We start from the raw sequence: 121,896 nt of genomic DNA, 5'->3' as shown, positions 1-121,896 counted from the left end.
CCAGGGTACCTGGTGGGCTTGTAGTGCTGCCAAGGTACCAACTAGCCCCAAAGCCTGAGTGTGTGCTCTGCAGGCATGAGAAGCTTTCTAGAGCCATTGGCCAGCAGTGGAGGCTCTGCAGCTTTGGGCCCACGTGGGACAGTGTCTCCCCATCTGCCAGGGATTGCTGAGCCAGCCCGAGGCTTCCAGCTAAGGCTGGCACACCAGTATGTGTTGCACGGGTGTGTGCAATGTTCAGGGTGCAGTGGCCACTGCTTGGTGGTCACACTGAGGATGTGGGAATGTGCTGCCGTCTCTTCAGCAGCTCTGCGAGCTGAGGTGAGGCCTGCAGGTACCCTCTGCACGGACGATGGCAAAGTCCTGATGCTGTCAGGATGATCTCCTAGGAGAACATACCCAGCCTTCACAGTGTACCTCCAGGTGCAGATGTGTGGGTGATGGTGATGGGGAGCCGCGCACACCGGCTCAGGCGGGCTGGCTCCCCGTGCCCAGGGACTGGAGAGGTGCTTGAACTCTGCTGGGGCTCTCCCCAGGGCAAGCGGGCACCGCAGACCCCCCACACTCTCCCCGCGGCGGCTGGCGCCCGGGGCTGGGCTCGGCCGCTCCGCCGGACCGGACCGGGCCAGGCCGCCCCGCCGAGGCGCCCCGAGAGCCGCGGGCTCGGGCTGCCGCACGGGGGACGGCGGGCACCCCCCGAGGCCTGCCAGCATCTCCCGGCGGCGGCGGCGGGCGCGGCGCGGGGGGCGGGCCGGGGCGGGGACCGCGGGCGGGCCGGGCCGGGCTGGGCTGGCACGGCGCGGCACGACACGGCGCGGCGCGGCGCGGCTCCCATGCGTACGGGCTGCGCGCTGCCGGAGCCCCGCCGCCAGCGGCAAGGTACGGGACCGCGGCGGGAGCGGGGCGCGCGGGGCCGGGGCACGCGTGGGCTGGGCGGCCGCGGCACCTGCCACGGCGCGGGGCCTGCGGAGCCCGGCGGTGCGGGCGGGCGGAGCGGGGGCGCCTGCCCCTCCCGTGCGCCGGGGCTGCCGCAGCCCCCGCCGGCCCCACCCCGCTTTGTGCGGAGCCGGAGCCGCCGCCGCCGGGGCGCGGACGGGCGGGGGATGCGGCGGCCGCCCGGTGATGCGGGCCTCGGGCATCCCCCGGCGTGTGCCGCGGGAGCGGGTGCGGGAGCGGGTGCGGGAGCGGGGCTTCCCCGCCGGGGCTGGTCGCGCCCTCCCCGGGCAGGACCCTCGCTGCCCGGCAGCGTCGTGCCCTTGGGCTGCTCCCGCGGGTGACTGCAGCGGAGGGTCCCGCCCCGGGGACGGCGGTCTGCAGGGGGCCGGTGCACGGAGCAGCGGAGCTCCTCGGCGGCCTGAGGCAGGTGGGAGCCGGCGTGGTGCCGCCTGCCCGGGAGGCTGCGCCGCCTCCCGCCGCCCTGCTTGCCGGTGCAACGGGTGGGCACGGCTTGGCATCTGCACAGCTTCCTTCGTGGTGGAGAGAGAAGCCTCTCCTATGGCTCTGTGTGTGCACGCCAGTGGCAGGATTTGGCCCCCTTGTGCTGGAGTCGTGGGGTTTTGGGTGCTTGGTGTCAGGGCAGGTCACAGCTTGCACAGAGCATGATGACAGTCACACAAACGGCATAGGGGCCGTACCCTCTGGCAGCGGGGTCTCCTGGTACCAGTTCCTCCTTCAGGGCGAGCCCGTGAAGGGGTCTCGCTCTTAGGCAGCGCAGCTTTGGAGGACTGCTTCCCTCGCATGGGTCTGGGTTTGATGCTGCAGCTCTGTCAGGGGCCGAGGCAGGCTGTTGCAAAGGGATATGTAATAATGACAGCACATTGCAAACAAGTCCCTGGTGGCCTGGAGAGGCCAGCTATGTGCAGTGTCTTGCTGAACATCCATTGTTCACCCTGCAGGGAGTGGTGCCCTCCTTGTCTTGCTCCGGAGCGTGGAAAAACAGCCCTGCAGCATCCTGGCTATTCGTGATCCCTCTCCCCCTGCCCCGTTCACTTACGCCTCCTAAGCAGCCACTTTGTTTGCTGCAGTCCCTTAAAGGGAATTGCCTGGAGAGGCATAACCTCCCCTCGCCTCTTGGGTGCTCAAGGGAAGTGATTTCTGCAGAGGATTTGAGGAACTCTTTGGGGGGAAGTTGGGTGTTGGTTGCCTAAAGCCTCCCAACACAGCTCCCCGGTGGGTTAACAAAGGAGCAGTCTGTGTAGCCCTGCTGTTCCCTTTGTTCTCCCACTGGCTGTGCCCTCTTTGGAGGGCTCTGATCTCTCCTGGTTTGATCACAGATAGGGAGCAACTGATGGAGGTGTGCAGGGACGTCATGTTTTGGTGTGAATGTTACAGGAAACTCTGGAGCAAAACTTCAGGAGGTAGGATAGGGGAGAGCTGGTTGCTTCTTAGAGACAAGGGAAAAAGGAGGTGTTTTCAACTATGCTGATGTTGTTTGGTAAATTAGCATTATTGCAGAGAAGCCGTAGCTTCGTGAATGAGAAGCATTTCAAATTCATTCAATCCATTAGCCCATAGCAACAAATCAAAACTCGTCATCTCTTTAGAGCTGCCATAGACCTGAGAAACACGAGGCCCAGGCACTGGAGATGTTTGGACAAAGAGCCAGACAATTCTGCTGCCTGTACCCAGCTCTGCCCCGAGCTGTGCCTGACCTTTCTTCCTCGGAGGCAAAGCAGCTCTGCGTGAATGTGTCATTTTTGCAAGGCCCCTCGGGAGAGGGAGCCTGCTGCCCTCTGTGCACCAGCTGCGTCAGCTTGCCCAGCAGCGCTGCTCACCTCCATCCCATTGATCAGTCTCGTTGCTGGCTGTGTCCGTGCAGCAGGTGGGTTTCCTGGTAGCAGGTCAGGGTATCTCCAGATGTGGTGGATTTCTCAGTCTCTTTTCCCCTGCTGGCTAATTTCTGCCTGTGTCTCGAGCATGTTGGCTTGTCCCATTTGAGCAGATTTTTTACTCAGGCAATGCCAGTAATGGATAATATTTTGAATGTTTCTATGTCTGCTACATTTGTTACTAATGGGTGATGGGTGGATTTTGGGTTGTCTGACTTTGCGGCAGGATTCTGGGAGCCTCTTTCTAGGTGGATTGGCACTGGGCAGGCTGTTGGTCTCTGGAACCAGTTTTGTTGTGCCTGTGCAAGGGCAGTTCTCTGTTGCCTTTGGGCTGTCTGGCTGCCAGATGCCCGAGTGCTGTGCGGATGGTGTTTTGTGGGTATATGCTCCAGTATGGAGCCGGTCCCTGAGCTGTGAGCTGCAGGTGCTCGGGGCCACATGTATGCTTCAGTGTTACAGAGACTTGGGGAGAGAAGTGAAGGCTTTGGCAAATCCCCAGATGTGAAGATGATGTTCTGGAGAGAGAGACAGCTGCCTCAGTGCAGGCTAAGGTAGATTCTGCACGTGACCTTCTTGTATACTGTGGTCAGTTTGCTGCCTCTGATGTTTGTGTATTCCTTGGCTCACAGTGTCTGCACAGCATGAAACCTTAATTCCACACTGGTGGGCCTTGATTTCCACAGCAGGGATTTCGATGGGGAAACTATTGGAGGGTGGGTTATGACAGGGTATGACAGAGACCTTCAGTGAAGAAATAGGGTGGAGGGGCACTGTCCCAGATCAGTTCCCCACCATCTGCTCTTTGTTGGTCCAAGGGGACTTCAGCAGAGTCCTGATCCTTAATGGCCAGACCCTGTCCTCCACCCACATAAATAAACCTTCTCCAAGAAAGTTTGCTTCAATGAAAAAAAAAAAAACCAACCAATCAACAAACTCGCCACCTTATTTGAGTATTCCCATCTGCCAGTTAGAAACAGCAGCAGTCTTTTTTGGCAATAAACTGGTAGTCAGTATTACAGTTTGCCAGTGGGCTGACGTCTGCGTGGCTGCTGAGGAACTTGCTACTATACCTCCTGCTCAGACCCAAGGGGGACTGGGGACTCATCCATCGCTGGTGAGGCTGGACAGTGGCTAGGGCTGGCCACCTTGATGCACAACGGGGCCACAGAGGGTCTGGTCTCTTGCTACCTTGTCAAGAAGACACCAGTGGAGTGATGATGTGGTAAGGTTTCGCATGTAGTCATCACCTGGCTTCCCTTAAGTGCATGTTAAGCTGCTCTGGCTGCAGAGGGCTGATTGAGGCAAGCAGCCCGCAGCACACAGCAATTACGCTGACGCGCCTTTTGCCTCTCTGCAGGAGAAACAGGAAAGACCTTTACATCATCCAGGAGGCTGTGTGGGCTGAGGGGGTTTGACACTTGCAGGGTTATACTGGCCTGCAAGTAGGAGCCAGTCTGGCCTAGTATTTCCAGGGATTTCCCCTCTGTGGTATTACAGGCTTGGCAGCAACTCTCCATTTTGAAAATACACCTGCAGGGCTCTGTTAGGGTAATGCTGATGCTTATTATTTCCAAAGCACTTTGAAACTCACAGACAGGACTTTTCTGACCCTCAGCCAGACAAAGCCTTTTCTAAGCTTGGAGACATGCTGCTGCCCAATGACAGTGTGCAGCTCCAAGTCCTGTTTTCCCTTCTCCTGTTGATCTGCTCCCTGCTCTATTCCACAGTTTCACATTTTCCATAGCAGTGCCCAAAGTTTGGCCTCTCTCTCCCTCTCTTTTCCAAGCATCCTTCTAGGCTCTGGTTTGTGCAAAGGTTTATTTCCAGTCTGGTGAGCTGCTGTGCTCTTTATCTCTGTGCAAGGAAACGTGCACTCCTACCTGAGGAGAGGTCTTCTGCGCCGATGACTGCATTGCCTCACTCCCTTTGTGGGACAAAGCCACTGAGAAAAGTGATAAGGAAGATAAATCAGTAGAAACTCCCATTTTTATCTCAGAGATGGAGACAAAGTCCATGGAACCGATTAGATAGCCTCCAGGAAAGCAGGAGAGGCCAAACTCCACCTTGTTCTTCCTCCTACCGCTCTGGGAGGTGTGCTTAAACAGGAGAGGAGACAACACTGAGGGAGAACTCCTCCCAGGAGAAGGTTGCTGGGCAAGGCTCTCCAGGTCAGGGTTACACTAGTAAAGTTAGTATGAGCCTTGCTGAGTATGAGCTTGTACATAAAGTAGAGCAGGGGCAGTCAGAGAAAAGGTCCAGCAGGAATCAAGGTCAATACTTGGCCCACTCTTGAGAGTGGAAATTAAGAGTCCTTGCTCTACAGATACCATGATTTAAACTCCTCTTGCAGGGTGCCTGTGCAGAGGGCTGAAATGCTCCTTGGAAGAGTCAGAAAGCTCTAGATCCCATCTCATCCCAGGTTTTCTGGAAACCACTGGTGAGGTGCATGGATGGTGCTTGGTAGACAAGTGCCTTTTTCTCAGACATTGCCCTCTCCCCGGTCTGGGGTATGGACTGAAGCAGCAGGTAAATGACAGCACGTGCAAGCGCAGGACTGAGATCAGTGGAATTCTCCCAAAACTGCCTGTCTTATTCCAGCCTCGCCTGGGTCTCATTTAGCCAGGGAGCACATTTGCCTGCCTGCCAAAAGGACCCTTGAAGTGGTGCTGCCCCTGAATGCCACCGAGTGCCATTCTTACAGGGGCAGTCAGCACTGAATCCAGTCACAGGCTTTTCACCACCCTCTGTAGCACAGTAGCTCTTCTCCCATCAGGTGTCTGTGGAGTTTTGCTTTCCAGGCTGTGAAGGGTTCGGGTCTGCCAGTGCCATTCAGCTTTTGGCCACCTTCCACATAGTTACATGTGAGGTTATGTAAACCAGTGTTTCACAGTGTTTGTCTTGAGGAAGAATACACAAAACTTGAAAAATATAAACCATACTGCCTTAGAAAAGTGTAGATACTATTTTGCTTGAACTTCTGGCACAGCTGCAGTGCTCCTTTCTAAGGAACCTCACACTGATGCTAATGGGAACACTGTCTGGTAACGTGAACAGTGCCAGGAAGGACCAATCTTCCTTGCCGTTCCCTGGTTTCTTCCATGCCATCTGGCTCCTAAAAGGAACCTGCCTGTGTTGGCAACAGAATCGCAGGGTTATAGGTGCAGGGAACCCAGACAGCTCTGTAACTGCAATAGACAAATAGAAGAAGTCAAATATTATCTTGCTAACATCTACTTACATGTAATTAGCTCATATTATTTTTCTCTGCCATTTTCTCTAATTTAAATACCAAAATACACACACAGGGGAACAAAAACAAAATCAGAATAGCATGGTTGCAAGTTCCTGCTCTCATAATATTCAGATCCTCCTGCGTATAGAGGCTCTTTTCCTTACGGTGACAAGTATCAGGGTCTCTTCTGACCCCTCCTGCCTGCGGTCATGGCTGTGGCTCATGTTTCTCTTTGAATTTGCAAAGATATGATGTCAGTAACTTATGCCTGAAGTCCTAATTGAAAAGATTGAATTTGCTGATGATAGCCTGACATCCATAGAAATCAATAGGAGTTTTAAAAATCATGGCACTCATTTGAAGGCTTAATAGGGATTGAAGGGCTTGATATTACATCTCCTTGCATCTATTTGAGGCTCATGCCTCTGCTATGCATTAAGCCCTGTACAATAGCTATGGGTGTGATGGACCCTGCCAGGCAAACCAAGTCTTGGAGCAGAAAATCCACCTCACTCTGATTTTATAAGTAAAAACTCAAGTGGAAAGTTGACTCTTTCATCTTTCTTGGCATCCAGGTTGTGGTTTTGGTGAACTCTTTGTTCCTGTGGAGTTTAAAAGATCAGAAGCCTCTTGTATCTTTACAGATAATGGATTTTTCAGTCTAGCTGACAAACCAGAACAAGAGCCAGTAGCTGGAAGTAGAAGTTATTATTTGTCAAAATAATAAGGCAGTTGTGTTTTTAGCAGCAAAGAGGAGTAATCGTGGGAAGAGCTTCCTGGGATGAAGCATTTCTAGAAACTTGAACAGGATGATCTTCTAAATAATGTCATTCAGTGCAGGCAGCAGTGTTCTTTGGGAGCGGGTGACATCTCTTGGCCTGTCATTAGCCAAACAGCAGCTATTTGGCATCCTGCAGAGATTTCTTTCTCCCAAAGCATCCTGTCTCACCGTGATGGAGAGCATACACTCCTCTTTCCAACCTTTCAGCATGTTCTGCTGGGCTTTGCCTTTAGGGCCCCATTCTTGTTCCCCAACATGACAGCTAACTTTCACTCTTGAGTTTTGTTTTATCATCACTGGAAGGATGACAATTTGAAGGCAGGAGTCCTCTCAGCCACTTTGGACATTAACATGACTGTAAGTGGAGATGGACTTCACTGACCATTGGCTAGAGATCTGGAGAGGCAGGAGTAAGTTTCTTATCCTCATGGATGTGTAGGACCAGTACCTGCCTTTGCTGCTGGTGTGTATTGACTGACCGGGGTCACAGTTATTAGCCAGACAGGGGCTCAGCAGGATGGTTTGCTTGCCTGTAGTACCTCCACCTATGGTGATTTTCATAATTCACAAAGGCAAAGCTCTGAGAAACCTGGCCTGACTTAGAGGCTGACCCTGCTGTAACCAGGAGTTTGAGCTGCAGACCCCCAGAGGCCCCTTCCAGACTAAATTTGCCTGTGGCTTCTGTGATGATAGTAGAAGTGAAACTCTGTTAATGATATTAGGAACCAAAGTTCCAAGGAATTAAGCCAAGGAAACCCATAGCTAAAGTCCACCTGGAAGGTCTACCTTGGTCCCTACCTTCCATACTACTTTCCCAACACTGATGCCAAGTGTTGAACTTGGATGAGCATTGAGAATCTGCTTCTGCTGCAGCACACATACCTGCTTTATTGGTCCAGACAAAATATCAAAGGATGTCCTTGAATATATTGTGGTCATCCTTGAAGTTTCAAAAGATGTTTCAGTGAAGCTCATCTGGCTGTTAGCTTGGGGAATCTCTTGCTGTTGAGACCTTGGTTTTGGTGCCCAGCCCGCTGTGTGCATCCTAAGCTTAATTGAAAGTAGATCTGTTTGATGTGTAAAGAGGGAACTGAAGTGACAATTTCTCTACCTTCTCTTTCTTTCAATTTTTAGAAAGCAGTCATTATCTTTCATATGGTTTTGTGTATTTCAGAAGAGTTTTCTAGAGTCTTACCTATTCTTGCTTTCCTGACAGCATGACTTGCAACATGAACTTTTCTGTGATTTCATGACAGCTTGTGTTTTATGTATAAAAACAATACAGCAGTGTTTATACTCTTGTTTCTGCCTGTCTTGCAGTAAGGCTCAGTTGCAGGTGTTTGGAAGGCTAATGGCACAGACACCATATGTGGCACTAGAAGGGTTTCACACACCTTTCACTGTTGCGGGGTTCTGCTGCCACTGGTGCTACTAGCCACTGGCAGTACAGGCAGATGATTGCATGGTGTGCTAGTCTGTAAGTCTGGAAATCCGTCTCTTGAACTCCTGCAGAAAGGCAAGTCTTCCCCAGGAAATTCAGACCTTTATGGCAAGCTCTTTCTGAAAACCTTTCCCTTTCTTTACTTCCATATCTGCCTGTGTCATTGTCTGCTGTCCTTCCTGTGCCTGGAGTTCTCTGGCATCATGGGGCACCCAGGGCATCACTCAGAGCAGCACCAGCACTCACGCCCTCAAGTAGGCTTGGAGAGCCCCCTGTGCAACTGCTCCCAATTGCTGTCATCTTTGGCTGAGCAAGAGCTAGGAGCATGGTGCATGACTCTTCCCTGGCTTTGAACAAACTGCAGAAGCTTCCTGGAGCCTGAAGACTTTCTCTGGTACTGAAAAGCCCTAGATGCAGGTGTAATTTCATGAACATGTGTAAGATACCCAGAGAAAACTGCATATTCAGTCAGGTGCAGTGTGGCCCAGTGTGTCCTACACAGTGCTTTTATTCTCACTCTTCACACAGACAGTCTTTGTTTTTGCTGCCTAAGGCATGGAAATCACGCCCCAAGCTGCTTGGCCTGCATTATGTCAGGAGTGCAAATGCTGCTTTAGTTCACAGCCAGACTTCAAGGGCTGTGCTACCTTTCCTTTTATTTTTTTTTTCCCTTCCTTTTCCTTTTTATCCTTTCCAGTGGCACTGTAAAAAAGATCAAATACTTTCTGGATACATCTACATTGCCTCATGCAATGCTAGCTTTCTGCAACTCATTGAGGACCTGGTAATGCAGAAGAGAAGGCAGAGAGGGACAACTGTTTAGCTTGGAAAAGGTATGCCTGAAAAGGGATATGATATATGGCCTTTGACATGCGGTAGGATGATGGGATGGAGAGTTCAGATGGGGTGTGATTGTTCCTCTGTTTATTACTGCCCAGGAACCACAGGATACAGATAAACAGTGGAACGCATCGACACAGGATGTTGGGGATGTGGTTCAAGAAAAGCCATTAGATGAATCTGCAGGCGGAAAACCCATTAGGGCTGGCTAAACAGACAGATAAGCCTTCGGCTCAAAAAGTCTGTGAAGCACAGATGCCCAGACCTGACTCAAAGGCAGAGAAAAAATCAGTTTATTTGTCGTTGTGGATATCAACTATGCTGGAGGAGTAGGCTGGCATGGAAAGTAGCAGTGGTAGAGGCAGCAACTCTGTGGCAGGGAGCTTAGATGGGACATGGAGGTTCTGTTAGGGTGCTCCCCAGCTGGAAGGGTTGGAGAGAGGGATGGTGCAGAGGGACAGAGCTGGAAAACGATCAAAACTCATACTGGAGGAGATATGCAAAGAGGCTGGCAGGAATGACGTATGTAGGAAATAAACTACTATATGGGAGGAAAGACTGATCTTCATGGCTGATAAATGGGAGGTGGAGGTGGGAAGAGGGAGACTGGTCACAGGGGAGAGCAGTGATGCTGAACAAAATGATCAGAGATGGAGGAACACCTAAAACTAGTATAAGAGAACAACACTTGGAGGAGAGGAAGTAAAGAAAATAGTCTATCTGAAGACAAGCGGGGCTGAAGATCAAACAGAGAAGGAGGTCTATGGAAAAGTGTCTGTGCAGTGACTGCATCAACTCTCTGATAGCTATAGCCACATCTACAGTGCAAGAGGAGTAGACCTGTGGAGTGAAAGAGGTAGTACCAGGACTTCATATCCGCAGGCATTTTGGATGTTTTAATTTGACCCAGTTGGTTCCATTAGTGGATGGAGTGTACTCAGTTCTGATCCTGGAATGTTCTTAGTTTCACCTGGAGGGAATCCTGTCCGCATGCTCCAAGATGGCTTTGCAATGCAAACTGGAGTGCAGTAAATGTCAGCAATAAGGAGATTTGCTTTGGAAGTGTCCTTCCAGTCTGAACCAAGCACTGCTTCTGCACGTGGACCAATGGATCTGGTTCAGAGTGATGCCATTGGTTTCTCAGAGACTGTGCATTTGCTCTTGCCAAGCCCAGCAGGTGAATTAATGGACACAGAATCTTGTTTCCCTGGCAGAGAAAGTACAGATAGTCCTCCAACATCAGTGAAAGCCAGACTAAGAACCAAAAAGAGAAAAACTGAACCTCTGCTCTAAATGGTGAATCGATTTTAAAACTTGTGATGTGGCAGAAGAAAGTGTTGTCTGTAAAACCTGCCTTTGCCACACACATTCACTGCTTGTCATGCATCAGATAAATGGGGCCTGCTGTTAGAGAGCTCAAAAGCATGTTAAGAGTTTTCTGGAGAACAGAGAGATGTCAATTTTGATTTAATCAGGCAGTCAAAGAGAAAAGCCTCAACGGACATCATAAGGCAATTCCACAGGCACAGCATGCGTGTGAGAGAGCTCCCCACATTTCTGTTTTCTGTGGGCCCCTAAATGGTTTTGCATGCTGCAAGGGAGGTGGAAGAACTCTGCAGCTATGAGCTTCAGAGAAGACCTCTGATGCTGCCCACCACCTTTCAAAGAACAAGGTACTGCTGGTATTGCTTCCAGCAGGACAGGGACCATTTTCCTTTGCTCCAGGCTGATGACTGGGACATCCTCAACTGATTCTTCTCTAGTCCCTTGTAGTAGGTACCTGTGTCTTTTGCTGCCATACAGATTTATTAATAGCAGGATACAACTCCTGGAAGAGCAGTTACAGAGCCAGACTCTTCTTGGCAGTGACGGATAGTGTAACAAGGAGAAAAGGACACAAGCTGCAGCTGGAGGGAAGTAGGTCAGATATTAGAGAAAGCTGTATGCCCAGCAGGGTGGTACGGCCCTGGGACCAGGCAGGTGGAGGCCTTCATCCTTGCAGGTTTTGAGGGTTCCACATCTGCCCTGATTTAGAGCTATGGGCAGGCTCAACTGTGAGGCTGGACAGGAGACCACCAGAGGCAAGGTGGCCAAACCCCCTAAACCAGTGATGCTCAGCTTTGCTGCAAGGCAAGACTTCTGTACGGTAGCCTGTAGCAGAGATACACCATCTGCCAGATGTCTTCAGGCATGCTTAGACCTCATGATAAAGAGCAGTGGGACTAAGCGTCCCTGTCTTCCCAAACGACACAGCAGACTACTAAGACCTTGCTGAAACTTTTTGATGGGGAGCTGAACTTTGGTTCCTGAAACTCAGAAACCAGCTTGATCTTGAATAGCAGGAAGCTTCTTCCTGTGAAATAGGAGAGGAAAGCATGGTGTCCTGGTTTCAGGAGAAACTGCTGATCTTGCAGAGGGTCAGATGATTTTTTCAAGGCTGCCTTTCTGTCAAGAAATGTGGCAACATCTCTTAAAGTTTGTGCATTTCACCACTTCCTTTTTATAATGAGTTTTTGCAGGGTGGGGGGTAGAGGAGGCTTCTAGTTTTTATTGTTCATTGAACTGGGGTTGTGGTATTTGCTTTTCTTTCGTAACAGAGCATAGTATCTTGCCAGAGTAGAAAAGCCCTGTAAGGTGGAATTTGCCCTCTCATTGAATTGAGAAGCACATTAGTACTCACAAGGAAGTTGATAAGCAATAATATTTTGTTTGCTGCCCAGGTAACCAGCAGAGTAAAAGAGGGTATTGTCTCTGGAGAATGCAGGCAAGCTGGCTTTATCTTTCTGCCGGAGTACACAGGCTATCTTGGAAAGCTGGAAGTGAACCAGGAGAAGGAGGGGCATGCTCTCTAAAGAGGCTAGGGTGGCCCCATCCTCTGCTTCAGTCACTGCCTTCTGCCCTTCCTGGGAGCTCTGATAAGCCTAATGAAACAGTGCTGAGTTTCAGGGGTTTTGAGTTTTTTTGAGTTATTCCAGCCTTTCGCACTCCCCCAGCCCACTACTGTACTTCTTAAAGGCCATGTTGACTGAAGCCATTTGTGTCCTCAACACATCACCTTTCTTTCTGCCAGAGCTTGCGGAGTTGGGGCACCAAATGAAGCAGACACAGGACACGTGGTGAAGGGAGAGATTGAACTATAAGGAAACAGTGTTGTCATGGAGTGTGGGATCGTCCTTGGAGGATCCTCCTGTTCTTCTTAGGACATATGAACTGACTTTGCATTGACCGAGCATAAGTTTCTTCACACTCACTGGAGGGTGGGCTGTGCTCTTCAGCTTAATTTCTATCTGATACTGGCTTAAAAGTATTCAGGAGGCTGCTTCTTCTGTGGCCTGAGGAATTCATGTGCAGTGAAGTGGTGTTTCAGTGCCTGTGCCTGAGTGAGAGGTGTGAACCTTCAGGAAGTGGAGCTCCAGGCGCCATTGACAGCAGAATGGCAGTGGTGGTGCCACAGGTGCCTCAGGCTCCCTCGCTCCAGGGTGAATCACTTCGGTTGCTCATGGGAATGCAATCATAAGATGCTTGTCTGGCCACTGCAGGGAAGTCCGAGGTCTGGCAACAGAGCCTCCATGGGTACTTCCCAGCCCCTGGAATTCTTAAGCAACCTGGAGGCTCCCAGTCTGCTTGATGCCTCTCATGAGGGGAAAAACAGCCCCTCATGAACTTCAATAAAGATAAATGTCAACTTCTTGTCTGATTTGCAGCAGTCCCCTGCATTGGTGTAGGCTAGGTCTGACTGGCAAGAAAGCAACTCTTCAGTGAAGGCCATGAGGCAGCAAGTTTGACCAGAGTTATCTGGGTAACTTTGCAAGCCCTGCAGGCCAGCTGCAGCCTGGACTTCTCCGCAAGACGGTAGGCAGACACGTTTCCCAAGGAGGCTGTGGGATCTTCATCCTTGTTGGTCTTCCAAACTCAGCTGGACAGTCCAAGCAACATGACCTGCCTTTGTAGTGAGCTTTGCTGGGGGCTGAGGATAGGACTCAGGACTTTCAGAAGTGCCTTCTGGCCTAATTTTTTCCTGTCATTCTGTGTGCTTTGTTGTTGTAATTTATTTTTGCTTCTCCCACTTGCCTTAGGGGAGGCTCAAGTACACATTCAATGCCAGGTTTGGAAGTGACCCCAGCAATAAAATGAAGAACGGGTGACAATTCAGCCGGTACTACATGACATGGCTTCGCTTGACAATATTCTGGGGTATTTTATCCAAAATACTGTCTTGGGCTCCTTGTCAGGTCAGGTGGCAGGACAGTCTGAGCCTCTTGGGAGCTGCCTGAGGCTGTAGTCTCTGCCAGTTTTTTTTCTTTGCTTTCTTCCCTGCTCCTGGCTGTTGCTGCTGGCTGTACTGGGATGACCCACTTAAAAATAACCTGACTCAGCTATTTTTGTGAGGCATGTGTGCTCCCTTGTCCATCTCCCTTCTGTGCCAGTGTGACAGAAGAGCACAGCCATGGAGGAATACTAGGTGGTGGGGCTGTGACAATACCATGAGCAGTGTCACCATCAAGGAGTTTTTATGCTGGACCACGCTTGGCATTGCTGCCAGCCCTGGGGACTGCATTGCAGTTTCAGCTTTGATTGAACACAAATACAGTTGGAAAGCTCATACAGGATGGCCATTGGATTTTTGCCGTCTCAACCTTGCCTTGTGGAGAGTGGTCTTGTTTCAATCCTGGCAGCCCCAGGCTGCCCCTGGACATATGCACTTAAAATTATTTTGAGGTTCACAATACTTGGTGTATCTTCTAACATGAACAAAATTTGCACATCATGCGTTTTACCAAGTTTTGGGCTTTGGTATGTTCTTGGCTTTAGTGGGCTGCTTTGGGATCCCTCACTAGAAAGATGCTCTGAGACAATGTGGTACCATCTGGTGACAAAGTTTGTGGGATGCAGGGATGCAGTGGGCTGCTGGCATCAAGCCAAGTGTCTATGCAATGTTTGCCTTTCCTGGCTGAAGTGGATATCTGGGGGAGGCAAAAGTACTGGAACGCCTTCCTGCTTATGGTCCAAGCACATTATGCCTGTCAGTGGAGGAGCCACTATCTTGCCTCTCCTGGGGTTGTGTCCACCTGTTACTCGCTGCATAAGCTTTGGATTACTGTACTGAAAAGAAGGGGCAAGAGTGTCTGCTGTGCCCACTCAGAGAAAGGTTTGGGCTCTGATGTTTTGTGGGTGAGGAAATTAACACATTTCCATCTTGAGTGTCTCCTTCACCCCCTGCTTCATGTCCTTTGTATTTATGCAATGTTTATACTACGGGTAGAAGTATTTTTTTCACAACCTGCTTTCCAGGGCACTATATTTAAGTGTCTTTGCCATGCTGGAGAACTGCAAATATTTCAGAGTGTTATTTAGAGCTGAATTTTCTGATGAAAAATAACACACCTCTAGAATATGGTGTCTTTTGAGATCTTGCCCACTATTGATATTTTGTCCCACGTCACCTCTGCAGATCCAGTAGCACATCCTCCCTCAGGCAGCCAGTGGCCTGCAGGTTGTGCTGCTGAAATGAGGTGACAGAAGCAGTTCCCACAGCTCCCAGTGGATTGCCAAGGAGAAGGGGCTTTCGTGCTTCTGCAAAGGATTAATGTTCAAACTGGTGCAAGTGGTGGACATCGACAAAACACCACTTCCCATCACCTGCTTTGCTTCTGAAAATACAGAGGTTTGAGTCTATGACTGAGGCTTGATTTGGTGAAGGCTCTTTGCCCATTCCCCCACACTGCGGAAGGGTACTTTGATTACGAGGCTGCTTTACAGTGCAGGAGAGAGATGTGGCATGTGTGCTGTGTGGCAGGGCTACCTTGTCTCTCTCACAGGCTGCAGGCTGTAAACTGCTGCTTTTGTGGGGTGGCACATGTCTGTTTCTGAAAGTGGATTGAAACCTTAGTCTGAGCTCCCTTAATCTGAGCCCTGTAATGGCAAGCGTGGATTCTTTAGGGACAAAAGGCAAAGAAAGGCAATTGATAAAATCAAGGCCCATTGCAGGATGGTTGATTTAAAAGGTTGGTTCCCAGCTGGCTGCTTTAAAAGGCTTCCAGCTCTGGTAGCAGATAGGGTTGTTTTTCCAAGGATATGCCTCTGAGCTGCTGTAAAAAGGTCCTGCTGCCTGATAGAAAGGCGTGCTGAAAGGGTTTTATTTGCTACTGTGGATTGATTGGAGTACAGATGCTCTGGAAGACGTGCTGCATTATTCATGTGGCAGATACCTTTGCTAAAAGCTAATGCACAGCCTGAAGGCTGTGAGCAGTGGTACAGCTCTTTATGCGGGTTTTTTGTTGATTCACTGGAGAGCCTGGGCTACTCTCAAGCTTTTTTTCTGAATATTGTGATTGATAAAGCAAATCGGGGAATGCGAGATCACTTAGCTAATGGCTCTCCACCTCCTTTCTTGTTTTCTTGTTTACAAACTATTCCCAGCTTTTTTTTTTTTTTTTTTAATGAATTGTTCGTACAAAACTGCTTGCTAGACTGGTCCTGTTTGTAATACTTCACCAGTAAGTCAGTTTTCTTGCGGCACCAACTTAAACTGCTTCTCTGGTAGGGCTCAAATGTCTGAGGTGCAATATGCATACCAACATGCGGTTTGAAAACCGACAGTTTGCAGTAACAGTGCCCCGTGTTGGATTCTCCATTAATGCATACTGAGTACATTTACCCATGAAGATTACTGCTGTTGAACGTAGGTGCTGGGGCACCCACCACCACCAGCAGGGCTGCGGGTGGCAGCGCCTGCATTTCTGCGTGCTGGCCACAGTGGGAGAACCTCTCACAGGGTGCCACGCTCTGAGATATGAGCCCTCTTTTTGTGGGAAGAGGCACAACTGCAGCATGCATGCTTGTGCCTGGACTTCCTGAGCCCCCACAGGTCCTCTTCTGAGCTGCTGGCCGCCGGCAGTGTGCTCTTCTGCAGAGACGGGTTTAAATTATATTGCAAACACCGGAGTCGGAGATGGGAAATGCTTTTCCTGCTTGCACCACATTTGTGGGGACAGGACCTTGCGGGACTCATCAAGGCAGACTCTGTTTCCCACTTGTGGCCACTCGCTGTAGTTGCACTATGTGGGCTGTATGCATACAAAAGCAGTCCGGGAACTCGTCTTTTAATGTAACTCCCTTTGCTGTCTTTTACCACCTGGCTGTCAAGAGACATGGTCAAGGCCATGGTCCAGTGGTCAGGTTGTCCATCTGAGGACTCCAAACCGACAAACCTCACCTCCAAGGCAACATCCTTGTATGCAGGATTTGTTTCTCAGTCTACGGTTGTGGTGGAGACAACTGCGTCTATTTGCCCTGCATTAGGTAGAACCAAGCTGTGAACCAAGAGGTGAAAACCACTGTATCCGTACCATTTATTACTCTTGTAACAATAAATCTGTAGCTTCTGAGCTTGTAGCATTGTTTGAGATGACACATACAGATGGTATTTAAAGCTCTGGGTTGCTGCATAGTCATGTTGTTTGGTTGACCTTGGATCAAAAGGAATTTATTACTGGTAATTTCTCCTTGATAAGTGTTATTACACAGCAGAAGTGGATTTTGGACAGTGAGTGCATATGGGTGTGTGTGACCTGCTGTCTTGCAGGTATGCCTAGAAGAGTGTCTACAGCTCAAGCCTAGTTTAAGCTCTCAGGCTTACGAACTGTTTGGTGTGGCAAGTTTGAGAGAAGCTGGACCAGAAACAAAATGGTCTGTGCTTATTTGGCACCCAACTCAGGAGGAGGCTGATGGCTGCTGACAAAGTTCTGAGAGCTCTGATTTTGTCTTGAAGCAATAGCTCAACACAAACTGTGATATAACACCTGTAAAGGGCAGGAGACTGTTTCATATGTGTGTGTCTTACAAATTGTAGGTAATACTGACATTCTTCTGTTTGCCTTCAGGGTTGCCTTTTTGAGGACATACTTGTATTACATTTTGAAACTTTGAGGATATAAGTCTGTAGGTAGATTTTTTTAAAAAAATGCAAACTCAAAAATGTAAACCTGAGAGCCTTGAATCAGTGAAAAATGTTGCCTGGATAAGTGTTGGAGTCAGCGTGCCAGCCTGTAACATGACTGCACAGGTCCGTGTGCTGGGGCAAGTGAAATGCCTAGTGTAGCTGAGCAGGGCCATATGACATAGCTGCTGTGTGCATATGCCTGTGCACTGACTGCGCTGCTGGGTGCAGGGAAACGACTGGTAAAGGGCAGTAGTCAGAGATGCTGCACCAAGAGATGGATGGTAGATTATTTGGAAAAGCAATCAGATTAGCAGGAATGCATGCATTTTCTGAAGAAAGTGTTCTCTGGATGCTATCCTCCATTGCTTTTCTGTGCAGGAATAGACAATTTATCTTTTGAAATTAAAGAAGTATGGCTGGAATAAAAGGAAGAAGGAGAAAAAAAAAAGGAATTGATAGTGTTAATCTGCTGAACTGCAAAGTGTAAGCTGTGATTGCTCTCTAGATTTCTAGAGCTGTTGCTTTCTGTGTACTGTAAAGCAGAGACACCTTTACTTATCCTGTTACTAGCACTGGGCTTTCCAAGCCTATTTATGTGGGAATACTTTTTCAGTGGAAGCTAAATCCTGTAATTATATTAATAAAACCACACCAGTATTACTGGTCCAGCTTGGCATACAGAAATAAATACAAATGGGGTACTTTTCAAAAGGGGGAGGGTGAAGATGCTCTTCATCCCCATCTTGCCTGCAAATAAGCATGTCTGCAGAGGGGCATTTGTTGGTGTGCTGAGCAAAACGCAGTGCAGGCAGGGGTGTGAGACAGCCTGTTCTGCAGAGAGCTGCCAGGATACACAGCGCTGTGGGCCTGACTTCCCATAGTAAGAGCAGCAAGACTTTGTGCAGCCTGAGAAATTGTGCTGTGAAAAAGAGGTGTCCTGGACCACTGATTTTGAATTTGGAGTTCTAGGTGTTGCTTCAGAGCTCCAGTCACAGGTGAGAGAGGAGCTCTCCTCCTCTGCAGATAAGACTTTCCATGAGTGACTTGCTGATGACAGAGGTACTTAGTGTGCTGGACCTGGAGCTCAGTCTCATGTATTGGAAGAACCTATTTCCAAAGCCTCCTGAAAACAAAAGCTTGGAGATCCCAAAGAACTTGCACCCATGGTAGGCTGTTATGAACAATAAACAGTTTTCTGTCCTGCATGCAGTCCAGTCCCTGGACCCCAGTGGCTACAGGGGTTCTGGTTGCTTAGCCAGTGCGTTGCCACCTAGCAGGCTTGCATGCCCTGTGATGACCTCAGCAGCACAGTCCTGGCTGGCAGGGCTCACAGTTTCCAACTATATTGGCTTCTTGAAGTGAAAAATGCAAAGCCCTTCCCAAACCTGGCTAAATTCCTCTGCAACAGCAAGAGATGCTGAGTGGTAGTTTGGGCTACAGTGGGGCAGTGAGGTTAGGCAGTGTTCACGGCAGATGTATGGGGACCCCAGTCAGTGTGGGCTGCAGGGCACACATGAAGAACTGACTGAAATTAACTCAGAGCAATTAGAAGATTGCCATTGAGGATGCTGCAGCAGGTGGAGGAGATTCCTGAGCTCTAGACAGAGGGAAAGTTGAACCTTCTATAAGGAGAATATTAGAACAAGAAAAAGCAGAACACAAGGGAGAAATAATAAGATGAAGGAGGCAGAGTAAGCATGGCAAAACCAATCATGCCAACACACTGTGATTTCCTCTTGCAAAGAGTGGTGAGAGCGATGGATGTTGAGAAGCAGATGTTCTTTACCTTAACTTTAGGAAAATGTTCAGTGCTGTCCCACACAATTAAGCTAAGGGAATGTGCACTAGATACACCTGGCTATGGTAAGGTACATGTAAATCCAGTGAGGGAACTGCACAGAGTGAGGGAACTGCACAGGAGAGCTCATCTGATAGTTATTTATCAAAATGTGAGGATTTATTGAGAAGAGTTTTGCAGTGCTCTTCCTGCCATCTGATGCTGTTTGGTATTTTTGTTAGTAATTAGGACAAAGGAATAAATAATAAACAGGAAACCAGGAGGAGCAGGAAGCCTGCAGAAGGACAGGGCTCTGGTTTGAAATTGCCTTGAAGAGCTGAAGAAATGACATGGGAAAATGAGGATGCAGTTCAGTCTTCAGGTTCAGGTCTTCAGATGACGTAGTACCATTGGACCTGGTGCAGTTCTGCAGAAAAGTGTCCAGGGTCTGCAGTTCGTTCCAGTCTGAGCACGACCCAGTGACATGCTGGAGCAGGAAAATAATAAACATGAACAAAGAGAGTGTCTGGTAAATTATCAAGGAAATGTTTGTTCATCCATGTCAGTAAAGTAGATGTATGCCAGTTTTAGGTGCACAGCTCTGAAAAAATACAGATCAGCCAAAGAGAGTGGAAGTAAGGAGGACAAATTTATCAGCTGTTGAGAAAATGTGGCTGACAGAAGGAGAATGAGGTAAAAGCTGGAGAAGACTGGAAAGCTGTATGCTAACTGCAGAGGAAAGCTTGCTGCTGGAGGAAGGTAACAGTCTTTTTCCTGTGATCTGACTAAATAAGAAGCAAGAGATACTGATTGCACAAAGGGAGATTTAATTTTCAAAGCAGGGAAGAGCTTTGTACTCATAAAGGCAGCTGAGTGCTGGGATACAGAGTGCTGGGATACATTTCACAGGAAGATGGTGGTCTGTTCATTACTGGAGAATTTTACAAAAAGATCCTTAGGGAAGAATGTAGAGAAACAAATGAGAAGAGTAGGAGAAAAGATGGACTCCCAAGACCTGTAATGATCTACCTTTGTTCTATGAGTGTATCCTTCCTGGGAGACATATAGGCATATAAAGAGGGTGCTGAGAGTCTGTTTTGAACTTAAGCCTGAAGCACTAAAAAAGTAGGCATTTCCCATTTTTCAAAACCCACTTAACCATTTGAGGACATTCTTCCTAACCTCATGCTGCATTATCTCTGTGGTGAGGAGCCACATTGTATTGGAAACTGGGTACGCTGTGTCACAGAGGTTCTGGCTTTTGTTAGGTGAGGCCTGGCAAGGGTTTATGTAAGCTGTGTTGACTCTCCATCTATCTCACTTTTATCTGTGTATCTGCTTTGTTCTGGTTTTCACTTCTTTGATGCCATTTTCCTTTCCCCAGCCTCCCCTGAAAACTTTCTGACATTGCTTTTTTGCTTTCCCCACGTGTTTGGATTTAAATGACAGAGTGGACAGTGTAGTCCAGCTATTTTTGTTGCTTTAGACCAGCAGGTTGCCACTGCTTGGAGCATTTCATTTCAAGGAGGACAACCAGATGTTCCTAACAATGAGTAAGTATGCTCCTGAGGATCTGGGAACAAGAAAATTCTGGAAATATAAATTTCCTGTAGGCCACAGGGAGGAGGCTATGCAAAGGCAAGTCTTGCTCACAAGCAAGGTGCTTGTTTTTCTTCCCCTGGCCATGGCCTGTCTGATGAATCCCTGGCAGGCAGTGCTATGTAACAGGAACTTCTCCCACCTCCTTTGTGCTAAATGTGCACAGAAAGTTATGGTCTGCTTTCATCTGCATCTACTTGGGATGCTCTCCCTAGAGACCACTGTGCAGATTTTACAGGGTCATAGCATGGCATAGGGTAGAGGCACTTCTGGAGATCTTCTAGTCCAACTGCCAGCTCAGAGCAGGTTCACCTACAGCAGGTGGCTCAGGGCACTTTCTGGTTGGGTTTTGAGTATCTCAAGGATTGAAACTTCACAGCCTCTCTCAGCAACCTGTGCCAGTGTTTAACTATGCTCACAATAAAAAAGTTTCTTCTTATGTTTAACTGCCTGATCAAGCTCAGGCTGAAGGGCCTGTGGTTCCCCATATCATGTGTCTTGCTCTTTTTAAGGTGACATCTGCTTTCTTCCAGTCCTCAGGGAGATCCCCCAATTGCCATCGTCTTTCAGAGAAAACCTTGCGACAACATGGGCCTGTGGGTGCATCCCATCAGGCCCTTGTGCATGTCCCTATGTCCACTGCACTTATGCGTTTTTGAAACACCTCCCATCTGTTTTATTGTTTCTTGACCTGATCCTCCTCCACCAAGGATGAGTCTTCCTTGACTTGGACTGTCCACAGCTCTTAGGAGCCCAGGATACCTGAGGGCTGGTCTTAGCAGTAAAGACCAAGGTGAAGAAGGCATTCAATGCCTCAGCCTTTCCAGTGTCCTTTCTCAAGTCCCCATTCCTCATCAGGCTCATGTTTTCCCTAGTCCTTTTGCTGATGATGTATTGAAAGAAACCTTGTTACCCCTCACATCCCTCAACAGATTCAACTGCGGGTGGGCTTTGGCTTTCCCAAGCCCAGCCCTGCATCTTTGGACAGTCTCTCTATATTCCTCCCAGGACATTTGTCCCTGCTTCTGCTTCCCGTGTGCATCCTTTTTATGGTTGAGTTGTATGAGCATGTCCTGGTCCATCCATGCAGGTCTCATGCTGCCTTTGCTTGTTTTTTGCATTTTGGGATGGACCATTTCGGACTTGCAGGAGGTGAATCTTGAAAATCTTGCTGTCGTTGTGCTTGAGAAAGAGTTCAGTAACTTTTCTGACATTTAAAAATTGTCCCTGTTCTGCTTAGTTGTGCTTTTCTGTATTAAATCTGCCTAAATGTATGAGCCACTTTCTATTTTCTTCATTTGGCTTCAACTTTAACCTCTCTTGCTCCTTATAGTGCTCATGACTATTTCCGTGCCACTTGCAAAGACAGAACTATTTTAGCTGCTTCTTCTATTGCTCCTTTGCAGCAAGCTTCCTCACTTGGGTTTGGAACTGCTTCCTGAGCCAAAACAGAGTTGCGGTTAATGTTTGGGCTTTCTGCCTTCTCTGGGCAAAATGAAAATGTTTACTTTAAGAAAGGAGCTGAAATGCTGGAGATCTGTTATGATACCTGCATCTTCATGGTAGGCCAGCAAGCAGCCTTCTAGGTTCCAGAGGACTGGAAGATGGCCCGTGCAGTACCGCTGCCTGGTGTTGGTGGTTGGTGGGGACAAGATAACCTGTTAGGTGTTCATCTCCATGGATAGTTCGTAGCAATATTTCCTCCATAGAGACAGCAGTGTATTTCACACAGCCTTACCCAAAACATTTCATGCCCCAAGACAAGGAATGCTTAAAATGAGGAAGGAAGCATGATGCTTTTAACTCAAGGTTTGAATGGCTATGTAAAGGTTTGGCTTTGATTTATTGAGGTACATTCTCTTGGGAAGATCTTGTAAATGAGGTGCCACTGAGCAGGAGAGGACAGGAGAGAGGAACAGTTGCCTTGTGTCATGGTTTAACCCCAGCTGGCAACTCAGCACCATGCAGGCGCTCGCTCACTCCCCCTCACCCAGAGGGACGGGGAGGAGAGTCGGAAAGGAATGTAAAACTCAAGGGTTGAGATAAGAACAATTTAATAGGTAAAGCAAAATCCACGCACACAAGCAAAGCAAAGCAAGGAATCCATTCACCACTCCCATGGGCAGGCAGGTGTTCGGCCATCCCCAGGGAAGCCGGGCTCCATCACTCATAATGGTTACTCGAGAAGACAAATGCCACAATGCCAGATGTCCCCCTCTTCCTTCTTCTTCCCCCAGTTTATATACTCAGCATGGCGTCATATGGTATGGAATATCCCTTTGGCTAGTTTGGGTCACCTGCCCTGGCTGTGTCCCCTCCCCATTTCCCGTGCCCCTCCAGCCCTCTCGCTGGCAGGGCCCAAGGAACTGAAAAGTCCTTGATTTAGTATAAACATCACCCAGCAACAACTGAAACCATCAGTGTGCTGTCAGCATTGTTCTCACACCAAATCCAAACCACAGAACTTCACCAGCTACTAGGAAGAAAATTATCCCAGCTGAAACCAGGACACCTTGTGAGACCTTAATCATAGGCAGTCATAGAATCATTTAGGTTAGAAAAGACCTTTGAGACCATCAAGTCCAGCTGTTAACCCAGCACTGCCAAGTCCATCACTAAACCACATCCCTAAGCACCGCATCTACATGTTTTTAAAACACCCCTAGGGATGGTGATTCCACCACCTCCCTGGGCAGCCTGTTCCAGTGCTTCACCACACTTTCAGTGAATTTTTTTCCCTATTATCCAATCTAGTCCTCCCCTGACACAACTTGAGACTGTTTCTTCTTGTCCTGTTGCTAGTTACCTGGGAGAAGAGACCAACCCCCACCTGCCCACAGCCTCCTGTCAGGCAGCTGTAGAGAGCAGCAAGGTCCCCCCTGAGCCTCCAGACTGAACACCCCCAGCCCCCTCAGCGGCTCCCCACAAGACCTGTGCCCCAGCCCCTTCCCCAGCCCCGCTGCCCGTCTCTGGACACGCTGCAGCCCCTCAATGTCCCTCTTGCAGAGAGGGGCCCAGACCTGAACACAGGGTTCGAGGGGCGGCCTCAGCAGTGCCCAGTGCAGGGGGACGGTCACTGCCCTGGTCCTGCTGGCCACACTGCTGGGGACACCGGCCAGGGTGCTGCTGGCCGCCTGGGCCCCCTGGGCACACTGCTGGCTCCTGCCCAGCCGGCCGTCACCCAGCACCCCCAGGCCCTTTCCCACCAGGCCCTTTCCAGCCGCTCTGCCCCAGCCTGTAGCGCTGCGTGGGGCTGGTGTGACCCAAGGGCAGGACCCGGCACTGAGCCCTGCTGAACCTGACACGACTGGCCTGGGCCCATCGCTCCAGCCTGCCCAGGTCCCTCTGCAGAGCCTCCTGCCCTCAGGCGGGTCAACACGCCCCTCAACTTGGTGTCATCTGCAAACTGACTGAGGGTGCATTTGATCCCCTCGTCCAGATCGTTGATAAAGATATTAAACAGGGCTGGCCCCAATGCTGAGCCCTGGGGAACACCACTTGTGACCGGCCGCCAAGTGGATATAAGCCCATTAACTGCCACTCTTTGGGCTTGGCCACCCAGCCAGTTTTTTACCCAGCATAGAGCCATTACCCACACATACAAACCATGATCAGCCAGTGTTTCCAGGAGAATGCTGTGGGAGGTGGTGTCAAAGGCTTTACTAAGGTCCAGGTAGACAACATACACAGCTTTTCCGTCATTCACTAGGTGGGTCATCCTGTCATAGAAGGAGATCAGGTTCGTCAAGCAGGACCTGCCTTCCATAACCCCATGCTGGCTGGGCCTGATCCCCCAGTTGTTGTTCTGCACATGCCACATGATGGCACTTGGGATGATCTGCTCCATAACCTTCCCCAGCACTGAGGTCAGGCTGACAGGCCTGTGGTTTCCTGGATCCTCCTTCCCTCCCTTCTTGTAGATGGGTGTCACACGGGCTAACCTCCAGCCTGCTGGGACCTCCCCGGTTAGCCAGGGCTGCTGATAAATGATGGAGAGTGGCTTGGTGAGCTCCTCTGCCAGCTCCCTCAGTGCCCTCGTGTACCCATAGACTTGCACATCTAAGTGGAGCAGCAGGTCACTAATCCGTTCCTCCTAGGCTGTGGGGGCTTCATGCAGCTTCTCCTCATCCCTGTCTTCCAGCTCAGGGGGCTGAGTACCCTGAGGGTAACTGGTCTTGCTATTCAAGCCTGAGGCAAGGAAAGCATCAAGTACCTCAGCCTTTTCCTTATCCTTTGTGGCAATGTTCCCCACCACATCCAATAAAAGATGAAGATCATCCTTGGCCCTTCCTAGCAAGAGCTGCTAACAGGATGCAGTGAGGATGGTCCCAAAGGGGTGGAGTAAAGGGGCGTCTTGGCAAAGCCTCCACCTGCTCTTACACAACAGTCTGACAGGGCAGTAATTCCCTTTCTGTTTTCAAAGGTATCCTCCAGTTTCTTTGCAGGCTATAAATGAGGGACTGCCTCTTCATCTGCCTCATGGTGCTGCGGACTTGGTGTTTATGAGTACCCCATATAATTAGTGACGCTGCCATTAAAAAACTTCCAGGCCCAACCCAGCAGGCTTTCCTCAGGCTGCTGGTGAGTCCTCTCTGGGGGCAGGAGGTGGGTGTCTCTGAAAGTACTCCCTGATCTGCTGTGAGCAGAAGTCCCTGCGGGTAGGTCAGCCTAAAAGAGGGTGGTGCAGGGCACCAGGAGAGTGAGAGGTTCTCCCTGCTGGGGGTTTGCAAGGTACAGCTGGAGAAAGCTGGAGCCATACTGATGTGTCGCTGGGGGTGGCCTTGCTCTGAGACAGGGGATTGTTCACCAATACCTGTGATAAAACTCCCTTACTGCTGCTTCTGATGAAAGGGGAAAGAGGAGGGTGGAAACAGGGTGAGGTGTGAAGAGCTGAGTGATCTGGTGAAATCACCTGGGAATAATATTTGTGTGGGCTAGAATGAATTATGGCTGGGCCAGACTGTGCTCCAATGGGTGGACTGCTCATGCCTGGGTCTGGTCCATGTTAACATGAGACAGTCTGTACTGTCTTCCAAAACCCTCCTGGCATGAGTGCGTGCTACTTGCAGAAAACTCTGTCTTACTACAATACTTGATTTAGCCAGAGGGACATGTTTTGCCCACTCTGATGTTTCTAATGAAGCCCTTTTTATTACCATGAAAGCTGGTGGCAAAGACACTTGAGATGGGAAATTGAAACCCAGCGCTGGTTGCTTATAGCTTGAAAGCGGCACCTGCAGACTGGCACAAGCAGACACCTTTCTCACTGCTTGCTTGTTTTGTGATCACTGTGCTCCTATCAAGGTTGCAGCCAACAGCCTTTTTTCTGCATAAAGCAAGAAGAAAGGGTGAGAAATATATGTGGTGTGAGGTTTAAAGTTTTAAAGCCATCTGGAAGTGACAAGTTCCTCTGCACACTGTTTTTTCAGTGCCAGTTACTTTGAATGCCTCTGGTTTAACTGCGGGAGCAAAAGTGTATTGAGCACGTGGCTGGCAGTACTGGGTCTCAGAGAGAGCGAGCTTTGCCCTGTAGGAGAAGCATTAGTAGCATTATTCAGAATAAATATAATGATGTGATGTATTTGTCTTCGCCAAAACTGTCCCAGTCTAGCTGGGTGGACCTGGGACTTAGCTGGCTTGGTTGGCTAGTCAACTGCTAAAAGCAACCATTTTCCAGTGAAAGTGCTTGTATGTGAGTCTTGCTAGTGTACCACATCCAGGTGACAGATGTCTTCTGCAGGAGGTGTATCAAATAGTGACCTTGCTGACCTGAGGTGCTGCACTGCTTCCCAGCTGTGCCCTGGTGCTGGATAGGTGAGAGAAGAAAGCTTTGGAGCATCCTGCTCTGCAGCTGTTCCTCTGCTGAGATTCAGTGAGAAGCAGGATGCAGCAACAAATGTGCCCCTCTCTGATCAGAAGAGGGGCTAACAGTCTTCTTAAAGTGGAGACACTGAAACCAAGGCCTTGTGTCTGTGTAAGGATTGCACAAGCATGGTTTAGGAGCAGGTAGCAGATGTCTTCCTGATTCAACATAAATCTCTTGTGGGGACAGCAGAGTGAGGAGTACTTAATTATGGAGTTCTTTGGTATGGTCTGTTCCGTATGGAGTTATGTCATGAAATTTACAGTACAATGTAGCTGGGTCTTTGACAGAAAGCTGGCAGTATTTCTTGTATTTAACTGCGTCCTTTCTACAAATCTTGGGGTACTGGGAATGGGAATGTCTCTCCTATTTCCCGTACACAGCTTGGTATTCAGTGTAGGGCAGCGTTGAAGCTGACTTCATGTACATCTTCCTCTCGTCATCTGGCTCTAAGCTTTATCGAATTGCCGTTGAGTGAGTCTTCCTGACTTTTGGCATCAAGTTACATTATGCATTTTTGGATGGGAAGGGGTGAATTTTGAGAGGATCAGCTGTGTGGAAGAAAAGGAGAGGGAGGGGAGGAGAGAGGATTTAGCAGGAGAAGAGAAAGGTAAGGTGAATGAAATTGAGTTGAAGAGAGCAGGGGGAGAAGAGACAGGGGAAAATCGTGGACCTGGGCAAATTTTGCAAGTGATTCTTCTTTTGTTTGATTTTATTAATTGGCCCCGAGTGCATGTAAAGATTTTATTTCATAGACTGCTGATACAGAACTAAGAAGAGGAAGTGTGTCTTCTCTAGAGCCTTCTACTTGTGTACCCTTGTGCCAGTTTCACTCTGCTTATTAGCACGGAGTTGGAGGTTTGAATCTCTTGTGGCACTCCTTGGATACTTGTGAACAGCGCTCTCAAAAGACTAGCAGGGCTGCTCTGTGGGTTTTTTGGCCATAGAAACGTTACCTAAAAATGATGAGGTTGAAAGGAAAAAGGCATTACCTATGCAATACAAGTTTAGCATTCCAAAAGAGAATATGAAAAGGGAAATGTAAAGTTTTCATGGAATTTCAGATTGAAATGGTCATTGGAACTTTCAAAACCAGCCTTATTAGCATTTGCATTCTTTCCTTTCTCACCTTTTAATCTCTTTTTGACCCTGCATGCAAGAGAAGGAATGAGGGGTAAATTTATTTTTTTCTGTTGGTCCCTGTGCTTTCCAAATTGTTGCTAATTTTCAAGATATTGGGACCTCAGAAAAGTCCTTTAGAACTGTAAATTCTCTTGATTCCCTGTCAATAAGGACAGGGGAGGAAGAGAGTCCAACTTGCCAGGTTGGATCACCTGAACAGCTGAAGTGCTTTTCAGAGTGGCAGGTGAGGTATAGGCAGAGTTTGGAAACCTGCTTATGAACAATAGTAATCAGTACTTAAAAGTGTTTTGGAAGATTGTTCATGTTATGTGCTTTCCCCAGGAGCGCACTGGGCACCCTGTAGGCAAGGTCCACAGAAGTATGGCTGGATTTTGGCCCATGTTTCTCTATGCCAGGGCAGCTTTCATGCAGGAGTGCAACACAGGCCGCACAGAGCACAGGCCTCAAGGAGAAGGGAGGCTTCTTGTGTGAAACTGGGGGAATTTCAAGCAAACATAACAGTTACTAATTCATTGGTATGTATTTGTACCCTGCTGAGAGGTGAGCAGCACAAGAAAACAGAAAGCAATTTTTTGGTGAGGGGCATGTACCATCCACATTGCACCTGATGAACTGGAAGGCTCTCAGCCCAGGCATGGGGTGGGGAGAAGATGCAAATCTCTGCAGGAGATGCTGTGCCAGACTCTCATCTCAGAAGAGCTCAGGCTGTCCTTTGATCACTGTCCTGAGATCAGGGGCAGAGGCTGGCAGTCTGTTCTCCCCTTGCTTACCTGAAGGCAGCTGGAGAGCTTTCTGTTAGAGCTTACAAACTTGTTCGGCCTAGAAATTCTGTGTTGGCTGAATTGAGTGCTGCTTCTGCACTCCATGCAGCCTTTATGTGCTGTATTTCCATACCAGGATTGTCATACAGTCTTATGAGAGATCTGTCATCTAATAGGATGCTTCATAGGCAGTGATCTTGTGCTTCAACAGGCTTAGTTTGGATGAACTTGTAAAAAAAGCTTTGAATCAAGGTGATCTTATAGTAGCTGGTGGAGTAAGATGCCTGTTTGTATCACTGGAGTTAGCAGCAAGCCTCCTCCCTGTACAGCTTTGAGTCGGTGAAATATTAGTGTGCATTGGCATGTGGACAGAAGGGACCAAGGACTTGTGTCTTGATGGATGCATGTCAGGTTGATGCATGCTGGGTGCTGCCAGGCCCTCAGATGTGCTGTGCACAAAGGCAGAGAGAAGAGCTTAGATCATGTCTGGAGTCTGGTCCCACAGAAGATGGGCACTGGCGTGGCCTGGGGGCTGTTCGGGGGAAATAACCAAACTTTCTGTAGACAGAGACCTCGGACACCTTCCCTGAAGGAGCTGCAGATGACCTAGCCAAAATGAGATGTTTATTGTTCCCACTGGGCTTGTTCAGCTCCTTTAAGTTCTCCAGATGCTGTTTTGTGCTGCTTTAATGATATGTGATCTCTGCTTCTGCAGGTCCAACCCTTCTGCTCACCATCATCTTCAGCTCTGCATCTGGATGGGATGGTCTCTTACCTCTATGGATCCTTTTTGCAGTCCCATACAGTTGTTGAGGTTTTAATCTCAGGGAAATAGGGCCTGCATGTTTTCACAAGGGCAGTAGAGAAAGTTTCAACCTGAATGCTGCATCAGACAAATGAGCTCAGGTTAAAATTTTGGCTTTCATTTTCCCTTATACCACTCTTAATAGTTAGCCTGAACAATGGTACATTTGAAAGGAGCTACTCTGGCGCATTAATGTCAGGAATGATGGCCACTGCTAAACAGCTTGTCTTGCAGCACAGCTCTTGGTACCATAATGAAACAGATTGTTCTGCAGTAGCTGTATCTGATTCAGCTGTCTTGCCCTGGATGTTAAGAATTGCAATTCTGACATTAAGATTGCAATTAAAAATTGCTTAAAAGTGAGATACTGGATGCCCTGCTGAGGGGGTTAGTGCAGCTAGTACAAGCAGGTACAGCCTGCCACGCTCGGGACATAGCAGGCTTACTGCACATGAAATCAAATCATTGTGTGATTTCTCTGTTCCAGCTCTGTGAGTCTGTCTCCTGTCCAAATCAGGGTCAGCTGTAGCTCCGTTGTCATTGCTAGTCTTTTATTGAGTCTGCCTGGGAAACACCACTGATGGAGATTCATACATTTCCCACTCCTGTGACTCTTAGAAGTTTTACTGCTGCCTAATTGGAGACTTCTCTGATGCGGTTAAAACACATGGTTTTTTACTTTCTGTCTCCCCTAGACTTTGAAAGTGGACAATTTATATCCTCTTTGTGGCAACCTTTTCCGTGTTTGAAGCCTACTGTCATGGCTTCCCTCCATCATCTCCACTCTGAAGCTTTTAGGATTTCTTAGCAGGTCACACAGCTTTGATCACTTGTCCATACCACTCTCCACTGAATTCTCCTATCAACTGTCTGGCACCTTTTGCTAGAGCAGTGCCCAGAGCTGAAGGCTTTAGGCAGATGGTTCCAGCTTTGGAGTTTGCTGGTTCCTCGGGACTGGGAAAGAGCAGAAGGCTGGCACGCACTGAAAAGCATGAAATATAGGAGCTGAGCACGCTAAGTAGGATTTCCTGCCCCCAAACTTCTTGGTCAGGTTACAAACCCATCTCCCATCTGACCTTCATGTAGTCTAAATTCCTCCCTGCTCTGACTGGGTGCAGCACAGCCTGTGAGATGTGCATGCCTGTTTACAGGGCAATGAGACAAGGTCTGGTTCTTAGCTACCCCTCCTTTCCTGGGGTGACACTGTCATGCTGCCTGGCTGTGGTTCCCTGGATGAGCTGAGGGGATCTCATTGGTGTCAAAGACACTCCAATTCCCTCTGCTTCTACCTGTGATGTGACACCCATCCCTTTGTGCTCTGTTTTACCCACACCAGATACTTTTTATGATCTAATTCGCTCAGATGCCTTATTCTGTTTTTTTTTCTTTTTTTTTTTTTTTGTGTTTGTGTTTTATTTACTTATTTATTTTATTTCCTCCCCCACCTTGTGTTCATTTTCTGCTCTTTGAGCAAGAGAAATTGGCTCATAGATGAGACTGAAATTGCCAGAAAAACAATATGCCAGGGTGTGTGCTGGACAGGTCAGCTCTTAACAGTATGTGGAGCCACATCCAAGAGCTGGTATTTCCAGGAGATAAGGTGCCCATCAATCTTCTTTTAGACCTTCCTCAGGATTTAAAGAAATAACTTCCTGATCTGTATGCCCTCCAGCTCCTGGCACAATCCAAGGCACAATGCCAAGGATGTCAAAGCCACCAAAGATATCAAAGACTGTAAAAGGCAGAATAAAGTGCTGCCAGTGTCTTGAGTTTCCAGACTATTAGGACTGACCTGGCTGCTGTGACTCTTTCACAAATACTGTGCACCAGAGGAGGAAATGCTCTCAGTTGGACCGGTATTAGGCTCCCATATGTCTGGGTTTCCTCAAACATGTTTCGCTTTTTTTATGTGGTTATTTTTTCCAAGAACAAGAGAAATTAATCCAGAATTCACAAGTTTCATGCACAGTGTAGGCAAATCTGTAATCCTAGTGTAAGTGGGATGCAACAGGGCAAGCAGGAACATGCTGGCCTATGGTGAAGCACATGTTCAGTCAGTTGGACATGCATATGCCTATTTGTTTTGTCTAATACTTCCTGGAGAGTAGCAAATATGCCACAGCATAACTTTCCCAAGACTGCTTCTGAGTGCTGCAGACCTTCCTAGAGTTCACAACCCTTTTAGGAGCTCACACCTTCAGTCAGGAGCTAGGATCTTTGCAGTCAGGTTTCATGGATGAGTGATGAAAAGTTAACTTTTCATAAACAACCTCATAGAAGAGTCAGACCTAAAGCACAGCAAAGTCCCTTCAGTGCTGCTGCATCGTATTTCTGAAGACAAGTGGTAGACCTGGATTATCCATCTTTAACTGTTCTTCAGAGGTCTCCTAAGCATTTCCATGTTCATGTCTGGTAAACATGAAAGGGCTGAGTAGGCTATGCTTGAGGGTATCAAAGTACTACAGTGGTTTTCTGGGCATCTTTTCAGGTGCCAGGAAGGAATCCCACCTGCTGTCAGCACTGGGCTGAGAATTGCTACAGCTTTACTGTTTTATCTTATATCAGACCCATGTTGCAGCCATGACCTCGCTTTCTCTGCCTCCTTCTGCTGTATTCTGGACCTTGGGCAAGAGATGAGAATCTTTTTACATTTGAGACCAGCTTGTATGATGGCTCCTCTGCTCTGTAGTTGAGGTTCTCCACACGATCAGATCTGTGTCTCAGGGTTGTCCATGTTGTGTCCTTCCTCATTCAGCTCAGAGCTGAGCACCCAGAAATGCCAGTTGTGAGAGGCTTCAGGGGATCATTTAAAACTACCTGTATGACCTTGCTTATCTCTTGCAGTTGCATTAACCTGCTTAGAGAGGCAGAGGAGCTGCTGCTTCTGTTTATGCTAGCAATGAGGAACTATGAAGCAAATGGATGCATTTTACTGTATTTGACATAAACCACTGCATGTTCTTTCATGAGATAGTGCTCCCCATGCTAGGGCTGCACAGCTTAATGGGCAGAAGCTGTCTAGCAAAGACTGTCCGTCCTGAAAAAGCGTGTGCTGATTGCCTACTGCAAAGTGGTAAGCAGAGATCTGAGTGGGGCTTGCAGGGATCTCTATCCTACTCCAGGACCCTTTGGCAGCTTCAGAAAAAAGTCTCCTTAATGTTCCTTGTTGGAAGAGGTGGCAGTGACAACCACAAGGTCCCAGGACTTTGTCTTTGAGAGCTGGGTGAGGGGAGGATAGTGCTAACCACATTTTTTGCATCAGCTGTATGGTTAGAAACACACATGCTAGTACAATCTGCACTGTCTCCCTCCATCCCAGTTCCCCCTCCCCCCACAGGGAGGCTTGTGATATTGGGAATTAGGGAATTAGGTCAGGATGATGGGGAGGGAAGGCAGGAGGCTGATTCTTGGATTGCAAAGGCTACCTTCCTCCTTTCTCCAGGATGCAAAGGCTTCTGTGCCATGCTGACAGAGGGCTGATGGTCCATTCACCAGTTCCTTGTCAGTTCAGCATCAGTCTCTGTGCTGATGGCACAGAGCCCTGAGTTGCAAGTGGGGGGAGATCTTCTACCTCCCTGATCAGAAGAAAGGACCCAGACCTCAGCTCCAGCTGCCTCTCAAGGTGGGGATGTGCTGCCATGGGCACTGCCCCGTGTGCACGGATGGTCTGCGTGCCCTTGCTGTGGGCATCCTGGCTCCTTGCTGTCCCACAAGCAGGTGAAGTGAGCTGGGGATCCCTGAGCTGTGGTTACAAGCCTCACCTGGTGCTGCACACCCAGGGTTTTCAGGACCTTGAGCTCTGCCTATGCTGACTCACCCTGCTCAGGCATGAATGTGCAAGGGGAGACTCGTTGTACACTGGGGGCCCTCCAGTGCAGGGAGAAAGCTAACCCCATTAGTCTTAAAAAAACACCCAGGGAAAGTATATTCTTAAGGGACTGTGCAAAACATATAATTTTGGGGCTTTATAAAATGTACAAATATGGTATTTTTTTTGAGGTGATAGCGCAAGTTTTTGCAGTGAAAAAACAGTCCTGTCGTGCTGGCAAAATGTTCTGTATTTTCCCACACCTTCTCCCCTCCATCCCTTATACCAGTTTCTATTTGCACAGTTATAAAAATGGTTGCCCCTCCAAACAGCAGTTTTTATGGAATGGGGAAGAAATGTGTTGTCATTGCTCCCTGTCAGAAGAACAGATGGGAGAGCTGAACCTGGAAGACAAACTTCAGGTTTATTGGGTTGAAAGTGCACATCGCATGGGCATACATCTTGGTACGTTGCCAGTGGCATTTTTAGGGCAGTAAAAGATACACATGGCTGAGATCCAGAGGCCTTAGAATCACAGAACAGTTGAAGTTGAAACTCGTATCTTGATGTCCTGCTCAAAGCAGGGTCAACTAGGGGAGGTTGCCCAGGACCATGTCTGGTCAGGTTTTAAGTATGTCCAGGGATGGAGACTCCACAACCTCTTTTGGCAGCCTATGCCAGTGTTTGACTAACATCACAGAAAAAAAGTGTTTCTGTGTGTTTAAATGGAGTTTTCTGTATTTCAGTTTGTGCCCATTGCTTCTTGTCTGTTGCTGGGCACCACTGAGGAGAGTCTTGCCCTGTCTTCTTTACCCTCGAGACCTCCTGAGGTGCTGGTACATATTGATAAGATCCTCTTGAGTCTGCTGTTCTCTAGGGGAACAGTCCCAGCTCTCTCAGCTTCTTTTCATATGAGAGATAGTCCCAGTCCCTTTAACATCTTCATGCACCTAGACTGGACCACTACATCCATGTCTTTTGTACCAGGGAGCCCAGAACTGGACACAGCACTCCAGGTGTGTCTCACTAGTAGTAAACTACTTCTGAGTAGAGGGGAAGGATCACTTCCCCTAGCCTGGTGGCAACACTCCTCCTTATGCATCCCCAGAGGCCATTGGCTTTCTTTGCTCCAAAGGCACATTGCTGGCAGCTTATGGTCAGTTGCTGTCCACCTGGAAACACAGGTTGTTTTCTGCAAAGTTGCTTTCCAGACAGTTGGCACCCAGCATATGGAGTTATTCCTCCATAGGTACACGACTTGGCTCTTTCCCTTGTTGAAGTTCATGAGGTTCCAGTGGGCGCATTTCTCCAGCCTGTCGAGGTCCCTCTGGTTGGCAGCACAACCTTCTGATGTATCAGCCACTCCTTCCCATTTTGTGTCATCCGCAGATTTTTTGAGGGTATACTCTGCCCCATCATCCAGATCATTAATGAAAAAGTTAAGCAGCACTGACCTCGGTGTCCACTCCTGGGGCACACCACTGGAGACTGGCCTCCAGATAGACTTCGTGCTGCTGATCACAAGCCTTTGAGTCCAGGGGTTCAGCCAGTTTACAGTCTACCCCAGGGTCTGCTTATCTAGTCTGTACTTCATCTGTTTGTCTATGAGGCTGTTATGGGAGACAGTGTCAAAAGCCTTGCTAATGCTGAGGTAAGCTACATCCAAGTCTTCCTAGTCTTGGACTTCCCATAGGTCTCAGGGGCCCTAAATACCTTAAGGACCATCTTAGCAGTTGTGGTGGATTGGTCCCGGCAGGGTGCCAGATGCCCACCACAGCTGCTGTATCGCTCCCCTCCTCAGAGCACAGGGGAGAGAAAATATAACAAAAAGCTCGTGGGTTGAGATAGGGACAGGGAGGTCACTCAGCAATTGCCATCACAGGCAAAACAGACTTGACTTGAGGAAATCAGTTTAATTTGTTACCAATCAAATCAGAATAGGATAATGAGAAATAACACTTTGCCCCCACACCTCCCTTCTTCCTGAGCTTAACTTTACTTATGATTTTCTCTACCTCTTGCCTCCCTTAATGGCATAGGGGGACGGGGAATGGGGGCTGCGGTCAGTTCATCACGTGTTGTCTATGCTGCTCCTTCCTCCTCAGGGGGAGGCTCCTCACGCTCTGCCCCTGCTCCAGCATGGGGTCCCTCCCACGGGAGACAGTTCTCCACCAACTTCTCCAATGTGAGTCCTCCCCATGGGCTGCAGTTCTTCACAAACAGCTCCAGCATGGGTCCGTCCCACAGGGTGCAGTCACTCAGACACAGACTGCTCCAACCTGGGTCCACCATGGGGCCACAGGTCCTGCCAGCAACCTGCTCCAGCCTGGGCTCCTCTCTCCATGGGGCCACAGGCCCTGCCAGGAGCTTCTCCAGCACAGGCTGCCCATGGGTCACAGCACTGCTAACCTCTATGGGCTGAGGGGCACAGCCTCACCATGGGCTTGACCACAGGCGGCAGGGGAATCTGGAGGCACCTCCTGCCCCTCCTTCTGCAATGGCCTGGGTGCCTGCAGGGCTGCTGCGCTCACATAGACTCTCTCCAGCTGCTGTTCTGCCACCGCTTTTTCCCCCTTCTTAAATACACCATCTCAGAGGTGCTATCACCATTGCTGATGGACTTGACCTTGGTCAGCAGCAGGTGCGTCTCAGCGCTGGCTGGCTTTGGCTCTGTCAGACATGGGGACACCTTCTAGCAGCTTCTCACAGAAGCCACCCTTGTAGCCCTGTGCTACGAAAACCTTGCCATACAAACTCAATGCAGCAGTAAAGGCTGAGGTGAAAAAGACATTCAATGCCATAGCCTTTGCAGAGTCCTTTCTCATCAAGTCCCCATTCCCATTCCTCAGCAGGCTCACATTTTCCCTAGTTGTCCTTTTACTGCTGTGGTACTTGTAGGAACATTTCTTGTTGCCTTCCACATCCCTTGTCAGATGCAGCTCCAGGTAGGCTTTAGCTTTCCTAAGCCTAAACCTGCATGTTTGGGCAGTGGTCACCTTTTGCCTGGTGTCCCTGCCTGTTGTTCTGCACTATGGATGGCAGCAAAGGAGAGGAGACTGGAAGGAAACCTAATGACTGTGATTGGCAAAATCTGAAAACAGAGAAGAGGGAAGTGAACATTTAAAAGTGGGAAAGAAGGACCATGCAGAGAACACTGCAAAGCCCCTTGGCAAATCTTGCCACGCCAGCATGGGCCTGGGGAGGTAGTGGATGTCCAGGGCTCTGTCTGGCATTGTGAGCAGCAGGGGAGCAGATGTAGCCCTGCTACTGTCAAGATCTCCTCATCCAGCTCCCTTTTCCTCTGGAAGCGGGACGCTGTGTGTCCAGGTCCAGAAGGTTCTGCAGTGTGGTGGGGCCTTGAATGGGAGGAGGTAGGTGGAAAGTACAGCCAGAGCCTCAGCAGCTTTGGAAGAACTAAATAAAGTTACTCATACACCAGGGTCTTCTGCTTGCCATGGAAAGATGGGGGAGAGGGGGATCCCATGGAGGTGCCTCTGCCTCCTGCTTTAGGTATGGTTTTGCAGATAGCTCCCTGTGGCCTGTGGGATTGGCTCTGATGCTGCTTGCAGTCCACTGCTGCCCCTGCCCCCAGCAGTGAGGAAACCTGCCTCCTAATGTTGGGGTGGCAGGATGGGCCACGGAAAGGTTGAGGCAAACGTGGAAATGTGTCAGTGTGACATGGCTTGAATGGACTAAGTTGATGTGAGATTAGCTGGAGTGGAACATGGGAGTCATGTCGGAGCTCAAAGGCTGTTATGTAGAAGGTGGCAGCTGCTTTGCAGGACTCACCCAGCACGGGAGAGGATTCAAGGTGGGCTTGCCTCCAAGAGGGAATGGCAGGAAATGCTGCTGATGACCTAAGTGGCCACTGCTGCTCACTGCCAGGAAACTGCTTCTGTTCTGTGAGGAAGCTGTTGAATAGCTGACAATCTTGCAGGGGTGGAGAATAAAAGAGGAAAGAGCAGTTACCTCTGGCTGGTACAGGAGGGCAGTGGATAACCTTACATTGCTCTTCTGAAGCAGGCACTCAGGAGCCGCTCAAGTACAGACCTGTAGTGAAGTGTTTTGCCCAGCCCAGCTCTTCCCAGCTTCTTTATCTGGGCTGCTGCTTGGCTCGCTGTGTGTCTCACTGCAGCTGTGTTTGGAAGTGGCATTTGGCACTTTGGCACCGTAGATGTGTATGGCACTTTGAGCCACACCACAGCTCCTTCTGGGGGTGGGAGATATATCAGAAACTGGCATCTCCTTGCACTTGTAAGCCAGGGAGACCCTTGTCTCCTACACAACATTTGCAGAGCTGGCTTCTCTGCCACCTGTGCAGGGAGGCAAGCCCAGCTTTTTGCCAGCTGCACCAGAACAGGTTCCTTGAGCCCTGGATGGGAGATACTGTGAAAATCATGCTTCCTTTCTTTGTCTGGTCATGAGTGTTTTTCACCCAGCTCTGCCTTTGTTGTGGTGCTTTCTTCTGTACTTGTTGAGAGGAAGGAGTGGGATGCCTCTCTACTCTCTGGTCAGTCCCCCTGCTCCACCTTCAGCCCTGGAGAGTGGACACAGCACTCAGATTGTCTCTCCTGGGAACATATGACATTGCATCTAGGAGAACAGAGTGGTAGTCAAGATGGTTGAAGTACCAGATGAGGTGTGATTAAACCAACTCCTTCCTTCCAGGAAGACAGAGGGAGGAGGGGGAGGAGAAGTGACTGGAAAACCTGCTATTTTAGGAAAAAACAAGGAAGAGACTTGTAGCTATAGACTGAGGCCACTTCTGTCCTGCCATGCAAACACAGGAGCTGAGCAGAGAGGCTGGGCCAGGACTGCTGATGGAAACGGGGTACCAGTGACCTGTGACTGGTTCCTGCATTGTTCTGGCAGCAGTGGAAGGGCAGATCTGGGCAAATCACATGAAGGCAGACTGCAGTGGGGACCTGCTGGGGGGATAAATGTTTCTGTAGTCCTTTTAGTACCTATACACCCACCCATGCAGTTGGTATTAAGCCTGTATTTATACATAACACAGCATTTGGTGCATTGAGAGCTCTGATGGAGAATGGTGACCTCTTTTCTCTACAACGATCTTCTTGTATGCACCATAGCTTCCACTGTCTAATAGCTGAGATCTGTCAGAGCCCTGGCCAGGCTGTTCTTGTTAATAGCCAGCTGGAAGATCTCATCTCTTGCTGAGGAACCACATCTTGTCTACTGCATGGCTTGTAGCAGGCAGATTGTACACACAGGGCCTTATTTTACTTAGTGAAGATGTGAGCTTTTTCATTTGTAAGGTTTCAGTATGGTTTGGTGGCACCATGCCCTAGGTTTTCTCCAATTCAGCCTCCTGTTCAGAGCAGGACTATTATGAACATTTGAATAAGGAGAATATGTCTTTATCTAATGAAGTCTTGAAAGGATTTCCAGGGATGGAGACATATCACCACTTGAGCAACTTCCAGTGCAGAACACTCCTCCACACTCCTTCCAAACAAGTTTTTCTTCATGTCCACATGTCTGCTTTATTTGGGTTCAGCATCTCCCACTGTGCCAGATGCAGTCTGCTGATGCTGCACCTGTTCAGGCTGTTTTTTGCCATATTTTATTTAAAAAGCTTTTTCTTTTAATGTTGAGCTTTCTGCTGTGGCTGCAATTATGTCAGGAGGGACACTGTTCTGCTAGGATTGTCTTTTCCATTTTTATGATATTCCCAGTTATATATTGCCCTGCTGTCCAGGCTGTAGGTGCTTTGAAGTCCATTCCTGTGACAGCTGAACCTTAATTCTACAAACTGAAATAGGAGAGAGCTTGTTTCCTAAGCACTATCCAAACTTGGGCATTTAATTCCTTTTATTTCCTTTATTCCTTATTCAGAGTTACAATTTCACAGGTACTCTGCATGGGATGTTAGTATCTTGCTGTGTGTTCCTGCTCTCTGGTGCTGCAATAGTGAATATATTCTGTGTACTTGGTGACTCCTTTCTCCAGAGGAGCCTCGAACCTCCAGACCACACACTCTGTCCCACCTCAAGCGCAGTTTAGCTAGAAGTTCCTTTGAGCCAGGCAGTTAATTTCCTTTTGGAAAGATAACGTTCCTGCTGTAAGAAGGAACTGCTGCATCCAGACAGTACAGTGATTTCCCCGCCTCCACCGTGATGCGAGTAAACCTAACCACTAAAGCTGTAATGAGTGTGAAGGTGTTTGAGAATGCTGCACATCTTGGGCTGTTTGGGGAGCTAGTTAGCTCCATAAAACCTCAGCTTTCTTTCTGTCTGTGAATATCCCTTCTTCCAAGATTATTTTCCCAGGATCACTGCTTTCTTTTCCAAATAACTTGTGTGTCTTTGTTTTTGTTCAGCATCAGAGCCCTCACTGTATCAGAGATCCTTTGCACCTAATGTTTTCTGCACAAGAAATCTAATCAGCTAAGAATATGGAGAAATGTGGGTAAAACGTGCCAAGGTAAAAGCAGGCAACAAAAATGACTGTGAAAGCAACCGGTGATCTGCCAGGACTGATTTTTTACAGGCATATGTATTTGTCCAAGGTGGGGTTTGGTCTGAGCTGTGCCAGTAGATTGGGAGGAGGTGGGGAGTAGGCCAGGACTTGTGTCCTAGCACTATTCACAGCCCAAATCTTCCAGTGTGACATGAGCTTTGCAGATCTTTGTGTTGATGGATGCTTGTAAAGCTCCAGTTCAACTGCCCAGGATCAAGCAATACAGACTCCTGGCATTTAATAGTCATCCCAGGAGGATACCATCTTGTGCCAGCAGCAAGGACATTTTGGTTTAGAATTGCTTAGACCTCTGCTTGTTGGGTGATGATGCACTTGGGCTCCTGCCATTGAGTGCGTGCTTCCCTTCAAACACTTACCCTTGTGAATGAGCTAAGTCTTGCTGTAACACAAAAGGGGGAACTCTCTCAAACTGGAATATCTTTGATCCAGCAGCACTGATAATACCATTCATGAAATGCACATTCAGCAGATCAATATGGGGCAAACCAAGCCCTCTCCCAGTCTTTGCCTATATTGATTGTGTGGGGCTCTTTTTCACCCATAACCTTCTTGCCTGATGTACATTTCTTTTCCTTTGGGCAGTAGGATCTTCTCACCATCTCTGCCATGTCCCTTTTACTGTCTAGGTTTTGTGGATGGAGCAGGAGTTCATAGTCTGAATTGCCTTTTCTGTCCAACACCGGTAGTTTCCTATTTGAAATTAGTTGCATCAGTTCCATCAAGCTTCACTGCTCTCTGTGGGAAAGGATTCTTGTGGTTAGCATGCTTTATGTATCTCATTTAAACACCATTTAAAATGCTGTCTCTCAGAGGGCTGTAGTGCAGTTATAAACCAGACATGCAGAATGTCATTGTCAATGGGGAAAAAAACAAGAGGTGACTGTAATGATTACTATGATCTCTCAAACCTCTTTTTTTCCCTTCATGTGAGCAAAATTTAGACTAGCTTTTGGTCCTAAACCACCCGAGGGCCAAATGAAGCCTGCATCCAGACTGACTTGTTCACTCGCCATCTTTCAGGCTTTCCTCACCCAGAATATATCTTTCATGCTTCCTGAGTTCTGAGCTACCAGGATTCAATTCCTCTTAACGTTGCTGCCATGTGGCCCAGCCCCCAATGATAGCGATTGCTGGTGCATGCACAGGCCAGCTGGCTGGTGGAGGAGAGGGTTGTCTTTTCTCCCCTGCACTCTCTCCATCAGAGATGTGCAACAGGTGCAGAGGCAGGTCATGCCAAAGGGGTGAAGACCAGCAGAGAAAAATGTGGCTGCTGCTTTCTGGCTGAGGGTTGGTGCAAGGACCCCCAATGGGGGCGGAGGGGGGGGTGAGCTTGTTCTGGAGAGAGGGGAGTGGGGGTCTGCAAGCCATGATGGGATAGCTGATTCTTACGTCATGGGGTATTTGTTGTGTTTCTCCCCTTGCAGATGTCGTGGCACCCACAGTACCGCAGCTCCAAGTTCCGCCACGTGTATGGCAAAGCTGCCAGCAAGGACAAGTGCTATGACTGCGTGCCCATCACCCGCAACGTCCATGACAACCACTTCTGTGCCGTGAACCCCCACTTCATTGCAGTGGTGACTGAGTGTGCGGGTGGGGGGGCCTTCCTCGTCATTCCCATCCACCAGGTGAGCTCCACTGAGGCGAGCTGGCTTTTGAGAGCACATCAAGAGGTTGGAGGAGGGGTTTTCTAGGAGGCTAGACTGCACAGACAGTATTCAGTTAATACTGTTGCCCAAATTGCAAAATGATGGAAGGGCCGCAGATGCCTTGACAGGTGATTCCCGAGATGTGTGTACTTAACATTGCTCCTTACAGTTTTTTGGCACCTTCCTTCATTTCAGATCTCATTTGCCTTTCTTGTATAATCAGCAGGAACTGTGCTGTTCAGATGTTTGTCTCCTAGGACAAATTGCAAATAAAAAAGCAGTTAGTAGATACAGAGGGCAAAAACTGAAAGTTGCTTTAGTGGCATGGCTTTAGCTGTGACCAGAGGGGCATGTGGTATGTTTTGCACTATCTTTTCCTTTGTGAAAGAATGGAGGCATGATTATCAGGCTATGAAGCTCTTAAGCTTCAAGCAGTGATGCTGGAAAAACTTCCCTTTCAGAAACAAATCTCATGTTTGTGGGTTTTGATGACTTAGGGATCTGATGAGAGGGAGGATCTGGCCATCTGATGTTTATTGCTTCAGAACAATTAGGCATGCCCTAATGTGGATTAACTTCTATATGAAATTATGAACTCTCTAGAATCAGGACAGAACAGATGAAAGGTAAAAGTTCAGCCTTTAATTAAAAGTTAATTGATAGTGTTATTGCAATGCCACTTTTTCAATGTATATTTGCTAAGGATGAAAGCGAACTGGCTATGCTTGAAGAACCTACACAGTTCCCGGCCCTTTTAGACTTTGTTTATTCAGCTCCTCACTGCTGGTGCTGTTCAGAGACAGTCGTTCTAAAGTTAACCACTACCCTGTTTTCCTTGACTGAGTCAGTTCTGCCCCCTCGACCATGATCTGTTGAGGCTGAATAACTTGTCTTTATCACAGAGTTGCATCTATAAGCAGGCAGCTGGTGACTGTGGGATGTGGGCTGGGTGGGACCCAGCTCTCAAAAGTGTGGGCAAAATGAGCTGAAGGTGTTTGCACTGCTTACTATTAATTCTTCTGTCTTCTCACCTTTCTCAGCTTGGCTAGTTTTTAGTAGCAATTCTTCCATTCTTAAGATCTGCTCAGATACTCCACCCAGATCTGAAATGCTGCCAGCAGAAGTGAAAGGCATGGTAGAATTAGAAAATACAGAAAAGGATAATTAAAGTACATCAATGAAAATGTGAAATTGCATTCATGTGAAGAAAGACTTCAATCAGTTTGGGAAAAAAAGACAAATAAATGAGATATATAAAACTGCGAAGAGGCTGGGGAAGAAGCATAAGGAGACATTCTCCTTGATTTGTGTGGTGAAGGGGATCCTGGAGACCAAGGAGCAGACTGTTAGCAGCAGATGTGAATGCTTCTGCAGTTCAGATGTGGAGCTCACTGCTCTGGATGCTGATAAGCCCAGAAGAATTAAGGGGTTCAAAACAGGACAACTTTGCTAGAGTTGGAGAGGAGCTGGTTTACAGTGTTCAGATGTAGGTCCCCTAGTTCAGGAAATCCCTTGAGGATTGACCTTTGGTGATGGATCAGGGAAAGGATATGTACGTGCTGCACTTCATACAGCTGTTCTCTGAATACCTGTTCCTTACTGATGCTGGGTGGGGGAGAGCAGCCTTAGTCACCCACAGAAAGAGGATCCCTGACTCTGGGGGCTGTGATACCAGTTACTTTTTTTCATGAGACGCTTGCAAACTGGTGCCACCTGGTAAAAAGCAGCAGCTTTTGGCTTGTGCTTGTGTTGGTGGTATTTGTGGCTGCCACCTCCTCCTGTGGTGGTGACCCATGGCAAACAGTGTACTGGGCTATAGCTATGCCCCTGGCTGCCAGGCCACCAAAGGCAGCCTGGTCTGGAGACATGTGCCTGAGACAGTATTGTCCTCTCATGATGTACAGCTGATCTGAGGTTACTTTTGACTGGATTCACAGATAGCAGATACATCAGAAGCATGCCACAATGTGGAGGAAATGCCCAAGAGCCAGGATGTCATGTTTAGCCAAAGTTGGAGATGGCAGCCAGGAGAGGGAGGGATGCACTTCTTGGGGAGGATGAACAACCTGCTCAGGGAGCTGCTTTTGTCCCTTCAGTGCCTTTTTGAGTTAGTTCTGCATGTGCTGCTGGAGGGACTGCCTGCTCCTCCTGGAGGATGTGCTCAAACACAGGCTCAACCTCACTCTGTTTAACTGTGCCTCCTTGCTTGTTTGTTGTGCTCCTCTCCTGCTGAGTCATGGACACCAAGCTCTCTCATCTCTCCTTGAATAAATACCACTTCTTGCCTTGTGCATCATTCTTCCTCTCTGAAAGCCTGGGGGTGAGGCAGAGGTTATTTAGGGAAAGAGCTCTTTGCCATAGATACCCTCCTTTCAGCAGGCCTTTGCATTCAGCCTGAAGAGGAATTAGTTGAATGTTTGCTACCACTTGGAGAATGGTCTTCAGTTGCACAGGGTGTGTCAGTTAGGTCCTCCTGAAGATGTGCCATTGAAGTCAGCTGGGTGAAATGGCAGTACATCTCACCAGGGAGGGAAGTGGCTTTGGCCACAGGGGCCGCCTGGTGCCTGTAACAGACAGAAAGCCGTTATAAATCCTGCAAGTCAGACAAGGCATGGCCTCAGCGACTGTAACTGGGAGATAAGATGCTTTCCCACAGTGTGACCTGGGTGTAGATTGGTGTCTGACACAGATGTGTTGGGGAGATGCATGAACTGCATGCCAAGGAAGGATCTTGACTCAGAAGGACAATTTTTTAGCATTCCTTTGAAAGACGAAGACCTGCCTTTTTGCTTCACCAGTGACCAGACTTGGTTGGCACTGCATCTGTCTGTTCCTTTGCAGTATAAATTAAAGGGATAGCAAAATGAGAACAAAGTCTTGAGAGACCGTGAGATATTTGTATCCAAGTCTTCGCAGTCTCTCACTGTGTCAGCACTGGGTGTGAATGGGAGGATGTATGTGTGATTGTGTAGATCTCCTAGACACAAACTCCACTCCCTTCTCCCTGGGGGTGAGGACTATGAAATGGATGACCCCTCAGGCCTTACCTGACTGACGCCAGATGTGAGTGCTGTGCTGTGACTGTGTTAGTGCCCTTTGGAGAACACCTGGGACGTAGGGCTGACCCATCTCACAGTAATCTACCCTGCACAAATCTGCTGGGAGAGTTTAACAGCTGTACCATTAGAAGTGTTTTTTTTTTTGGTCAAAGAACTCTGAGTTTGGCTATGTTTAAAAAATGCTGGGAGTTTAGAAAGTGAGTGGTTGAAAAATGACACATTTTCAAGCTCTGCAAATAATTGTGAACAGCAGGTACCTCTGCATGAATGACAACATATCTAGTAATTGAAATAGTTTTCGGTCTGTAGAATGCGTTTTCCCCCAGCATATGAAGAGCTTCATTTCCACATGCAGATGTGTGTCCAAGACTAACAGCCTTACCTGTCATATATGTTTGTTAGCAGCCTGGGGGTTCATGTGTTGTGGGTCCTGCTCTGTCCCAGGGCTGCAGGGCTGCACTGGGGCAGGTGAGACTGGTGGTTGGGAGGGCAAGGGCTCATTTTCCAGGGCCAGTTGAGCCTGCTGGGGATGTGGGGGTAGGAAAGCCTTGCAGGATGAGGCAGGCAGAGCGGGCTCAGGGCAGCCTGGAAGTCTCCCAAATGGAGTGGGGAGCAGACAGGCAGCCAGCTCTGGGAGGGACAGAGTTCCCATAGGGATCAAGGGATCCCTGTGGAGCTGGCTGCCCAGCCCATTGAGTTGTCAGCTTGAAACCAAGCGCTGAAGCCTACAAAAGGACACCGTGGGCGGGGGAACGCTGCTTATTAAAGGCCTTTTATCTCTCTTCTGCCTTCCCAAGTCACTTTGCATTGTTGCTGTTATAAAAGGGAATTGTTTTAGACTGTAGTCTAAAAAAGCACAGTCTTTTACATTTCAAAGCCCTCTAAGTGTTCAGTTTAAAGCAGGTTAGTCCTAGTCTATGTGACAAAATTTCCAGTGAAGCCAGAATAGTTACACATCGTGATTTGTTCTGCATTCAAAACTGTACAAATTTTCAAGGCTGGGAAAATTACATCCTAGCCACGCCACATCTGGGTTAAAGCCAACTCTAGTTCCCCTTTGCTGTGCACTCCTAAGGCCCGCCTCTGGAGAGGTGCAAGGGGGTACGCCAACAGAGGTGGCTGCTTTTCAGTAGAGCATGCATTTGCGTTCGTTTTGATTTACAATTCTTCCAGGTGGGATAAAAGTAAGCAGGTAAGCATCACTAGCTTGTCACCATGTCTGTCTTCTTAGGTGATTGAGCTTTGATCTTGAACAGATGTCTGGGATGCAAGGTGGGTCCCGGAGCTCTCCATACTTCTGCTCCTGACAGGAAGAAGCAAGTGCTGCTCCAATGTTAATAAAATCCTCAGCACCCTCCCTAGCACATAAAAAATGTACCGACTTGGCTTTGTAGCAGGGACTGCGCCTGTATGGGTTTATCCTGATGCAACACAGCCCCCATGTGGCACTAGGGCCTCAATACTCCTTAGTGCACTTTGTGCAGGATTTTTACCTCTGAAGATGCCACCCAAATATGGCATTTTTTTGGAGTCTGGAATGCTGATTGAATCCTGTGAATGGCTGGATTTCAACACCATCAGAGAGAAGCGGATGGCTTGCTGAAAGAAAAACTGCATTTGTAATTTGTGTCACAAACGTATTTTTGCTTAAAAAATATATGCTTGCTGATGAGGCCCCCCCGGGGCCCAAAAAAAGCTAAAACATGTATCTCCCTCCCAGCTCCCCGCTCTGCCCCTCGCTTATCAGAAATGTCTTCTGAGACATATTCTGGTGGTTTTTTCCTCCCAAGATATTTAAAAAATGTGGAAGATTCATCTAATTTTTCTTTCCCCTCTAAGTTTTATTCTATGGTGTCTGAACCAAATACTGACTTCTGACTTCAGCAGTCTCAATTGCTGCATGTGTACAGATTTCTTTATAGCCGTGTGTGCTCAGGAAGGCCTGAGCACTTTCCTTTCTTTTCAGTGGTGTCAAGACCTGCCTAGCAGGGACAGCAAAACCCCATTCTCAACAGATAGAGAGCACCCAGGGCATTTGGAGCATAACAAGCAGAAAGAGGTTTCTTACTGGAGCTAACCTGGATTTTCAATGTCCTGTAATTCCATGGCTCGCCTTAGGTTTGATGATATTTGTTTTTTTCCAGACAGGCAAACTTGACCCACATTATCCCAAAATATGTGGGCACAAAGGGAATGTTCTGGACATCAAGTGGAACCCATTCAATGACTTTGTAATAGCTTCATGTTCAGAAGATGCCACAGTAAGTTTACCAGCTTGTACTCTGTTATTACCTGGTGAATGTGCTTTTTTTGGGAAAGAAATGAAAAAGAAACCAAAAGGCTCACAGATGAGATGTGAAAGCTTATATATATTTACACTTATAAAAAAAGTCAAGTAAGAGGAAGATACCCTTCTTTCTCTTAAGGTCAGATCTGTGTGATCCCTTTCAGATCATATATGAGATCAGTGTGAGGAGGAAGATCTGTTTTGTGGGGGCTTGCATCTCTTTGGGTGTGTTTGCATGAGAAAAACAGAATATGAATTTAAAATGAAATGACCATTCAAGTTTAATTGCTATGAAACTATTCCTTTACTTCAGAAAAAGCTTCAGCACAATGTAATCTGGAAGAGCTATTTCAGATCAGTTCCCTTCAGAGCAAGTTTGAGCTTGTTCCTGTACTCATTTTCTCTGTAAAAGTCATGCTGGATTAGTTATGGTTAGCTGAGGAGTCTGGGTCACACTATTCTGCAATAAGTGGTTTGGCTGAAGTTAGTATAATTAAGATGCAGTCACATATTTTTACTCCAGTGTAGGTGCAAACTAGTAATAACTACTAATAATTGGAAGTTTCAATTCATGTTTGTAAGGGGCAGTTTAGCCCATATATACCCATTGAAGTGTCACTTTCCATGTCTGACAAAAGTGTGATGTTAACTTCTGTGAGTGAGGATATCTGACTAACTGCTGTGCTTTTTTCCGGAGATCCCACACGTGTTTTCTCCCACTGGGTATATTTACCCTCTGCCACACAGCATCAGGGAAGCTTCCCTAGTTATTTCCTCTAACCCTGGCTTGGTGCACATCCTTTGCCATTTCAGCTCTGCCAAAAATCACTCTTGAATTGGAAATCTAGGCTCTTTGAATTGTCCTTCCTGTTTGGTGACTTCCTTTTGCTTCTTTGGATATTCATGTCTTTTTTGAAGGCTTCTTTTGATTTCGGGGCTGCCTGTGAAGGTTTTATTTTATCTTCTAACCTGTATGCCAGGTTCTCATGCTGTCTCGGAGAGGATTTGTGGCAGGAAGGCACCACCATGACTTCTCTTTTGAGCCTCAGATGAGGAATGAACACCAGCTTTGAAGCCTTCTGCTGCAGTTACAGAATCACAGAACCATTCATGTTGAAAGGGAGCTTGGGTGGTCTCTACTCACATGTCCTTTGCGGGTCTGTGGAGATGAGTCTTGGAAACCTCCAAGGGAAGAAGATTTCACCACCTCTCTGGGCAACCAGTTCCTGTTCTTCATTGCTCCCATGGAGACATTTTTTTCCTTATATGCAGCCAGAATCTCTGCAGTGTAGTTAGGGATCACTGTATCCCATCCTCCCACCCTGCACTTCAAGACAGAGCCTGGCTATATTTTCTCAGTAGTCTTGTAAGTATTGAAGGCTTCTGTCAGTTTTTCCTGAAGCTGTCTCTTATCCAGGCTGAGCAAGCCCACCTCCCTCAGCTTCTCCTCACAGGCCAAGAGCTGCAGCCTCCTGAGTGTCCCTGTGGTCTCCACTGGAGTCACTTAAGTGTATCAGCATCTTTCTTGCACTGGGAGGTGCAAAACCAGATGCAGTATTCCAGCTGTTGTTTAATGATTGCTGAGTAAAGGGGAAAATCACTTCACTTGATTTAGTGGCTATCTTCCTGTTCCAGACAAGGATGCTGCTAGCTTTCATCTCTGCCAGGGCATGATGCTGGATCATATCTATTCTATTGTTTACCAGGACCCTGGGGTCTGTACAGAAAGGCTGCTGTCTGTCAGCTTTCTTTTCCAGTTTCCTACTGAAACTTGGCACTGGGTCATTCTCCAGGCTAAAGAACAGAAACACTGAGCTTGTCACTGGTCTCAGCACCAAAAGTTGTTCTAAGAAGTCTTGCTGTTTGTGACTGTATTCTTTTTTCTGGCGCCACCCTCCCATAATCATCTGGTATTAGGAATTGGTATCTCAGGGGTCCCCTGCATAGTGACACAGTGTAGGGACACGTCTTCCCTCCCTGCTGAGCAGTGAGGACAGCAGACTGCGTTTCTTAGTATGACTATCTTTCCTTGTACCTGGTAGCTAGACCACAGGGTGGTCACTTCATCCAAGCCCTGCTCAGAGCGGGGCAGTAGAATCAGATTGCTTCAAGCCTTGTCCAGATGAGCCGGGAAGATCTCCAAGAGTACAGGTCCCGTGGCCTCACTGGGCCCTTATTCCAGGGGTTGAGTACCCTTCTAGGGAAAACAGGTCTCGTCTGACCTCCAGGAAGTGTCCCTATTGCCATTTGCATCCATTACCTTTGGTGCTCTCCTTGTGCACCACCAGAGTCTGGCTCCATCCTCTTTGTGCCTTCCTGCAATGTAGTTGAAGGGCAGCCAGATACTGAACAACTTCTTTTCTTTCCAGCTCTCCTCAGATTTGCTGTGCTTCCAACCCCTCCTCATCTCAGTGCATGCTATTGGACTCACTCTTTGTGGTCAACATCTGTCTGGGCCTGGGCTGTGCTGGAGAGCTCAGATAGGACATACTCTTGGGACATCTCCATAACAGCACTTTCTCTGTCCTGAGAGAAGTGTGAGGAAATTTTTGGGGTCCCAGAGCTGTCCATCACTTACACTGGGCTGGACATTAGAGCTAAAGCCTTTCCTGAAGTCTGTTGTTAAAGGCCTGGTGCTCTCTGCTATTTCTGAGCATTAGCATAAGCCAGCATTCTGGCTTGTGTGCAAGGACACATCTGACTGGTCTTATTGGCTGGGTCTTCCTGGAACTTTTGAGGAAGGCCACAAACTTCTGTGAAGGTAATGGAAATTTCCCATCACCCACATTTCTTAGCGGTTTCTTGGCCATTACCCAGCCTTTCTAGAGCTTGCGTTGATGGTACCACAGCTATCTTTTGTGATGTGTAGCTGAAGCACACAGAGTGGTACTTTTGGGCACAGGAGGGGATGGATAGTCCCTGTGAATGCCCAGTGTCCTTTCCAGTTCCTACTGCTGCTTCAGACAGGCTTAGGACTGAGGCCAATGCAAGTGACCAAGGGCTGAGAGTTTGAACAGTATGGGGAGAGGGCTTATCCTCTTACACCTTCTGTTTCTTTTGGCAAATTATTGGGCATGTATGAATTCAGCTTGTTGAAGATCTTCTCCACTGCGTTAGAGGGGCAACTCTATGCATTTTGCTTTGCTTTGTCAGATTTTCTTCACGATGCAGCAGGCTAGACAGCTTGTGGATTGTTCCTGGCAGCTCTGGCTCCATGACCTGCTTCTTCTGCACACTAAGCACTGGCAATTTCTGCCATTTAATGCACCCTGAGATGCCAGCCAGGGGCTTTTCCCTGCTTTTCCCACCAGTCATTTCATAGCATGGGGAGTGAATGATTCATTCCTAGGCAGTTCTTCTCAGTGTGAACACAACCTATTTTTCCCTTTGCTGCTCTCTAAGCCCCATTCCTTTAGTGATAGTTGTTGAAGCTGTAGAGTATGATGCTTCCTTCTACTGCTGTAGAAATTAATTTGGAGGCTACCGGACCCCACAGTCCTTAGATGTCTAGTGGGCTTGATTCCTCAGTGGATAAACACCATTGAGAACACTGAGAATGATGCTCATGGTCTTTGCCAGCAGGTCCCAGAATTTGTGCCTCTTGTTCTTTGGCTTAAAAAGATGTGATCCTCATCAGCTAAACAATGGAGACTCAGGCAGATGTGACTAATTTCCACAAACTATCTGCTTCAACGAGCTTTTCCCTTTTACTTCAGAGTAAGTGCTAGAAAAGTTATGATAAGCATAGTGATTTTCATTGAGGTTAACCATCTGTTATCATCCTAAGTACTTGTGCTTGTAGGGGTAGTGTGAGAAAGACTCATTTTAGCTGCATAGGTTCAGCCCCTTTTGCAGGTTTCCTCTACTGTCTTCTGCCACCCCAGGATGACAGAGGACTTTTGTCTTCATGCAGCATTGTTCTAGAAGATCTCAGGGCTGCAGGTAGAGCTGTTACGGAACAGTACACCCTCCCAGTGTTGAGTGACTTCAGTGTGGTGGTGCCCAGTCTCTCTGCTCACGGCATCTGCCATGTGATCACCTGTGTGGGCTTCTGTGTACTCTGAGAAATGGCTGTGCCATTTACAAAGTGTTCAGCACTGGTGTAATTTTCTATGGGACAAACAGTACTCTAGCTGTCATCCGACCAGGGGAATTCTCAGTTCTTTTACCGGGTGGCACTGCGTGGATCACTGCTTGGATCAATCACTGCTGTAGTATCTTTTGGGACTCTGCTGAAATTTATTTCAGCTTTGCTTGTTCCTGTTCAAAGTTTGTTAGGAGGCAAGGTCTGCAAGATCTGTGATTTACTTCTTCCCCTTGGGAATAACATTCTGTAATTGTGCTGAAAGCTTGGCCAGGTGGAAGGGTTGGATTGACAAGTTAAAACAGACTGGTAGAACAGCTGGCTAAAGAGGGAGGGTAAAGAGGAGTCTTCAGGCCCCCCAAAAGTAAAGATACTAATTTAAAGGACTGGCATTCAATAAAGCCGGGAGCATTCCTATTCGCTACCAAGGGAATAGTAATACCAAGGGAATAATAGCTATTGGTAAGTTCCTGATTAGCTCCTTACTCAAGAATCTCACAAAGAGCCATCCTGTGCCATTCAGGTTAAAATCTGGGACATTCCCAAGCACTTGCTAACAAGAAACATTACCAGTCCGAAGAAGGAACTTCTTGGGCATGTTCGAAGAGTGGGCCTCATTGAATGGCATCCCACTGCTAATAACATCCTCTTCAGCTCTGGCTACGACTACAAGGTGGGTCTGTTCTCTGTGGAGCTTTCCTTCTGGGACACTCTGTTTGGCAGGGTGTTTTGAAATTTGTTTTAATTTCCAGCTGTATGATAATACTACAGATTTCAAAAGCCTTCTTCATGGGGAAATTCCATGGTGACCTCAAAAGCAAAAGGACATTGCTACAAGGTCAAAAGGACTTGTTGGTTTTCTAGTCTTCTGATGAACCTCAGTCTGCTCTGCCCTTCTCCTTTACTGGATTGGATACAATATGTAAAGTTATGCACTTTTGTTTGGCTTCATTCTTGTTCTGCTGCAAATATCTTCACTGATATTTTTTACATATCACTGGCCTTTTTTACATATAAAATGTGTCTGCAAAGAAAATTAGAATATTGGACTTTACGAGCAAACACTCATAAGGACCAGGAATTGTTTTAAATGGTGGAGAGCATCCACTTATGGTGCTAAGACCTGTACATGTAGAGAAGAGAAGAATAAGTGAATAGGGTACACAGAATCCCCAGTTGGCCAGGTAGCAAAGGGCTGATTTTTTTTTTTCTTTTTTTTTTCTCCAGATAATGATCTGGAACCTTGACACCAAGGAGGCTGTCATCTCAAACCCGGTGAAGGTCCTCGATGCTCACAAAGATGTAGTCCTCTCAATGTCATTCAACACAGATGGCAGTCTCCTTGCCACAGCCTGTAGGGACAGAAAGATACGTCTGATAGACCCTCGTGGAGGAACAGTCCTACAGGTAGGTTGGGTTCAGAGGTTTGTAGTGCAGCTGATCTTACCCCTTGGAGTGTTTCCTCTTCTGGGTAGATTCATTGCCATTAAAGGAGACGCATTTGTGCCCCACATTGTCCAAGGCACTGGATGGTGCTATTGTGTTCTGCTTTTCATAGAACGCTGTCATCATTGAAGAAAGGGTTTCTGCATCTTACTACCGTGCTCCTTACTGAGACCCTTCCTGGAAGTGCACTGTTTTCATAATTCTCTCCTGCAGTCCTCTGTGGGATGTCTTGGGAGGTCTTGTAGAGATCAGGTGGACAGGCGGGTGCAAGTGTACATTTGTCCCACTGCCACAGTTGTTCTTGTTGCCTGTACTTTTTTTCTGTTGGTGAGGTGAAGCCAACTGCGTTTCACAGGTATTTGCACACATTTGTGTCATAGAAAGTCTTGCCTACCATTAATAGGGATTGCCCTCTTAGAGATGTGTGAATTGATAGAGATTGATTGGGCTTTTGGGAATAGCCCTGAAGAGTTTATGCCACCTTTCCAGGATCCCCATGAAATCCTGCTCACTGTAGTTCAGCCCGGCTGAAGTAGGTCTTTCAGATGTGATTGAATCAGAGGTCTCATGTAACATTTAATGTAGCTATGCAACAGGTGATGTCTCTTACTCACATGTGTCCCTTCTTTTTCTATAGGAAGCCAGCTACAAGTCTCACAGAGTCAATAAAGTCCTGTTCCTTGGAAACGTGAACAAGCTGTTCTCTACTGGAACATCTCGGTGGAATAATAGGCAAATTGCATTATGGGATCAAGTGAGTTGGACCAGCAATCTTAACAATACCAGCTTCAGTTTTCTCTCTTTTGCTCTCGCTTTAACTTTTCCACCTGCCAAATACCCAAGCATTGGTTTATAACAGCAATTTATAAGTGATCTGTCAAATTCTTAATGGATGATAGGTCTTACTGCTGTGACACTGTTAACTGAATATGAGTTTCTGAAGAAGGTTTCAAAACTTTCAGCATAGAAATCCACCAGAACAGAGAGAATGCTGTGCCTGCAGCAGGAAGAAGTCATTCAAAGGACCTTTGAGTCTTCTCTGTAGCTCTGACTTAAAAGCAGCTCTTACTGGCCTTACTGGCAAATTGTTACTGGTAATGGAAAAAGAAATGAGCTCTAGCCACAGTATACCCAGGTGAAGCCCTTAATGGAGAAAAAGATGTGGGGTGTTTTTAATTTCTGATGATTCTTGATAGTAGAGTATTGAGGTAGCACTTATTGGTCACTTCCAAGACATGATCTCCTATCGTGATGGCTGCTAGCCTTATGAAACCCTGCTCTTCTCTACCTTTCTCAAATGTAGTGAGATACTTTTCCTTTGTCAGCGTCTAACTTTGTCCCTTCTCACCTTGTAGCACAATCTTTTGCCTTGTTGTGCTGTCACCCTTTGTATCAGGCAAAGCTGGTAGACCAGGTCTATGATTTGCTATTTGTCTATTTTTAGACATGGCTTCTTTGCCTATGTGAGTGGCAAAGTACTGTGCTACTGTCTGAAGGGTTTCCACAAACCTGAGCAGTGCTCTGACACAACACGAGTCTCACATCAGGGTTTCACTGCCTTCAGAGGTGCTGGAGGAGCTGGCCACACGTAGTTTGAGAACACGGTGGGAAGGCCTGTGAGGTCAGGTATGTGCAGCCTCCTTAGGGACAAGCATTGACACAGGACCTGCCCAGCAGGCATCTTTCTGAGGCCCATGTCCACTCTTGTCATCATCGCATCTAAACAGAAGCTCTGGCTTTCTGGAGCCTGCAGCTGGACAGTTCTGCAGGACAAAGTATATATTAACCCTAAGCTAAATACATATTAATGTGACAATAGCCACAATGGCAGCCATGGGACACAATACTCTGCCCCACTGGTCCTCCTGACATCGCTCTCTTCAGCAGTGCAGGTATGGTTTTGTATAAGACATGCCAGCCTTGTGTATGGTGTGGTGTGCTACGCCCTCCTACATGGCTTGCGTACAAAAGGCCGATGGGAGCTTTTGCCCTTGCAATGGGCACCTTCCCACTGAGCAGTTTGGAGACTGCTTGGCTGATGTAGACTGTTCTTGTGGTGGCTGGTGCACTGTTGTGGAGATACTGCCCTGACTAGAGGTAGTGAGGGAACACGAGTAATTCAGTGTGCAATGCAGAGGTGCCCCAAAGGCCCTTCCATCTCCCTGAGGCTGGTGGCCCACATAGAGGCAGGCAGTGTTTCTTATTGTAGCTACCTCTGGAATGTCATCAGGTGCCTGAGATGTTCTAGTGGTAGAAACTGATGTCCTGAGGTGCTGCACACAGTCAAGAACCAGGGACAGAGTGCCCATTTGCCACCCACAGAGCTTTGAAGAAGTCTGTGTGTGACCTCTGCTTGGGGCAGCTGGCCATGGCCTAGTATTGTTTTAGAGCTATGCTCATATGCTGCTGCCACATGGGATCCAGGTAAGGTGTCCCTGACTTGAGGTGATGGACAGGTGATCACAGCTGTCTGTTTTTCCTGTGTCCTGCCCAGAATGACCTTTCTGTGCCTTTACTGGAGGAGGACCTGGATGGCTCCTCAGGACTCCTGTTTCCCTTCTATGACTCAGACACACACATGCTTTATGTTGTGGGAAAGGTAAGTGCTTTCTGTGTCAGCAAACGCTGGCCTGTTTGATTCTTCTCCCTGCCTGGGTTGCACCAAGACGAACTCAAAGATGCTCCCGAAGCATGTTAACCCAAGGGTATGGGCTGATGAGGTGGGGCCTGAAGGCACTGCAGCATCAGGCCACTGCAGACGTACCTTGTTTAATATGGGGAGGTACACTGCAGAGCCCTAACCTTTCCACGAAGGAATTTGAGGGCTATATTTGGTTCATTCTTGACTCTGCATGGCTTCTGGGGCCAGGCATTCTTCTCAGACCCTCCTCCTGAACAGCAGAGCCTGGCTTATGTTCATTTTCTTTGCCTTTAGGGTGATGGAAATATACGGTACTATGAGATAAGCCCTGAGAAACCATACCTGAACTACCTGATGGAGTATCGTTCTCATTTACCACAGAAAGGAATTGGTGAGTGGCAGCATATGTCTAACATTACAAAAGGATGGTGGCTTTTTTGTTTTAGAGGCTGTCAGGGTCCAAGACTATCCAAAATAACATTTAGAAAAGAGAGTGTGTCGAATTCCACCGAGGTTTACTGGTGCACAACAGTCAGCTTGGCCCAGCTCACCTATATATCACAGGTGCTATCACAGGGTCACAGCTTGGAAGGGTCCCTTCTGACCAGCAGAACACGGGCTGGGAAGCTTTACTGACTCATCCCCTCTCACATACTTGGTCATGGTAGAAGGGAGGGTAGTCTGGATTTAAAGATGGAGCATGCTCTTTGCCCTTTGTGAATCTACTCCGAGATTTTTGGTGATGAACTCTGTTGACATTGTTTCCACTGTGGGATTTATCTGGTAATGGGTGGTCCACATCTTAATGCCTTCACTCTTATCACTTGCCTACCTTCTCCTGTACTGGCATTTCCCATTTAGAGATAGACCTGCTATGATTAGGTCACCTCTCCTCCACTGAAGACCCTTGTTTACTCACCTGTCTGCATACTACCCAGTTTAACTCACTCAGGCTATAGAATGTGGCTTTCAGCCCTCAGACCCTAGTGTTAGCCCTTTCTTGAGCCTTCTCCAGTCTACTCTGTAAGCCATATCCCTCTACAGACTGATGTGTTTTAGGATCATTTGCCACCCCTCCACAGTACCTGTGGACACTCTTATTCTTACAGAACATTGGCAGCGCTGGATTTTGTGCCTGCAGGGCTCCTTCAAAAAACCTGTTATTGGAAAGGAATAAATTATTTAAAACTTCACTGGAATATCTCTCTATTATTCTGCTTTTAAAATCTTTCCAATTCACAGCATCCTGATTTTACGTTGTCATAGAGTCTTTTAAAAATCATTCCATGAAAAGGAATTGTACAAGTGTTTTTAAAAGCCTGGAGTGAATCAAATCTACTTCCTTAACTTGAGCTGTTCTGCTGATCAAACACACTGCTAAGGATATTGCACAAAAGCATCTTTCCCAGTATTGCCAAAACAAAATACAGTGCAGAGGAGTGGAGTTTAGATTCACGTTTAGATGAATGCATAATGTAAGGAACAACAGTCCTTCACATAGAATCTACTGTTTAATGAAGTCATTAGGTATCAGTAGAAAACAAAGCTCCTTGTAGGACACCGTGAAGCGAGGTCTACAAGGAGAGGTCATCTCTTTTGTTAAGGGAGTTAACATGGATATAGGTTTTGGACTGTACAGGCTCATGAGTGAAATCCACTGAGATTTCCAGATACTTAGAGACCCTGTGTGGCTTAGCCAGTCCCTGAAACACAAGTGGTGCTGTCTGACAGGGTAGGTGTTCACACCCTTCTCATAGTCCATTCTGCTTTGGGACAGTGTTACAGGGAGGATACTGGGCTGGAAGGGCTTTCAGCCTGACTCATATAGCTGTTCTGGTGTTGTTTAGGTGTCCTGAAATCCCTTCCTGGTGACCCTGATAGTCAAATCCTGTGGCATCACTTGCCAGTTCTGCTCAGTCCTGGTCACTCCATTTGCAGCTCATTTAGATAAATAAGAAACAGGAAGCTTAGCATGAAAACTACAGACCCTATGTGTAACTCAGTGGTCTGACAGAAGAAAAATGATTTAGTCTTGTCATTTGTGCCACTGAGCCAGTTTTGAGTGCAGATTTCATACCATGCTGCTGTGGAGCTGATGCTGTGACTCCTTTTGTTGTTTAGTGACCCTTTTTCCATGGTGGATGACATTAACTTCCCTAGTGAGATTTATACCCCTTTTGTTTCATGCTGTCCCACCAGGAATGATGCCAAAGAGAGGCCTTGAAGTGTCAGCTTGTGAGATTTTCCGTTTCTACAAACTGATCCCAACTAAAAGCCTGATTGAGCCCATCTCCATGATTGTGCCTCGACGGGTAAGTTAACCTCATAATGTTCACACCTGGGACAAATATCAGTGAGAAAGAGGACAATGTCTCCTCTCTGTGACTTTCAGGGGCAGAAGAGTAGGTAGAACAAGGCATTTTCTCCCTCTTGGTCTGAGGGACAAAGCTGGTCAGTTTGTGGGGCAACCCTGCCAACAAACCCTGGCTGAGTACCTCAAGAGTTAGGTCTCTGTGTAGTGGCTAACTTTCTAAGACATCCTCATTGATCTGCTGTGCTTTGTGCAACAAGGAATCTCTCTGTCAGGTCAGCCACCTGGCTGTAAAATTCCTTACTGACACCTGTTTGACATAATGACAAAAGAGAAGGGGGAAGAATTGGGATGATGTTGGGTGACATGAAAATTTCCTTGAGTAAGGAAGAAGAATGACCCTGGGACAAAGGGAACAATGGGTTCCCAGGTCTTTACCCATTGGCTGTAGCTGTGTTACAGGCAGTTGTTCTGCAGCATGTAAGATTCGACCCATTGCACTGAGCATGGTGTAGAAGTAAGTCTTAGAGCTGGTGTGGCTGGAGAATGACCCAGGTCATGAACCTGTAGCTAGCCAAGGTAGCTTTCATGTGACAGTGTGAGCAAAGGTTGTTGGAAATGCCAGTATGGGCCCTGTACTTCCAGAAACATCGGAAGGTATGAGTTCCTTGAATTTAGAGAAACAGCAGAGATAATGCTCATTGCAACTACCAATCAGGCATGCACCTCCAATGTTATGTCCTTGTCCAGTTTCTGTCAGCTGATGATCAGCTGGTGATTTGAGACTTGTGTCCATCCTTCATATTCACTTCATTCTCAGGAATGCTGAGTTCATGAGAGCCTCTGTAACCAACCTCCCCCAGTCTGTTGTCTGGGTGTGTAAAGACCTTACTGTCAGGAATTGAAACAGACCTTCAGGTGCAGTTCTTCTGAGTTGGGGTGAGGAGGAGAGAGGCTTGGGGCAGATGAGAAGATTTTATGTCCATGCCAGTGAGTGCTCATGACACTCCCTTGTGCTGAGATGGAACAAACTTTCTCTACCACAATCCGCTATGGTCCCTCTAAGCCAAAACATCACTGATACAGTGACTCTGAACTTCTGTTTGCTTGCAGTCGGAGTCATACCAAGAAGACATCTACCCCTTGACCACAGGAACCCAGCCATCGCTGACAGCACAAGAGTGGCTGAACGGAGTTAACAAAGGTCAGCACATGGAGAGCTCCCCAGCCCTTCAGCTCCCAGGGCTTGGGTAAGCTGCCACTGGCTCTCTGGCCTGTTAACTGCCAGAGAAAGAGGAAGGGAGGAAAAGGAGAGACATAACAAATATGGCTGTAAGCTGAAATAATTTGGTGGTGAAAATATTTACCACTGTGAACTCTGGAAGCTGTTGCAGTCAAGTGCCTTCATGTTTATCCCTGCAGGTTGTTTTCATGAATTGCTTACCGCTGATTTCTGAATGTGGTTTGTGAGTGATAACCTGTCACCTGCCTCCCTTCCTAGGGCCTCTCTTGGTATCCTTGAGACCAGGCTCTGGAACTGTGAATGCCTTACCACAGTTTCTTGAGCCAGAGCCAGTCATGAAAACTACTGACCTGAGCCAGCACCAGGGAGGAAGGATGCCACTGGAGGACATGCAGAAGCCAAGTGAGACTGAAGACAGTAGAAAACAGCTGAAAGTGGAGGAAAAATTGCTGAAAAATGAGCAAATGTGCCTCTCCAATGGCTTTGACATATTCGAGTGTCCACCACCAAAAACTGAAAATGAGGTGTGAACATCTGGGGTGAAGGGCTGTGGCTGTGGGGGGATGCCCAGAGTCAGCTGCAAAAGGATGGTATTCACAAGGTGAAAGAATCCGGGGAAGACTTATTTGGCAGACCTGGGCCAGTGTGAGCTCTTCATTCTTTGTGGGCACAAAAGCTCTGCATGCCCTGGCTGCCACACAGGGAGCAAAAATGTTGCCCAGTGGTACCCCAGCTGTGGGTGTCTGTAAAGGAGATAACTATCAGTCTTCCCACTACCTAGGCATTCTTGTGGCACAGGCCTGCTGATGGCTGGCTGGGGACAAGGAGGTTCTTGTGACCTCAAGGTTCTGGAGAAGAGAAGGGGGTTTATGCAGTCTAAGACTTCTATGAGAGCTGCATTCAGAGAGGCTGGTGAGGCAGCAGTGATGCCTGCAGAAGGAGTGGGTGCACCCTGCTGCCTTGGCCCATGGCATATTCACGTAGTCCTAAGCACCTAACCTGACTGTGGACCCTGACATGTGAAAGGGGCTGGCTCTGCCCCTGTCTTGGCAGCTCACTGCTGGGGGACAACTTGGCAGTGCAGTGCCATTGAGGCTGGCTGCTTGTCAGAGCCTGCTGCTGAGAATGGCTCCAGAAAAGGTCCTGGCAGCTCCATCATTTCTTCAGCCATGGCCGACACCATCCATGTGTAGTAACCAAAGCTTGTACAATGGTAGATCTCTGTGGTGATTTGCAAACTCCCTGTTGCTGCAGCTCAGGGACATTTTCGAGTACATGTGGCTTGTTTGCCTTTAGGAACCCTGGAAGGATTTCTTTCCTATAGCTGTGCTTAGGTCCCCTTTTTAGCCCTGCAAGGTTTAATAGGACAGGAATAGCCCTGCAGCTTGATAGGACAGGAATTTCCACAGCTAGATTTCCCTGTGGTGTGGAAAAGGATATGCTCCATGTTTCTGAGCTGATGCCCAAAGGTTACAGAAGCAGCCATTGCAGAGCTGGGTGCTGTGCTGTGTGTACAATTGAAAGGCCATACTAGTCCCTGGTCCCAGCTGGAGAGGGCAGAGCATGATCAACAGGAAAAAGAGAAAGGGAGTAAAAGGACTTGCTCAAGGTCAGAGTAGGAGATGTGGCACATCCAGGAACTGAGACTCCAGGTACTGTCTGTGTTTAGACTGTCTTTGAGGGATCAGTTGTATGAACATTATTTTATTTGAACTTTTCCACTGAATTAAGCAGATGTATCATTATAAAATGGTGCTGAGAAACACCCGAACTCATAGCCCAGGCTAGTGGACAGCAGGAGCACTGCTGATGTTCAATCTGTTGGTTGAAGGCCTTCTCCTTAGATACTTTTTCTCTCAGAAATCATGTGATGGGACTGATGGCATTTGACAGGTTAAGTCTGTGTTTTCTTAGTGTAAAGGAAATAAAATGTGATTTTCTCACAGCTTTTGCAGATGTTTTATCGGCAACAGGAAGAAATCCGTAGACTACGTGAGCTGGTAAACCAGAGAGATGTCCAAATTAAACAGCTGGAGCTGGAGCTCAGAAACCTCTGCATGGACACAGGCAGTTACTGAGGGTGCTGGCCTGCAGCTCTTTGCACCCCTGGCCGCTGGAGCAGAGTCCAGTTCCTGTGGATAACTCCTCCTAGGGTTTTTGCTGGGGAAAAATTGATGCTTCAGGCAGCATGGACGTCCCTGGCTTGTGGTGGTCACATTTCCCTAATCATCACCAGACAGTTTTTGATGGACTTGCTGTACTTCTTCAGGCTCCCTTTGCTTGCCCATGCACTTTGTGTCAGAAGCTCATGCATTATTGCCAGTGAGAGACTTTGGAAAATCTTGCTTTTCTGGTCTGGAGAAGCCACCTGTTAAGCTCTAGGAACAACCTGTTTTGCTGCCCCTCCACATGACAAGGGAATGGGACACTGAAGGCAGCTGCCAGCTTCTTTTCCTACTCCTGGATCCAGCAGTGCAGCTCCTGGGGCTGCTGCCCTCCTGCCCTGGGAGACCACTCTGCAGCTGAGCTTCAGAGGCACCTCTAGCTCCAAAGTGATCCTCATGCACCCCTCCTGCCTCGGTTTGGCCCCACATCTGGGTGGCTAGGCAAAGTCATGGCTACCCTGACCATGTTCTGGGGATAGTCCTGCTGTGAGTGGGAGGCTGCACTGGGGCTGCCGATGGCAGCACTTTTGTGATAGGTAAAGGGGAGTTGGTGTTTGGAGGTCTTACTTCAAAGGGGTGGTGGTGTGGACTGGTTCTTACCAGAGAAGCTGCAGGTGCAGTTTTTGGGTCCTTTGGGTCAGTGGCCTTCTTTCACTCCTTCTGCCAAAGACCAGCCACAGTCAGCTGGGGGCTGTGGTGCTGTGGTGCTCATCAGACAAATAAGGACAACATTTAAAGCTGCACAGGCTTGGCAGTGGGGTGTTTGCCAAGAGGCATTAAAAGGATGAGGGAAGAGTTGCCTGACCCACTGCAGACCTTTCAGCACTGGTGCTACAAGTGTGTTGTCAACCACAGGAGGATTGTAGGACCATGGCTGGTCAGGCACAGCCCTCCCCAGTTGCTGGAGTATTGCTTGTCCTTGTGCCTGCAGCTGCTGCTTCATTAGCTCCCAGGTGCCAGCGCCTTGTCCTGTGCCTGCAGCCACCTGCAGCTGCAGAATCCCTACTCCCAGCTGTGTTGCCCAGTTCCCTGCATCCTCCAGGGCTGCCCTGCCTCCCCAAGCCTGGCAGCCACACTCATCTGTGCCCTTCTGCACCAGCTCTCTAGCTCACTGCCTTCCCCAGCCCTTTACTTAGGGCAAGAGCAGCTGCAGGATGCAGGTCCCATCCTTGGCTTCAGGGCTGGCACCTGTGACCAGCTTTATGCAGTCTGTCTGCAGTGTGCCGAGCTGGGCCAGTGACAGCAACAGGGGTAGTACACAGACCTGCCTGCCTCATCCGTGCCTGGGGGGTCTTCTCTCATTTATTCCCACGGTGTGGGGTAGGAGCGCACTGTCGGTTGTCCCAGGGTCTGAGCAACACATCAGCACTGGAGGGGGAACGTTTTTCCTTGCCCCAAATGCACAGCTTAGGGAGATGTCTTAAACCCAACCAGAACAAGCAAATGCTGTTTAACCTGTAACTGTGCACCTCTTTTGTGACACATGCAGGAATGAATGCTATGCCCTGCTAGTTCCCTGAAGCCTGTTTCCCCAAAGTCTAAAAAAACCAACCAAAACCACCAAACACAAAAACCCTTCTTATGAAATTTCCACAAACAGGACTCCTTAGCAAGGGGACAAAAGGCTGTGCACTGCCTGTGCTCATGTGAGATGCCCCTCTGGTTATCCCTGAAGGCAATAGCCAGCAGGGAGCTCGTGGGCTCTAAATACTCGTGTATGAGAATCACACAAAGACTTTGTCATGCCTTTTGCTCTTATGCAAAGACTTCATCCAGCTTTCAAAAATATTTCATTCATTTCTAAATACCAACAACAGATGTGGGTGCTACAGTCACAAATACTGTCATTTCCTTCTGCAGCATTACGAAGAGGGGATAGTTGTTCATGTTCTTCAGGAAGAGTCCTTTAGCATCATCCACTTACTTAACACTATTCTTTTTGTAAAAAGAATATATTAATAACAAAGTTGTTGAAACAAACTTCAGCTCATTTCAGATCTTCTAGAGTGGACTTTCCTGTGCCCTAGGAACACTCTGCAGTATGCGGTTACATGCAGAAGCATCTCACCTCAGATACAAAGCTTTAACCCAAACATGAATCTTACACCAGAAGTGGTCAGGCTTTCTCACCAAAGAGAAGAGCTATGTAAGAAGTCAAGAAGCTCACAGTTTTTTAGCCATGTCAAACAGGCCTGACAGCTTCTAACTTCAAAGCCATTGTCACAGAGGGTAGCCCCGGGGACATGACACTCTAGTTTTCAAGCTATCATTATCAGAAGGGAGAGCACTTGACACAGCCTTGACAGTCCAGGGGATATGACACATCCTTGTCACCATATGTGTTTTATTTGCTGCATTTTTTTTCTTATTTTTCATACAGAATAAATTATTTAAATTATTTCCAAGTCAGAGTCATTTAGCAGGATTTTAAAATCCTCTTGTGGACCATTTCTTTGTTATCCTATGACTGGTTAGCATAGTAAATGGTCAGCTGCCATGGTTCTTATCTTAGGGTTGTGTTGATTTCAGCATTTCTGGAAAAGAAGTTGCTTTCATTTAGGCTTTGCTGGCAACATTTGATAAAGTAAGACTATTTAATCAAAACTTCTTTTTTAGACAGTATGCCCGTAAAAGTGTAAGCTGTGAACTGTATTTCAATTTGGAGCATAAATGCAACCATAAATCTTTCACACAGAGAAAAAATATGGAGGAAATGGAGTTATGCGTTAATGAACTGTGCCTAGATAGACTTAAGTGATAATTTTAATAGTTTCTAAAACTCCTAACAGCTTTGTAAAAAACTGTAAAACGTGGGGATAAAAACCAAATTTGTGCAATGAAAAGCAAATGTAACTGAATAATAAATATATTTAGAGTTTTACTTTTTGATACATGCAAGGTTGTTGGTTTCTTATTATTCTTATTGTGTACATCCAAGGTGTTGAACTACTCCCTAACCTGGTCCTCCCTCATCTGATATACAGAAGATATCCACCACAACAGTACCCATTTTTCTCTGCCAGCTTTCACTTGCCTTAGGTGTATGTGAAACTCTTCAGATTCTCACCGTGGCTACTGTGCTTTTGGAAATCAAAAGCCTGCTATGAACAGCAGCTGTGCGACCAGTGGTTCACCTATAGTATCTGTTGAATCCTCCTTGGGCCTGATGGAGAAAACCAACACTTGGGTGCCCATGCCATTAAGCAGTGCCCCTGGCTAGTCACACTTGATACATCTCAGGTCACCCTGGCAGAATCTTTGGTGCATACATGGAAAACCAGCACTGCATAGTACAGAGCCAGATGAGCCTTGATAGCCTCTGGACAGCATCCTTAATGAGAGCCCCAGGCAAGCAGCAAACCTCCCTAGATGATAAATCTGGTCAGCAGATACGGGGCTTCTACCCTTGTAGTGGTCAGTAGTCTCCTCTAACTATTGCTTGTCACTTCTCACTTCCTTCTAGTGGTCCTGAGTGGCTCATGTGCCTCCAGGAAATCCCCTTTTAGTTGGCCCTGACAAGGCTGGGACCAAGGCCACATGGCTGGAGCTACCACGCTTAAAACCCTGCTTGTCTGAGCTACTGACAATTGCTGATTTTGTCAGCAAAGAAACCTCTCCTGATTAAGCTCCTTGTGGAGAAGCAGAGAAGAAGTTTCTGAACTTCATTTTTCAGTGCCATAACATGGCTAATAATGCTATGCCCAGTTCTTTTCAAATCCCTATTTGCAATAAATGATGCACAGTAATCTGTTTAAGTGAGTTCTTAAAAGGAATGTGTGCTTAAGTCAAGATGGTTTCTTCTCCTGATTTTTCTCTCCTCTTTTTGCATGTTTTTTCTTCAGTAGAAATTTGCACATCCAGTTACTTCTTATCCAACCACAAACAACCCTGAGGATCCACAGAGGAAGAGGCTTAAGAGCACATGGAGTTATGATTATTTTGCATCTTTCCCAGAACTCAGCCATCAGATATGGAAGGCATGGGTGAGGGGCATTAGAGGTGGCTCAAGTCAGTCCAGTTTTTATTTCCTTTAACAGGAGAACTTGGATAAGTGGTGCTTGTTACATTCTTCCATCCAGATTAGACGGGGTGACTGTGCTTCTGGCTACAGAACTTTTCTGCTTTGTGTTTTATTTGCTGCATTATACTTTCACCATCTTGACCCACATGGACATATTTGGTCAGATCTTGCAAGACCTTTGGGAAAATAGCAGCAGTACCTTAGCTCATCTTTGGGTGTATATGTTTTAAGTGCCAAAGTCAAATCTTTGCACTGGTTCCATATTTCAGCAGGACTCAATATACAAATGCATATGTGAGCAAACATGAGTAAGGAATAGAAAACACAGATGTGCGGAATAGTCTGTAGAGTAAAATCACCCAAATGTGAAGGTAACGTGTTTTGAATCAAACCTTACTTACTACTGATGGTCTTTAGAGAACCAATCAGCTTCTTTGGCTTAATGCAGTCTTAACAGCCTCATTTCTGTCAGCTTCTGTGCATCTTCTTTTGACGCAACATGTTTAGGTACATTTTAGCAGCAAGACTAACATGTGTGTGTAAGGGTGGAGAGTTCCAGAGGCAACCTGATCATTGCAAGAAGCTTTTTTTTTTTGCCAGGGGCTGGGGCCATGGATTCTTCTCTTCAGTTTTCACAAAGATGTTCCTGCAGATATTTTTTGTGTGATTTTATCTGAGCCTTTAAGAAAAAGAATTTTTAATTCCCTTTAATTAATTTAGTTTCCTGATAAAGTTCATTGTGGTTTTTTTGCAACCAATAATTAAATGAATCAAGCACAGAAAAAGTTGAAGTCGAGCATATCTGTCCTTCTGCCTGCCTAGCTAGAAGGGCATACTTCCCAGGCTCTGGGCAAATTTCCTGATACACTGTGAACATTTGGAGTTCACAGAGTATTAAATAAAACTTTCTGATATATAACAGAGACTGTGATTTACTGGACTATAGACTTTAGAGCTGGACTTGAATTTAGAGCTTTTGCTCTCCCCAGGTCCATGTGAACCTCTGCAAAGTCTCACTCTTTCCTTTCAATGAGGCACTTTTATTTCAAAGAGAGGATGCTTTCCATCCCTGGAAGCTTGCAAGACCAGGCTGGATGGAGCTGTGAGCTGTGAGTGGAAGGTGTCCCTACCCATGGCAGGGGGGTTGGAACTTGATGACTTTCAAGGTTGCTTCTAGCCCAAACTTCTCCATGATTCTAAGGGGCTGTTTCGAGCAATCTCTGGCTGGGGGTGTTTTGGTCAAGAGATCCTCACCATCTGTGTGGACGTGGGTGGGAAGTGCAGGGACATGGCCACAGCATTGCAGCCTGCATGTGCCATCAGTCCTGGGTGAAGGCCAGCGATGGCCTCCCTGCCTGTGCGAGGCCCTGCCATGGCTTTAGGCCTGCCTGTATGGCCTGAGAAGGGTGACTGCTGTGCCATAGCCAGACCTGAGGCCAGGCCTGGGGCAGAAGTGAGGTGTCAGGCCCCAGTGCCAGGCCAGGGGACGACGGCGTTGGCTGTCAGGGCCTGCCCAGCCTGTGGGCCAGGCCCCGGGGGGCTTCGCCAGGTAGGTGAACGGAGAGAATTGGGCTCTAACACACTGGGAAGACAGACGAGGCGGGGCTGACGGTAGGCAAGAGGTGGTAACTGGAGCCCTCAGAGAGGCCTCCTGAGTGTGACACAACTCCTGCCCCTGCCACATCCAGAGGATCAAAGGTATTTTGTTGGGGGGTGGGCACTCTGTGTACCTGGTACAACCCAAAGGCACCATGTTGGAGCAGGGAGGAGGGCCTGTCTCCCAGGGCTGCGGGCGAGCAGGGACTGTGGTGTGGGGAAAAGGCAAGGGGAAAGGAAAAGGAGTGGAAGAGAAGAAGAATGACATGGAGAAGGAAAAGGGGTGGGCATGCATAGGCTCCCCGTCCTGGTGTAGGGGATGTTGCTTTTGCTGCTGCAGCCCTTTGCTCCCCCTGACATCATTGGGCCAGTACAGCCATCAGCAAAGGAGCAGAGTTTGACAGACGTCCCTTCTTTACAGGCTTGCTGGGACTGGTCAGGGACCCAGTGTTCCCTGGAGCACTTCAGGAGGCCAGCCTGTAATTCTGTGCACCCTGAAGTCCCCTGCCACTGCCCACCACCTGAGGGAGGAAGTGCTGTTTAGGGAACAGTCCCTTCACCCGCTCGCCCCACTGGAGACCCTGCCCTTGTCTGGGTGGAAGACCCTTCCTAGAAGCCACCCCGACCTCAAAGCCCATGGGCTCCTGGCCAGCCTCTCTCTTGGGATCTGTCTGCTTGGCATCTCCACTGAGGCAGCCCTGGCCAGAGAGACTTTCCCTGCATGGCCCCTTGGGGGAAAGCAGCTGAGGCGAGGCTGCGTGATAGCCACAGCAGCACCTCTCACACCTGCCCGCCCTCGGCTTTTCTCAGTGCACAAGGAAACCTCTGTGAAGGCTGTCAGTTTTCTCAGGCTTTCCTTGCCAGCCAAGACAAGAATCATGGAGGTCTGTGAAGCAAGGTTTGCCTGTGAAATCCTCTGTATGTGTTGTTCCAGAGGCGACTTCAGTACCATTTGTTTGCAAGATTGTGTAGCTGTCATTTGTCTTCAGCTACAAATTCTTCAGGTGTTTCAGCTCATCTGTACTGCATAATCTACTCTTCTGGGCTGCTTTTTGCGAACAAAAGCCTGGAACTTGGGAGAGATGCTTGTGCTCCTTTGCAAATTTGTTTCCTAATGCTTTGCTCAAGGTGGAGATGAGGATTGGTGTCTTTGAGGGGCCACTTTGTTTTATGAATTCAGGCCCTCAAGATTTTTCTGTCTTACCTTCTTTGTTTAGTGATTCTCCTTTCGGTGAGTGGTTATTTCTAGTGTAGTTTGTAGCTGGTCTTTAGTTATATAATCCATGCTGAGGTCCAAAAGCACGAGACATTGAATTAAAGACTTGTTTAAAATAAACTCGTCCTTCCAGTTCAGCAGTTTGTACAGTTGTGGTGTTTTTTTTTTTTTTTTAAACACTGAGAATTTGGGAGTCAGTGCATTCCAGGGAATTCATGTTTCGCTATTGATATTGTGACAGATCCTTACTTAGAGCTGTTGTACCTGTCAGTGCCTTCAGCAGAAATTGAATGCACACCCCCAAGATCCAATACTTCATTGATTTCTTCACCTCTCTTTCTTTATGTGCTTGACTTCTTTGTGTATAGACTTTAAGGATTTTCATGTTACTGTAAGGTTATTTAATTAGGAAAAAAACCCTAACCTCTCAGTAAACGTCAACAGGAATTCCATTCTGCAGCAGTTTCTCTGCAATAACTGCAACATTACCTCAGTCCAGAAGAGGGAACTATTGTTTCATGTATGGCAAGCCCAAGCAAATAGTTCAGAAAACATTCTCACATCTATGGTAAAGGTGAAAATGGGCTTATCTAATGATAATAAAACACGAGGTTTGAAAGCTGAGCTATTTAGAAATTTTAACAAAACAACAAAAGATCGGAGCATATGAATTCCATCTACCTTTGCTTTTAGAGTATTCTCACATTGGTGATTTATATAAAAATATGTAGGTTAAATGGAACTGTTTATCATAGAACAGGAATATCTTAGATCCTATTTGTTTTCTGGCATGTGAAATAAATTATGTTAATTAGGTTACTTTGGTGACATACCTTAATTTGATTTTTTATTGAATGTCTAAGCCTTTCTGGGGAACAGTAGATACCCTATTTAAAAAATCGCATCTTTTCATTTACAGCTTTCTGCTATCAGCTGTTGCCAGAAATCAGAAAGGAGGAGTGTTTTCCTTCTCACGAGGATTCCTTTAAGTGAACAGTCTGGTACTTAGAACTTGGGTGTTATAAATGCCTGAGTTTCTTCAAGAGTACCTTATTGGGAGTGATTTTCTTAAAAAAATTATTGTAATATTCAGTTCGTAGAAGTATAGACTAAGAATTTAACAGCCAGTGCTCTCATAGCTAATATTTGTCTTTGGAGAAGGAGCTCTTTCTTACATCTTCCTAGTGATGATGGTATGTTTCCATCTTTATCTATGTTGGTTTTAGCCTGTATGCCTAACATTAAACAAAGTATTTATACCCTGACATATTGCATGTTCCTGTCACCATGCATAAAATCATGCAAATGAGTGCCAAATAACAAATGAAAGCACAACATGAAGCCATTGAACTACTATCAACTTATTTGGAGCCTGGGACTAGTTATATAGCCAGGGATTGAGAATAGAAATGAATGCTATTGTAACGGTTTTCAGGCAATGTGTGGACGATACGTCCTAGGTAGGGTCTCCCTATCACTAGTGTGTACAAGAAAGTAAGCCTGCTGAACTTCTAAGATGCTAGCTAGCATCTATGATTAGATTTGAATAGAGAACTGAGGGCTACCATAAACTTCCACTTAATGGTTTGTCAGTTAAACCATGCCTTTATTCTCATTGCTGCTGCTAGACAGCAGGGTAATATATTCAGACCAATAAACCCAACCTTGTGTCTCTGTCTTTAGTCCTGCTGATTTGTTGCCTGATGCTGGCAGGTATATTGTGTGGCTTTCTCTGTTTTCTCACTTAGCCTTTGCCAGTTCATCTTGCTGACAAAAAGCAAACCTGATGTAACGTTTTTAATGGTGGCTATCAGGGAGGTGACACCATACAGTGACTTCTGGTTGTGACCAATAAACTAAACACATTTCTTAGGTAACTCCAGATAAAACCAGTGAGGCAGATTTTCAGAGGCTGTATAGCAACACTGCATTTTACAATAGAGCTGTACTGGTGTTTACAGTCTATGGCTAGGAAGAAATGGGCTTGGCCACTTGCAATGAGTTTGTTCTCACTTTTTCTGTGTTTTCTAAGTAATAATATCTACTTTGCATAGTTTTTGTCTTTTGTTCATCTTCCTTTTTATCAGTCCTTGTATCTTCCCACTCATTTTTAAATTTTTCCCTAGGAACAGTGACATAGTGGCAAGACAATTATGGTGGTTTGCCCTATGAACCATTAAAAAAATCACAAGTTACAATTCCAGCTCTTGAATCTAAATGATTGACAGTGATATTCCAAATAGAAAGAACACAGCTTAATTTGCAGTTAAGATGGCAAGACAGTTCACCAACAGTTTAGAGTAGCTCATCTTTTGTCAATAAGCTAAGCAGATAAGACTCCAGATGATACCTTGAGGCTATATTGTAATCTTTCTCCACATATTACTTGTATTTGCATTTACAGCTGTAATTTGCCATGATGTGAAATGCTTTGTAAATTATCTGTGTAAAAGATTTTTTGCTATACAAGCAAACAAATGTATTTCAGATTTAAAAAATCAAGCAAATGTGATCTGGAACTCACTGGGGAGAGTAAGTGTAGTTGACTCCAATGTGTCTTCCTTATTAGCTTATTTGGTTCTAGTTATGTATACAGCAGAGCTGAAAAGGACTAAAGGTGTCATCAATCCATGCCTGTGCCTGAGACAGGATTAACTGCACCTGTGCCATTCCTGGCAGGTGTTTGTCTAGCCTATTAAAAACTTCCAGTGATGGTGATGTGTGCCATCTGTAGGTGATCTATGCCAATGTTTTTCCATCATCATCCTCAGCAAGTTTTACACCAATGTCTTACCTGGCTTTTTCTTTCTGTAACTTCAGGCTGTTACTTTTTGTCCTATTTTGAGAACTATAGAACAGACTATTCCTGTTTTTTTTTTTAATTTATTTATTCTGCAATAGCTCTCTATGCTGCTAAAGATCACTGAGTCCTTCCTCTGTAGGTGAAATTACCCTCAGTACATTCTCTTCTTCCTTGCTGGACTAATCTTACTGATCCTATGGGTCCTTTTAAATTGGTCTCTTCAAATCTTGTGATGCAACACTGTACACAGACTCCCAGAAGACAAGGGTACATTCACAGGTTATCTTGGGTGTAACCCTGTTTCTGACAGCCTGTATGATGCTTGCTTTCCTACAGAAATGCATAAAATCATGCTCAGTATATTCACTGCAATCTGACCTCTCTTCCTGAAGAGTTGCTACATGCTTTCCTCCTCATATTTTTCAGATGGTGATTTCAGCTTGTGTGTAGTATTTCAGGCGTCTTTGTTAAAAGTATTTTCTAAACATCTTGAAATGAAAATACGCCTGAAGAGTAAGGAATGGGAGGTTAGACTCCATCAGTGTGCCATCAGAAATTAACAGATGAAAATTTTCTTCCTGATAGTTATAGTGCTATGTTGAATTACGATAGCTTGGAATCCAGCTGTTATTATCCAGTCTTTATTAGTGGAAAGCAATGAACAAAGTACAGTCATTCTTGCTCAACCATACTCAACAATGTAATCCATGGATTTGGGTGAGTGCCTGCCTGGCTCAAACTTTACTTTCATTTGCCCCTCTTATATTTGTTTATAAAAGGACTGCATACCTTGACATCTTGCTCCCTGGTAGAGGGTATGAGAACGCTCTCTTTGAGTATAGGGTACCATAGAATGGGATCTCTTCCTCATTATGAGGCCTCTTTCTTGAATTTTCAGTATAGACAGAAAGTCTTATATTTTCCTGTTGTAATGAACCACATGTAGTTCACATATAAGAAGAGTAAGTATAAACTACAAATATGCAAAAATGTTGGAGAAAAATCATAAAGTGCTGAGAGAAAGTGAAAATAGGAAAGGGCAAAATGCAAGTAAGTCTTCCTTTTCAGTTCTAAAATAATGACACCCAAATGACACTATGAAAAAACCGGCTGTGGTGAATTCCTTGTCCTGTGATGTCCTCAGATGATGACAAGGTGCTTATTGGATAATATTTTAGCTAAATGTGAGTCACTGGGCCCATTGTGAAAGTGCCTGGGTAAGCTTTTCTGGACTGGGTCATGTAGAAGATCAGATCAGACAGTTTAACAGTCCCTTCAGCCTTAAAATCATTGAATGAGCAAAAGATCAGTGAGAATACAGACTTAACGATGCCAAAGGCAAGTAACGTGGAAGGGAGACTAAAAAGGAGCACAGAAGATGGGACAAATTCAGTACTAATAGGCAACATAGCTTCTGAAGAGGGGAGAATGAATAACAAAGTAAAGGTTCAACTCCACCTTCTGGAGTCAGATGAAAGATTGCTGCAGATTTAAAAACTCCAAGGACTAGGCTCTTAAAATGTCCATAACTCATATGTGACCATTAAGTATATACACTAATACATGTATACACCCCACTCCCCCCTTAAGTAATTGGAGTGCATTTGTTTTGTTTTAAACAATTTTGAAGGATTATCTGGCAGAACTTGAAAATGGGGTTGTCTTCAGCCCATGAGTGAAAGATGTTATGACGCATAACACAGTACCAAGTGTAGTGATAATGGTTGGCTATTTTCTGTGCAGTTGTGGCTTCCTTAGAGATTAAATTAGGAAGCAGATTAAAAAAAAAAAGTAAACTGTGTCATTTTCGTATTTCAGAGGAAAGCAACATCTTATGTTTGGGAACGGAGAAAGCAGCAGCTGTGTACCATCACAAAGACAACCTATACGCTTCCTGGTAAGGGTGTAAGAGTCATTCTGCTTGTGCACTGCTTGTTAATGTGCAGAGCCATCCTATCTATTGGCATAGGACAGAATATTTCAACTAAGCTGTCAGATGAAAGCACAAATATCTCTTCCAGAAATGAGAAAACCAGACAGCTTTGATAGAGCTTGATTTTACTTCTGACCTTTCAATTGGGGATATGGAGGAAAGGAAGAGAAGATAATGATTTTGATAGCAATACTTCACCATTAAACATGTTCAATGTTCTGGGTCAAAAGCAGCATCCGTCAATACTGCAAGATCACTCAGTGGAGCAGCTGTGGTGGTCCAGCATATGCAGGTTACAAACCATTGCCACATATTAGCCATCTGGGGATGATTGGAAATGCCTGCCATTATCTGCCTGGGGTAGCAATTTGTAGGAGCTACAATGCATTATGATGGATTAGCTCTGCAGCTGAAGGTGTCATGACCCATTTCTCTGCATCTTCTTTGGAATAACACTGCAAAGTAAAGGCTTTTATTGTTGCAGTTTTGGGGCAGGAATCTAATTTGCAGTGATGCTGTAGGACAGAAGAGAGGAAACGCTTAGATAGCCACTGTGCCTGTGAACTAAGCATGCACTTCAGTTCTGCCACTTGGCTGTTGTTATGCTTACCTGCTTCAGGGTATTCCCTAGCTAGGAATTGTTTACATATTTCCATGCACTCAGGAGCTAAGCCATTAACACCAGTCCAGGACTTGTTTGGCAGGGTGTTTCTTCAAGGGTTGGTAACCTGCTTTCTCATTTCCACCTGTCCTTCTCCAACTGTCTATGCTTTTGCTGACTTTCTCAACTGTCATCAGTCTTATGCTACTCTGATACCTGGCAGCCCAGTTCCTTATGGTTCCTCAGGGAAGGCAGAAGGTACTGTGGTACCACTCTACGACACTGGCTTGCACTGTCTTATAAGGAGTGTTAGCCCTCCATTATATTTTTATCCTTCATGAGATCCTTTCTGAGGGATCTCTCAGTCACTCTGACGGCTGCAGGACTGTTGATGAGCAATTGTTATGACAGTTTTTCTTTTTCTTATCTCATTTCTATGTTCTCTTACCTTCTTCTCATTCTGCCTCATTCCAGTAGGTTGTACAATGAGTAGACAGTTCTACTGTGATACAGTTCAAGGGTTTGTTACCTTTCTCCTAATACCACATGGAGAAATACAGATGCTTGGTTGGGTGATGAATCTACACAAATATATGCATATAAACATGTGTATGTATACTCTCATGCACATGTACACACACTAACACACACTACTGCCGATGCATATGTAAGTACTTTGGTAGTAGTTTGCTTTCAGTGTGGAGCTGAGCATGTTTACATCATTTATGAAGCAGGCAGCAATAGGAAGTTTTGTACTTTTAAAAAGAGCCTGGATGGTATGCCTTTTTATTTACTTTTTAAAAGCAGAATCATATCTGGCTGTTTGGATCCCAGCTACTCTTTCCTCCTCACCACTGCTCTGACCTCTGTTCAAGCCAGTTTCCCCAAAACATCAAGGAAAATACCGTAACATATTTATTGGATTGACTCCTCAGGCTGTTGCTGACTGTTGGCTGATCTTTCAGTCTCCCAGCTCAAGCAAATAACTACAGCAGACCCTCTGATTAAAAATCTTTCAAGTTGGCTTAATTTTGTGTAAGGAGGAACAAAGCAGTCTACAGCATGAAGCAGGGTGTTCCTACACTTCTGTCCTTTCTTTGGGTCAGGTGAGTGAGCTTTTTGGACAGAAATGCAGAACATCTGTGAGGATGCTTTCTTGGTCTCAGAAACTCCTTCAAAGTCCTGCATCTTCTGGCAGGTTTTGTCCTTCTCCCAAGAAACAGAGAACAGGTGATTTCTACTTTCTGGGATCAGATCCCTCTTTAACTTCTTTTGCTGGAATTTGGACCCGAACCTGAGCAGTGGTTAGTGTGCATTACCTTCCACTAGAGCAAAACAACTTCTTGGCTGGTTTATCTCATAGCACTTATACTCTCTCATGTTGACATTGGCATCGGTAACTGCATGTCTTCAGACCTGAATGATTTCCTCTGCAGTGACATATACCTAGTCCTATGCAAAAATGACAGCATTAGCAACAGGACAGCAGTTACTTTGATGGGGACAGAGCTGACATGGCTATAAGAAACCTGCTGTCCAGATGATTCTGTAAGAGTTCATACAGTATTCTTGCCCCATAAGACTCAGAAAACATTCTTAAGCTGCAGACTCCCTATGACAAGTAGATAGACTTTATATGGACTTGTTCTTTGAAATGTGAAGCATAATCTACACTTGCAATAATATTTACGCATCCCTATTCACTCATAACCTTACAGTACTCTTTCACAGGCCCCTTGAGAGGCTGACAGTCAAGATACAAATATAAAGTGCAGTATAGGTATCAAGACACATCTGTTTGGTGCTCCTGGGTGCTCGACAAATAATTGGAGATGTGAGATCGGCATGGGTGGTTAGCTGGTATATATAAGACAACCCAGGCATATTATGCAGGGGCTGAGAGATTAATGTTGTGCCTGTGACGCAAAGGGATGAGTTACAGATCAAGTACGAGCAGACTGGATACAGAAGACATGTTATGAAAAGAGGTAGATCTAGCTGCAACCCGCCTTAGTGGACACTACCTTGTGGAAACATGCTATTTGGGTAAGTCAGTAGCAAGTAGCCACAGACTGGTGGAGTCAACACAGTGCCAGGGGAAAGAAGTCCTTCTGTGGCCTTTTCTTCTTGCTAGAAGATTATGTGCCTGCAGCAGGACTGTTTTACAATTTTCTGGTGTGCTGTCTACCACAGTTTCGGTTGCATGTAATGAAGAACATCACAATTGAAAGAAGCACACCAACTAGAAATAAACTTCAGTGAAACTGCATGTGCAGAGCACTGAAGGCGGTGTCAGCTCTCCTTGCTTTAGGCAGTGACCAAGAAACTTATTCCTTTTGGTAAGAAATGGAAAAAGAAAACATCATTGTGTGTTATATGTAGGTTTGTCATTCCTTTTCTGTCTGATATACTTCACAACTGCCACTGAAGGCTGGAAAGTCTCAGAGAACAATTGGGTACTTTTACAAGGAGCTTCTAATGAACCAGCAGAACAATTTTTTTTCTGAAGTTCTATCCGAAAAATGCAGAAGAGGTTACCTGTTCATCTTGTGAAAGTGCAACTACAAGGCAGATAAATTCATGGGAGAAAAGAAAAAGAGTAATCTTAAGAGTGAAAAGAAAAAAAGTATGTTGAAAATGTTCCTTTAAAAAGCACAGAATTCCAAACAGATCTATGTCCCTGAAGGGTCAAGGGATGAGGGAGCACAGAGGACAGAGGACACAGATGGCTTCTGACATTGCTTTAAAGCAGCACTTGGGCAGTGAACATGCCAACATTCATGTCACAGCCAGGGTGGGAGTGAGTGGACTTGGGGAAGGGCTGTGAATGTTGTTTCCTTGGGATCTGCAAAAGAGACAGCACCCAAACAAACCTAGGCTTATTCAGGAGCTGTAGTGGTGCCGGTACTTTTCAAACCGTATTGAGATGATGACACCACAGGCTTGAAAGGAAAACCCAAGCTGTCTGCCAGAGCAGGCAATAGTGCTTGCGATTACAAACAGGTGGATGAAATATGTAGGGTAATTGTCAGGCTCAGGACATTTAAAAAGACATGGGGGTATTTAATATATTGGTGCCTAGAAAATGAGCTAAACATTTCCTCATATTATCTTAATCTCCTACTTACTGGGAGAGACCTTACATGCCTCTCCTGAGGGTTTTACTCTGGAGCATTGGCAGGGTGTTTGCTGGGGAGGAATGACAGTGAATAAGCAGGTAGAATCATGCTGTACCACTGCTCTCTACTCTGCTGTCCTGAAGGACATGTGACTTTTGGGTTTCAACTTGTTTAGCTCTAGACACCTCATACATGTACACTGAGCTCCAGACCAAAGACACACCAACTATGGAGTAAGTGAAAAAGCAGCCTGCTTCCAAAGAAGGAGGTTTTTGCCTTTGGTAGGAAAAGTCAGTTTCTCCAAATGGTAAAGTCTGTGCATGATGTGGGGATCCTGAATATGGTGTCACAGTGATCCTAAGGGATTCATCAAAGGTGTCATTTAAATACATCAGTCTCAGCCTTTATCTGCCTGAGTCTTGTAAGTAGACAAGTTTTCTTTGCCTACCTCAAAGGAATTTACTGAGGACAAAGACACTTTTGGTCCTCAGATATTACAGTAAAGTGCTGTAGGTACTGCAGATTTGCAAAAACCCATGAAAAGACATATGCAGCACTAATTGGCTTTTGCTGTTTCCTCAGAGCACCTTCTGGGGCATTCATTCCCGTGGTCTCATTTCAGCTGCATGGCAGGTATTCATCATTAGTGCTTCTTTGGCTGCTGTACAAGTTTTTTTCTTAGCATTTCGAAAAGACCTAATTTATTGTCATAGGGATGCCTCTGGAGAAGTTCTAGCAGTTCATGCTAGAGCTGCTTAAGATGTTGTGACCCTCAGCTGTCAGCAGCTGTTGCAGAGGTAGGACAATAAGCAGTGTGTCTTCCACCTGCCTGCCCAGGGTCAAGGACAAGGAGATTACAGTAAATTGAAACAAAATGACAATGATTCCAGCCTGAACAGAGCAGACCTCATACACAGGCAGACTTGGTGTTTTAGAGCTGTATTTGGTTGTGGTCCTTTTCATATCCTTCCAAAGATCAAAAAAAGGTTGATGTCTTTTTCTTTTCGTTTCTCCATGAAGGATGCCTCCATACATTTTCCTGCTTCCAGCTATATGGTATGATTCTCCTTGGGCCAAGACATGGGTACATTCTGAAGTAAGGTAGGAAGAGCTGGCTTAAAGATGTGCCTAAGCAGGGGTGAGTTAGGTGACAGTCATCCTCTAGCCTCTTCTCCAGACTTGGAAAAGTTTTCCGACAAGGTACTCAGTACTGTGATTCAGGGGAGCAGAAGATTTAGGGATCTCCCTTAAAAAACAAATGTGAGCAGTAACAAAGGCTGGCTAGTGCTATTTTTGTAATTGTATTATCTTCAGAACTGGAAGATCATGCCTTCTGTTGAGCAGTTCCCTCCTTTTCTGTCTCACATTTAACCACAGCAAAACCAAAATACATTGTTTAACATTTTGTACTTGCTGATTAACAGCAGCAACTGAAAGCAGCTGTGGGAGGTCATTACAGTGGAGTCAAGGGACCGGAGATCTGCTGTTGAGCTCCTAGGATTATGCAACAAAATATTATTCTGTAGTTGGAATTATATCATTTAGTGATTTCAGCTTTGTTTCTGAAGCTATTTATAAACAGAGGTAATAAATATGTGTTTACTGTGCTTACCTGAACAAAGTATCATTCAAGAGAGATTCATGGACCAACATACACAGAAATTCATTTTATAAGGCATTTATTGCAAAAACCTCTGTTCACATAAACTTCAAACTCTTTAGTATTTCAGCTATGATGATGAAATTATCAGTGTCTCACTGTGTCGTTTGATAACACCATAAACCTGTATAAATATACGCATGTACCTCACAAGCTAGTATTAAGTGTGCAAGGGCACAGATCATTTTCTTCACTGTGAAAACTATAAAAATTGTTATTGTGGACGAGACCAAAGGTCTGTCTGAGGCAGTGTTCTGTCTTCAGTAGTAATTAAAACCGGGGGAAAATAGGAACAGAGCAAACACACTTTTGTCCCAGTATCCACTTATTTTCAGTGTGGGAGCTCTTTTGTTTTGAACTGGCATCAGTTTGCTCTTCCAGCTTACTAAATATTCCACAAGTGGATGCAGGAAGGCAGTGGGTGATAATCTAGTGGAAAGGCTTTAAACCTGTACTGTGAAGACAATATCAAATCACAGAACCAGATACCACAATGGTGAGGGAGTTCAGAAAACCTGGCTACATATATAATTTTATGGTTAACATGTTTTGTAATGAAAGATGTGATTACTGGGTAAAATGATTAAAATATAGTTTACAATGTATAAAATGACTGAGCATGTGTTCTCTATGTGTCTTTGTATGTAGCTAGATGACTACTATAAACACTTTCTTATCTATGAGCCACTCCCTGTATTTCTAAATACAAAGCATTTACTCCAAGACCCCTTCCAGCAAGTTCAAATAAACAAAGCAACTGGTAAAGTCGTAGCTACCCAGGAGCGCCTTGGGAGAAGGGTGTTATAAATGCTGACAATAGATGGGCTCAATATATCGTTTGAGAAAGTTGTAGCTAGTGGCCTCATTCATCATAGTGACAGCAATACTGACAGCTCTCTGCAGTGCTTCATTGCGAAATGATGGATCAGCAACGAGGGCTGGCTGGCAGGAGACACTTGAAACATCCAGAGCTTTCAAAGTCTACCTTCCCTGTCATGCTTTATTTGTGCTGCATAATGGACAAGCACAGACAATGTGTTGAATTATAGGCTTGAGCCTTGAGATCCTGACCAGGGATAATTTGGCTAAATCTGTACAATTCCTTTTCAGATGCATGTGATAGCAAAGCCGGTGGCAGAACTGGGGAAGATCCTGGCCACTCAGAGCTAATCACATTTAATACATGGATAGGACACATAATCATGAAGAAGAGTTACTTAGGATGGAGGGAAAGGCCAGACTTCTTTGTGATTTGCTTTTGGAATAGAATTATAGAATCATTTACATTGCAAAAGACCTTTAAGATCATCAGGTCTAACCACTGACCTAGCACTGCTAAGCCCACCACTAAGCCATGTCCCTAAGTGCCACATCTCGATGTCTTTTAAATACCTGCAGGGATGGTGGCTCAACTACTTCCCTGGGCAGAGTGTTCTAATGCTTGACACTCTTTTGGTGAAGCAATTTTTCTTAATATCTAATCTAAAACTCCCCTGGTGCAATTTGAGGCCATTTCCTCCTGTCCTATCACTTGTTACTTGGGAGAAAAGACTGACACATTTCAGGTAGCTGTAGAGAGTTATAAGGTCTCCTCTCAGCCTCCTTTATCCAGACTGAACACCCCCAGCCCACTCAGCAGCTCCCCACAAGACCTGTGCCCCAGCCCCTTCCCCAGCCCCGCTGCCCGTCTCTGGACACGCTGCAGCCCCTCTACGTCCCCCTTGCAGAGAGGGGCCCAGACCTGAACACAGGGTTCGAGGGGCGGCCTCAGCAGTGCCCAGTGCAGGGGGACGGTCACTGCCCTGGTCCTGCTGGCCACACTGCTGGGGACACCAGCCAGGGTGCTGCTGGCCGCCTGGGCCCCCTGGGCACACTGCTGGCTCCTGCCCAGCCGGCCGTCACCCAGCACCCCCAGGCCCTTTCCCACCAGGCCCTTTCCAGCCGCTCTGCCCCAGCCTGTAGCGCTGCGTGGGGCTGGTGTGACCCAAGGGCAGGACCCGGCACTGAGCCCTGCTGAACCTCACACGACTGGCCTGGGCCCATCGCTCCAGCCTGCCCAGGTCCCTCTGCAGAGCCTCCCGCCCTCAGGCGGGTCAGCACGCCCCTCAACTTGGTGTCATCTGCAAACTGACTGAGGGTGCACTCGATTCCCTCATCCAGGTTGTCAATGAAGATATTAAACAGGATTGGTCCCAATACCGAGCCCTGGGGAACACCTCCAGCTGGTTGTAACTCCCTTCACCACCAATCTTTGGGCTTGGCCGTCCAGACAGTTTTTACCCAGCACAGAGCACACCCACACAAGCCCTGAGCAGCCAGTGTTTCCAGGAGAATGCTGTGGGAGGTGGTGTCAAAGGCTTTACTAAGGTCCAGCTAGACAACATACACAGCCTTTCCGTCATTCACTAGGTGGGTCATATTGTCATAGAAGGAGATCAGGTTCGTCAAGCAGGACCTGCCTTTATAACCCCATGCTGGCTGGGCCTGATCCCCCAGTTGTCCTGCACATGCCGCATGGCAGCACTCAGGATGATCTGCTCCATAACCTTCCCCACACCGAGGTCAGGCTGGCAGGTGTGTAGTTTCCTGGATCCTCCTTTCTACCCTTTTTGTAGATGGGCATCACATTTGCTTGGATGAATTGGCCTAGATGCTGATGACCAGAAAGCATTTCAAAGTTATAAATCAGTCTGTGGGCTGTATACACAGAGACAAATTAATGATGACATAAATCTAATGGCTCTTGTAGCTCAAAAAACAAGTGAAGTTATAGTGCCATGACAACAGCAGATGTACTTGGAGAGGATGTGAAATAGACTTTAAAATTTGGCAAAGATAGGTTGAATAAAAATAATATGTGCAGAACATGACTGAAATGCTCCCTGACAGCACCATGGTGCTTGGCTTTTTCTTCTGTATTGCTGTGAAGCTGATAGGTGACTTGTTAAGGCAGAACAGTAGCAGCATCTAAAGCTGTGTTTAAGTTAAGGGTCAGTGTCAGTGTTTTGATGATAAAACTTTTTCCTTCAGACAATATAGTACTGCAATAAAATCATTCATTCTGGCCTGAAAGGTGCTGCATGACAGTTTGGTCCTGGGGCACAAACAGACCAGTGAAACAGCCCAACTGAAAGTCAGCTGAAGTCAAGGGCAAGTCTTTGGTTTGCTTTCTGATCAGGCCCATGTAAACTGAATGGCTGTGTGATGAATTAACAATGCTGAATTTCCAGTGTCTGCAGAGCATGAACAGTGAAAGTGGTTGTTTCCCTACAGTGACTGTTGAGTGGGCACACTAGCTTTGTAAGATGCACATTAAGTGAGGACATTGCCAACACATGACACAGATCTCAGCTAATAATTTCACGTTCCTCTTCCCTTAAAACACACACTTACAGCATGGGCAGGGGCCAGTCAGCACAGCTGCAGTTCTAGGGCATGGATGACAACATTACTTGGATCCATGGCTCCTAGCAATGGGGACAGGCTTGAGATATCCAAATTAGGACTTAGATCTCCATGTACTTGCTCTAAAGTCAGTGCAAAGAAAGACAATTTCCAAGGTGGGCTGTGATATGGAAGTATGTGGCTCCAAATTTATCATCTCAGTCCAGTGGCTGAAGTGAGATAGGGTCACAGAGGAGCTGCTAGTAAGGCTGAAAACATCTGTTGTCCTGCTGAGGTATCTCCCAGGTCCAAGTCCACCATCGCTTCTTACAAGGGAGTCCATCTGGGATATGTCCAGGTACCCTGTGGAGGAAGTTTTCTTCAGTCTTTTGAGGACTGAGTGCCACGTGTGTTCAGCATGTGTTTGGCAGGAGAGGTATTCTCAGCTTCATGAGAGTAAAGGGAAGATTCCTATGGTGTAAGCCAAGGACAAGTGGGTATTCATCAGTCAGTCAAGTCTTCCTTACGAAGTACAGTCAGGGCCAGAAAACCAGTGGTTTTCAATCTTCTCCAGTTTGTAGGTCCCTAAAATATATGGAGCTTGGAGATGCAGCCAGCTGTATACTGACTTCAAGCCAACAGACAACAGCTTGCTTCTCTTAATTGCCTATTTCAGATGCACTAGGTTCAGTCTGTGGGCCTTAAAGGGTGTGCAGATCACAGACTGGAAGTCAGCTCCTTGAAATGGGTATTCTAAAACAAATTAATTTTTCTTGGGTGTCATGATACCTGATTTACTCTAAAGCCTAATCAGGGTGAAGTAAATGTCAGCTTTAAAACTGGACATGAGCTGACAAGGTGCCCTTGCAGCCCAGAAAGCCAACTGTATCCTGGGCTGCATCAAAAAAGGGATGGCCAGCAGGGCAAGGGAGGTGATTCTCCCCCTCTACTCCACTCTGGTGAGACCCCACCTGGAGTGCTGAATCGGCTCTGGGGACCCAGCATAAGGAGGACACAGACCTATTGGAGCAAGCCCAGAGGAGGGCCACGAAGATGATCAGAGGGCTGGACCACCTCTTCTATGAAGACAGGCTGAGAGAGTTCAGGTTGTTTATCTTGGAGAAGAGAAGGCTCCAGGGAGACCTTACTGTGGCCTTTCAATACTTCAAGGGGTCATATAAGAAAGATGGGGACAGACTTTTTAGTGGGACCTGTAGTGATAGGACAAGTGGTAATGGTTTTAAAGTGAGAGACAATAGATTCAGACTAGATGAAAGGAAGAACAATTTTTTGAGAGTGGTGAAACCCTGGAACAGGTTACCAAGAGAGATGGTAGATGCCCCATCCCCAGAAACTTTCAAGGTCAGGCTGGATGGGGCTCTGAGCAACCTGATGTAATTGAAGATGTGCCTTCTTATTGCAGGAAGGGTAGACTAGATTACCTTTAAAGGTCCCTTCCAACTTAAACCATTCTATTAATATATGATTAGATCTCTCCCAAATAAATGAAGCATGCAATGTTACCTGGTTGTGAAGATCTGCATAATCTTGGAGTTGCAGCCTAATTTTGCTGTTTTATGAGAGCAAGAATTTAGACATGAGTGGTCCTGGGCAGCATGGCATGTAGCCTGTCCTGGTGCCTGTGTAGAAGAGCTGCTCCCTGACCTCCTGTGTGGTCCATGCTGCTGAGCTGGTAATGTCAGCCAGAAGTTTGGCACTGGAGAAGGGCTCCTCTCTTCATGGTCTAAGTTTAATTCATTACTTCATTTGAAGTAATTGCAACTACTAAGCCTTTGAAAACAACTACATCAGCTGGTTTTACTCACTGAAACTCCGTGAGCTGAACAGACATGGAGTTCAGACTGTGATCTTCCCATCAGAAGAGGCTACTTGTGCCCAGGGGTGAGGCATGTTTGTAAAATGCTGCCATGTAAATCTTCATGCTTTGACATGTGGGAAGGTTAGTTCTGTTGGCCAATTAATCCTTTTTCTGAATGTAATGACTTCTGTTTCTATGACAACCAGTTTGGCAGTAGGGGTATATTTCCATTCATCTGTATTGCTCCGTGTGTATTTTTAATCTGACTTTTGGGACTTAAAAGGGAAAAAAGTTCAGTGTGAAGTATTATAATTTAGGATAGTCAAGTTTCCAACCTGAAATGAGAAAACAGTTCCATGAAATTAACCATTTGATCTGTAATCCCTTTTTCAACCTTTGTGTCCTGGTATTTTCAGACCTACTGAGAAACTGAGTATTCTAAAACTACTGATGCATTTTGTGGCATTGGTTTGTGTATTTCTGTCACATCTTTGCTTTTACAAAAGCACAATTAATATTAATGAATTGCATTTTTATTTCCAGGGGATATACATTTACACAGACATTCTTTCAGCATGAAGTTTGCTTACTGCTTCATCATGCTAAAAGGAATGGGAAAGAGCAATTGCTAAATTAATCTAGTTTATACAGTAATTTGTCCAGACTGGTCACCCATACCAAACACAGTGAAGCCCTCCAACATTTGCTAAAATGTGCTGCTTGCCTTTTACTACGTTCAGGATTCCTCCAATGCACAGAACTGCTGGGAGGTGGACAAAGTGCCCCACTGAGAAATCTTAAGGCCATGCTTTACCTTCTAGATACACTGCTGCCATTGTTCTGTGTTGGAATTATGCAGACTTTCTTACTGGGATCACAGTCCTATTGTCAATACAGTGGGAAACTCCACAGAAATATGGTAAGAAACTGACTGATGAGAGGAATTTGACCCATAGCTGTGGGTCTGCTCACCTTCCACTGAGAACCAAGCATCCTGGAGCTGAAATTTGTCTTTTCTATCTCTAAATGAAATCACTGAACCTAATGAGAGGCCAGAGCATACTATCTCTTATAAATTCTGGTCTGGTCAGTTCTGAAAAACTAGTGCATTTTTACATTTCATTCCAATCAAACCAAAAGTCTGATAATTATTTAAAAAAATAACTTTTTTTCTTTAAAGTAAGGGTATATTCTCAATGGTGTATGAATGTTCACAACACAATTAATAGAGATTTGGGCAAAACTGTGGCAATATATAAACATTCACTACTTTTTTCTAGTACGTCCCTATGACATAAAAAGCAGCACAGCATACATCATTATCATTGGTATAGCTACTTACAACTTGCCTTCTAGTCATCAAACATTAAGTCATATAAGCTGCAAATGTGACAGCAATGCATAAATAAGTCCTAAAGTTGTACCTTGAAAATGTTAAAGGAATAAAGAATTCAGAAAGCTGAAAGAAACCACAAGCATAGCTGCTTACGGAGCCTAAATCCACTGTTTGTAAGTGTGCTTTGATCTTTAACCAGAGACCCACTAAACACTCCCAGTTTTCTTGGAGTCATTGGAATAATCAGCACCTCTGGAAATAATGATTGTTGTAGTTCCTGAATTGTTTCTCATAACAAATCTTCTAGGCACTGTTTTTAACACTTCAGGATGTGGAGGTGGGCTCTTTGCCAGAAGCCTTAAAAGAAAATCCCTTGCAGAGACTTTGACATTGGAAAGCCCCCTGTGTGGGGCATGGGCAGGCCCAGCTCTGTGGTTGCAGAATGGTGGAGATAAATCACAGGAGATTGGCAACTAGTGCTACAGGACGGCATATAGGGAAAACAGATGTGCCCCAGCTCTGCACAGCTTGCACATCCTCCCCATGATCTGTATTAGCCCTGAGTAGGTCTGTGGGGTCAGTAGGAGTCATAGTGCTGTACTGGGTAGCCACACATTCCCAGTTCCTTGTGAAACAGTGAGCACTGGGGTTTAATACAGGGGCTGAAGCCCTGGAAAACCTTTTGGTGAATCCATATCTTCTTCAGGAAATGGTGGTTCTGGGACACTTCTAAGATGTCCTATGGAGAATCCTATTGTGCTCCCTGGAGGGGTAAGAGAGAGGTGTCAACACTCTTGCTCACACCACAGCTTTGAGGAAACCTGAAATAACCTTCACACTGTAGTAAATGGCACACGTATGTGTATGGCTTCTGAAAAGATGGAACTTAGGAGAAATGTGGTAGCTTGTATGCCTGAGCATTTGTCATTACAGCATTTGCAAAACTTACATATACAAAAAGTTACTTTGGTTCCTGCATATATATACATATACTTTGTGTCTTATAATACACAGGCAGTAGTAGAGTCAGGTAGTATGTTTATGACCAAATGATATTTCACTGACAAACATTATTTCATGTTAAGGCAAGGAAGGAAAAAAGAACAAGAGATACTGCCTCTCAACAGCATTGCAGTGAGTGCAAATATGGAACATTGGAAATGTGTTTATGTCCCTCATCTATCTCATTCAGAGCTATCTGACATGAAAAATTCAGGCAGAATCCTCCATCTGGGATTTTTCCAAGCTTGGCCCATGTCCCAGTCAAAGACATGAATACTTGAATTGGAAAACCTGAGAATCTGATTTTAAAATACTGCATCTTAACACATTTCTGTGTTTACAAGATGATTCTGAGTGATCTTTTTCCAGAGGGGAACAAAATCCCCTTTTGAAACTGTGTATGCTACAAGATTGAATTGTTACCCAGGGGTCTGTCCCACTCCATGTTTTTAATAACTTTTGGGTCAGATTTTGATTACTGTAGCTTAAGCCTTTGGATGTAAAAATTATAATTAACACAGTGGATTTTTATGAGGAATGATGGACAGTAAGTTATACATCCCAAAAGGTCTGTCCAAGGTGACAGCATCCAAGCATGACTACTCAAAAAGTAAATCATGTTTTCTTTCCATGAAATAGGCCAAGACATGAGCTGGGACACCGGAGGGCTAGCTAAGGTTTCAGGAGGTTTGGGCTCAGTTTGCCACATGTCTATGCCAGCTGCATCTCCTCGAGTGTGGATTAAAGATATCACCAATAGAGTCATGTGGCTTCAGCCCACTGATGAAGAGGAGGAAGTCACCTCTGTAACGGCAGCGATAAGGATCGGAGTGCTGCACTGTCCTCTGCCAGGGTTATGTTCTTTATCTATACATCTCAACTTCTGCCTCTTAAAGCAGCTCATCTCAACAGAAAGTCTTACCACGTGGACTTACCTTGGCTCACAACAGCAACTGCAAGGAGCACAGTTTCATTTATAACCTTCCCTAAAACAACTGCTGTGCTTTCGGCTGCTTTAAATTACAGGCTTCTGCAGCTGCCCATTTCAGGGATGCAGAAAGCTGGTTGTGTTCTCAATATTTCTTCTGATGTTAGGCAGCTCAGGATAAGATAAAATCGTGAATGCTCCTTGGGTTATAACTTGAATTTACAATCTTGACAGCTCTGTTCAGGCACATCGCCAAAAAGCTTTCGGTACATTTAAACAACGATAGGACGAAGTGATATTGTCTCCTAAGGGACAAGAGGAAACAACTTGGCCTTTCAAAAATGTTACATTGATGTGCTTTCCTAGGAACATCAAGTAAGTATGGCAATCTCCTGGTAAAGCATCTCCAGGGATCTCAACTGAAAGAAGGCTATGATATGACAAAACTGCTGGATGGAATGAAAATAAGGAAAAAGAATGGAAATGGGAAAGCTCATTCTGATAAAATAAACCTTAAATCTCAGAAATATTTTCTGTGTAGGAAAAAGGATTCTTTGTTCATTAAATAACAGTTTGAAGGGACACTTCTATAGTAATTGTTGCATCATACAAGTGCGTGATGGACTCTCAGTGTAATCTAAAACTTGTCATTTTCAGATAATACAAATTAGTTTGCATTCTTTATTTTGATAGCCATAATTTCTGTTTCATCTTGGGCAAAATAAATACCAAAATCTAGTCTTGTAAGTCATGCCACTGCATCAACAGTAAAAGGCTAAACAAAGAAAATGTGGACTGAATAAGGCAGACAGTTTACATGAAAACAGGCATAGGTAAGACTGAGGTGCTCAGTGTTGTCTTTGCCTCAGTCTTCACCGATGTGCTCCCAGGATTCAAGAAGGAGGACCACAACCAACAAGTGGATGAAGGCTGAGTCAGGGATTACTTGCACAACACAACCCATGCAAGGCTATGGCACTCCACAGGCTGCACCTAAGTTTGCTGAGAGAGATGGCTGATGTCCATGTAAGGTCACCCTCAAGCATCTTTGAAAGACTGTGGAGATTGGGAGAAGATTCTCAACAACTGGAGAAAGGAAAATATCAGACCTGTCTTCAAAAATGAGAGGAAAAATTATCTGGGAAACTTCAGGCCAGTCAAACTCACTTCATTCCCTGAGACAATAGTGGCATGCATCCTCTTGGAGGATGGTCCTGGGTACATGAGGGAGAGGAAGGTGATTGGGAGGTTGACCAGGAGTAAACCATGCCTGAGCCAGCTCATTACCTTGTGTGATAAATTGATCAGATTTGTGGACAAGAGGAGAACAGGGGATATAATTTAAGTTGGCTTTGGCAAGGTTTCCAACAGTATCCCAACAATGTCCTTGAATCCACACTAGAGGTTAGAGTCTAGGTGGGTGTTTTACCAAGTGGGTAAATACCTGGTTGGGTGGTCGAGTTCAGAGGTGGTGGTCACTAGGCCATATCTGCCTGGAGGCTGGTGCTTGTGGGGTTCCACAGCATCAGTTCTGGGGCCTGTCCTGGTTACTGCCTCTAGCAGTCAGCTGGGAAGGTCACAAAAGGCACTCTTTCAGGTTTGCAGGTAACACCAAGGCTTTGGGGCTGCAGTTGATTCAGCTGGGAGCAAAGAGAGCTCCAGGGCATCTAACAGCACCATGCCTATGGGGAGGGGATCAATGAGATGGGGACCGGGACAAGGTTTTTACTGCAGTGCCTGGCTGCATGCAGGAAACTCTTTTTTCTTTCCAAGGATCATAGCAATCCCTGGAGGAGCTTCCCTGAGGGCTCTGTGGACTCTGTCCTTGGAGGCTGCAAGCCCAAAAGCCCGGAGCTGAGCTCCTGCTTTGTGCAGGTGGTGAATAAGGGGCCTCCAGGTGTCCCTGTCCCCTGCCACTGCTGTGGGAAGCTGCTCTATGACTATGAAGCAGAGAACAATATACCATTGTTTTTTAAAGTGCAATTGAAGGTTTCGCATAAACACCGCTCTGATTAAGCAGTAAATGGAATTTTCAGTCTTTTTTTTTACTAAAACATTTTATCATTTTAGGCAATAAATGGGATGAATCAAATCTGTGATCAAAACGCTATGACTTTGCGTGAAGACAAGGGCAACCTGCTCCCACAGCCTTGCAGCTAACTGCAGTCTGCATGTCAGGTGCCATGGTCTTTGCTTAGACTCATTTACACCTCTGCAAAGCCATTGTAAAAGTGTTACTGCCCTGATTGCTTAGTGCTTTGTATCTAGTTTGTGTGAGGGGAAATCACTACTTAAAAATTGGAGTCCCATTTTGTTCTCTGCCAACTGTGAAGTTTTAGCAATTTCCAGAAAAAAATACCTTGTTGACAATTTTTTTGCTTGCTTAAGACTGAAAGAAGTATGGGTGAATAAACTTTTAAATGTCTTTCTGAAACTAGCCCTTCCACTTCTTTCAGACTTTGCCAAAGGTGTCATGACTGTTACCGATTTCTGAGTTGTTTCCATGGCAATATATTCTCCTTTATATTAGTCTTATTTTGAACTTGACTTGAACAAGAGTCAGTCTTGCTACGTATGTTGCTGTTCAACCTTATCTAGATAAAGACTGGTCTATAGTGCAAGGTCTGTCCATTTTGGTATACCCAGGAGATTTTACTGTGGTTGCTATCACACTGAGGAGCAGAGGCCAGCAGATTGATTTGCTATGGCAATAGAAAGGAATCTGATACCGATAGGCCTAACTGAAGGCTCATGCTTCACCCAGCAGGCTTTGGAATACTGCATTGTTATGTCTTTTTTTTTTTTTTTTTTGCTTAGAACAATGTGATGAATGACCTCTTGTCTTGCTCTGTTGTTTCTCTTTGCTCCATTTATTTGTTGCCACCATGCTTCCATGAATATTTTATCATTATTTCTGCAAAACATTGGCCAGCAGGTTACATGTGCATTAGTGTTTGAAAAAGTGGAATCTGTCAGTACTAAGCTTTTGAAGAGGTTTTCCATATATTCATAGCAGAGGGGTGGGAAGGGTCAGAAGAAGCTCACTGATTTATTGAAGAGTTGGAGGAGGAGGTGGTGAAAGAAAATTAAGAAAACCGGTCATTCTGCAAATTGTTACAGGCAATACAATACATGCATGCACACCATTCCCCGCCCCCCGCCCCCACCTTTGTTACTGTAATTGTGACACTGCATCATGTCTTCATAAAACACTCAGGAAAGACACTGCAGATTTGTTGACTTGGTTGCCTAAAACTTAAAGGAAAAAGGCTATGAAAAGAAACCAGCAGCAGACACTGTGCATATAGCTCGTTCAGCCCAGCTGAAAGCATTGTGCGTTGTGTGGCAGAGCAGTTTTGAAGAGAGTGAAAGATTGTTACAACAAGGATCTTGATGAGATCCGGGCTGTGTCGGTCATCTGCATGTACATTTTGCATTGTAGTGACTGACTGCAGAGTTTGGCTCTGAACAATTCCATTTCCCAACTTTCACACTCCCGAGGTGGCTTAGGGGCTGAATGTTAAAGTACATTGCTGAGAAAAAATGTTTTGTGAACTTAGTTCTGTGCTTTGTGAAATACTAATATCGCTGTATGTTGTGGAGGCTGTGGGTATTCATATATTCTACAGTTATAAACTGGCTGGCTTGTGGAGAAGCAATTTTGGTATGAAGTGGGGAAAAAGGGTAGAAAATTTGGTAAGGGTTAAGAAAAAGGAAGAATTTGAGCTTTATTTAAACAGAAGAATTGACAGGTAGCTGCATGTCAGTGTAGTTCTTTCAAACAGTTGCTGCTTTTGAAATGGGTAAATTAGTTTTGGTATTGCAAGGGTCAAAGAAATGTTCCTCAACAACAGGAGCTCCAGTTCAGCTTAAGTGCAGGAGCTTTTTGTGTACTTAGCTGGGATAAGTCCTAATTCTTCCCATGCCTGGTGTCAACATCCCATTTCTTATTCTTAACTCAGCAGGTGGATTCTCCTTATGCGTTTCTATTGGATTAGAGCCAGCCCTGGTGTCTGGACCTCAGCCTGCCACTGCCTCTGTGAAATATATGCAGTATGCATCTTCTCAACTTGCAGAGTATCTGCAGGAAGACCTCTATTTGCATTAATGTAAAAGGTACACGCAACCTTTCAACTCTGTGTGTATAATAAAGAAGTCAAACCATATACACAGCTGTTTTTACAGAGCAACCTTCTTCTGCAGACAAGTAAGATAAAGATAACACAAAATTACTAGGCTAGCTCAAAGAGAAGTTGAGTTCATAGGAGAGCTAGTGCCACTTTCAGAAATGCTTTATCCTCCTAAATCTGTGCCAGTTCTCTTCCTGCAAATATCAATCACAACCTAATACCTGACACCTGATATTTTAAATAGGTTAGTTGGGCTTTGGTGGTTTTGTGAAGCAAAGCATTCTCATACAACTAGTGACCTGCCTGTAGCCAAAAGACAAAGGTTCTTCCTCCCAGGTTTGCTACACAATGACAAGAAATATTTGCCCCTACTTCACACTGTGGTGTGGCTGACCCCAGCTCAGGTGAGAAGGCTCTTGGCTCGGTATCTGTATGCAGCTCTTTATCCTCCTGTGGCACCTTGCAAGTCAAGGCCAGATATATAGGGAAGAATAAACATCAGTAAAGCACAGCTGAAGACTGGTCATTGTCCCTGAAAGAACTAATTTTTCCTTGCACTGTCCCATCTATGGGGCAACATGGTGCTGGGCCTGTCACCACCATCAGGCAGTCCAGGCTTGGCAAAAGAGAAACTGAACTCTTCCTAGCCTGAAGTGAAGATTACAGGTGTGCTGAAATAGCTGTAAGGAGAGTGGAATGAGCAACAGCTGCACAGATGGAAGATACTGAATAGTCCCTTCAAAAAACATTAGTATAGAAAGTGTGGGATAAATCCTTCACTGGTGCAAAATGGTATAACACCATTTGAAGGCAACAGACTTCCACCAAATAGCTGCTGTTACAAAACAGATGACTCTGCTTTACAAAATATCTCTATTCTGTGGTGTCCTTCATGAGTAATGAGTAATTCCTCACAGTGGGTCCACAATAACAGAAGAAAGATGCTTTCTTTCCCACTTTTCATAGACCATTGTCTTAAACCAATGAAGACAGCAAAGTACACTCCTGATGCACTTATTACACTCTCCAATTTTACCCAGTTTTGAGACATTGTCAGTGTTTTGCCCCTTCAGCTGTGATGAAGAGTATTTTACTAATGCCACAGAACCTCACTATTTATATTCCCATCTTATGCCCAGCACCTTATTTGCTGCCTTTTAGAAATACAAGCAGAAAATATAATAATTTAGCTGACTTCTCTCTTTATCTCTTGTGCTTCCCATCTAAAAAACATTAATTCACTTGCAGCATATTAGCAGGATGCATATTCTGAAGCTTCACAGAAATGCAGCAAAGCACCTGGGCTCTAAAACCTCTGCCAATGGAATAGCTGAAATTTGTTGCCACATCCTTAACAGACCCATTTATGGATTAGGTGTAGATAATAAGAAAAGAGCAGATTCACATATCCGTTCTTCAAGATCACACCTAGGACCTGTGAGTAATTTTTGATTTATTGCAAAACAGTGGAAACCAGTGTCTGCAACTAGGAAGCCAGAGCCTCGAACGGGTTAAGTCAGTACATCTCTCTAATATGTGTGTGTATTTTAGACAGTCTTTTACACAGTATTAATAACTGATAGTGTTAAATGGAGCATCACAGAGCATATCTATATCACAGCTTCATCACTTTAGTTAGAATCTACATTGCAAAAGCTGAAAGATTGCTGACTCACATGTCCAATTAATTTGGTGAATTATTGTTTTTATATTTCCCATTCCTGGAAACAATGTGATGCCAGTCTCTCTCTGACCGGTGGCAGATCTAGCTAGGCTTGAAATCAGAGTGTTTTTTAAAAACATGCACAAGATTCGTGTTCAAATAGGTAGCTCAGTGTAAATACATTTCATTTGTCATGGTTTTATATAAGCTATTCTGTAGTTCACTGGGAGGTGAAGCCATAGCACTTTGTCTCACTAGCAACTTGACGAGCTTTGAAGAAGGTATAAAAGACCCCATGAGACTACTCCTTACCTACACTTCCTAGGGCAGCACAGCTTAAAGTGTTGTGGAAATCCTATTTATCCCATGTTTTTGGAGACCAGCTAATCTAGGGATGATGCAATCTGTTAAAAAGGTTGTTGGACTAGTTCATGGGGAGCCTAAGAAGGAGATACTGTAGAACACTGCAGCTGTGTAGCTGAAAGACGAGACAAATGAGACTTAATAGAAATAACACAGGAAATGCTGCAAACATTCTCACTGCTCATGTTTCCCTTTTTTCCCCAGAAGGAAACCTGGACATACAGGATATTCCATGGAATTGGACACAATATTTTTAAAGCGAGCAGAAAGATACAGTGGGTTTTTTTAATGATAACCAATAAATTAAATCTTGTGAATTCATAAATACAGAGTTCCCAGAAAACTTCGACTTTTTTTGGTTGTTACATGGAGATGTCTTTGGCAGCTGCTCTCTAGAAATTCCTGAAGTCTAGAAAGAGAGTTAAATTTAACCGAATGGAGTTAAAAAACCTTCCCTTAGTGCCAAATTATTTCATCACAGTGTATGTTAGAAGTTTATTAGTGTTCATCTGAAATCTACAGTATTGAGCAGGATATTGCTCTAAATATGCCTGAGGTCAGAGCCAGCACAACAACTTCTATAAAATTGTCCTTTTGATAAGTTTGCTTGTCCTGAGACTGCAAGATGAGAATTTCCTCTTTTTAACTGTTTGTTTTTAATTTCTGGATAAAAGAATCACTTTAGAAACTGACATGCACAGGAAAATGAAATGCATTTTTCTTGTGGCTGTTCTTTCCACTGCTGTTATGAAGGAAGAGGACTGAACAATTCTGTGGTGGAGCAATACCACACGAGATATGGATGCATATCTCGTCATCATAAAAATACATTACAATAACATGGTATTAACAATCCCTTCTTATTTCATATTTTGCATGGCTGATGTTGGTGCTGTTTCTACAGTGGTATTATCTACCTTTATTAGGAAAAAAAAGGCAGACACACAGGTTACAGTTGTTACAGCACAAAGATTCAGAAGAAAAATGTAATAGAGGCATGTTGAGACTAACAAGGCTTTTCTTGTTCCTCCAAATCCCAGCAGAATTAAACAACCCAGAGAGCAGATGCTGGTTTCAGCGTTGGCTGTAAATTAGCCACTATTCAAGCAGCATCTGAAGACCATCCTGCACCTCTGAACTATAATGTGTTTTAGAGTTGCAAGCTTTTTTTTTTTTTTTTTTTCCTCCACTTCCTAACTACCCTTTTTTTTGGAGACTTTTTGTTAAATGTGTTCTCTTGACCTCTCTGAACTGGCAGGAGGGAGAGGGTTTTACAAATTAGAGGAGACTATCATGGCTGTGTCCCTTCTATGGCCACTTTGTCCATCTTTGGGATGCCCTTCTTCCCCCTAAACTTAGCGGTTGATCTGTGCTGTGGTCAGTCCTGCCTGTCTTTTAGCCAACCCATGTATGAACACCAACCCAGAACCCAGAAGATCCTTCTCACAGCTTTGTTAATAGACTCATGTATAGAAAAACACACACAAAAAACCCAACCCCAACCCCAAAGCCCCATAATACAGGGCCCAAGCTGTTCTGTCTGAAAATGCATATGAACATAGTAGGAAGGAAAGGAGAGAACTTGTGCACCTTGAGTAATCTCTTCTTCTTTGAATTGCAACATTATTGGATGTCTTTTATTAGAGAAGTGTTTTGCGAACAGGCTCAGACTATACTTCAAAACGGCTTCTCTGCATGGCTCTCTGTACCATTTGTCTATTTATGTTTTGGGGAGACAATTACAGTGGCACTAAAGTGAGCAGTTGGAAAGGGACTGGAAGGATGAGGTCAGTGGAAGGGGTGGACTTGTTTATATGACTGTAAATCTTGAGGAAAGGCTACTAAATTGGAGGGAGGCATGAAAAAAGAAATCAGCTTCTGCAAGGAGTTCACGTCAATGTGTTCAGCAAGGTGCTGGATCCTTACGGATTTCAGCTGATTCTCTTCCATCTTTGGAACTTGTCCCTGAACCGCCTTATCAGCAGGAATCCATGGGATACTTTGGGAAATGTTTGGGGCATTTACTGTTCTCCTTTTACACATCCCAGCAGTAAATGTTCACTAAGCATTTCTGCCTTGTTGCAAAGCCCACTGAAGACAATGGAGAGACACCTGTCCACTTTGTAAGGGACTATTGACCAAGCTTCTACTTCATAAATGACCAATTTCCTCCTAGGGCTGCGCAGACGCTCTGTGTATTTTCTGTGTGCAGCACACACACTGTTTATTTCTACTGTATTCTTTTGTGTTTTAAATGGGGAAGTGGAAGGGCCAAAGAAGACAGAAATGAGAAGAGGCAAAATCAGAATTCCTGACAGGCAATACAGGATAGGCGCTTTTCCAGAGCAGTAGGTTATCTGAAAAGACTGCTGTTCCCACTGGTCCTGAAGAATCAGCATGACGCAGGATCCAGAAAATAAAATTGTTATAGCTCCATAACTGCATCTTTCACAACTTTGGTTTTGCACTGAGTCCTGTGAGCTTGGCAGCAAGCCCAGAAACAGATGTCTTGCACTACATTGACATATAGTGTGGTGAGACCCAGGACAGGAGTATAATTTTGCAGCAGGCATGTGAAATATTTTTTTGTGCACTCATTTTCTGCAATCCAAAGGACTCTATTTTGGGAGCAGGAATAAGGCTGTTTTGACACCTGTGAGCTCAAAGGACTTTAGACAAGGGTCGGGGCTGGATTACAGCATTCTGTGTCCAAGACCCATAGACAGGATCCTGGATGGAGTGACCACTGAAAAGTGTCCTAGCAGGCAACAGAATTTCTGTAAATCACTCCTCTCTTTTTTTTTTTTCTTACTTGGATTATAAACTTGCTTCTGATGATTTTAAAGGACAAAGTCTTCACAAGCATGTCCATTGATATTTCTTCTTATTTGTGAGTACTGTGTTAACACCTGAAAGCCCTGTTAAGGTTCCAAGAGAAGATTTAGGTGTACAGATATCATGGCTACCGTACAGTGGGAACCCAGTGTGTTCATGGTAATAGCTGGCACTCCATTTACAAGCTCATACAGAGCCTGCATAGTTACATGGGCAGTTCTCCCCTGAACTGCACAGTTTTGCTTCTACTGGTACTGTATTTGCACAGATTGAAGGTGGCACAGGTTTGTCTTGTTTGCCTTGCCATGCTGCAGACACACCAGGAAGGCAAGGCAGAGTTCATGTTCCTTTGAAACAGGGTAAACCCCTTGCCTCCTGGCTAAGAAAGCAGTGTAGTTGGCCATGGCCACAGACCTGAATAAACTTCTACTGCCTCTAGAAAACACAGCTTTGCCCTTAGGTCCTTGTTCCTCCTCTTTTCCTTCATGCCAGCAAAAGCAATTGCATGGCTGCTTGGTGGGCCTCCCCAGTGAAGTGAAGCAGATTAAACCCCTATTGGCTTTCACCTCTTAGTTTTATATAAGACTTCCTTCACTCTGTGGTGTAAAAATGTTTGTACTATCATGGGGATGTGGAGGGCTAAAATGCTACCAAGCTAAACAGTCAAAAGTCAAGGAAATCACTGTTTATGCCAGGGATAAATAACAATGCGCACTTAAAATGATGGTGAAATTCTGGCTGAGGTTCATTCTTCAGTGCTGCCACAAGCTGCGTTACCTGTGACAGACAGCTTCTGTGATATAGGGATGGTGATGCTTTCCCCTTTTCCTGTAAGTTTTCAGTGTAAGTTTGAGATTCTGAGGGTAGAGACTGTCTCCTGTTAGGTACTTGTACACCATCCTGTGAAACAGTCCTGATAGAGGCTGGACGCTTGCAGACACCTACAATGCAAAGAATAGTAGCTAATAAAAAAGTGGAGGAAGGGAAGTAGGGCAGGAGAGCTGTGTGTAGTGCTGGGGAGGTCTGTGGAAAGATCACTTGTGAAGGCACATTTTTGCTTTGGTGAGCTGCGCTTTTCTCACTACCCAGTCAGGAAGGAGATGTATGTCACCTGTCCCATGTGTCCAAAGGAAATGTCAAGAAGTCTTCCTAAGTAGTACCCAAAGAGAAGTGATGTGGGCGAAACACTTCACACACTGGCTGCATGCAAAAGCACCGGCACTGGTTCACTAACAGCTTACTCATGCATTGCCCAAACAGGCCATCACTAACTGGCGCTCTGTTTCCAACATGGGTCAGCAGTTCCAAAAAGCTCGTGTGTTCCATGTGTAAGGTCCAGGCTGTCTGCTTCTGTAGGGAGAGGGTCACCATGTTCTTTAATACAGTGTAATATCACTTCAGGTATCATTAGTTCATGAAATCTGTTGATTATAAATGTGTACACTCATAAACTAATGAAAACAATGAGAAGGGTCAGGAAGAGAAGAGCCGTTGGTAAGGTTTTATTTATTTATTTTTTAACGTGATAATTCAGACTGCTAATAGGAGAAACAAAGACTTATCTGTACTGCTATTGGTGCATAAGTAACAATGTTAATGACATAATACTTCAGAATAATTGAGACCTAAGGGGAAAGAATGACAGAGAAAGATGTGGTAGGCAAAGAGACAGTGAAAAAAATCTTAAATAAGATTTACAAGCAATAGCATTTGATTATTTTTAAGGAAAAAATGTGAAATTGCTTTAATAAAATCTTAAAAGAAAAAAGAAAGCAAGCTGGTTTACACAGCTCAACATTTTTAGGCAGGCTTTTTACCTGCTAAAAGCTGGGGATTTGAACTGGTGATTGTTGTGGCTTGCAGCAAAAGCCTTATATTGAAAAATTAATGTTCTTTCTCAGCTGTTAATTCGATTTTAGTGCTAGTGAGCTGGCAAAGTGTATGTGTTGCTCTGCCGTGGTGCTCTGCAAAACAGCTGCACATCTGCCATACAGAGAACTGTAGAAGCTACTAATGTATAATGGATGCTGAACTGTAAACAGGTAGGTCTCCCTGCGCTTGAGAGTCAAGTCCTGCACAAGCTCTGTTCCTCATGTGTGCAATATGGGTAAATTAATTCACTTGCATCTTCCACTTCTCATTAGGTTGGCAGCTGGAGCACTCTTATGTGTCAGAATGTGTAGGCACCGAGTACTGCCTCAGTGGGGTCTGTGCTAACCTGCTGGTGGGTGCTGCTGTCAGAGGTGTCAATTTGTAAGCTGATTGATAAGGGGTGGAACAGGGTGGCATAGTCACCATGTGCACGATTATGGTGCCTGTAAATATATTCCCACTACATTTTCAAGGAGCGAGGCACTGAGAGACACCACCCAAAACATCAGAGGAGTGAGAAACCAAAAACAGAAACTGACTTTCCTCCGTGGTCCTTGCCACAGGCCAAGAAAGCATCTCCTCTCATGCAGAAGGCCAACAGTCAGGTTGTAGATTTGCTGCAGACCTTAGACTGTCACCTGTTCGTTCCTGCCCAGGGTGCTGTGAAGGCAAATGCAACAAATCTTGTTGGTTCCTGAAGCAGCTGATTTTCACCAATGTGAACAAGACAAAAAACTTGTGGTAAATACAGAAGAGTGTAAGCAGTTGGGTAGTGCTGTTTTAGCCCTGCCTCCCAGCAGGAGAAGATACTTCATGCACCTCCAGGCTCAGGTAGCAGAGATCAGAGGCAAGCACAGGCTCTCGACTTGAGGTTTGTTTGCTTTGTGCCGTCACAAATATATTTTGACCTTTAACATTAAGGCAGTTTGCCTTCAGTGGCCAGTAACACAGGAATGTTTCTACTTATACAGAATAAATGCAACCGTTTGGTCATGCCATACTCATCTCCAAATGTTCACCTGTGCCTCCCAGCCATGCTGGCAGGCAAGTCTCCTGTAGGCTATGGCAGCCTGCAGCAGGGTGCACAGAAGAGAAGGCAGGCAGTTCCATTTCAGTCTCCTTTCTCCTATGCTGTCCCGTGAGGGGGTGACATTGGCACAAAACAGAGGTATTCTCAGGGCAGGAAGAGACATTTAAAAGGGGAAAAAAACCCCCAACACAACCATCCAGAAATGTGTGTGACTGAACAGGCATGTGTCTCTTCTTGTTCTGCTGCTTGATGCATTTCATGCAGACAGATGTCAATTGGACTACAGGGAGTAACTCCAGAGGGGAGAGGCTGGCAAGGTGGGAGAACACACCTGAGGGACATGTAAGTTGTGCAATGACTTCCAAATGGTAAGAGCTGGTGAAGACAGGACTGGAGAGTCCAACAGACCTGAAACTGGAGCCTCTGCAGACTGAGCGAGGAAGCAAACCCTGCAGATGGAGTTGTGTTTGAGCTTTACGTGGACTAGAAGGAAGGGCTTATATGACAGGAAAGCTACATGAGTGATTGCTGGGGTGTTCCTGTGGTGCCAGACACTAAACCAAAACTCCAATGGAAGCTGGCTTCAGCAGACTGTCTTCTCATAAGGCATATAAAACATGTAGACATAAGAGCCTGGAGATATTTTACCTTCTGCTGCATAGGGCTAAAAGACACAACCCCTCATAAAAGGCTACATGCTGCCACAGAACTTCTCAACAAAAGGAATTACATCTCAGGAAGCATAAATCCTGCTCTCTTAATCTCCAGAACTGGTAATTTCTTCTCAGCAAGCAGTGGTGAGGAGCAACCACGCACTCTGAGCGGCCACTGAGTTACGGATTGCAGCCAGGGCTTGCTCCATCCCTGTCCATTGTACGCTGCCTGCTCCTGGCAGCGGGTTAGAAGCACACAGCCCCAGCTATCTGCTGGTGGGGGCTGGATCGCAGCCCCAGGCAGCATGCAGGGATTGATGGAGGAATTGATGGAAGGACCTGCAGCCTAAATCACAGCCTGTGCCTGTGAGATGAGAGCCTGGCCAGGGTAGTGCCAGCCATGGCTGTGCTCTCTTGTACTGGTGAGTAAACATTTTGCAAAGCACCGCAGAGACCAAGAGGGAGAGGAAGCCTTCCACTCTTAGAAGGGCTGCTCGGGCAATGCAGGAATTTCAGAAGACCCAAAAGTCCAGGTAAAGCCTACTGCAGGGCAGAGCAAGCTCCTCTTTTGTTTCACTTCTACATTTCTACCTGTCCTGTAAGACTAGATGAGTCCTCAAGGAGATTGGAGGCTCTCTTGACCTTAAGGTCTTTCAGTATGACAGAGGTGGCGAGGAATAGGTGAAGAGTGTATTTAGCTGATGTGGACGGACGTGTGGACTTCAGTTCTGTAAAGTGACTGGAAATCAGCAAGAACCGACTATCACACAAATCCATTTTGTTTGCTTGTTTGTTTTGTAGCAGTTAGAAGACAGTTCAGAACACTGTACAGATTTCCCCCACATTTTTTTCCCATTTTTTTAAAAAAGCAAAACAAAACACCACAACTATTTTTAGTTTTGATCTAGATTTCTCCTGAAGCTCTCCTAAAATGTAGCCTCCTCTGGTCTGGCTGTTCACTTTCTTCACTCCTTGCCTCACTGCTACATACCCTGAGGCCATTTGTGATGGTTGGTTTTCAATTTCAAGTGATAGCTGCAGTGCAGAGAGGGCAGAGTGGATAAGCCATGCTCTACTAGCATCACTCTCCAAACATGACCATGGTAATCCAGTGCACACAGAACCATGCTATAATTAAACAAGGACTACCATCTTCAGAAGCTCCAATGGGGTACACAGATGTCAGCTGGAGAAACAAAGGACTCATTGTCCATCACTGTATATTTCTGGATCTGACATTTCTATGCGCAAAGCTCCTAAATATAGCTTGTTCCGGCCTTTCCTCCATGACAAATGACAAGGGCAACAGCAAGGGCCTGCTTTTATCAAGAAGTACTGACATTGAGTAAGATTATTACCTCAGGTTACATGGATGTTCACAGAAGCATTTTAGTTGCAACTGGAGTGAAAAAACAATCAAGAAGTAGGCTTCCCAGTGGGTTTTACCCTATTTACAGCAGTGCACCATGGTCAGTATAAATATACTCCTGGGAAATACCTTGGAGTAGAAATAATCTTGATTGACAGACATCATTGTTTAGCTATGCACAAGGATATATACAGAATAATTTTACCCCATGCACTAGAACAAATATGCATATTCTTGATTCATTTCAGTGCAAGACTCAATGAGACTGCCTTTTGCTATCTTCATCCTCAGAATCAGTTTAGTTGTAGCTGTATGTCAATTAAACTCAAAAACATTAATCTCATTGACAAAAGTCACTCTAGAGTGGCAGTGCCAAAGCTGAACTTTGCAGGGGATTTTTCTGCTGAGGCTGTGGCCAGGTGGTAAGAAGTGAGCACAAGCCTCAACACTGCATGTTCCCTTCTGTAAGTCAGAAATTTTATCACAAAAGAATTTAGAACAAGTGTTTTTGTGCTCAGATTTTTGCCTGAACTGGCAGGATGGTTTAAGGAGCAGGGATGTCTTCCTGAAATTTGTGGCTGCACCCCCACAGTGATGGAGAGAAGGCAATGCTATTCTTCTTTGTACACAGGGAACACTCTCTGCCTTGCTGTGAAGCCCTTTGCTCCAGTCTTTCCACTCTGCATTTTCAAAACCAATTGCACAAGAATCCCAGGCAAGCAAGTCTCTGACTGTCACTTAATTAAATTAACACAACAAAATTGAGGGCAAGATCTTTTGGAAGAGGAATGTGATATTTATTTGCAAAGTCTTTAAGCAAGCTGATTTTATGCATTCACTCTCTAACACTCACGGACTCATAAACTTCAATGCATGTGAGCCCATGTAGTCTGGACACAGAGGTTAAGGAGCGCTGGCTGTCAAGTACTCATCAGATGGTTGTGGTTGTTCTTGGTAGGAGACATCAAGCTAATTTTTGGACATTCCTTTTATATCTCTCACAAACCATTAGTTGTTACGAAGCAGTCCTTTGCCTGGGGTTTGTGCTTACTTCACCTTCCATAAATCTTACATCACGTTGCTGTCCATTGACTGTTTTTCCTTGTGTGAAATGCAAGATTTTTTTGTATTTGAGATTTTTGTTCCTGCTGGTCTGATGCAAAAAGATAGGTATCTAGTGTGCCACAGCCTTCTAGCCATCCTGCTGGTGTGTGGATTGCAGGGTCTGTGGGGTCGTCAGGAGCATTGGCCTGGGGTTGTGACAAAAACAGCACTTCCAGCAGTTTTTCTGCTGGGAATGGTGTTGTGGGAGCCATGTTTCTTCTGGTATTCACCTATAGATTGCGAACCATTCTTCACTCACGCCTTTAATATTTTTGCCATGAGTCTGTATGACATTATATTCTGTATAACTGAGCAATTATGTCGTGCTCTGGGAGTTTTTAGTAGTGGGTATGGCTTTCAAACCTAATTTTCAGTGATACAAGAATTATTTACTTCAAAAAGAAAAAGGGGGGAGGGGGAAGTAAATATCTATAGTGAAAAACCAGAAAGAATTTGAAAAATGGAGGATGTTAGTTAAATCCTTACAGACAGTTAACAAAACGTGGCCTTGGTGGAAGGAATTGACACCGTAAATATGTCAAGCTGGGGCGCAAGAAGATAAGCTCAAAGAGAACCAAATGGTTAATGAGAATAAACAGGAGATTATTGGAACTATGTATGAACTATGCTAATTGGCATACTAAGAGATCCACCCTGGAGCAAAGAAAACCCCCTACTAACAGAGCCCCCTCCCCTCAGAACATGCGTGGTGAAAAAAAAAAAAAAAGAAAAGAATGTTGTACCTTTAAAAGGAGATGAGGCCTGTAAGAACTAGGGAGAATTTAGTGTGAAAAACTGTAATTGTAAACAACTATTCAAAATGTATAAAAAGTTTTATCATATGTTAAGATCTGCTGGCTTTGTGAATGTACCACCCAGTGCCCATCTCTGCGCAGACATGCAACAAACGAACATCTCAGCTCTATGTGTGGACCGGCTCTTCCATGCTGGGTGAAGAACCCAGATTTGGGATAACATTAGTGGTCCCAGAGGGAAAGAACCTAGGAAAAACATCATCTGAGGTCTTCCCTAAACCTTGTTGAAGATGGCTGCACCAGAACCTTTATTGACTCCCTTGCATGCTAATTCCTTTCTGGAATCTATAAGAAGTGCTTCCCTAAGGAGTAGTGTCTGGGGACTGCTGCTGATCACAAGACAGGATGGGTAACTATGAGTGCATCCAAACCTAAGGTAAACAAAAAGTTATGAGAAAAATGCCATTTATTATTGGAGATGAAAGTTTGTTAATGTTCTCTCCCCAGATGGCCTGAGTAGCAGTTGAACTATTTTTAGCTGCACAAATGGTTGAACACAAAGGAACATGGAAGCAAAAATGAATCATGACCTTGTTCTGCAATGATGTTCTTGAATATAATACATCATACAGTTCTTTAAGTACCTTTTAAGACAGATCTAAAAGGTCTCTAAAAAACCTGACTTTTGAAGAGTATGAATCAGACAGATATTACTGGCAGGTAGAATTATATGCTCACAGGCTGCAAGTAGGTCAGAGTCTTTACAAGATCAGTATTGACTTTCCTATTCTTTCTCCCATGTTGCTAAAAACTCATTAGTATTGCAGCATTTAACCCATCCTTCCTCTCTGCTGGTTGTCAGCAAACTGGCTGGGAAGCAGGACTGCAGAAGGGGAAGGACGAGAATGAGGCAAAAAAGCTTGTAGAGGTTTGCTCACATTTATCCACCCTTCTAGCTGTTACGGCCTTACCTGGTGCAGCTACTGTGCACGTTGTTGGTTGTGTTAAAAACTAGCTTTCTATAGAGTGCTAGCCAAAGCATTTCCACTTGGCTGCAGAAGAAACAGATCAAGGTTTCTCAGACATCTAATACTTCCAACACTTCTTTTTGCAAAACTGTAATGACAAAGGCTTGACAAAAGACTGAGTTGTAATGGGTTATTCTCACCTTTCACTGTTGAACAACAGGTTAAGACTTCAGACTGTAGCCTGGGCTGAATTCTTGACGATATGACTGAAATCTTACAGGGCCTTCAGCAAATTTGGGTTCAGTCATGATGCCTGCATTTCTTTGCCAAGGATCATCAACGATTCTTAAAGAAGTTAGTGTTTTGTCTAAATGTATCTTCAGTGGTGATATCTGTGCATCCAGTTGTTAAGTAGGCTTTCTGGTAGGTTGTAGCAGTGTTGAACTAAGGCCATAAGAAAGGTTTGTAAAGAGACGTGTTGTAATTGGTTTAACTTGCCTAACTGGGAAATGCATGTAAGCTTAGTCCTTAGTGTTGAGGGAGACATGGAATACTTGGAGCTAGAGACTAGGAAAAGTAATTCCAGGTTTAACAATATTAGTTACATGAGTGGAGGGCAGTTACATCCTCCAAAAATGGAATTAGTAATTGTGGAAGACAAAGTTTATCAGATCCCAGAGGAAGGTGAGGAAGAAAAAATAAACATCTAGGGAGTGGGAGCATACCCTACATTCAGCTAACTCATCTGCTAGATAATTCTGGGATGATATTTCACTTTCCCTATTTTTTCCATCCATAAAATAAAAATACTAATGATTCAGTAAAGTACTGCAAATAGAAGAAGTTACAGAAGAACAATTTTCTTTCTTCAAGAATTCATCTGATTATTGAAGCTAGTGATTCAGATCTGTAAATGTGGGAACGGTGTGCAATGGCCTTCTGAAACACTGAGAACTCAATCACTTTATTGGAAAACCCCCACACCTTAATACTGGGTTGCCAAGAAGTGCTTCTACTTCTTTGATAAATTTTTAAACGTGTGGGGTTTACTTGTTTATGTTGCCAGGTGAACCTGTGAGAATCCATGTGAGTTTACCCTCTGAAGAGTTTCTGTTTAACTTGAATGGGCGATGATGTAAAAACTGTCAATCTTTAATAATAATTAAAACAGACTAAACCTTGTGTTCACATGGCTAAACTGTCTTTTGCTAGCCCCTTTACTGTATTTTGGAATTGTTTCTTCCTGAAATGATGCCCGAACTTTGCCTGGTCGGAGTTAGTTGTCACCAGAAAAAAAATACCAGATAATGTGTTGATGATGAAGTAGTACGTATGCCAGTCCTTAAGCTGACCCTTCACCCGTCTTTAGGTTACTGGTATGCTTTTAGCCAAAAAGACCAGGTTCCTGTAAATTTAATGGAAGCGGATTAGTTTGGTAAATGAAAAGACACCATCGATCCCTTTATGGAAAACAAAAAAAAAAAAAAAAAAAAAAGGTGATGTTTGAACTCTGCCCCTACTATGGGCCAGAGCAGGTACATCGGAAATAACGTGTGGGGCAATTTTTCAAGCCACTGGGGGCCTAATGACTCAGTTAGGGCTTCTTTGTGCTAGAGATATTCTGCTGCCTAATGGAGCATGGCAGAGCATGCTTCATTCAGAGAATTTCCTCAGTATATCACTGTTAAAACTCAGCCAGCTAGAGCAATCAAATTTGCTGGAAACAAGTCCCTGGGTTGCTCACAAGGCAGTTTATTGTATTATTGCATATGTCCAGATGATTTGCAGAATTGACTTGCCAGTATACAGTGGGTGGTACTTTCTGTCCTCAGAGGTTTTGCAGAGGGTGGCATGGAGGTGCTGGAAGTCAAAGCTGAGGCTGGTGTGGGTGCCTCGTCACTCATCTTTCTGTTTTTGCCATGCTTTTTCAGTCAGCCTGGCTGGACGTGCCAGGTGCTGCATTAACCCACCAGCATTGCTTAGCCTTAGAAAGTCCTGGGAGTTCCCAGGCATCAGGATAAGGCCTTGTCCACACCAAATGACCACCTCCCCGTCTCGCTGGCAGATCCTGATCACTGCACTGCATATGAGTTCTGAAGGACCAATCAATCCAAAACTTTGCCCCTGTTGCTTCAAATTGCATCGTCAAAGATGAAAGAGAACATTTCAGCTCACATTCACTGTCTTGCACATAATGCAAATCATTGCTGACTCCTTATGATCCAAAAAAGATTATTGCAGAGCAATTAGATTTGGAGAGAGCAATGCAGTTTTCTATAGCAATGTAGCAATTTCTGTGTCCTTACACAGATTTTGGCTTGTACACGAGGCTGTCCTGTTATTTAACCAGTCAAGAACCAGGAGGCCAGTATAATTATGTTGACTGAAAACTACATTATAGGAAATGGGGACAACTCCGTTGTGATAAATCATCCCCAGAGCCAGATAAACAAATAAGAGCTATTGCAGCATGTAATAACTTTAATATGAAAAATCACTGTAGGTAGCTGGATAATGTGTATCTGCTGCTCAGGATGACCTCCAAACTGTGCTTACATAGATGAGATTCTATTAGAAGCCATGATGGTCATGTTGATATTCTCAGACACCTAACATAAAATGCCATTTAATAAAGACAAGCATACAAAGCATGCCTATTTTGAAGGAGAAGTTACTTTATCTGTAAGAATTAAGACCAGAGATTTATCATCCTTGCACTATTTGGAAAAAAGTTTATGTTACTTGCTTGGAGGAGCAACCTGAGCAAAATCTGTTAATCCTGATACTCAAGATAACTCCCTGAATTGTAACAGAGTAGCTGAAGGGGAAAAAAGATTTGCTTTATCATATAAAATCCTCCTGTCATGTGATAACTCTGTTTCTTCAAATGGTGGGGGATACAAGCACTTTTCCTGGGAGGTGAAACATTTGCTATCCACAAATTACTTAAAAGGCTCTATGAAAACCACATAAATCTTGAAGGAGCATGAGGTAATTATTTTGCTTATAGGAAAAGTAACAGCAGTCATGTAACCTTGGCAGTGTGGTCCTACCTTAGAGAATGTAATACCTGACCATACACTTAGATGTAATGGAAACATTTTAAAATAAAATGTCATACACTTTAGGAGACATGCAAGTAATAGGAGATTCAGTGACTGTCTGATAGCTAAGCCTTAAAGGTTTTTGGCAGAAGTTCAAAACAATGGTTATCTGAAGTTAAGGTGTTCGTTGAGATTGGAGGTGCTATATTTCTGAGTAATTTAGAAACATAAGCTGCTTTCGGAGCCTAATGTGGGCGTATTTGTCTAAATGTAAGTGTGTCAGGTAAGACGTGAACCATGCTTAGCTGTGACAAGAAGGAAGAAAAGGAAGAAACAAAAATAACAGAACTTTACATTTGACTTTTGGCTTTAGACTCCTTCATGTTAGACAATTCAGTCCTCCCAGGGAATGTCAAGAGAGTACATTTGGCTGATTACATTTCATACCTTTTTTTTCCTGGCTAACAAGACCTGCAATGCTGTGTCCTCCAGGGATTTCTCACTATTATGATGTGGCAGATTAGACTATATACTGTGAAACATAGGCTAGAATTTCTTCTACAGTGGAAGTTGCAGTGACATGTTTTGAACCTGAGTTGTAATTAAGTTTTCACTTGGCTTGGTATTTACCTTGTGATGAAGGCCACTATGTAAGCCAAGTTGGAAGAACACAAATAACCTTAGCTCATTAACAGAGTTGCAGAATTGACTTTCTAAAGTTTCTGAAGTATTTCCGAAAACATAATCTGTTGAGGCAGCAAGAACAAACAGAAATAGATGCATTTCCAGAATACCTGGAAGGTAAAGAATCCATACTGTGAAGACTGGTGATGTTTCAAAAAATGTGCACACGAAATGTTGAAAGCAGACAAGAGTCTGACTCTTTTCTAAGGAGAGCAGGCCTTAGGGTGTTGCACAGTGCTTGCTGCAGAAGGATTTAGTCAGACTGACACTTGGTTTGTGACCCTGGTCCACTGTCCTGAATCTCTTCTTGCTCTTGCTGTTTTAGAGATCAGATTTACAGGCCTGTGGGCAGCATGTTGGATGAATGCAGGAAGGCACCTAGGAGAAAAACAGACAGAGATATGAGTCATTATGGTGTGTAGTTTGTAATTTTATTTTTCTTTGCCCTTAAATAGAATTTGGCTGTTTAAAAAAAATAATTCATTTTAAGATTGGCTCTTTATTTTATGTGAATTACTGGTAGGTACATAGAGCCTGAACCACTGCTTTGCTACTAGAGATAGCCGCCCGGACCATACTGAGTAACCAAAGATGGTTAACTGGCTGTTTGTAAGGCACCTTGTACTTAAGGGAACTTTCTTAAGGCAATTCCCTGACACTTACTCCTATTTTGTCACACTGCTGCTGATCAAGTCCTCTGTCTAACTTTATTCCTTTCAAAAGGATTAATTTAGTTCTGATAATCACCTTTTCATGTTTAAGCTGCATTACATTTCCCCTCCCCATTTTCTTTCTGGACATGGCAAAGCTGCAATTAGTTTATTCCTCCAGGTAGCTTTGCGTATCACCTGCCAGATATCATGTCGAAAGGCTCCAGAAACTTTTACAATTAACAGTTGTAGCTGTTTAGCAACTGGCTATCATTAGTAGCCTCTGTGTTCAGCTTGCTTAATTAGTTACAACCAATTACCAGTAGGTTGTTCCTGTCTTCTGTGCAATTTGTGATAGAGTGAAACAGCTTTTCCCACACCCATTTGTAAGTCTAATGTGGATTGCTGTGCTTGATTGATTAATACCTGCCCGGTAGGAGATCCATGGCATGCCCCCGATCCTGCTGCAACAGGACTTGCTAGCAAGGTTTCCTCTGATGGCAAATAGACCAGGACCAGCATAGCTGACTTCACAGGCAGATCAGAGGGTGAGGCTCAATATGATGTACAGAGCCACCAGTGGGAGAGTCACCTTTTTGCCCTTGAACTGGTGTTGTTTTTTGATAAACCCAAGAACTTTATCCTCCCGTGCATTTAAAATAAAAATGACTTCAAACCAGCTGGTTAAAATGTGATTGTGCTGCAGCAGGAGCTGCATTTTTTCCTAAGCAGATTGAAAAGATCAGACTTACCAGATCTGGGCAGGGGCTACAGAGAGCTGAGACAGATGCCTCCAGGGTGTGGTCCTCCATGCCTCAGAAAGCTTGACAGAGGAGCAAAGAGAAGGCTCCAGGGAGACCTTACCGTGGCCTTTCAAAGAGGGCTTATAAAAAAATGGGGACAGACTTTTTAGTAGGGCCTGTAGTGATAAGACAAACAGTAATGGTTTTAAAGTAAAAGAGATTCAGACTAGATGAGGGTGGTAAAACCCTGGAACATGTTACCTAGAGAGGTGGTAGATGGCCCGTCCCTGGAAACTTTCAAGGTCAGGCTGGACGGGGCTCTGAGCGACCTGATCTAGTTGAAGATGTCCCTGCGCATTGTGTTACCGAAAACTGTAACCAGAAAAACTCTCCAAACCGTATTATAGTTTAGAAAGCCAACACTGATTTTTTTCAGCACTGGGTGCATGGAGGATCTTTGTTCCTAACATGCACACAAAATTAGTTGAGGGCACACATTATATACATATATAGTACTAGTACTATTATGTAGAAATAGAGTACTTCTATATACATAGTGCATTACACATTAATTTTCACTGATGCACAGGACTGGTTATAAGTTTCTTGCTTCTAATGCAAATTAGCACACATCTTCAGGTAGCACAACTGAAGCTTTTTACCAGCTATGCACCCTCCCCAAGCCGGGGTTTTGCTCTCTTTTATGGGGGCTATTTGAGTTGAGGGTCATGATGTCCTCTTACCACAATTACCTTTGTCTTACTTTCAACTAATTTTCTGTGGGTTGCAACACCTTGTCAGCTTGTCTCCTCTTGCAGTCAGAACTTCCTCACTTGGAGGCTTCTTTCTGCATAATTTAGGTATCAGTGTTCTTATCATGATCTGTTCTTTGTTTCCCAGGGTTGGCTCCCTTGATTAGAAGTCCTTTCATTCTTCATGTGTGATGACTTGGTGCGTCATTTGACGACTTGAGAGGCTTGACCTAAACTTTGTGCACATACTTGTATAACATATAGTTAAACACTAAACCACAGTTCAGTAATTCGGTAGTTTAGGCAACAGTTGCAGGACGGTTGGTCTAGATGACCTTTAAAGGTTCCTTCCAATCCAAACCATTCTATGATTCTATGATCATCCCCTCTACACCTTCATCACAAATTTCTCAGCTGGCTCGAGAAGACTATTGTGACCACAGAAGCCTCTTCCTGACAATGGCTATAAGGCCTGCCAGATTTATTTCTTGCAGGGAGCCTGAAACTGACTTTGAAATTGCTTTGAGAGGATGATATGCTGGCCTGAAGACGTCTAGCTCCTATCAGCTCATTTGGATTACTGAACAAGCCTTCCTTTTCCCTGAGAAACACTGATTCCTTCACAAAGCTGAAATTTTAGTGCTTTGAGTTTAACGATACATTTAGTGTGTAAACCTAGAAAAGCATTTTCTAGTGCCAGAAAATTGTTATGTAGCTCTGTGGTGTGACACTGTGGTCTGGAGGCCTTTTTCCAGGGAATGTTGCACAATAATGAATACTAAATAGAAATTATTTAATGCAGGTAAATTTTAATGAAAAGCACTTGTGGGCTGAACATATGTTGAAATGAATACATAATTAAAAAAGATTTGTTTATGAAGGTTCACCTGAGATTTGAACAGCAGCAATCTAAAATGAACATTGCTTTCTTGATATGTCCCAGTTTGTCAAGATTTCTGAGCACTGAGTGGGAAAAGCAAGGGAAGCTTGCTTTTACTAGAAAATACCAGTTGTATTAACTTGAAATAGAACTGGTGAAGATCTTTAAACCAAAGCAAAGCTTTGGAGAGAAGAGTGGTATTAAATAATTGCAAATGATTACAATAGGCTTTTTATGTGCTATGCCTATAGAAAGGCTAGATAATGTGCATTTTTTACCTCAAGAGGCTCAATACTTGACTAGAACCAAAGAAACATTGCTGTTTTGCATGAGGTGGCTTTCCAGCTTGTTTATACGTCTGTAGCCTCCTAACTTGCTACTTTGTGTTTTCCAGCATCTTATTTGCATGGTATCTGGCTTGCTTCAACGATTGTTTTTTTTGTGCAGTAAAAGAAGTGTTTTTTACTTCATACCTTGGATGCCGCCAAATAAGGTGTGTGAACTATCCCTGAAGCAAATTACGATGTTCAGATTAATTACCAGGCCAAGAAACCGAATAATACATACATATAAATGTTTCTGGAGATTGAAGTCATGGTATGGATTGTAATTAACTTTTTCACCCATTTATTTAGATACAAAACAGAAGTAGTTTTCTGAAAGCACTAAGTCTATTTTAGGTTCACTTTGGAACAGTTTTGAATGCTCATTATAAACTGGGGTCAGTGCTTTCCATGCTCATACTGGAAGTGCAGTAACAACAGCAATTACTCCATGCTGTATATGATTTAAGCTGTAGGTTTTAGGAGTTATTTTCTAGCAGTATAGCTGGATCTACATGTAACACTTTGCCTGTGTTTTCCCAAGTGGTATTTTGCAGACACATTTAGTGATAATTCTAAATCTGTCCTTTATGAATTAATTAAGATGGTGTTTGTGTTTCCATTCCCCTCAAGGAAGAATATAAATGAAGTATATTACACTTAGAACATTATTGTTGAGTTCACTTGAAAACCTCAGTTTGCGAAGTGAATGTTGCCAGTACTGTTTGTCAAGAAACAGAATGTATTTGTAATCCTTTTCTTATTGTGTACTGAGTGTTTAAAAGAACTGATTGGAAATCTCTGTACATTGCAGAAAAGAGTAAAATAAATGACAAATATGTAAAATACATAAAATAAATAAAAATATGTAAAAACATATGTATATAAATTTTAGGTTGTATAGCTAAGTACACAAAAAAATCAGGAAATCTGAAAACTGTTGTTGAGTGTATAGCTGAACTTTTCACTTTGTATTACGATGTAGAACAAAGTTCTTCCATGGTGTGTTGGTTACCTACAAAAATGTGTGCTAGCGGCACACATTGCAGGTTAAACAGAAAGCAAGAGGCAGTACAGAAACTAAGAATGCAAGCGATGTCCTTCATACTTTTGCTTTTTCCTTTTTAGCCCAGAATAGGAACTTTTAATTCTTAATTTCTGTGCATCTTCCAGCCGTGCAATACTCAGCTAAAATAAAATGGATAATCATTTATTGAAGGAGACTGCGTATGTTCTGTGACTAGGTGATGCTTATGTTACGTTGCAGTAATGTAAAAAGCCCAGTAGCCTTGACACTGGGACTGAATCAACCACTTATATATGCTGTTGATCATTATGAAGTGATCAGTAATATAGACCCCTGCACCTGCACTCTGTTTTTCATGGGAAGCGCTCAAACATTTCATTTGTGGGTGAGTGTACTGTGTAAAGAGGGAGAAAACGGGACAGTGATTGACTGGAGGCTTTTCCAAGTAACCTGTGATTACTCAGGTTGCCATTCGGCAGTCCTGAGGCTATGAAGGTCCTACTGGTTTACAGTAGCTGTCAGCCTTGTCAAAACTTCACATACTGATAAGGTTTGCAAGTCAAAACGCATTTTTAAGAATCTGAGTAAGGAATGACCACCTAGATGCAGCAGCACACTAGCAAGTGTGAGTTTTCCTGTGTCTCAGGCTCTGACTGTTAATGAAGACGTGGTCCAAAAAAAGATCATGTAATTACATTACATTACAAAATTAATTACAGTAAAACTGTCTGTTTATGTGTAAGCCCTAGGTTGTCCTGTAGTTATTTTTTACTTTTTGATGCAGAGATGCCATCATATTCCTCCTTTTAACTCTTTCTCAAAGAAATCACTTGCATCTAGAAGTCTGAATATCTCTGTGACAGGCTACCTTTTAGCCTGACCCAAATTCACTCTTTTTGGAGCTGCTCTGCTGGAACAAGATGAACAAATGTCAATTCTTGTTTTCTGTTTTTATGGGAATAGACAAGAGTAGCTATATCTCCACCAATAAGATACAGAGGGTGATGTGAAATGTTAACATGCAAATTAGGTTGAGATGATATTTCTGTCTGGGGAAATAAAAGCTCCTCCATGAAATTCCCTCATCATTCCTTTCATTTTCTGCATATAAGCTGCATGTAAAGCTGTCAGGCTGATAATTAAGCAAATTGTATGGACCTTCTCATAAGAAAACTAATGCAATTTCCAGAGAGAATTTAAAATGAAGGTGCCCACAAGGAAGGCAGAAGTCTGAGCTCATTTTCCTTTATTGAGACTGATTCATAAATAACCAGGTTTTTCCCTATCTACCCTTGAGAGTGGCAAAAGGATTTAGAGTAGGACTTTGTTGCAGCAAATAGGTGTCTGAAAAATTCTTCCAGAAAGTAGTGTATTTTAACACAATTTAATTTCTTTGAAAATACTTCTGCTAACTGTGGTAAAATTGTGCAAGCTCTCTGCATGTTGCATGATTTTCATACTGGTGGTTTCATGAACTGGTGAAGGTTTATTCCAAAATCAGCATAGACTTGTGAAGCTTTCAGCAATCTTTCCCAAGGGTAAGTTTGTGGGGAAAGCCAATTATAAACTAGGTTTCGTAATTTGCTGCAAAATCCCTGTTCAGAGTTCTACAGACAAATAGAATTCCTCACGTTTCAGGGCAGGGGATAATAATAGAAAAGTGTGATCATCAGAATTTGTTCTTTTAAAAGAGAAGAATAACATTCAGTAAACAGAGAAAAGAGTGCTCAGAAAAAGAAAATATGACAAACTAAGCAGGTAAGAGCCACCTCTCAAAATAATCAAGGAAAAAGTTTTGCGGTGGCATAGTCAATGAGGAATAAACAGGTGGTAATATAATGAATTAATTCAACTAATTTTTATAGTGAGAATTGTGTTGACATACTATACTTACATTTCCGTAAGGCATTTTGCTCAGTCCTGCATGATATTTGTGTAAAAAGATCAACATTTTTCAAAATCAGTGTATGCTGAACGAATGTAATTTAGAAGCAGTTTGTTGAAAGATTGAGAAAATTAATCCTGATGGCACATCATTCAGTTGACTATTCCTAGATGAGGTCTCCAGGGATTGATTTGCAATCTGTATTCAATATTTTTTTCATCAGTGATGTGGAAAGGGCCATGGCAGCCACCTGCCTCAATGGGGCTGTGAAGCGAGCACCCTGGCTCTGGGAGTCGACCTACTTCAGCTCTACTGGGCTGAGATGGAAACCCTCCCTGGATCCTGCAGCCCACTGGGTCTAGCTTCTTTCAACGACCATTAAATCATGTCTGCCAAAACTTGTAGGTTATGCTGAGGTCACATTTTAAGCCAGCTAGGGACTTTACAAAGTGACTTAAAGGCGTGTAAGAATGTCTGAGATTACAGGTACAGCCTCAGTTTACTCTCTCAGCAGACATGAGGTCTGGCACCTGGGATCTAGCTCACCAGCAACACCAGACGGGTGCTCAGAGGCACTAGAGTTCCCTGTAAGAATAAAAACTAGCCAAGGCTAAAGTCCTGAGGAGGAACAACCTCAGTCGTACTGTATTCATGGAAAGACAATTAATTTAGGTATATAAACTATTTAAGGCACCTCCCTTGCTTCTCTGCCCCACTTTAGAAATGATCCCCAAATCCTAATTTTGCTTCTGCAGGTATGGCTGATTCTTTTCGGTCTGTTTGTATGTCTGATAACTGCCTTTGTCCTCCACGATCTCCTCTTTGTGAAGTGGAACCTGGAAATGCAAACATCATCTGTTTCCAAATACTGGTCCCAGTGATCAGGCTGGGAACAACTTCAGTGTTGAATGGCAAATTGCCATTCATGCTTATTATATTGCAGTGAAATGTCTTGAGGGTGATTATGGAAACTAGGAAATCATTTGCTCATAAAACTGCTTGGAGCCATTGCTGGAGGCACAGAGCATTGTCCTGAATCTATTCATGAAATTGAACACACCATGTATAAAATAATCTGGCAAGGAGAAGCACACACAATTTGCAAAGGAAATGATTCATGCTGTTCTTAAACTTTAATTAAGGTTCAAACAAAATATTTAGTGACACGTTGGATTTTCTGTTTCCTTATTGCTTGAAGGGGTTAATCTCAGACCTGTCTGCAAAGTGTGCTGCAGTTCAAATGAAAGCTCTGGCATTGTGGCAGGGATCAGTGCATGAAATAATGTTATCCAGAGGGTAACATTAGATAGAGATATACTTCGCTCTTCTTTAATCTGGTGTAAATCCATGCATTTCACTGAACTGGAGTGATTTTATTTTGATAATTTGAATTTTGAAGATTGGTCCAATGACAAATTAATCCACCATTAATGAATGTGTTTACATTTCTGACAGCTCAGTCAATAAAATTAGGATGTACAAAATAATGCAACCATGACTTTACATAGCATTTTCATTCTTAGATCATTGGGTTTGGTGGTGCTTGGATATAGTGAAGTAGAATGTAATACCCATCCACAGCAGGGAGAAAGTTCCTATTTTTATATCTATATAGTTGCATGGATATTACACACAGCAACTCCCGCCCTGCCCCCTGCCCCCCACCCCCACCCCCCAGCATCCCCTTTAATTCTGTTATCTTAACCGCCAAATAGGAAAGCCTTCAAGGAACAGTAATCCTACAAGCTTATGTTAGTAAAGTGCTAGTTTTCATATCACAACTATAGAATCCTCTCTTGATATTTTTATCCATTCAGTTGCTGAAGAATCTTTCTGCTCTACCACACATTTTCTAAAAGCCACCCCTGATTTCCAGGAGATCTGGATCAAATGTAATCTGTTATTATTACCAAGATGCTCTACCCAGCACAGGTTGCTTAACATGTGAGTGGGTGAGGCAGGTGTGCTGACAGCAGATCACAGATCTCCTTTTGCACTAAGGGAATAGAGAAGTTACCATTGGCTCAGTGGGAGAAGGTTCTAAGAGCATGGTTATATCATCTTGTCTGAGGTCATTGCTGTAAGTTACAGGCTGTAATTTTGGAACCTGTTGGTAAACTGCACAAGGCATCTCTAAGATTTTGGTGCTGCAAAAATGGGTCTTTTCTTAAAGAGAAGAAGAAAATGTAAGGGCATAAATTACTTTCTTCTCCTGCCCCATGTGTTCTTCTGGCTTCTATGGTTCACAGGGATGTACCAGTATATTTCCCAACCAATTTTATGATTAAAGCCTTAGAAATTATTTTCTGCAGTTACAGGATGCTCACCTGGGAGAAGAAACACCATTTTTGAGAATACCCAAGCCAGCTTTTGCTCTCTTTCACTGCTTTGTTGGGTGGCTTTTCATTTCAGAAGTGAAGCCTCCACTCCATGGCCCTTCAACCTGGACATCACACCAACACCCGCAACGTGGTGGCACTGTGTGGGCTGAAAGATGGATGGGCAAAGGGTGACAGTACCAGGTGACTGTGGGGCAGAGGTATGCAATGTACAGAATAACACTTGTAGTTCCTGGTTAACCTGCCTGTATACACAGTGATAACTGAATTAATTCTGCCTCTCCATCAGCTGGTGGACTGACCTCCCTTCTCTTCATTTGAACCTGTTTTCAAAACCTCCAACCAAACAAGGAGCTTTCTCTGGCTGCAGATGCTACCTTCCTCTGGGCTCCTTCAGCCCCTCCATGCCAGGTCCATTCTGTTGATCAAGATCTGCCTCCTCTGTGGTGAAATACTTGCAACTAAGTCAGACCTTATTAATGAAAGGGAAGAGGAGGGCACTGAGGATGGCTATCATCACATTGCTTACTGGTCAGTTCCCAGCTGCTAGGCTGTGCCCAGGTTTTCACTCAACAGCTAAACCAGCCAAATTCATCATCCACAGCTGCATCTATGTAATTTGTTTCGTATGTAGAAACACTGTGTGTCATGTGGGGAAAATGTTATCTTTTTCCACTGTCAGTAAATTTGGGAGGAACAAGAAAAGTGTTCTTACCTTAGAAATCTCTTGCTGTTTTCAGTAATTAAACCCCTTCTTTTCCCATAAAGGCTTACTTCCTCACCTTTGATGTGTGCCTGGGATGGGGAACACCCCTGTGCTCTGCAGTGGGTAATTATCGAGCCATGTTCAGCAAAAGTTTTGACGAGCGGCAATCAGATGGGAACAAGAAATGATTACAAATGACAGTGTAGGCTAAATGAAGTAGTGATGAGAAGTCTTTAGAAATCCAAAACAAGAAAAGTGATCACTCAGTAAACATGTGACACAATTAATTAGTAAGCATTATGTTTATTTTACTTGCCTGTGCTGGTCTTCTAGATCTAAATATTTTCTTTAATTTTAAATATTTTCTTTACTTGTATGACTTGACACATTTTCGTCTTCTGATGTGCTTTCTTATCGCAGCATTGCAGAGAGCCACCTTTACTCTCCCCTGTACTCTTTCCCTCCTGCTTGCTTTTGCGTAATTTTAAAGACATATTTGTTATTTCTACTTAAAGCAGTTCTTCAATGTATTCAGACCGTGTTTGACTCCGTGAAGAGTTTCTTTTGCCTCTGTGATTTCAGAAAGCCTGAACTCGTAGCAGAATATCATATATATATATTTGTAAAAATTCAGATGGGAAACTGCAGGGAGAAAGCTCTTTGAACTGTCGTGCTAATGTAATTTTATTTTTAAAGCACATTTAGAGACCTGACGTTCATCATTTTAATGCATTAGCTTTGCATTTGCTGATCTGGCCTTGGAAGCAAAGGAGTGGGTGGAAGCTGGCGTACATTTGGTGTCACAGCAGTTTTGTTTTGGAGTCCACAGATCTATAAGCCAGGTTTAGACCTGACTCCAGGACTACAAGCTCAGATGTGAAGAGTGTTGTGGATTCCAGCTCCCATTGCCAACTACCTGATTAAAAGAGCTGCCAGGTTTGGCTGAGATTGTATTCAAAGATGCGTGTGAACCTGTAGTGGGTGTAAAACAAGGTAGCCTTTAGCTGCCAACATCTACCACGTGATCAGTAACAGCAATGGGAAAGGAGTTAGGCACAGGCCAAAGAGTATTACTGTGAGGCCTTTTGAGCATATTCTCAGCTACAAAGAGGACGTGGAAGTAAATGTTCATTCTTCCTCTCTGTGCATGTCAAAGTTAGATCATGTTGCCAGTCATAATTCCTTTTCTTGGTTCCAAGGAGAGAGGAAAACCTCTGAACTTCAAAAGGAAGGAAAGCCTTACTTTTGAAAGGATGTGTGGTCCTTTTGAGGATGGAGACAGCCTTGGAAAAGCAAAAGGCTGAAGAACAGTGAAGTTCTGCTCCCTTTTGGGTTCCTTGTGTCCTGACACTGCCATCTAGGTTGGGCTGTCAGAGCCAGCTGACAACACAAGGTTAAGAACTGTACAGCTTTGCTTGTGCCTGTGAGAACAGTGATTGCTCTGTGGGTTGCTCAGGGTCCCGTGAAACGTTCTCAGAGTTGTCACAGAAGTATTATAGTAAGATCATCCATGCTGAAGACTATAAGGGTTTTTCTTTAATAATTATTAGTTTGTGTACCTTAATTCAAGTATTGGTTTTGGGTGTCTCCCATTTAACGTGCCCTTGGTAACACTTGTTTACTTAATGTTTGATTAAAAAAAAATTAGTGTTCTAGATACACAATTTGAAAAGGAGTAAGGTGGCTAAAGCTGTGGACAGACCATGAAATTTCTGTTTTGAAAGAAGTCATGTGCCTGGGAGCTGATGTGAATTACTGTAGGTGTCTCATTGACTTCAAAACTCTAGGCTTTATGAGAGCTAACCTTCAAGGGCAGAAGTTAGGTGTCCTTGAAAAGTTTATTTGGAATTTTCAATTTAGGGACAGTAATTTTCAATGGTTTGGGACAATGAGAGAGCTGGGACTGTCTAGCCTAGAGAAGAGTAATCTCAGAGGGAATTTTAATGTATGTAAGTACCTGAAGGGGGCTGCAAATGGGAGCCAGGGTCTTTCCAGTGGTGCCTAGTGGGAGAACCAGAGGCAATGGGCACACACTGAAACACAGGAGGTTCCCTCTTAACATCAGGAAATACTTTCTTGCTGTAGGCGTGGTGGACCACTGCCACAGGTTAGCCAGAGAGGTTGTGGCGTCTCCATGCTTGAAGACATTTTGAATATTCAGGTTTTGAACCTGTCTGGATGTGGTTCTGGGCAACATGGTATAGGTGATTCTGCTTGAGCAGTGGTGTTGGACCAGATGATCTCCAGAGGTTTCTTCCAACCTCAACCATTCTGTGATGCTGTGATGCTGTTATCACACTTATATGGGAACTTATTAGCATTGTTATTCAGCTAGTCATTCTAGAGTGCTACAATGCTGCTTTTACCAATTATTCAGAAATCTATATCTAATTCTATTATATGTCTTAGTTTGAAACCATTCATATATCAGTGGCTTTCTGTTAAGAGAAGTTTGTCCCCTTGTCTCCAGTAACTCCTGATCCTCCATGTAGCCTAAGAAACCAACCCAGTTTCTGCAACAATGCAAGAGAAAGCTAAGTGATAGCACTTTCATTGTCACCCACAGGTGTAGTTTGTAAACCACTATAACCTCTTGTCTTTTTCGTAGATGAGGGATAAATTTAGTTTGCAGTTGTAAGAGTAAATCTCCTTTCTGTCAGCCTTGTTATGTGGTAAGTTGCTTTATTTTGCCATATAAATTGTAGGGTGTTATTTTTGTAAATATCATCTGGCTTTTCCTTTTCTTAGATGTTACATTTCTGGGGGCAATGGGTTAGCAGGAAGACTTCAGTGAAGACATTACTAATTCTGGGCTACTATATGTTTTCCCACATTGAGCTAGTCCGGGTGGGTTCACAGCTGGAGCCATGAGCACTGAGGTTGATGTGGGGCTCAGCAAGGCAGGGAGCTGAGGGACTGAACTCCCCACCAACCTACCCTGGAGAAAGACAAAAATGGGGTAGACCAGCAGAACCAAAAATACAACAGATTAAAAAATTTCGCTGACTACTAGGCATAGTCTGTCCATGTAGGCAGAAAGTCAGTAAAGAAATGTGCTGGACCAGTAGTTTGTACTGGTTGTTACTGCATGCGATGATTTCACGTGGTGCTTTTACACACAAAGGACTGTCTTTGCTGTTTTAACCCCATGCAACAGCACAACGTATCTGTTTGTTCCTTGCAATAGTGGGATTACTATGCTACAGATTCCTAATGCTCTGCTTCAACTGCCGTCAGTCCTGTCTGATCCAAAGGGAAATGTCTGAGATCACATAGAGCGTAATAATGAGAGGAACAACTCATACATCCTATTTCTTATCCACTGCCTTCAGTCAGTAGTATTTCTGTGTCCAGAAACCTTGAGGACAAGCATCCCACAGCAACTTTGAGTTAAGACAGCTGTCTGGTATTTTGCGGGTTAAACAGCCTTATCAGGAAGGGCTGCACTGTCTGGGAAGGGGTGCGGGTGGTGGGGGTTCTGGGCAGCTGCCAGTGCTCCTGGGGAGCCGTGCTGGAGGGCAGCAGGAATTTAACAAGGGGAAGGAATATAGCGCTTTAGTACAGATGCTTGTCAGGGAATCGAGTGAATTAAGCAAGCACACATGCACACAGGCTGAGGAGTGGGTTGAGAGACCCTTTGTTTATGAAGGGCTGCCTTCCTATCACACTGTAATTCACTCTGGCGCTGACTGCCCTGTGAAGGAGCAGCAGCCGCGATCATAACTGCTCTCTGAGCGAAAGGCAGGGGGGGGGGGCGGCGTGCAAGCTGTCCTGGATTTCCATGTCCATTTTAACTGGATGGGTTTGGACATGCTTTTGGCTGTTGCACCAGCGGAGGGCAGGAGGAAATAAGGACTCCCCCGCAGCCTCTGCTCTTCCCTCCCTCATCACCTTCTGTTCTTCATAAGGAGTGGATGGGTATACAGTTTAGAAGAACTGAGCAGACAGCTCTTGCTCCTATAAATAATACGCTCATTAATATGTATAGCTTCAGCCAATAACCCCGAAGTGTGATTAGGGTGAGGAACAGGCCAAGAAGGAGAGTGTATGGTGTCTCACAGTGCTGTGCAAAATGCTTACGCTTCCTTGTGACCTTGGCTAGAGGTTTCTGGCTTTGGCTTCAGCAGAAACAGGATCTCTTTTTAAAGGTAAAAATATTTTCTTTCAAGTACTGTAAAGTTTCAAGCTTCAGAACTTGGTAGAAGGCCCTTCACCTGCTGTTCCATTTCTTCCCGGTGGTATGAGTTAAAAAAAAAGGGTAATTAAACTTATCATCAATGCTTTTTCTCTAATGAAGGCAAAGGAAAAAAACCTCATCTATCCAAAATTGCTTTTCTGCTTGCTTTAAAAATAGATCTTGGCATATAATTATATATTGTATCTAGTCTGAGGGAAACTGAGGGAAACTGAGGGAAAGATAAGTGTAGAGTATCCCTGGATAAGTGTATTGTATCTGCTCTTTTTACAGGATGAAGAACAACAGGAAAAAATGATCGTCTTTCCTTGGCAGTTCCATAACCTTCTTTTTTGAAGCAGCTGCTTCAAGGGAGTGGGACTATCACTGACACAATCAAATTGAAATCCATGTGAAGGATCTGGTCTCTCTCCCTCTCTCTTTCCTGACTTTATCTCTCCTTCCTCTTTCCCCTTCTCTTCCCTTCCTCTTCCCTCCCTCCCATCCTCCCACCCTTTCCTTCTCTTTTTATCTTTTCTTTTTTTTTTCTCTCTCTCTTTCTCTTTGTTTGTCCTTTCTTTTCCTTTTCCTCTTAACTGAATAATCCAGTTGGCTGGTAAGAAGTCTCACAGAGGGCTAATTCAAGGATAAAGGAATATTTATCCGATGTTTGGTCACAAGAGATTGTCTTTCACTTCATTTGAAATCATGAAACATAGTTAGCTTATACACCATAAATAATGTTATCTTTCAAAAAATCTATGAGAGAATGGCAGTATGCCTTTGCTGAGTGCAATTTAAAACCTCTTGTGTGAGCTGAACAAATTAAATAAAACTTCTGTGCCATCAAGGTTCAAAATCTACTAATGTGCCAGCATTTATTCCTCATCTCTGTATTTAGCTTTCCAGGCAGACAAGGTCAGCCATATCTGATTGATCCAGCTTCTGTGTTGCAGGAAGACCAGACGGTTGTTTCTGTAAGGAAGAGGGTGTTTTCATGTTTTCCTCGTACAGCAGAGCAGCTGATCTGGTCTCACTCCACCAGATGGCAAACTTTAACCAAGTAAAAAAAAATAAATCACAGTTTTGCAACTATCCATTTGCCTTAGGGGAGTTGGGGGAAGCGAGCTTGGCTCTTTGGTTGTTTTTGTTAATTTTTTTTTTCTTTCTTTCTGTTTTAAAGAAATGTTTTTACTGTAACAGGCTCACATCCAACTTCTGGCATGATTTGTAGTTTTTAGAAAAATAAATCAATACAACAGCATTTGCTGTCAGCTATTGGGTAACTGACAGGTGTCACAAAGGGAAGTGAAAAATGGGTTAGAATATATACAATCCATCCCCAAATCTCACTGAAGGCAGATTCAGTGCTCCTAAACAAAAAAATAAGTATGGTGGTTCCAGCCAAAAATGAGAAGATGTTTCCAAACTGTCATTGCTGCAGACCCTGAGTTTTGGTTATTCAAAAAACACATTAAACCCTGCCTTTCATTCTTAGGAAGGAGCTGCTCTGCTGTTTGTTTCTGCCATCACAACCTGCCCGCAATGCCTGGATGATACACGGAGCGGAGAACTGTGCTTGCTCTGTCCAAGCTACATTATCTGTTCAGTCAAGGGCAGTCGAGGGTTTCAGACATCCTGGGAGCTGAGTTGAAGCCTGCTTGTCCTGATGCAGCAGACTTTAACTTCTCCATTAAAGTTAAAGGTGATAATTTTCACTCTCATTTTATGGACTGGCTGTCTCAGCTTCACAGGGAAAGAAGCTGTGGCACCGGGAGGTGGCTTGGCTTGGCAGAGGTAACTCAGCCAAGGAGCGTTACAGCAATGTATGAGGAGCAAGTGTCCCTAGTCCGAGCCTAGTGATCTGTCCCTGGGGATCTGGAGATAATCTGCACTGTCTCCAGCAGGAGGAAAGAAATGCTGTGGGGAGTCTGCAGCCATAACATTAGGAAGCCTTGTATGTAAAAGCCCAGCTGCCAGTTCCTTCTCTACTTTTTGCATTTTTTCTTAGCATTTCCCTACTCCTGAGACCACTGGTCCACCTCCACTTGGTAACTAGGCTCCAGATGAGTTGCACAGTGGGATCCTTGGCAGCCCTGGGGGTTGCTTTGCAGGGTTTGGCACAGCAGCCCCCAGGGCTGCCAAGTTTTCTGCAAAGCAGAAAAGTGGTACCCAGTTGTTCAAGAGGAGAAGAGAAATGATTAGCCTGTTACTCTTCTGTTATAAGCATCTTCATAAGTTTGGAAATAGCTTCACCTGTGTCTTTACTCAGATATAAGCTTCTAAAAGCCAAATCAATGCCATAGACATTTGTGAAATTATACCA

General features: G+C 45.0%; 1 protein-coding gene across 1 annotated transcript; it reads left to right on the top strand.

Moving 5' to 3' along the window:
- The first annotated feature begins 782 nt into the window (after positions 1 to 782).
- Positions 783 to 63,096, top strand: CORO2A (coronin 2A). Its single transcript, XM_037374195.1, has 12 exons — positions 783 to 876; positions 40,746 to 40,946; positions 46,171 to 46,287; positions 50,921 to 51,070; positions 51,625 to 51,804; positions 52,481 to 52,597; positions 54,338 to 54,442; positions 54,779 to 54,875; positions 56,684 to 56,796; positions 57,909 to 57,999; positions 58,297 to 58,562; positions 59,985 to 63,096. Exons 2-12 carry the CDS (start codon positions 40,746 to 40,748, stop codon positions 60,114 to 60,116), a joined length of 1,569 nt encoding a protein of 522 aa, XP_037230092.1. The 5' UTR covers positions 783 to 876; the 3' UTR covers positions 60,117 to 63,096.
- The last annotated feature ends 58,800 nt before the right edge of the window (positions 63,097 to 121,896 follow it).

This window comes from Falco rusticolus, chromosome Z (genome assembly GCF_015220075.1).
Source record: "Falco rusticolus isolate bFalRus1 chromosome Z, bFalRus1.pri, whole genome shotgun sequence".
Lineage (NCBI taxonomy): Eukaryota > Metazoa > Chordata > Aves > Falconiformes > Falconidae > Falco > Falco rusticolus.
This window is presented reverse-complemented; position numbering and strand designations above follow the sequence as displayed.

Bases quoted from the DNA above. Each gene is read 5' to 3' on its own strand.
- CORO2A (XM_037374195.1), top strand. From the start codon at position 40,746: ATGTCGTGGCACCCACAGTACCGCAGCTCCAAGTTCCGCCACGTGTAT. The intron at 54,876-56,683 runs GTGAGTGGCAGC...CTGTCCCACCAG, and splicing joins TTTACCACAGAAAGGAATTG to GAATGATGCCAAAGAGAGGC. The intron at 58,563-59,984 runs GTGTGAACATCT...ATTTTCTCACAG, and splicing joins CACCAAAAACTGAAAATGAG to CTTTTGCAGATGTTTTATCG.